The sequence below is a fragment of the Hippopotamus amphibius genome, chromosome 12 (genome assembly GCF_030028045.1).
Source record: "Hippopotamus amphibius kiboko isolate mHipAmp2 chromosome 12, mHipAmp2.hap2, whole genome shotgun sequence".
Lineage (NCBI taxonomy): Eukaryota > Metazoa > Chordata > Mammalia > Artiodactyla > Hippopotamidae > Hippopotamus > Hippopotamus amphibius.
Window position 1 is genome coordinate 44,224,442 of NC_080197.1, and position 144,179 is coordinate 44,368,620.

The 144,179-nt window shown below is 45.7% G+C and overlaps 2 protein-coding genes and 1 non-coding gene across 7 annotated transcripts; 2 read left to right on the plus strand and 1 right to left on the minus strand.

Annotated features, from left to right (window-relative positions):
* Positions 1–2,035: 2,035 nt before the first annotated feature.
* Positions 2,036–2,108, plus strand: TRNAV-CAC (transfer RNA valine (anticodon CAC)). The gene has a single exon. It is a non-coding gene; the product is annotated as a tRNA-Val (tRNA).
* A 48,789-nt stretch (positions 2,109–50,897) lies between these two features.
* JAG1 (jagged canonical Notch ligand 1) lies at positions 50,898–86,634 on the plus strand. Of its 5 annotated transcripts, XM_057700806.1 has the most exons (26): positions 50,899–51,470; positions 51,903–52,208; positions 60,792–60,843; positions 65,984–66,238; positions 67,921–67,981; positions 71,838–71,968; positions 72,207–72,326; positions 72,745–72,858; positions 74,251–74,364; positions 74,981–75,094; positions 75,500–75,546; positions 75,863–76,036; positions 76,441–76,591; positions 77,731–77,895; positions 78,369–78,482; positions 78,990–79,103; positions 79,187–79,300; positions 79,457–79,573; positions 80,059–80,086; positions 80,558–80,643; positions 81,813–81,926; positions 82,565–82,674; positions 82,759–82,992; positions 83,194–83,325; positions 83,508–83,658; positions 84,418–86,634. In XM_057700806.1, the coding sequence occupies exons 1-26, from the start codon at positions 51,390–51,392 to the stop codon at positions 84,873–84,875; spliced, it is 3,657 nt and encodes a 1,218-aa protein (XP_057556789.1). In that variant the 5' UTR covers positions 50,899–51,389; the 3' UTR covers positions 84,876–86,634. The 5 variants fall into 5 exon arrangements, with proteins under 5 accessions (XP_057556792.1, XP_057556789.1, XP_057556790.1 ...); XM_057700809.1 differs by lacking the exon at positions 83,194–83,325 and having other exon boundaries at positions 50,898–51,470; XM_057700807.1 differs by lacking the exon at positions 74,251–74,364.
* Positions 86,635–97,006: 10,372 nt separating this feature from the next.
* SLX4IP (SLX4 interacting protein) lies at positions 97,007–119,682 on the minus strand. Its single transcript, XM_057702697.1, is given in 6 exon segments — positions 97,007–101,304; positions 101,306–101,554; positions 101,556–101,666; positions 101,669–101,777; positions 119,134–119,226; positions 119,364–119,682. Coding segments are annotated over 6 exon segments (870 nt in total). The 5' UTR covers positions 119,426–119,682; the 3' UTR covers positions 97,007–101,058.
* Between the last annotated feature and the right edge of the window lie 24,497 nt (positions 119,683–144,179).

Sequence of the window (144,179 nt, forward strand, 5' to 3'; positions counted from 1 at the left end):
TGGCACGCAGTAGACACCCAACAAATACTTGAGTAATTAAAATCTTTCCTCTTAACCCTTCCCCACTAAGGCACTCAGACTGTCTAGCACGGTACTCTAAAAAATCATCAATCCATCTAAGTCTGTTTTCTAAAAGGGTGAAGGAGGTGGAGAGGAAGAAAGAGAAGACTAGGGTGTGGATGTTTTGCAATGAAAAACCAGGGATTCTTATATCTGTTGGAAGAGAAGACATGAGTATAAAGTGATGGACATTTAAATAGAATTCCGTCTGTTCTACGCCCAGGTTCAAGTCTTTATCTGACGTAGATGAGAAAGCATAGAACCTTAAGTTATTTCCAGGAAAATGACAGGGGAAGAAATACCCAGGATGCCAGATGACTTACTCAACAAGGGAGATCAATAAGTCAAATGGTCACGCACATGTAAATAGGCCAGGGTTCCCCGCACCAGACAGGCTTGAAGAACATCAGCTCCTTGGCCGCTGGCCCTCACGTGGCTCATTTCGTGCTGAGGAAGATGTGCTGCAAGCAGCAAGGCGACGCAAGACCAAATCACGCAGAAAGTCAGCTCGCTGGCAAAGCTTCCAGAAGGGAAGTCAGTTATCAGTAAGGTGACAAAACCTAAAATTTCGTTGACTTAAAATTGGGGGTGTTGAGAGTAGCACGGTTTTTGCTAAAACATGATTTGGAAGAATGATCTTGATTTGCTTCAGAGCCATGCATAAGTAAGCTAAGATTGTGAGTTACTTTTCCTCAAGCATTGAAAAATAGAAAAACACTCTAAGTAAAACAGAATGTTCAAAGTATGCGGCAAAGAGTTCGCTCTTTATAAAAGTTGTATGACCTGTTTATTGGGACATTGAAAACCCATCCTGTTCCCAAACGTAACATCAGGGTCAGAACTCTGATATTCAGAAGAAACGTAATGAACCTTCAATATTTAGTGTATATCTAGGGGACAGGGAGAATGAACAGTTCTATGCAGGAAAAATAATATGAATTATTCAGAAGAAAATTCTCCATAATAGCTTCATCTTCTCTGTTTCCACATATTTGTAACTGATATAGCCTCAGAAAGTAAAGAAGTTACACCCATCCTAGTTGTAACTGAAAAGGCCCACGGCATTCTGGGAGTAGTCTCTTCTTATCAGTGCTGCTCTGGGGAACACAATAGCTTCTGGGTAATACCAGTCATTGGGAGATCGACCAAATTGCTAATTCTCTACCCCAAGAAAGTGGTTTCATTAATATTGAAATCTCCAATATAACACATCCCACTATCCTAAGGATATAAAAAAAGGGATAGTTTTTAAATTTCAAAGTATCTTAATAAGAAAGATTTTTAATTAATAATAAAGGTGGTAAAGGCAGCAAGGAAAATAACATAGGAATTAAATTTTTTATCAGATTTATTTATTTATTTTATTTATTTATCTATTTATTTTTGGCTGCATAGGGTCTTCATCGCTGTATGTGGGCTTTCTCTAGGTGCGAGGAATGGGAGATACTCTTCATTGTGGTGCGCGGGCTTCTCATTGTGGTGGCTTCTCTTGTTGCAGAGCACGGGCTCTAGGCCCACAGGCTTCAGTAGTTGTGGTGTGCAGGCTCAGTAGTCGTGGCTCGCGGGCTCTAGAGCACAGTCTCAGTAGTTGCTCCACGGCATGTGGGATCTTCTCGGACCAGGGCTCGAACCCGTGTCCCCTGCATTGGCAGGTGGATTCTTAACCACTGAGCCACCAGGCAAGTTCCAGAATGAAATTTTATTTATGCAGAATTCATTTATTAAATACATATTTACTCTATAGTCTGTGTTCTAGACAGAAACACAGGTTAATACGCCAAATCCTTTTTTCTGTTCTCTTTGCATGTATTTTTGCAGCCATCTCTGTCACCAGGGCTATGCCACCCCAGGACAATGTGCATGTTCTTGGCCTGACTAAATGAGGCACAGGTGGCATGTAGGTTAAGAAGGACACAGTGGAAACATGGGCAGAAGCAGCACAAAGTTTTTTCATGTTAAAAAAAAACTTGGGGCTTCCCTGGTGGCCCAGTGGTTAAGACTCTGCACTCACAATACAGGGGGCCCAGGTTCAATCCCTGGTTAGGGAACTAGATCCCACATGCATGCCACAACTAAGAGTTCGCATGCCACAACTAAAGAGCCTGCCTGCTGCAACTAAGACTGGGAACAATGAAATAAATAAATAAATAATTTTAAAAAATAAAAATAAAATAATTTTTTAAAAAGTTGTAATAACCTATAATGGAAAAGAATCTGAAAAAGAATATATATATATGTATAACTGAATCACTTTGCTATACACTTGAACCTAACATAACATTGTAAATTAACTATACTTCGGTTTCAAAAGAAAACCTTGAAACAAAACAAATGAGTCACGGACATCTAAAGAATATATTACTTAAATTTGAAGACGAAAACTAAACTGGTTATAGATTTAAAAAAGAGCAGAGGAGAGAAATGGTTAAAGGAACTTAGATTGGCCCCTCAGTGTGGCTGAGTAATATATGGGGTGTTATTAGATCAAAGTTCTCTATCTCCGAGGAGAAAACAACCAAAAATTGGCTTTAAGTCAGTCCAGAAAGATGTCAGCTTAGTTTTTAGGATGAATTCTTGGTGCGTAAGTTGATAGATATCATATTAGGTTACAAAGGGAAGTCTTATAATCTCACTCCCAGGAGATGTGCGGATGTGAGACAGGAAAGCCCCAGTAACACTCACGACTATTTCGAGTGGCTGATTCACCCAGAGCCAGAGGAACGCACCAGAAGACTTCCCAGGGTTCTTACAGGCTCAGGAGTTTCTAATAATTCAACAAACATGAGGCTGTTGAAGTGACTGCTCTGAACCATGTTCAGCAAGTCTGGCAAATTCCAAATACTTTTTCTTCATACAAATGAGGGTAACAGTAAGAACAGATTTTAAAAGGACATTTTACGACCAATCGGCACTTCACCAAATGGAATAAATACCTGCTTCTTTCTTAATGTAGTGAATGGCTGGACATAGTTTACAATACAGCCAGAGCTCAGTGTCATTAAAAGAACTGGAAAAAAAAAAAGTACCATGTGAGGAGCAACCATTTTGAAAAGAGAGTTACTGGCCCTGGTGTTCCCAGGGGAGTTTCACTGGCTCCTTTAACCAAAGTCAATCTGCCACATTGAAGAAATGCAGGGTCAGCCTTAATGCTTTTGGTCTCAAGGGAAAGTTGTCCAGTTGCCAGAAACATGAATGAGAAAGAGAAGGAAAATTATCTCCTTTTCTGTCACTGCTATGAACAGTGAGGAGAAGAAATGGATTCCATGGGAAGGTCTGCAAAGAGAAAGCCTTCTGCTTATTCTTCACTCTCTCGGTTGAGACTTGCTCCTGCCACATGAGAGAGGCACTCATGGTATCACAGCCTGATGAGAATAAAAGAAATTTGGATATTACCCAACTTACAAAAATATGTATATGTATATACATATATATGTGTATATATATGTACACACACACATCTCAAAACACCCTACCAGCCAAAGAAGACCCATAGTCCAAGAAATCATTCTTTCTTACAAGAAAGTCACAATCCAGACAAGAGAACCTGTTGGAAGGCAGCACCATCTCAAGAACTGCAGATAGTTGCCCCAGTTTACCTGGCATTGAAATGAAATCTCCTGCTTCCTCTCTAGGCCAGCATTTCTCAAAGAGACACCAGCATCTCTCTGTTCAGAAAGAGATCTCATTCATCTGCCTTAATTGCTGGCCTTCCAAACAGCTTTGACTCCACTGCAATTATGCCTTAAAAATCCCATGCCCATTTTGTATTCTAAGCCATGGAATTTTTTAAGACAGTTAAGTCAGAAACCTTGGGACTATATTCCTCTGTCAAATAAGTCATATACATGAAAGATGAACACACTCAAAATCTTCACATTGTTCCTGTGTGTCACTAGTCTAGTCTTTGTTGAAAAAACAAAATAAAATCCCTCTCTTGGGCTTCCCTGGTGGCACAGTGGTTAAGAATCCATCTGCCAATGCAGGGGACATGGGTTGGATCCCCCGTCGGGGAAGATCCCACATTCCGTGGAGCAACTAAGCCCCTGTGCCAACTACTGAGCCTGTGCGCTTAGAGCCTGCACTCTGCAACAAGAGAAGCCACCACAATGAGAAGCTAGCGCACTGCAATAAAGAGTAGCTCCTGCTCACCGCAACTAGAAAAAGCCCGTGTGCTGCAGCAAAGACCCAACACACCCAATAAATTAATTAATTAATTTTTAAAAATGGACTTTAAAAAAAAATCCTTTTCTTTTATTCTTTGACTCCTTTTCTAGGTACTAAGTGAAAAAAGTAGAGTTTTGCAGTCCCCAACCTGAATGGAGATCCCTCTGTAAAACAATTTAAACCATGTGAAAAAAACAATCACGACGTTATCCATGGAAATGAAAATGGAAACTTTTAAAACTGTTACTAAGCAAAGACAACAACCGTGTCTCCCTTCAGAGTTGATAAGAGATCATGAGGTTGAAATTCTGCATAGCACTTTGAAAGCTGAAAGTCTTAGTCTGAGGACTTCATTTTTCTTTTAAAGCAAATACCTTTGAAAGCTTGTCGGATCCACACTGACTCCATCCTCTGCTGTGTTCTTGATCTATGACACTCAAAAACAATTACTGTCATAGTCAAATACACGTGGATGGTTTGTAGCTCTCTATGCCACTTAGATTTAAGAAAAATAGTTCTCAAAGCATACTGATATTAGGACAAAACAAAATGGTCTTGAAAATGAACCAATCCTGCACAAAAGTCATATTTTTTAAAATCAACTAACAAAAAGAGGACACAAGTATTTCTGTTTGAAAGCTCATGAAATTGGAAACAAGGCAAGTCAATAAACTTTCTTCCAAACCCCTGTTTCCTACCCCTGGAAAGCATTTTATGAGATAATGAAAACCTCTAACACTGAGTGATGTGATTAAGTAATAAAAGGTTGAATTTTTCTTCCTCTGTAACCCCTGCAGGATGCTTCCAAGAGCACGACAAAGGTCTATGTCAAGAGTTCACTGTGTGTTGGTGTAACTTCAGATTACAGGTGTTTGTTAAGGGAGATCCCCCTGAGATTGTTCTCCGGACTGGTTGAACAACAGCTTTACTCTCTCGCACTCTAATGGGCTGGTTAGCAAGTGCCTCCTCTTCCTAGAAGGCTCTGTTAACAGTGCACATGGGTGCATTGCCTCAGCCTTAAGTCTACTAGAAAAGCAAGCCTGCACACTTAAAATCTCCTGAATCATGGATGAGAGCTATCCAGATGCAAGAGCTTGCATAAAGAATCAACTTTCCCTCCACGAGCTTCACAAGAGACTGCGGAGCCACTGTGGACTTGCCCACGCACTAAGAGAAAGTGGTTGATTCACCTCCGCCCCCGGGAATGCAACCCTTAGAGGACAGCGCCTGTGCTCCTTCCCTCTGGAGGGACAGTGCAGGGCACACAGCCTTGACCCAGACCACTGCTCTTCAGGTTCCCGGTAACAAGCAGGTTAAGCCAGCCAATAAATCACCCCTCCAACCAGGGCTTCATCACCCTACACCCTGGACTCTCAGGGCTTTGCAGCCATCTGAAATTTCTTTAGCGGGATTACCCTGATGGCCACAGAATTCCTGGAGTTTGTCATTGTAAAAAGACCGCTTCCAACAATATTTATGCGAAGGTGCTTCCGCGGCTCATCCTCATATTTTTCTCCTAATATTCAAACTGTCTGTATTCTAAATATTCTCCCAGAAAACCTTTACACCAATAGATACATGTCTATGTGTATGTGGTGGGGAAGTTGACTCTATTTTTTTTAATTTTGAAATGATTTCAAATTTAAAGTTGCAAATCTAAACCTTCCTTTCCATCAATTTAACAAATTTTAATAGTTTGTCATGTTTGCTTAATGGAGCCCTGCTTTCTTTCTGTGTGTGTGTGTATCCACACACACACAAATATAGATATAATTAGTTCTGAACCATGTGATTTTAGGCTGCATGTTTGATACCTTATTCTGTAATACATCAATATGTATTTCCTAAAAACAGTCTCTTACATAATCACAGCACAGGGATCAAATTCAAGAAATTTAACATTAACATAATACTTTTTCATCTAATCTACAGTCCATATACACATTTCATCATGTGTCCCCAGCAATGACCATCATGGGGGGGTGAAGGATCCAGCTTGAGACTACACGTTGCATTCAGTTGTCATGACTCTACAATCTCCTTGAACCTGGGAGCCATCACTCAGCCTTTCAGTTACTTTACAGAACGTCCCTCAATTTGGGTTTCTTTGATATTTCCTTGTGATTAGGCTCATGGATCACCTTTGGGGCTGGAATACCATCTCGGGACCCATAACACCATTTGCCCCTTTGTGGTAATGTTAATTTCTATCATTTGGTGAAAATGCTGTTCCATGTCTTTACTGCATAGCTGACTTTTTCCTTCTGTACCTTTAGATCCCTTGAGATTATGTAAGTATTCTGTGCTACATCAAACCTCCACCTCTAGATCTAATATCCATTGATGATTTCTGCCTGAATCCATTTTTATTCTAATACTCATGTGTTTTCTTTTTTATTTAAGTAACATTGTAGAAACTTAATTCACTGAACACCATCACAGGGTAGGAAAAAACCCTTAGACTGTATTAGCACACAACTCATCAGGTTTCTTCATTCACAGGGTGACAATAAAAAGGAGGAAAGAGGGAAATACATGCACTACAAATGAGCCAGGTTTGCCCCAACATGCTTTCCGTTTATCCTAATTCCTCCAAAAGAGTCCCATCCCCAGAGATGGGAGTGCAAGTCTGGAATCAGGACACCATCTTCCACTCCTTTGATTCAATATCAAGCATTTTTCATGATGATTATACACAGTCACCAGTCCAGGGCATTTCCTCCCTTTTGTTTAAATTGCTTCTAGAATAAACATCTCAAAACTTAGGATGGCGGCCAACGGAAGATAATCTCTCAGGGGAAAACACTGGAATCCTCACAACTTCCATTGGTAAGAAGCAGAGGAAAATGCCAAGTTGCCATTCATTTCCAAAGAAATTACACAATACACTGAAGCTTCTCACCTTTAATTCCACAGAATGAAAGTTAGCCTTTCAAAATGTTAAATTTCATCTATGGTAAATAAATCATTCTGTAACATTTCCCATGGAAACAGAAACATATGTACATATATTATATACAGAATTTACAACTATATACACTTTTCCTTGCAAGAGGAGCTCCAGGGATCTCAGAAACCTGATATATTAATTATCAAGAGAATCCTATACTCCTTCGTACGAAATGAAAGAAAGTGGGAGAGTCTACCGCCTACTCCTCTAGGTTTATCTTGCTCACTAAAAATAAACATATTTCCTCGAGGACAGATGGAAAATGTGAGGTGACAATTCATTCTCCCAGAAAGCATGTGACTTTCCAAGAGCAAATTCTCACTTCAAGGTGTAGAATATTCAGAAGCACAAAATACTCTTCGATCTGTAGGCAAGAAAGCCTACGAAAGCGACGATTATTCTATTAAACCGTAGTTTGACTGAAAATCAAAACTAACAAAGACAAAGTGCCCAGGTCCAAACTACAGATGCCAATTTGGCCAGTCTTGCTTCCCTCATTCCTAACCAGAATCTGGCAACATGAGTTACTTCTTGTTATCTAACGGAGATTTGCTTGTCTTTCTTGCATTGGCATGTATTGTATTTAAAGACGCTATATCAAAATCCCAGCAGGGCAGCCAAGCGAAAAAGACTACATGTCTACACATAGCATGAAAGCACACTGTACCATATTGTATGGTATCTACCTTGTCGGTTCATACTGTCTTTTAGAGCTGGAAGCAACTTCGAATTCATTTTACAGCCACTTTATTTTATAGGCGATGCAACACAGATGTGTTTGAATACATGTTCATTTCATAAATATTTAACCTTATTTAAATATGTATTTGTTCAAAGAATCTTTATCACTTCTGCTTTGTGCCAGGAACAAAAGCTGGCCCTAGTTATACGGTGGGGAGCAAGACATTTGCTACTCTTACAAATATTGTGCCCTACTTGTGCAGTATTTACTGCTGATTTTTATCATAGTTTATTAAAGGCGTTCATGCAGATCAGCAGTGCTCAATAGAACTACAATGTGAGCCATATATGACATTTAAAAATATCCAATAGCCACATTTTTTTAAATGTGGAGAAATGAAATTAATTTAACAATGTACTTAATTTAACCCAATATGTCCAAAATACTATCATTTAACACATATTTAACATCAAAAGTTATTAATGAGCTGTTTTACATTTTTTTCATCCTAAATCTTCAAAATTCAGTGCGTACTTTACATTCAGACCTCTCCATTCAGATGCTGAATTTTCATCAGAAATATTTGATTTGCATTTAGATTTCATAAAAGTTTACAGCTAAAAAAAGTAGATTGACAAATTTAAGTTACTCCAACTATTCTTAAAATTTTCTGAGAACTAAATCAAGCAGACTTTAAATTTAAATTTAGACGAGTTAAAATTGAATACAACTAAAAAATCCAGTTCCCCTGTTGCACTAGCGCTATGCCAAGGACTCAGTAGCCCCATGTGGCCAGTGGCTGCCATACTGGTGGTACAGCTCTGAATGATGTCATTTTATTTTCTAGGAAATAAATGAGCTTGGTAGGGCAGGCATTGCTACCCACATTGCATGTATGAAAAAACAAACACGGCTTAGAGATGACAAAATGACTCATCTGAGGCTATAGGGACCAATGAGTGATGGAATCAGAGTTCAATTCCAAGACTTTCAAAGTCCAGTGATCTTTCCCTACATCTTGCTGCTTTAACAATGAGCGTGAGAAGTCTCTGTTCACAGCACTGGGTTAGGCCATAGAGAATCTTAAATGCCAGATTATGATATTTGGACTTGAGCCAGCCCAGAGGTAGCTCATGGGTGGTTTAAGGCATGAGTTGAGCCACAAGTGTGTTCTATTGGTCAGGTCCAATTTTTCTTTTAAAAATCTGAATTGGAGTACTTCTCAATGAGACATCCATTTTCCAGTTCCCACAGACCCCACCACCCTCTGTTACTTATAACCATCCAGCCTCAGTCACTTACTGTTCCTTTCCCTGCCCCTGATGCATTTGAATTTGACAACCCGGGGAGGCACTGGGTGCCGTGAAGGGTTTCCAAAAACAGGAGAGTGAGTGAGAGGTCCAAGGCTGCTTCCAGGTGACTAATCTTAGTCCTCTGCACAGGCTAAATTAGTTCCAGTAAAGACTGGAACCAAGGAAACCAATTTAGCTTGAGTACTAGTCTTTTTTAAAGCTTGTTTTGCTTCTTTCAGGTTTATTTTCTCTGAGTGTTCATAAAAATGTATTTTTGATCCCAAAAGATTCTTCCAGAATGTCTTAAATTTTCAGTTAGTGGCTCAAAGACAACTTCCAGGGAAATGAGAGAACTACTCTCACACACACACAAACACACACACACACACACACACACAGTCGGTCTCTAACTGAAGGGCCCCTGAATGATTCCCATTGAAGGCTTCTGGGTGGAAGAGACAGAAACAGACCTTAAACATGTAAAGATATATCTCCTTCCCTACTTGCATACTGAGAGGCACTGGACAAACCTAAAAATCCCATATACCTGTGTTTTTTTCCTCTGAAGTATAAATTTGTGATTTTTTTCATCTTTGTTATACCACAGGCTCCTAGAGGGGATGACATCATGGTAGGTTTCTGAGCCTTTCTATGAAAGAAACCAAAGGAATGTTGACTTGGATGATATTGGTGAGGAAGGGAAAATGGCCCAGTTTTAAGATGCATCAGTTTTTAGGGACCCCCTTGCAGGGACAAAATCAAAAGAGCAAAAGCAATGACTGTGTTACCAGTATGAGTTTCTTGATTAGTCTAATGTAATTATGACATTATATTTATCATAAACTGGGAAAAGGTAAGAATTTGTGTCTGGTAATTCACTGGAAAAGTCCAACTATATTTTCTGTAATTCATTTCAAAGTAAATTTTCTGTATCTGAAAAACCATTCTTTTACTTAAGTCTACATGTTTCATTGTGTGGTGTAGGGGAATCTAAAGCAGAGATTCTGAAACCCCAATGTAAGTGTGAGGCAGGGGTGGAGATACTGATTTACGTGCAGATCTGTGGGACTCAGCCCCCAAAATGTAATTCCGTAGCTATGGGGCACCTCAAGTCCCACAATGACTCTGATGTAGGAGGTACCTATAGACACACTTTGAGAAATATGGCTATAGCAATTGGCTATATGTCATGGACCTTTCACCGGGGGCAGAGATCACTAGCCTTGCTGAAGATTACTTCCCATTAAGATGTAGTTCATTGGTCACACAGATGGTTCCAAGTAATGGCTTCTCTGTATCCACACTCTCTCTAGTGTGACTCTGCAGCTCCTCTCATTAAGAGGAAATCTATTACCCTACCTTCTGAGTCTAGGCTTGCCTTGTGACTTGGTGGTCAATTTGCAGTGGAAATGTCAGTGCGCCAGCTCCCAGTCTGGGCCTAGAGAAACTTGCATGCTTCTCTCTCTCAGATGCTTGTCACCACACGTGAACAAGGCCAGGCATGCCTGCTTGGCAATGAAAGACCACATGGAGGAGATCCCACCTGTCACATTCAAGGGGACCTTGGATCAGCCTGTAGTCAGCCTAGAAATGCAGAGCTCCCTACCTGGCCCACCGCTGGCCAGAGATGCTTGCAGAGCTTTGCCAAAAGCAGACGAGCTGTCCAGAGGACCCAAGAGCAATAAATCTTACTTTTCAAGGCCAGAGTTTGGAGTAGCTTGTTAGGCAGCAATAGCTAACTGATGCACAAGGCAAAGTCACCATCTGTCCTCTATTCAGGACAGTCTGAAGGAGACAATAATTCCTGCACAGGAGGGAAACATCTGTTATTTTGGCCAAAGTAAATAAATAATAAATCTATGGCCAAACTTTACTGGTGGACCAAGTGAAGGCCCAGGATATAGTACAAGTTGAGAAGTGAAACCAGGCCCCCAAAAATGTAACGTTAACAATAAAAATCTAGGATCAAGGAAGGGAGGGAATATGGGGATATGTGTATAAAAACAGATGATTGAACCTGGTGTACCCTCCCAAAAAAAAAAAAAAAAAACAATAAAAATCTAGTCACATTATTTAAAAGCATTACAAGATTAAAGTTCCAAGCCATGAGAAAAGACTTTTTTTAGTGTTCCATCAGGATCTTGCTGTCCATTCACCCTAAAACAACATAAAAGATATAGAATTTGTCCTTTTGAATGAGACACATGTAACCTAGTAATTTTTTAAATAAATTTATTTATTTATTTTATTTATTTATTTATTGGCTGTATTGGGTCTTTGTTGCTATGTGCAGGCTTTCCCTACTCTGTGGCGAGCAGGGACTACACTTCATTGCGGTGTGCTGGCTTCTCATTGCAGTGGCTTCTGCTGTTGGGAGCACAGGCTCTAGGTGCACAGGCTTCAGAAGTTGTGGCACGCAGGCTCAATAGTTGTGGCTTACAGGCTCTAGAGCACAGGCTCAGTAGCTGTGGTACACGGGCTTAGTTGCTCCATAGCATGTCAGAACTCCACAGACCAGGGCTCGAACCCATGTCCCCTTCATTGACAGGAGGATTCTTGACCACTGTGCCACCAGGGAAGTCTGTAACCTAGTAGTTTTTATATTTCCTGTAAAATCCATCTTATCTATGTGAATTCCTCAAAAGCATTCAAAATCAGATTGTTTAAAGTTCCCCAAAGGCAACACCAAAATTAAGACATCCCTAATAATTCAAACACAACTTTGCTGAATTTCCCTGCTATTAAATTATTACATGCTGTTTCACGTACCTAGAATCAGAATGCTTAAAAGAACAGATCTCATAAGAGAAATACATCTTTGTGCTCTTTAGAGTATTGATTGTTTTGGCGCTGGTTACATTACTCTCTGCTTGTAAAGCAATATCTGTGGTGTAGGAAACTCTCTAGAGTGATGGGTCGCAGAAGAGCACACCATATGCTCGGCGGTTTATGAACACAATGGCCTTAAGTCAACGGGGACACTTGGATTAAGAATCTCTTTACAGGGACCTCCTGGTGGCGCAGCAGTGAAGAATCTGCCTGTCAATGCCGGGGACATGGGTTCGAGCCCTGGTCCAGGAAGATCCCACATGCCGCAGAGCAACTAAGCCTGTGAGCCACAACTACTGAGCCCATGTGCCACAACCACTAAGTCTGCATGCCTAGAGCCCGTGCTCCGCGTCAAGAGAAGCCACCGCACAGAGAAGCCCGTGCACCACAATGAAGAGTAGCCCATGCTCGCCACAATTGCCTGTGCACAGCAACAAAGACCCAACACAGCCAAAATAAATAAATAAATATTTTAAAATAATTTTTTTTTAAATCTCTTTACAAACTGGGCTTTACATGAATGTAATTAGTACATTACATCCAAAGGCCAAATGAGTTACTTCTTTTGTTTGACAGATAATTTCAGCTCCTACAGAAGAGAGTGAACAAAGCCTGTCAAAATCATGGAATTTCCTCATCACTGACTGTCTGCAAACACGTTAAAATGGAGAAAAGACTTAACAGCCTATTTCTTATTAGACCAAATATTAGCCCCATTGACCCCATAAAGTTTCCATAATTTTCTTAAAGATTGGCTTCCTTTGTTAACACGACCAAAAAAGTCATCAAAGCAGCCCTAAACTAAGAAACCGTATTATGTAGTATTCTGTAAAATTATGTACACCAGCAGTGAAAACAGGAAAAGAAAGCCATAACACAGATTCCAAGATGATTTCCCACACCTTGCAACAAACTTCCTACCAGGTGTAAGTCCCAGGTTTTAAATGATAATCCCCAAACAAGGAAAATCCCGTGATTTCATAACCTCAGACTCGGAAGCGAAAGTCTACAAGTCAAACTACCTCTAGATAAATATTTGCTGAAGATTTCCACCCCATTCTAGGTTCAGCGTACAGTAGATCAGCTTTTCTGATTGTATAGATCCTGGTGTTTGGCTGTTTTACTAGCAGCTTGGTGGCTTGCAGCTCACATGTGCCAACACTCGGGAGTGCCCTCATAGTGTGAGCGGTCAGAGATGATTAACCAAAAAATATTTCTAAGTTAAACATTGATTCGCCTCTGCCTCTATTTATTCCTATCTTGGATGACCTTTCCAACTCTTTTTTTTTTTAAACCAAAGAAAGCAGGAACCAGCAGCTTCGCATGTCTCAGTAAAAAGCAGAAGCAGAACTCTGCATTTGTTGGTTCTTGTGGTTTTATCTTATAAAGAAATGAGCTGGGCATTTAGGCAATCAAAGGAAGTCTATTTGTTTTTCTTTGTACACACACACAGACAGACACACAGGCAGAGAGACACACACACACCACACACACACACCATACTTGTGACTTGAATGAGATCCTTTCTGTTTTGTTTCATTTCAGTCACCATCTTATTTAGTTCACACAGAGGCAGAAGGTCTGAAACTAGCTTAGTTTATGAGTTAGCTTGAACCTCATCTTCCTGCTCATTCTCTTCCTACCTTTTAGGAAAAGGGCTGCATATGTATAAGACATCTATCCTCCAGATCTCAATCTACCACTTCAATCCATCACCAAATCCTGCGGTATCTTGCTTTGAAGTGTGTCGTGTCTCTCTCTCTCCCTCTCTCTCTCTCTCTCACACACACACACACACACACATCTCCCTTAACCCACTCCCCACCATTGCTCAGCACTCCAAGCCTTAAAATTTCTAGAACAGCCTCCTATCAGTCTCTCCTTTCCATCCTGTTTGCAAGATGAAGGTGAGTCTTACTAGAATACGGCTGACATCACGCCCTTTCCCTGTTCAAAAACCTGCAATGGCTTCCTACTGCCTAACATCAAGGTCAATTCCTCTTCCTAGGTCAAAAACCTTTCCATAATTTTGTCCCATTTTATCTACCCCATTTAATTTCTTACCTTTTCTTCACTGAATAACCTTTATCTTATTAGGCTGGTTTCTCCCAGGCCACTCCTCCACCCAGCAGTATTACAACTATTTACTAATATCTTTTAAACCTCTCCAGCCAGGCACTCATGAATTTAGTTGTGGCCATGTGACCTACTCTAACCGATGAATTCTAAGCAAACAGAAGTGATGTGTACCACCTCTGGGTGGAAATATTAAGAGACAAGGCATTTTTCTCATCTCCTCTCCTCTTTGTCACAAAACCAATAATCTTCCAAATGGTAGCAACTCCATTGCCCTGGATCTCTAAGTGAGGATGAGTTTCAACAGATTCCTCCTATTGATGTGTGATGAACATTAGCATGAATGGAATATATATACTCCAATGCTCATGTCACTGAGATTTGGGGGTGGGTTGTTACTGTATCATAACCTAGCCCATCCTAGCTAGTACACTCACTGCTGTGCTGGTTCCTGCCTCCAAGTGTTTTTATATAAACATGCCCTCTCTCTACTTCCTCCTACTTTTTGAAGTTCTGCTCTGGCTTCTGGACCCAGCACAAGTTCTCTTTCTCCAAGAGGCCTTCCCCATTTATCCCATACCACAATGATCTCCCCTTTGTCTGTATGGATACATACCTTCATACACTTTAACCTTTGACTCAGCAGTGACCAGATACTTATTGAACTTGTGTTGACAACTGCCTTAGATACAAAAGCAGATGAGACATGATTCTTGTTACCAGGAAGGTAGGTATATCCACAAGATGGATACAATTAGACAATCATATAGTGATAGAAGACAAGACAAAAATTGTCAGAATGCAAAAATGGCTCATTGCTAAGCCAGTGGCATAATGATGGAGTGCCAATGAAGGCATCCGGGAAAGCTTTTGGGAAATTAAAAGCTCCCTTGAGTAGAATGTGGCCAGAAGGAAGAACATTTTAGGTAGGGACTTAGAGTCAGAGCAAAAGCATGGAAAAGAAACACTTAAATTTGGATCTTTATTAGAAAAAAAATTAGCATAAGGAAAGTACTGGAAGAAAATACCAGAAAGGCAGCTGGAGTCAGATTTTTCTAAGTCATATGCTGAAGTGTTTGAGCTTCTTCCTACAGGAATGAAGAGCTGCAAAGTTGTCCATAGCAGAAACTAACATGCAAAAAGCACTTTATTCAAGTGATCTGACATTTACAAAACAGATGGATTGAATGAAGGTAAGAGAATGGAAGCAATATCTAATATATAATTCCCCTCGAATTTAATAAATGTTAATGTTGTCTCTCCAATTACTTTGTATCAGTTAACTATTGCTATATAACAAATTTAGCTGCTTAAAACAATAAGCCTGTATTACCATTCACAAGTGTCTGGGTCTGCTGAATTTTCTTACGGCCTTGGCAGAACTCACAGATGCACGTAGTCAGCTGCAGGTTGGGTAGATAGGCAACTCTGTTGATGTTAGCTAAGCTTTCCCACGTGTTTTGAAGGTGACTGACTACAGACTGATGTAGGATGGTCTCCACCCAGACAACGGGGCTCTCCAGGTGATTTCTGCCCCCCAGCAGGCTAGCTGAGGCTTGTTGTATGGTAATGGCATGCATCCAAGAGAACAGGCGGAAGCACATAAGGCCTTTCCAGGCCGACCTAGGAAACGGCACAACAGTACTTCCATTTCATTCTATCTGCCAAAGCAAGTCACAAGTGCAGCTCAGATTCAAGATGTGAGGAAGTAGATACAAAGTCACACTGTAAAAGGTGGGGCCGCAGCCAGGCCATTAGCCGACAAGGAAAGATATAAGAAACTAGGCATCTTCTCCCACCCTTTATTCACCCTCACTTTATTCTGCTATAAGCCAAGGAGTTACATTATTACACTCACCATGTTACAGATGAGGAAACTGGGCTTCCACATGGTTAATAATTCACCTAAGATCATATGTAATTGAGCAGTGTAATCAGTACCTGAAATTCAGTCTAAGCCCAAGCTCATGGAATTTTGCTTTTTGATAGAGATTACTATATTGAGAAAGAATGAAAATCAACGGTAAAGGAGAAAGAACATTTTGCTAAGGTCAAAAGAGTTAAGTTCAAGTACCAGCTATGTTTATTTCTTTACCTCTAATATATCCACCTGTCTTACAGAGGCTAACATAAAAACAAAAACATCTACACACATAAAAGTATTTTGAAAACTACAAAATTCCATACAAATAGAATTTATCCTTATTCCTAATTTTGAACATCTTTGTAGAATTTGAAATAAGTCTGTATAGAAGGAGATGAGTAATAAACTCCTGGTAAAAAGAGACATTTATTATCTAAAATTATCTAAAATATGCCATGCCAAAAAATACCTCCAAAAATAGGCCAATTATCTTTTTATCTTCTGTTTATGAGAAATTTAATTAAGTGAAAAATCATGGCTATTAAGTAATTATTGTTAATATTTTTAATTCATGATAACTCTGTTGAAGTTGATGCTTTGCTGAAGAGTTCTTTTATTTTATTTTATTTTATTTATTTAGGCCACACCATGCGACTTGTGGGATCTCAGTTCCCTGACCAGGAATTGAACCCACACCCTCGGCAGTGAAAGCGCAGCATCCCAACCACTGGACCATCCGGGAATTCCTGAGTTCTTATTTCTTAGAGTGTAGTGGTGATGGGTGAAATTATATAAAGTCAGAGATTTTTCCAGGAAGTTTAGAAGGTATGAGTGAAAGATTAGCTATGATTAATTATTAAAGCTGAGTAATGGGTACTTTTATGTCTGTTTGAAATAATAAAATATTTGTATGAAAAGAAAAAGTTTTTCTATTTACTTAACATCTTCCCAATAGGAGTAGCTGTCGTTCCTTTAAAATAAAAGCTCTTTGCATCTGATATTTCAGAAATATTCCCAGAGCAATAGACCTGACCTATAGAGTCTGGATATTGTTTCTTTCAACATGAAAACCAATTGCCAGAAAAACCAAGAAAATAAAACCAAACCCCAATTACCATCTTCTCTTCATGGCCATCGCGAGAGTTTCCTAAGCTGTTACTCAAACTTAATTCCTAACTCTCATTTTAACATCAGGTTTCAACCTTACACATTAACCACTGCAATCTTACTCCACCGCTGCTATCTTTTCTTAGCAATTGTCCGTTCACCCTCGTCTGAGCCACCCTCTCACAATCTGTTTTTCTGGGTAGCAGAATATGGAGCGAGGCTTGTGTTGATTTTGTGCAGCCCACATTCCTGGAATGTTAGCGCTGAGCTCAGAATTTGACCTGCAACAGTGAGGAAAGAGTTCAAATGCAAACTCCAAAGATATCCATCCCACAGAATAAATGCCAATAAGCAATTTCCTTTTCCCAGCCTACCAGAGATTTTTAGCAGATAGCCCATAACAGACAGAACCCATGCCAATATTTTATAACCCATAAAATTTCTTCAAGCAGTTGTACAGATTTTCAGCCATCCTTTGATCAGTCTTTGTAACAGTGACTCCGGGCTTTTGCCTAAAAATGATTCCTAGATCTCGATATATGCACAATGGAAAAGATCTGCCTTCAGAAAGTCTCTCATTAAAGCGCTAATCTGTTCCACCACATTCTTCCGAGACACAGCGATTGGCATCCGAGCCGGCCTCCATGGCCAGCCCTAATAAGACTGATAGAAACAGCTTAAGTAATTGGATTGCTATATGGGATTGAATGTCTGACAACAAAAGATAGCCATCTCTATTCGACCACCCTATCTTTGTTCCCGCAATGAATTCATTGAGCAGTGCACTTAGAGGCTCCCAGGCCTGGGGAGAAATGACAGACTAGGGACACAAAGGCTGGGTCAGCTGATGAGCCCAGAGACAGAGACTGTGCAATTCCAAAAAGTGAATTACGGGGAACACAGGCAGCACACAAAGAGTTGTCGAATCATTAACATAATTACATTACTGCACTGGTCCCCAGCTCCCGGCTGAGGGTGGTGTAGGCTACTTCTCATTCTGACCGCGGACGTCATACCCGTTCGCCACCTGCAACCTACTCTACATGACTTCCTGGCTGATACACTCTGAAGCTCAGCTTGTTCCTGTGTCCCACACAGTTTTTTTAAACTTTAATATTTTTTGTACCCAAAGAGACTGACGATGTCAAAGTGTTTAAGTAGTCAGGGTAGAAGATGTTAGTGCTAAAATGATCTCATGTTTGTCTCCAAGTTTGTGACTTGGGAAAGTGCTATCACCTATTACAATATAATTGCAGCGTCAAAATCGTATTTCGACGTATAACTTCAGACAGGTCTAAACTGGGTTAATACAAACCAAAATGTTGATTTGTAGGTCAAAAGGAGGTTTAGATAGGTCAAAAGGAGGCTACTATAAATCAGAATATTGAGAGCTAAAGCTGGTCCTGCAGCGAAAGGCAGCAAGTGGTATCCACACTCAGTGAGTCTGAAGCAACATTCCCAGTTCATATTTTCCTAGAAGCTTTGACATATTTATTTCTGGACCACTGGGTATTTCATTTCCTCAGCAGTGTGACATAAATTATTTTCACTTTTAACTTCTCTGGGACAGTTTGGGGCTGTCTGGAAAGAATACCGGTCGTCATCTCATTTTATAATAAACAGAGACACTGATACAATAACCATGACCAAAAATGCAATAACACAGCAGCAATAATAATAGTAGAAATGGCATTATTAAACAATAATTACTCTAGACACGCCAACTCAGAGAGAGGATTCTAAATATTTCTAAATGAAGTTCTGATTTAGCCGTACAACATTCTGTAAGAGGGCTCGGGGATCATTCCTGCTACATTAAAATGGAAAGAAACAGCAAAGCCAGGATGCCTTTGTTTTTTCAAACAGTGGCACCAAAGAAGCCCAAATACAAATGTCTTGACATCTAGTCCAATACTCCAGGTCTTTAAAAAGCATCTTTCAGCCAAGATTCCTTGCCCAACTTGGCAAAGGGATAGAACTGGCCTCACAGTCCAAATTGTGACTTTGGATCATAACTGAAAATACACAATCACGTGTTGTCCAAAGTTGGCGTGATTTTCTCCTTCCACACTTATCATACTGCCAAATGGAGGACATAGTCTCAAGTGCTATAACCATGAAAAAGATTGAAATACTTCTAATCGTGGGTAAAGAACATATTTTTCATTTTGACATAAGTAATGAGCAGAACCATAGAAGGATTTTTATTCAAACCTTCTAAACAGAGGCTTCTGGGAGCTTTGCTGATTTTTTGGCGGAGAATTTTTCAGAGGAAAGGGCATTTCTAAGTTTCCATTCTGGGAGGTCACTCCTTCGGTGGGAAGCCACAGTTTCTTCGTCAACGCAGCCTACAACCACATACCATACCTGTGACCATCACGTCTAGCAAAACTGAAGACTGTGAAAAAAGAAGCCTCAAATTCAACAAAACATCCCAAATGCCGGCTTAAAATGCCTTTATTGGAACTTCCCTGGTGGTCCATTGGTTAAAATCTGCCTTCCAATGCAGGGAACGTGGGTATGATCCCTGGTCGGGGAACTAACATCACACATGCCATAGGAACTAAGATCTCACGAGCCCTTGTGCCGCAACTACTGAGCACACGAGCCACAGCTTGAGAGCCTGCATGCCACAACAAAGAGCCCACAATGCCATAACAAAGATCCTGCATGCCACAACTAAGACCTGATGCAGCCAAGAAAAGAAAAAAAAAGCCTTTATTTCTTTTTACTTTCTAAAAGGGACTGAAGTCACAATCAACCTGCATATATGAAAATCAAGAGCAATAATATTTGCCGTATCTTTATGCACAACTGCTGTGTAGGACAGGGCAGTGGGTCCTATCCCTTACACCATGCCAGTCCACCCCCCCCCCCCACCCCCATCTATGCCTCAGGCTCCTCCATTTCCACCATTCATTTCTCACTTACCATGCCCTTCCTGTGTTGAACACTGTTTTGCTTTTTTCAACGGCATGTATTTCTTCCCTCTTTCCCTGGATCATAAAACCCTCAAGCAGATGGAGTGGTGTAAAATCAACCCATTTCTTTCAGTTCCCACCACAGAATGGCATTCCCAAGCATGTCACTGACCCATTAGGATGGAGGTTAAAACATCAGACAGACAGAATTTGCCACACTGATATACAATGTAAATATGCATTCATGGCTTACCTTTGAGGTCATCACCAATTTACCAAGAACATAAGAAAACAATAGGCTTTTAGTTCTAGTGTTTGCAGTCTTTCTAAATCACCAAAGGTATGACTAGGACACAGCCATAGCTTTGTATAAACCCCAACCCTGACAGCTACTCATAGGGTTATAGGAAATGTGTGTCTACGCAGATGGGGCCTCTGTCTCGGACTAGTAAATACCCACTGCCTCTGTGACTAACAGTAAAATCACCCCTTTCCTGAGACCACGCCCGGGCTCCTCTCCTATATTCTCTGGGTGACACATGCAGGCAGGACATGGTTGAAGACAGGTAGATGTATGTCTCTCTGCCCCCAGTCTTTTTACCTTTCCCTTCTTTCTTAGCTATCATCCTCAGCTTTGCCACCAGCCCCTGCTTATTTTTTTTTCCTATGTAAACTATTATTTATTTTCAATTTAGAAAAAATATAAGAATTCGTCCTCAGGGTCATGCATAGAAGCTTTAGCTACAAGTTGAAAGGCTGTTGGACAGCTTGGAAAGCTAAGTTTGTGATCCTAACAATGAGTGTATGAGCAGCTCATGTCACTCAGTGGTCTCTGCAACGTAGCATCCTTTGAGCAGTTCTGGGGGCTGGAAAGACAAAGACCGAGGTGATGGCCAGTTTGGTTCCTGGTGAGAGCTCTCTTCCTGGCTTGCTGCCGTCTTGCCACATCCTGCATGGCAATGGAAGACAAGACCATTTCTTCTTTGAAAGGGGTCTGGAAATCTCTGATCAAAGAGCCTTCCCCCGCCCACTCCCCGGTAGAAATTCCTAGGCCCTGGGATGAAGGCCTAACAAGATCCCAGGCTGATTTCTCCCCTTTACCGTTTTGCTTAGGGCATTTCCAGGCCTAGTTGTCACCTGGAGGTTATCTGCCTCCCAGGCTCTTATCTGATTTTCTAGGCCTTTTCCGCCTAGCACAACATAGATACTATATATTGGCAGCCTGAAATATGCAAGAGACATTGGGCCTGCAAACGAATTTTCTTTACACTCTACACTTTTGTTGTTGTTTTATAAATTCATCACCAACATTTTAAAATCAAGAGATTTTATATATCAATTGAGAAGTCTCACTGCTCCTTAGAAATTGGATGGTTTGACCGCCCCTGGTCTGCATTCCCACCTGGCACCATTTAGACATGGAAGCAACATTCCCCTTTGCCACTCCCCATCACCCCTCACTTTTGTGCATCCAGGGCTTGTATCCAAGTACACACCTGCCATGGCAGAAACTAGATGGCAGTTCACAAAACACAATTCCTCCTCTTTCTGAACACACAACTATCTCCCATTCCCCCTTGCATGGTCATGTGACTGTATTCTGGTCAATGGAATGTAAGGGGTCACCTTACGGCCAGTGCCAAAAACTCTCTCACGCGTGATCATCCCTTCTCTTTTCTCCTCCACTGGATGCAGTAAGCCACGAGTTGAAAACGGAAAGATGTTGGGTTCATTTCACCTGCAAGAAATGAAACTGCTTTTTTCATATTTGAGTGATTATGCATTTTGAGTCTTTTTGTTACAGCAGCTAACATGACCTCAACACACCTGCCTTTGAACTTCACAGGAAGTCTGTAACATGACTTAATGCCTCACCTTACATTGACCCAGCCATGACTAATCTCTCTGAAATGCAGTTTCTTCTAGAAATCTACCCACCATGAACTTCAAAAGACATCCTTCCTTCCTGCACCTCCTTCGTAATTAGCCTTTTCTAACAACACCAATTTGTGTAGCTATGATTGCATCTGAATGTGCCTGGCCCTTACGTTAAATCTTCATCTTATACCCTGGGAAGTTCTGGCTCTGATCTCCATGACTTTCTTTTTGGAAAAGTAATGGACATTTATGAACAAAAGAATTAAAATAAATATAATCACAGTCCTTGGAATCTGAAGAAATCCACTGAGGTAGTCTGGTCCATGAGTGAATATTTTTTTTCCCAAGGTAACCATGGTCTAGAAAACAAAAAAGATTTGCCTAAAATTACAGAGCCAGAAGAAAGAGAGAAGAATCAAACTCTCCTTTTTTCTTCCTAATGCGGTGTACTTAACTACATTATCCTTCATCTCTGATTGCAACCCCCAGAGTTATTTTGCCTTTCTCCACCCAAACACATCTCTAGCAATTTATGGAATGTTTATTATGTGCCAAGTACTATCCAAGTCTTTTACATGCATTTTTAAACTTTAATTTCAGAATAAATAATGAGGTTGTATCATTACTTCTATTTTTCAGATGTGAAAAGCAAGAGGTTAGTGCAATTTTTCAAGATCACACAGCTAGGAAATGGAAGGTAGGGTCTAGGTCAAAAACCCATGTTCCTAAAAGCCACGTTATATGTGCCCATTGCAATCTTATCCTTCTCCCTAGAAGAGCATTTCCGTGTCAATTAGCTTTTCCTGGGAAACAAAGCACACAAAACATGGTGGCTTAAAACAACCATCCCTTCTTTAGCCCATGATACTGTGCGATGGCAAATTTGGGCTGGGCTCAGCAGCACAGTTCTTCTGCTGGTCTTGGCTGGGCTCACCCGTATGTGTGAGGTCAGCTAGCCAGTTAGCTGGTGGCAAGACAAGTTAGATGGCTTCACACTTGTATCTGGGGCCTTAACTGGGAGAGCCAGGATGACTGACATGGCAGAGCCTCTCTCCACATGGTCTCTCATCCTCTAGCAGGCCAGCCAAGGCTTGTTCCCATGGTGATGGTTGCAGTTCCTAACAGTCTGAGAGTACCAAGAAAGGCAAGGACCAAAGCGCAGGTATTTTTCAATTCTCTGCTTCTGTCATATTTGCTACGATTCTACTGGCCAAAGCAAGTCACAAGGTAACCCCAGGTGCATACCCCAGGTGCAAATGATGAGCAGATCTTCAAAATTATACTGCAAGGGGCACACAGGGATGGAAAGACCTGATGGACATTTTTAATATTTCAAGTAATTGAATAGTCCTCTTCCAGCAGTTCCCTCCATATTTCTAAATCATACATGTATTTGGCTACCTCTTAAGTAATCAATTTCAAATATGATCCTCTGGTTTATTATGATAGCAATTAAGAATTTAGCTTTTTTATCCCTTTCCTTACCACAAAAAGTTTGTATACCTTTCACTCAAATTCCCTAAATGTTAACAGTTAACATAACTGACATATAAACATATACATATATATGTATATACATGTATGTACATATATATGCTTGTATACATACATACACATATATTTACATATATACATATATATATACTTGACCCTTGAACAACATGGGGTTGAACTGCGTGGGTCCACTTATATGCAGAAGGTTTTAATAGTAAATACCACAGGACTGCATGAAGCACCGTGGTTGAATCCACAGATTTGGAACAATGGATACAGAGGAACCAAAGATACAAAGGACTGGCTATCAATTTCATGTGGATTTTTGACTGTGCCAAGGGTGGGTACCCCTAACCCCCACATTGTATTGTTCAAGGGTCATGATATATGTGTATATACATGGCATGCTTTTACTTCTACCATAGAGAATATGATAGGAATATATATCTGTATTATATATCTATGAAACACTGTGATAGTATGTATTTCCTCTAAATTATTTGAGAATAAGTTATAACAGACATAATGCTTCTTTACCCTTAAATATTTTGGTGTGTATTTCCAAAATCAAGCTTACACAACCAACCATATGGTTATCAAAAATCAGGAAATTAACTTTACAATACTATTATCTAGTCTATCTCGAGTACATAGTCCAACACAGCAGCCATTAGCCACATGTAACTATTTATATTTAAATTTAAACTAATTAAAATGAAGCATTCAGTTCTTTGGTCACACTAGCCACATTTAAAGTGCTCAATAGCCATGTATGCCTAGAGACTATTGTACTGGGGATCATGCAGAGAATATTTCCATCATCACAGAAAGGCCCATTGGACAGTGCTGGTCTATATCATTCGAGCCCTGTTAGGATATCATTACAGAGTTACAGACATGAAAACTGTAGGTATTACAAGCATGTGGTCATAAGGTAGTAATCATTACCTCCAATTTTTAGGTAGGGAGACAAAATTAGAAAAGCAAACCAGATCCATGGCTATATGTTAAGTCAATTCTATAAGCAAGGATTAGATTCCAAATTCAATCATCTGAAAGACTTTTCCCTCACCATGATATCACAGTCCATTCCGAAGAATGTCCATGTCTTAGGCTGGGTTCTCCAGAAGCAGAGCTTGAGACAAGGACTCATGTATCCAAGTTGATTAAGCTCTCCCTTTATTCAGGAAGAATTCCTGGAGAAATAGTAAAGGGATGGGGGAACTAGAACAGGGGAAAGGAGCCATGGGAGGTGGCAATTTCAGACAAAGTGCCAGCCTCAGTCTGATTCTGCAGGCCACTCTGTAGCATAAATGCTAGCATAGGTTTTGTCCCACCTGCAGGCGAGGGAGCAAGGCATACCCACACCGTCAGTCATCGACTCCAGGCTGCACCAGCAGACGTAAACCTCCAGGTATCTGGATGCCTGCTTGTGGTAAGGGCAGAGCAGTGACAGTAGCCGCTGAAGAAGGCCAGTAGTCCCCACTGCTGGCATCAGAGCACACAGAGGCGGAGGCATGCACACCCCCCAGGAGAAGGGGCCCAAGGACACCAGGAGCAGCCCCGACAGAAACCATGACAGAGGGTTCTACTTGACTCTTTGTGAAATATGTCCATTAAACATCTCCCCAGGTGGCCTTTTATATAATTAAAAGTTGAAAGTCTAGCTGGTTCTGAAATAAATGCTCACCTACTTACCCTGGCCTATTTCCATGAGATGTTTTCTCGAGCCTACAATATCAGTGGAGGAATTATGGGCGTGGTGGATGGGGCCACCCTTGATAAGGAGCGTAAAATCAAAGGGCAGGAATCATGGAAAGCAGATCCAGGGACATCCGAGTGCCAACCGGTCGGTTTGGTAGAGAGGAATCCCTCTGCTGGAGATCTTTCCTCCCCTTCCACCCAGGCTACAGAAACCCACACAAACTAGTGTAAGTAAAGAGGGCATTGTTTTTATGACACAAGAGTGCCTCAGATTACTCAAGATAACAAAATTCGGTGGGGCATTTTGAAGAAGCTGGAGAACGATCGGGAACAGACTCCATCTCTTCTTTCCCCTTTTCCTCCTTTCCTGCCCCAGCTCCCAAGTCCACAAGCCACGCTGGCTCTGGAAGTAGATCCAGAAATACAAACGTCTCATTCTCCGAGTTACTTGAATTCTCAGCCAGGACAGAATCCGATTGGCCCCACTCCTGTGTCACGTGTCTCTGTCTGGTCCAATCCCCGGAGACCATGGAGAGTGGACCTGTCTGTGCAAAGATGGCCAGGGCTGCAGATTAAAATAAGTGGGATAGCAGACTGTTTTTTCCAAAAATGGCCTCAGCGGTATTTCCGGTCCCTTATATTCTTCAGAACCTTGACACTCCTCCATTTGAGAAGCGGAGCCTAGTTCCCTTGTCTTGACTCAACGGCCTGAGCTTTCGACGTCTCTGACCAACCAGTAGCCTCCGGCAGCAATGCTGCGATGAAAGGTCCGAGGCTGCCAGGACGATAAAAGGGTACAGTTTCTGCTTGACACTCACTTCTCTCTGTTCCTCTCTCCCTATTCACGCTTGGGAACCAGCCACCAGACTGTGAGAAAACCCAGGCCCCATGGAAAGGTCAGGTGTTGATGTTCCCTCCGACAGTCCCACCGAAGGCCCGCAACCAGCGTCCACCACGGGGCACCTGCTGAGGATTTCCAGCCCAGCCTTCAAGCTGCTCCATAGGACCCTGAATCGAGCAGAGGTGAGCTGTTCCCACCAAATCCTGCCCAAATCACAGGTTCGGAAGCAAAGTAAACATTGTTACGAATGAATGAATGAATGACTATGGTTGCTGTTGCTGGTTTTAGCCGTTTGTTTGTGAGGAATTTGTTACGTAGCCATAGTAACTGGTTTCCATAAGCTTCGGCATTCCCATCTTGTCTTTCTTGGATCCATGACCTCTTTTATTTATTTGTTTATTTATTTTTAAATTTTTGGCTGCATTGTGTCTTCGTTGCTGTGCGCAGGCTTTCTCTAGTTGTGGCGAGTGGGAGCTACTTGGTGCTGCAGTGCGCAGCCTTCTCATCGCAGTGGCTTCTCTTGTTGCGGAGCCCGGGCTCTAGGCACGCGGGCTTCAGTAGTTGACCCATCCAGAACTACTGCATCGGAAACTTTAGGGATGGTCGCAGAAGTTCGTGTGTTCATAAGCCCTCAAGGTGATTCTGATGCACGTTAGAATTTGAGAACCACGGGTCTAATCAGGTTTGGTCAGAAATCACACCAGACTGAAGAGAGAATTTAGTAAAAAGAATTGTTAACCTGGCAAAAAAGTTCTAACTAGTAACTGAAGAAGCAGAAAGGGAAGGCCAAGGCCTCAAGGAAACAGCAACTGGAGGAAGCAGCCTGTCCTCCCAGGGCTTGGGGAATAAAGGCAAGAGATCAGAATTATTATTATTATTATTATTATTATTATTATTTATAAAGCTCTTTATTGGAATATAATTGCTTTATACTCTTGTACCACTTTTTGAGGTACACCAAAGTCAATCAGCTGTATTTATACACATATCCCCTTATCCCCTCCCTTCCGCCACTCCCTCCCACCCTCCCTGTCCTGGTCCTCTAAAGCATCACCCATCATCGAGTTCATCTCCCTTTATTATACAGTAACTTCCCACTAGCTCTCTATTTTACAATTGTTAGTATATATATGTCAATGCTACTCTCTCACTTCGTCCCAGCTTCCCCTTTGCCCCCCGCCCCCCCCAACCCCGTGTCCTCCAGTTCATTCTCTGCATCTGCATCCTTATTCTTGTCCTGTCACTGGGTTCATCAGTACCATTTTTTCTTTTTTTTTTAGATTCCGTATATTTGAGTTAGCATACAATATTTGTTTTTCTCTTTCTGGCTTACTTCACTCTGTATGACAGACTCTAGGTCTATCATTACATATAAGAGACCAGAATTATTAAAACCTAGATGGAGGAGAGGAGGGTTCCTGCGGAACTGAGAAGGGGCCACTAAGAAGGATTAGGACTTAGCCACTCCAGTGGGCGAGACCGAGGCTTCTGAGAAGGGGCCCTGGGTGCTGGAGCTGAGTGTCTGAGAGGGGGAGATGAAGCTGGTTCTGTGAGTGGGGAATAAACCACAGACTGCAATTAACTCCTGCTGCCACAGAGAACAAAGGATGTGCAGGGGATGCCCACCAAACCAGGAAGCCCCTTCTCCTCCTCCAGCCTTGCAGTCTCCACCTACACCCCCTATTAGCAGCAGCTGGCAAAGTGTAACCAGGATTAACAAGGTCTGAGCCCCAGCATCACAGAGTATGTCAGGAGAGCTTAGAGCTGAGAGACAATAGCCAAATAACTGTCAAGGTTATTTGGAGCTATTGTTTCCAAGGAGTCTTATGTGGTCTCAGGAAAAGTTCTCACTTGGGACAGGCTGCCCCTTGCCTAGAAATCTGACACCCACTGTACATTGAGCAGTTGGTGGTGACTCACTGACATGTGTGTTGGGGGCGGTGTGGGCCCTTTTGATAACAGGGTGCATATTTGTTGGTCTCTCATGGCAAAAATGGCCAGGGATGCTTTTCCCCCTGCAGAGGATGAAGGCTAGAGAAGGAAGAATGAAAGGGTACAGCTGAACCAGCAGGGATGCTGGGTGAGGGGAAGGAACTGAAGGATCCTGGGGACTCAGAGCCTTCTGGTGCCTTCGAGAGTGAAAAAGTGATGCAGGTTTGTCTGCTACTATCTTCCTGGAATGTCAACATTCCCAAGAAGTGATAACTCCTTGGATTTCCATGGAGCCGGGACGGACCTGGCAAGCATGCTTCGTGGCTATTTCAGAGAGCTGTCTCCTGAGCTTGAAAAGGAGAAGATGGCCCATCCTGAGGCCTCCTCTGACAGCTGGCAGCCGCACCTCCAGCCCCTACTGCTCAGGCCCTATCAGCTCCCCCATCACTGTCAAGGCAGCACCGCCACGGGGGCTGAGATATGTCTCTCTTTCTCCCACGCTCTGGTTCTTTGAGGAAACAGAAGGCATGATGCTTAGTGGAGAAAGATGCATAACTTTCAATGAAATTGGAAGGAAATTTTGAGGGAGAAGAACATAAATCTCTTCTCAGGCAGTAGATAGCAATGTGAACTTCCTCGTGAGGGTCACGGGTCCCTGGAATTGCCTTCATATTTCTCAGTCAGCTCTAGCTCTGCTTCTACCCTGGCTCAGGAAACCCCAAGAAGATATCTTGGGAAATCCTAAAAATAAGACACTTTTTACAGAGAGAAAATGAAGGTAAAAAGAAGATACATGTATATTGGATCTCGGGCCCCACTTCCTTGACAGTTCTTAGAACTGCAGGTTTTCTTAATGTTTGAGATTAATGCCAACTCTAAAACTTGTCTATAAAGCATTTGGTTACGTGTAGAACAACTGCTTTGTCTCAGGTCACAGCCAGCTGTGAATCAAAATGAATTTAACAGGTTTATCACAAGGAAAGCCTACTTCTCCTAGCTCTTTGTGGAACAGGAATAATCAGACTATTACGGTCTGACATATCATCCAGTTTTGGAAGGCTCCCTATGGAGAAGAAGATGAAGTTCAAACTTTACCCTGGCATTCAAGGCCATCCAGAGTCTGGCCACAATCTTCTCTCTCACTATCCCCAAACTTCTGTCACCCAAACATGTGTTTATGTTCATAGGCTTAAGTTTATGTTCATAGACTTTCTTCCAATTGAGATAATTTCCCTCTTTATCAAAATGCTAACTCAACCTTCCAGCCCCACCTCTTTTATGAGACCTTCCCCAACTAAACACTCCACCTATGGCCTCTTCCTTCTTCTGTACTACTCAGCATTGACTAGCTCTGATGATGATTGGCACTTCATCTGTCTTGGCTCCTCAGTGACAATGTGAGATAAAAAGGCAAGAACCGTGTTTTATACAGCCCTCTGAGCACCTAAGACATTTTCAACTGGGAGCATAAATGTGAATGCACATGTCAGAGTTCTTAGTGGCAAACAACAGAAACTGACAGCAATGAAAATATAAGGTGCCTAAGCATCTAACAAAAGATATGCAAGTATTTTATAGACAAATTCATTATTGAAGGGCATTAATAAATAACTTTAATAGACAAAATAATATACCATGTTCATGGATGGAAAGACAAAATCATAAAAATGTTAATAAGCAAATTAAAATACAATTTTAATGTAATTCCCATAAAAATGACTATATCGTTTTTCACGAACTTTGCTATTCAGGTTATAAAATCTACATAGAAGAGCTAAGGCCCCAGCACAGCCAAGGCAGTCTTTAAAGAGAAGAATGAGGGGCTTCCCTGGTGGTGCAGTGGTTAAGAATCTGCCTGCCAATGCAGGGGGTACGGGTTTGAGCCCTGGTCCGGGAAGATCCCACATGCCGCAGAGCAACTAAGCCCATGTGCCACAACTACTGAGCCTGTACTCTAGAGTCCGTGAGCCACAACTGTTGAGCCCATGCAACTGTAGCCTATGCACCTAGAGCCCATGCTCCGCAACAAGAGAAGCCACTGCAATGAGAAGCCTACGCACCACAATGAAGAGTAGCCCCCGCTCTCTACAATTAGAGAAAGCTCACGTGCAGCAACAAAGACCCAATACAGCCAATAAATAAAAATAAATTATTTTTTTTAAAAAAAAAGAAGAATGAGGATGAATGGAGAAACTCATTTTCCCAAATCTCTAACATTTGTATGATAGTGATGGTGATGACTGGTGTAGTATTGCATAAGGATAAGCAAAGCCCAATAGAGTAGAGACTCTTGAAACAGTCCCATTCATACATGAAAATGGGACACATAACAGATGCACTATAGATTACTGAGGAAACAATGGGTTATGTATTTATGTTGCGGCTGGGACAGCTCATTGCACACATTACTGTACACCTGAAGTCTATCTGTTTCAGGTGGTCTAAAGGCCTAATATTGACAATATGGAGGAATCTATTTATGCTTTGAGAGTAAGGTTTTCCTAACAACATACCAACCCCCCCCCACAAATCACAAAAATGGAAATTAATAAATTCAACTACATTAAAAGTTAACATTTCTGTGTATTAAAAGATACCATTTAAAATTTAAAAGTCAAGCCACAGATTAGAAGAGGATATTTGCAATGCTTGTCATGGTAAAGAATTACTATCCGGAATAGATAATTAACTTCTACAAACGTGCAAGAGAAAGACAAACAACTCATAAGGGGCGAAAAATGGGCAAAAGATGCGATTTACTGAAGAGGAAGTTCAAATGTCCAATATCATCTAGAAAGGTAACCAGTTTCACAAGTAGTCAGGAAAGTGCACATTGAAACAAAGTACCATTTCCCAGCCATCAAAATGCAGTTAAAAAAAAAAAGAAAATTAAGTATGATACTGGGAAGACTATGAAACAATGGGACACACACATTATGACACAGTGGCAGGAGTGACAACTGATGCAACCAATCTGGAGAGCAACTTGGCACTGGCCAATATTTGAAGATAAATATGCAGGGACCTGAAATTCCGCTGAGGAACAGAGCCCAGGTGATGCTCCCGGGGGAGCCTAATGCTGCCAAAGCGGCAAATTACCAAGTCACAGTCTTCGTGGTCTTGTCTTAACTTTTGTGTTGGCCTAACTGAAACACGCCAATATGTGTTTTCAAGAATTTTCATTTAAGTGAGTATTGCATGAAAGTTTACAAAATGAAGGAAGTTCATCTACACTTGAATCTGTAAGCAAGATAACACGCAAGTGGTACCCAATGATGAACTTTGTTGTTCTGTACATTTGTATGAATTTGAAGTATCTGTTGCCCATTACTCTACATGTGCAAATACATGTGGCTTAGACTTGTGAAAAAAATTTAAAAAATTAAAAAAAAAAAGCCACAGTCAACTCCCCTTTCCAAGCAGAGGTAGTCAATGAGCCACAACCTCAGCTAAATGTGCACTTAACACCCCGAGGTCTTTAGAGAGGACTCCAACACCACCAAGCATTCATTCCAATGGTTCTCAAAAAGCAGAAGACACTTAACACTGACAGCGACTTTGAGTTTTAAATAGTGAGTAATAGCAACCAACAGCAGTCTGCGTCTTCGGTAGCCACTCAGCACCTCACTATCAGAACACAGATGGGATTTTAAATGAGCTTAATTCCCAAAGATAAAATGTCCTCAGACTGGTTTTGCACCTTGCTAACGATGATTCAACTGAGACTTTGACCCAAATAAACTTTAACACCAGGGAAAAGAGCAGCCTCTGAATGAAGATTTCGTCAGGTCAACGATTTTAAATCTGCACCTCACCTGGGAACACTTTTAAATAGAAGCAGCCTTGCCAGAGTGAAAAGGCCCAGCTTTTGACATGGAATGCTCGCAGACCACTGTGATTCAGCTTCCACCTTTACAGCCAGAAGGGATTCATTATTCTGTCCACTTTACACCACGAAAGAGAGAGGCCAAGGCGATCGCAAAAAGTAGGCTAGGCAAGGTTTCCAACAAGGGGCCTATCTTTTGTCCGTTGCTTTTAGTGGCTTCCAATCTGACCTATTAAAGGTATACCCTCGGCTCCAAAAAAGGGAAAGAAACTATAGCTTTGTATTCCCAACTTGTGTATCTTTGCTTGCAATCTTGCATTCAATTTCAGTGTAATATGAAGAGGCCTATTCTTTTACAAAAAGTTCCCTCTTCCCACCAGGCTTGTTTGTTATTTTATGTGTTTCTGCATCATTTGTAGATGCTGCTTTGATCTGCATTCCTCCTGGATGTGGGGTTTCCTTTTCAGCTACCCAAAGGAAAGCTGGTTTGTTTGAAAATCTGTTTATTTGGATTTTTGTTTTTTGGTTTTTTTTTTTTGCTAGCCTAAAGCCCCTATCTTTATCAGGATGCGCAGAGCTCCGTGTCTGCCCGGCTCGAACATCACTCGTTTTCCCTAAGGAAAAGGCAACTTGGAAATCATACAGCTTGCCTGGTTGTCTTTGGAATATTCTGGGAAAGAATATTCCGGGTTTAGAGGTTTCAGTTTAAAGCTTAACAGAGGTGATTCTTTACCAGACACATTTAATCAGCAGTGGATCTTTCAGGTTTAGACTCGGGGGGAAAAAAGTTTCCTCTCATTATTTCTCAACTAGGAATTTTCTCAGCAAGCACTGGTAAGAACCTGCAACCTCCACAAAGCAAGGAAATCTAGGACAGCGTGGCATTGCTCTCCCTGTCTAGGCCAGCATGGTCGTGTGGACCTAGGGAAAAAGAAAGTCAAAGTTACGAGAGTGACAATATCACTATGTCACTGTCTCCAGAATGTTTTCCTTTCGAAAGAAAAGTCAGCACCCGACTCAAGGATGGGCTACTAGGTTGTAGCTAACACCCAGGCTCTGATTAATGAACACTGGCTACATGAAGAATGTTGGGCACCTTAGTTCCCCTTGGTAAAAAGGAGCCATGATCACATGATTAGGGATGTCTTCCACAGCATGGAAGGATGTGGCACACATAGGGCATCTTCAGCGAATGCATCTAAAGATACAAGGTGAGTATCAGATAATTGTCTTTGGTGTATATGTCTGGGGGATGTTGGAGGGGGATTACTTGCTGAGGGCAAGGCGTGGGTTCCTTCAACCAATCGCATAGTTTACTCCTTATGACCTATGAATGATATTGGCTCTCAACCAACATTTCTTCCTAGGGACTTCCAACATTTCTTTGGAAAACTGAAGCAGCCTATAGACAAAACACAGGGAGGAAATAAAAGCTGTCTGAACAGGGAATGCAGGAGACATTCTCCCACATCCTCCAAATGCCTCTTTGATGGGGAAACAGGATGTGTTCCCCAAGGAGCTTATGAGAGAGTCACCTCACGGGATGGCAGTGGCCGGGACCCTCTCTTTGGAGGGTGAGCCAGCAGGATTCAATCTGGGAATCCAAACAAACTTAGGAAAACAATAGGCAGGACCAGGAAGGAATGGGAATTATTTGTCTGTTTTTAATAGAATCCTGCCTTCAAATTGCAGCTTTGCTTTAGGAAAAAAAAAAAAAAAAAAATCACAGTTTTCTTTAAAGTTACACATGAACAATTTCTGGCTTCAAAAGATAGAGATCAAAATAAACTCCAGTTGTTGCCTAAGAACCACCTCTTTTAGCGGGGACACTGGGCCTCACTCCATTTAGGCCACCTTGGGACAGGTGGTGAGTCTACAAAATAAGACTGGTTAAGTAAAATGACTCCACACAGATTTCTCAGCTATTCAAGCAGTGACAAACCCCAAATAGGAATTAAGATGGACTTGTTTACACCAAACTCTGGGCTGTTCTGATTTCTCAGTTTGGCCATCTGTAGGGGAACTTTGAATCTCTGAGAAGCAACAGAAACTTACACCCCCCTTTGGTTACCAGACCTCAGAAGTGCACATATTTGAAGAAACCAGGACTATTTGTTAACCCAGAGGGCTTTTTTTTTTTTAACAGAACATTGAGATTCGACTTTGCTCCTTTAAAAAGACAGAAAAGAATCTATTCACATTATAAGTGTTGTTTGTGAGGTCAAGAGAGAGAGTAGGGTGGGGTAAACTGCATTGAAGAGTTCATCCTGGCAGCTCCAGGAGAAACAAAAGGATCCCCTGTGGAAAGTTTTGGTTTTGAGACTCAAACTACAGAGGAAGCTCAGCAGAGTGGACAAGATGGTCAAAAAGTCTATCAAGAGGAGAAGGCTGTCTTCCTCTCAACAATCCCCTAGATGCAAAAAATATATGTCATTGGCATACAGACTCTAAATTTACAAAATTTTATAACACTTCTCATCTTGATCTTACACCTTCATATCTCACGTACTAAGATGGGATCCAATAAGAAGTGGTGGCTCTCCTTGGGAAGGACCTTGACATCACACACTCTGGTTTCCACCAAGTCTCCTCCAGAAGGACCAACATTTGACTCCTATTAATAAGCTTCCACTGAGAAGCCCTATGTGAAGGCTGAATCCCAGCCCACAGCCCCTAGAGAATTTACTACAGTTTAGTCCCTCCCCTTGGAGGTAAGCAAAGTCACACACTCAAAACTCCTGCGAGGGGCTGGGGCGGGCTGTGCCGAGTGTGGACTGCAGACCGGCAGCAGCAACAGCACCTGAACACTTCTTAAAAAGCAGATTCTCAGGCCCCACCCCAGCCCTGCTGAATTCGCATTGCGGTGGGAGAGGGGAACGAATGTGTTTAACGGTTTTTCAACGCAATGCCTGTGTACCTTTAACTGTGAGAAGCACGCCGCTTGGGAGATCTTAAGGAGCATTTTGGCTGCTGTCAGACAGGTCAGCCCTGCAGGACTTTATAAATGCAGCCAGAGCGTGGCAGGGGGGCAGGGAGAAGAGAGTGGGTGCCCAGGCCCCCTTCAGAATTGCCACAGTTCCTTAGGATGAGGCCATCCATCCAACAAGGATGCATTAACTTTGATCTTTAGTGAAACACTGGACCCTTCCTGCCAGCCTTCTCATTTTCCGGTGGCAATGCACAGGAAGTGCAGGTTTAAGGCCAGAAACCTAAACAAAGCCTCTCACGTGAGAGTGGGTTCTTCACTGGCCTCAACTTAAGCCTATCTTGACCACACACACACACACACACACACACACGGTCAGCTCGCTCCCCTTCCCCAGGTGCGTCCCCTCAAGCCCAGATCTCGTCCATGGTCACTGACCTTGACCGAGCCCCCCACCCACTCTGGTGTGTCTCAGGTAGAGTCAAGCTCCATCCAAAGGTCGGTGTTACTGCTACTCCAGACGCTTCAGTTTCAACTCAAACCAACCCAACAGGTTCTTCTTGGAGCAATTTTTATATCACCTCCTGCCTCACACCCTGGTTACATTCTACGTCTCTTCCTCTGAAAGTGCCAAACAGACTACCTCAGAGAGAAAAAGCTTTTGGAACTCCAACATACCCATTGTGATGTCTTTCCTGAAGAGATCCATAAGCCTTTGTTTGTGGAATTTTTAATATTTTGTAGTTCCTACTCTGCTCAGTCAGGAAAACTTCACTATTTCTCATTCCCATCTACTCCTTGATTGACATTGACCTTTGGTTCTCACTCCACACCCCGAGCATGATCATTGTAATTGCCTCTAAAACACATGGGGAGCTTACCATGTGCCAAGCATCGAGCTAAGCATTTTACATACATTATTTCATTTTCCCCAACCACCCAGTGAAGAAGGTACTATTATTATTTCCATTCTACAGATGGGAAAACTGAGGCTTCACTTGTCCAAGATGACAGAGCTAATCAATAGCAGAGCTGGGATTCTAACCCAAGTCTATCTTTTATTCTTTATGCTTTCTTGCTTCTAGAGGCATAAGAGAAAATACACGTGAAAGTCATTTGAACTTGCAAAGCACAATCCACAAGAAACACATTTTTCTAAGGGCTCTCCCACGCTTTCCGAGTCCTTTGATATTCAGTCCCATTTCCCATTTGACAAGTGTCAACGTGGCATCTTCTCAGTTTCTCTCTCACCGCCACAGCAGATCCCAGTTGTTATGTGTCCTAAAGCTTTCTCTCACCTAACTCTCACAGCCCATCGCACCGTGAGACACACATCTGATGGGCCCTCCGTGGTAGAGAAGGCTCTGGTTATGTTATTCATTCATATTCATTCACTGCTTAGTACATAGTTTGTTCAGAACCACGTTTCAAACTTGGCTACACATTGGAAGATTTAAACAGTCTCAGTGCCCAGGCTGCAACCTACACCAATTAAACCAGTGTCTCTGGGGATGGGACCCAGGCATTGATACTTTTCAAAATTCCCCAGCTGGTTCTAATGTGTAACAAAGATCAGGAACACTGACTACAGGCTTCATCTTCCTGCTACTGTCCTAATAGTTTCTTCAGGTACCTTATGATGACAAAACTCTCCCGGATGGCTCTTACACCTGTATTTCTCCAGTGTGCCTACATACAGTGGAAGCTTAATAAATGTCACCTGCCAGGGGACTGAGATTTTTCATGGGAGTCATAGTAATTTTCCTCATAGGGAAGTCACCCTAAATTAGCCTCCTGGGATCACTTATTCTCCACATCCTACTTGGGTCCCAAAACAAACCAGAAGGAATTTATTCTTTGAAGTATGAATACAATTTCCTATGTTCTTTTGCTTTCTCTGTAACTGTATGAACTGTGGAACTCATAAGGAATCTCCTCCCAGCCTGGAAAGACCAGAGAAGGGCTGGGAGTCTGTTACTACTAAGTATCAATGCATTCTAGAACAAAAAGAGTAGGTTTGATGATCATTCTGGATATATCAGTATCTTAGGACCAAATTTCTTAAAAGTAAAGAACTTGACTCTAAGATCTCACACTCCTTGGTGGCAGGAGAGAGACCCAAGATACATGGCTGTGATTGGTAATAGGGTAAAATGGTCTTAAGAGTTTTCTTTCACCATATTTAGGATAAAGTATAAAAAAATTGGTAGATCCTTAGTGTGAAGGAGCCATAGGTGAAAGTCTACTCAAATCCCCTCACACCACCTCTATTTTGCCTCTGCAATTTTGCTCTTTTCTGAAGTGAATGCACAGTAAAAGGTCTTTCCTTGAAGACATTTTAACTGCTCTCAAACAGGGGTTATGGCTGCAGGCTTCTAAATTAGGGAAGAGTCAGCCTCCTGGATAGGACGGCAACTCACGTGACACCTTTCATCTCCCTTCCAACATATGAATTAAGCCCAGGTTTACCTCGGCCGACCGCACCTCAGTGAAAGAGTGAAGAGGATTTTCAAGGGGATTAAATGATATGAATAGCTTGCAGGTTTCCACGGGGGCCGGAGCTACGGGGCGGGGGTGCTGCGGCAGCTGCTCCAAGGGGAGAATAAAGGATTTGCTGGAGCTTTGTGACTCCGTGTATCTGCTGAGGATTGATCTCAGAGCCTTTCTTAGCCTCCTTTTGGGGGGAGGAGAAGGACTTCTTTTCAAAGTCACATTATCTGGTAACAAAGCCTGACCCAGGAGGATGGTGTTTGAGGGGCTACACGCTTGCTGGGGAGAGAGGTGAGCTCAAAGCCTCCCTCAAAGAGAAGCCACAGAGCTTCAGCAGACGGGTCTAGAAGCTGGGAGGGGTGGGGGAGGTAAGCCCAGCCTCCCTGACTTTCCCAGAGCCTCTGACCTCATCCTTCTCCCGGGTGGCTCGTGCCCCTGGCAGCTCCCTCCCTGAGATCCCGACATGAAGGCTGTCTATACTGTGTGCCAGGGACTTGGGGGCAGTGCCTGGCATGCAGCTCAGAAAGATCGCTCAGCTGTTGCTGGGGGCAGTGCAGAAACGGTGCCGCCACTATGGACAACAGTTTGGCCGTTTCTTACACACATACACTTACCGTGGAACCCAACAATCCCACCCTTAGGTATTTACCTAAAAGTTAGGTGCACACAAAAACTTGCACTCAAATATTTCTAGCAGCTCTATTCATAATCTCCAGGAAGTAAAACAACTCAAAGATCTCTCAGCAGGGGATGGATAAACACATTGCAGTGCATCCCTGCAACGGAATATCACTCAGCAATAAAAAAGGATCGAACTGTTGACACACGGATTAACATGGATGAATCTCAAATGCATTATGTTAAGTGAAAGAAGCCAAACTCAAAAGGCTACATGCTGCGTGACTTCATCTATGTAACATTCTAGAAAAGGCAAAACTATAGGGCTTGGGGGAGAGGGTTGAATACAAAGGGGCAGTAAGAGGGGATGTGGGGGGGGAGGGAATATCAGTACGTTGATTGTAATGGTGATTACACGACTGTGTGCAGGAGAGTGAACTTTACTATAGGAAAGCAAAGAAAATCAATCAGTAACAGTTCCATCATGAAAGGTGAGAAGAGAGGTTTTAAAACTCTCAGCTGGAGACTTCCCTGGTGGCTCAGTGGTTAAGAATCTGCCTGCCAATGCAGGGGACACGGGTTCAATTTCTGATCCAGGAAGATCCCACATATTGAGGAGCAACTAAGCCTGTGTACCACAACTACTGAGCCTGCGCTCTAGAGCCCGAGAGCCACAACTATTGAGCCCACGTGCTGAAACTACTGGAGCCCATGCTCCACAAGAGAAGCCACTGCACTGAGAAGCCCACGCACCACAACAGAGTAGCCCCCGCTCACCACAATTAGAGAAAGCCTGAGCGCAGCAACAAAGACCCAATGCAGCCAATAAGTAAACAAATTTATAAAACATAAAATAAAATAAAACTCTCAGCCCTTGTTCCTGCAGTTGGTGACTAGGTAACCATATCCCTGGTTGCTTCCCAGAGGTGATCGCGTTAACACGCAAGCAGTGGATTTTCTGACTCTAATGGTCCCAATCCCTTCTGCTCAGCTCTCCCTTCTTTCTCTCATGAAGAACATGTAGCCCCGGCATCCCTCTTTGGACTCATTCTTTCAATGCAGCTTCCCCTTTTGTTCCCTCTTCGAATTCTTCATTGACAAAATGAAAGGCAAATTGTATTGTATGGATGACATGATTAAAGGGACATTCAGGACCTCTGCTTCCTGCCAAGGGACATCCCAGGCTCTGAACCGATGCCAATGGCATTGAGAGCATCACTCCTCCAAGTGCGTTCTGGGACCAGCAGCATCAGTATTACCGGGGCGCTCATGAGAAATGCAGACTCTCAGGCCTGCCCCAGACCGATGAATAAGGATCTGCCTTTTAACAAGATGCTCAAGGATTCCCACTCCCTTTAAAGTTGTCTTGCTCATGTTCACTCACCAAGAATTTATTTTTAGCTACTCACATGTGTTCTCATCAAGCTATATTCAATTTAGTTTGCATAGAAGCAACATCTTTCTTCCAGTATTCATATTTCATCAGTTTATGTAATAGTGAATTAAATGATGTAATTACAACAACAAGTACAACTGGCATATACAGTTTTGGGAACTCATCCAAACTGACTATTGGAAAATATAACATCCTACCCTTCTTTGGAACAGAACTTAGTCTATTAGCTGCCAGAATTCTCCACGCTGTGGATTACAGTCAGTACTTATTAAAGAAGGGATGAAGGACATAGGTCAATTTGATGACTAGGTTAAGCAAAGGATGGTTACAAGAGTTCCTATCATGACCTTTTTAGGGAAGCCTGCAAATAACTTATTTTTTAAGATAACTTGAGCAGACTCAAGGTTATTTGTGTAATAACGCCACTTGAGCTCACATTTCAGCTTGCTTTCTGAAGTGGAGGCTGCTGAGTTAAGGTTGGTTACCCCAGGCTATGCTTAGCTTACAGAAGTTTACTAGTGGCAATTACCACCCATTGCATGCTTGCAAGCAATTTCTATGGTTCTGTTTTCTTTAAAATTTCACCCATGGCAACAAAAGCAAAAATAAACAAGTGGGACTACATCAAACTAAAAAGCTTCTGCACAGCAAAGGACACCATCAACAAAATGAAAGGGCAACCTACTGAATGGGAGAAAATAATTGCAAATCATATATTTGATAAGGAGCTAATATCCAAAAGAACTCAGACAACTCAATTGCAAAAAACAACAACAAAAAAAATCAATTAAAAAATGATCTGAAGCTCTGAATAGACATTTTTCCAAAGAAGACATACAGATGGCCAACAGGTACATGAAAAGGTGCTCAGCATCATTAATCATCAGGGAGATGCAAATCAAAACCACAATGAGATCTTACCTCACACCTGTTAGAGTAGCTGTGAATCAAAGAGACATCAAAAAGAAATGCATCAGCAAGGATGTGGAGAAAAGGGAACACTTGTGCGCTGTTGATGAGAATGCAAACTGGTGCAGCCACTGTGAGAAAGAGTACGGAGGTTCCTCAGAAATCTAAAAAAAGAGCTACCATGTGATCCAGCAATTCCATTTCTGGGTATTTTCCAAAGAAAACAAAAACACTAATTGAAAAAGGTATTTGCACCCCCCCCCCCCCAGGATCATTGCAGCATTATTTACAACAGCTAAGATATGAAAACCCAAGTGTCCATGGATGGATGAATGGCTAAAGAAATTGTGATATATATATATGAATATTATTCAGCCATAAAAAAGAATAAAATCTTGCCATTTGTGGCAACGTGGATGGACATCAAGGGTATTATGCTGAGTGAAATAAGTCAGACAAAGACAAATACCATATCATCGCTCTTATACGTGGAATCTTAAAAAAAAAAGCTCTTAGGTACAGAGAGCAGACTGGCAGTTGCAAGAGGAGGGGTGTGATAGATGTAAGAAATGGGTGAACTGTTTGGTGGAGGGGTTAGTTTCAAAAATATCACCTATGGAGGCCAGATTGTTATCTACTGCCACAATAGTGCTGTGTAACAAACCAGCTACAAACCTATTGCCTTCGAGGAAGCAGTTGTTACTTCTCACAAGTCTGAGTCATCTGGGAGGTTTTGCTGATCTGAGCCAATTAGGCTGATGTCTGTTGGGCTTCCTGGTGTGTCTGCAGTCAACTGGCGTGTCCAATGAGTCTAGTCAAGGAAGATCTCGGCTGGGACCACTCAGTTCTCCAGCACGTAACCTCTCACCCTCCTGCCAGTTAGCCCAGCTCGTCCCATGACCATGGCAGAGTCTTGAAGCAAAAGGGAAGCACGTGCTCTGGGCCTGGGCTCTGAGCGGGCGCACCATCACTTCTGCATTGACTGGTGGCCACAGCAAGTCCTGAGGCCAACACAGATCCACAAGGTGGGGAAATGGAAGGGCTGCAAACTCACATCCCAAAGGGGTAGAGATATGGGGCTGGGGCAGGGGGTGGTGGAAAAGAGTTGGGTTGATTTTTGCAATTCACCAGTCATAGATGAGTTTGTAATTTTAAACAAATTTATCTTAGAGCTACTTAATTTTCTAATTGCCACACCTTTGCTAAACAGGTCTACATGAGTCTATTGTAATGAATATATCAAATGTTTGCATAAGAATACACTATTGTTTGTATGACCCACTTGACTCTAGGTGTTATTCATGTGATTTTGATGTCCAGTTTATTCTCATGTTGCTACCTAAGAGCACTGCTTTAATTGTGGGCTAATATGAAGAGAACTAAAAAACGAAAAACGGAACTGGACATAACAGATAATGTCGGATTTGTGCCAGGTGAAGTATAACTGCAATTCTGGGAGCAGGAAAGGCTAGGTGATGAAAGCTTGAGAAGTGAATTTTTTTTCTTTTTATTGAGGTATACTCGCTTTACAATGTTGTGTTAGTTTCTGCTGTACAACGAAGTGAATCAGCTATACATATACATATATCCCCTCCCTCTAGGACCTCCTTCCTACTCCACCCCATCCCACCCACCTAGGTCACCACAGAGCATAGGTCACCACAGAGCATGGAGCTGAGCTCCCTGTGCTACACAGCAGGTTCCCACTAGCTATCTGTTTTACACATGGTGGTGTATATACGTCAATCCCAATCTCCCAATTCATCCCACTCCCACCCACCCCCCGTGTCCACTTCTGTTCTCTACGTCCGCGTCTCTATTCCCGCCCTGCAAATAGGGTTCGTCTGTTCCATTTTTCTAGATTCCACATATATGAATTAGAGTAGTAAATTTAAACTCCCTGGGTCTAAGCTTATAACCTTATTACTATTATCTGTGGAGTGGAGGGAGAGTAGGAAATCAAGATATTTAATAAATGTGAAGTCTAGTATCTTGAAAGATGATTAGTCATATTATTTCTTCTCATAAAACTTACATTTTTGAGAAAGCTAAATGGCTTATTTCACTACTTATATTTTTTTAAAAGCCTTTTTATAAGTAGCCTCCCTCATGAAAAAGGTGCTTGTATCCCATTAGTTTTACTTACCAGAAAAAGTTTACTGAGTTCATCAAAATCAGCACATTTCCGTGAGAGAACTCATTTGAAGAAAAAAAAAAAAATGAAATCCACTGTGCTACTGACCTGGGTAATTACAACCACATAAACTGGAAGATCAGAGATCTCAGCAAGCTGCGTTCTTAGAGCGTTATGTTGGGTCAGTCTTTGGGCAGGGCGATTTGTGAACATTTTCTGAACAAGAACAATTCAATTGCTAGGAATTTAATCTGTAATCATTTTCCACACATGAGAGTTTATTCAGTGATTCAATAATAGTTGCTGAGCAGCTATTAAAAACCAAAAACAAACCAAAAAGCCGTTGCACTAGATAGTTGGCAATCATCTTTGGATTAAGCAAAACTCTCAGAAAGACGTACACTTGGGACCATCTTATCTTCCTCCCCTGCCCCACCCCCACGCTGCTTTCTTTGGTGTCAGGCCCTCAATTTTCAGGTGCTTTATTCTGAGAAACAGTTGAATTTTTCATAGTTCCATAAATGCAAGACCCAAGCCCCTCTAGATATTCATAATCATACACTTCCACATATGTGGTTATCTTTCACCACAAAATGCCAGGAAAAGCTTTGCTCCATCTGAGGGACCAGCTTGTTGGTGCTCCAAGGATAAAGTTAATCTTGTAGCTGACTATGTTTTCTTGATCACTTTGGCTGTTGGCAAGCTCATCATCCAAATCTCAGCTGAGGTAGTTGTGCTTGACCTGCCTGTCTTTTTTTTTTTTTAATGAAGGGATTTTATTTTATTTTATTTTATTTTTATTTTTGGCTGCTTTGGGTCTGTTGCTGCGCTCAGGCTTTCTCTAGTTGTGGTGAGCGGGGGCTAGTCCTTGTTATGGTGCGTGGGCTTCTCATTGTGGTAGCTTCTCTTGTGGAGCAGGGGCTCTGGGCACGCAGGCTTTAGTAGTTGCAGCATGTGGGCTCAATAGTTGTGGCTTGCAGGCTCTAGAGCACAGGCTCAGTAGTTGTGGTGCACGGGCTTAGTTGCTCCTTGGCATGTGGGATTTTCCCGTACCAGGGACTGAACCTGTGTTCCCTGCATTGGCAGGCGATTCTTAACCACTGCACCACCAGGGAAGTCCAACCTGCCTGTCTTCATTTATTACTTTTCCTTCCTGATCTTGGTCTCCTGGTCCTGATATTTATTACTTATATATTTTACCTGAAAGTCACCTGAAATCTTTTTTTAAGGTGTATAAGTATATACTTGGATAAAGAAGTGCGAGAAATTTCCATTATGACTCTGAGCTTGTGTTAGGACCACCAAAATGTAGATTTGACTAACCAACACTTCTACCCAATGACACAGTATTGCTACCATTCAGTGGAAAGAACATCTGGTAACTTCTGCTTAACTAATGTGTAGACTGTTTCTGTTTTGGTGTGGGTTAGACCTTAATCCCTAAAAATCACCTAGGGATCTTGTGAAATTGCAGATGCTGATTCAGAAGGTCTGGGGCAGGGGCCTGAGAGTTCGCCTTTCTCTCAAGCTCCCAGGTGAAGCCAATGCTGCCAGCCTCAGATGGCGTTCAGAATAGTAAGGGAGAGAGTACAGTAACGGGCCAGGGCTAAGATGACCAACTCTGCGACACTTATAGTTAACTTATTTGCTGCAGCCATTAGGTAAACGTGGGTGTGACTGAGTCTCAAAAAGTCAGTTCAGGAAAGCAGGTGGGTCTACACTGTCCTCACCCTTGCAGACCAGGCTCTGCTGATCCTCAGTCAGTGGTATCAACATCATATTTCTCTAAAACTGGCTCCTAGAGTCTCTTTGTGGGTAGAGACCTGAATTCCCACCCTACCTGTTTATTTTGCTATTGCCTCCTAGAGACGAGGTTCCCAGGAAACCACCGAGTTCAGCGTCCCATCCAGCATGGGGAATCTCCCTCTCTCCTGCTGACAAGTGTTCCCAGCAGCCTCTGTTTAATTACTGTCAATAGCAGGCACTTACTACCTCCAAGGCAGCCTGTTACATTGAGGAACAGCTTTTATGGAAACAAAGTCTGTCACAGCTTCCTTGTGACCTGCACCCATGAGTCTGCCATTTGCGGCATCGCGGGCCGCTCCCCCCGACTCAGGTCAGCCTTTCCAGTATTGCAGACAGCTGCTGTGCCTCCTATTCCCTCTTCTCCAACTAGGCCCTCCCAAGTCCTTCAATTGCTCTGCTTAAAGAGCTGCATGCTTTAGGTCTTTCACCACCTTTTGGGGATGACCCAGGTGGTCAATATACCTCTTAAAATGGTGCTCAGCATATGCCCAACGGAACCGAAAGCAGGGTCTTGAAGAGATATTTGTAAACCCACGTTCATGGCAGCATCATTCACAACAGCCAGAATGATCCAAGTTACCATCAGCAGATGAATGGATAAACAAAACGTAGCCTACATGGGCAGTGGGCCATTATTCAGCCTTACAAAGAGGGAAATTCTGACACATGCTACAGCATGAATGAACCTTGAGATCAGTATGGTAAATGAAATAAGACAGCCACAAAAAGACAAATGCTGTATGATTCCACTTCTGTGAGGTACCTAGAGTAGTCAAATTTGTGGATCGAACGTAATGGTGGTGGCCAGGGGTTGGGGGAGGGGAGAAGTGGGGAATTGTTTAATGGGTACAGAGTTTCAGCTTGAGAAGTTGAAAACGTTCTGAAGATTGGTTTCACAACAGTGTGAAGGTAATTAACATGTCTGAACTGTACACTTAAAAATGGTTAAGGTGGCAAATTTTATGTTATGTGTATTTTACCACAATTTTTAAAAAATGGTGCCGAGAGCTGGTCAGAACCCTTCAGTCATGTTAAGGCTAGTGCAGAATATGCTGGGGCTATGATTTTTCCATGACTGCTAAGCCCCTGCATTTCTACTAATTCAGCCTCATACTGTGGCCCTACCCTTCCTAGTAGCCTAATTATACAATTAGGCGTATTACAGGTGTGGTCTATTCAAGCCCCCACCTCCTCTTCACATGAATTACTGCCAAACTATCCCAAAATAATGTAATTGGCTTCTCTAGTTTCAACCTGCCTTTGAAAAAAACTACCACTTCACTGAATGCATCTTTTGGAAATTAATCATTTCATAGGGCTATAAAACTATGCCCTCATTTTATTTCCAAAAGAAAAAAGAATCTTTGATATGTTCTGAAATAGTTTCTGAATGATGCTTATGAAAATCTGTGTATGAGAACCTATGTTATAACCAGTATCTAAGGATCTAGAAATTTATAGGTAGTCTTTGTGCCAATATTTCTGTGCTCAAGCTATTGTTTCCTTAGCCATCCTTGAGTGCTCTTGGCATAAAAACAATAATAAAACAACTATTTATCTTCCAAATGAAAAAATAAGCTTAAACATTGCAATCATCCTCATTTTATGTCCTTAATAACTTCTAATTTTGAGACTTCATCGGTAAAGAAAGCACTGGCTTGAGAACAAAAATGTCAAACACAGACAGAATCTTGTAATTTATTGAGAACCATTAACCCAAACATGAAATACTAGGATTCAAAGCCCTGTGGCCTTCATACCGTTGGCGGGTGTAATCAACTTTCTTTGACTCTCACATTTATGTATGTTTTGAAATTTTCTCAGATAACTGGATATATTTAGCTCTCCTTTTCTTGAGTTCCAACAACTACCGTGCCCCCTTTTTTTTTTTTTTTTTTTTTTTTTGTAAGATCTGGAGGCAGATTTGGGTTTGCACAGGTTTGGAAAGCCGAGTGCAAACAAGAAGAAAAGTCGCTCAAGAGTGAGTTGTATTGTGGTACTTTCCAAATGCTACCTGCTTCTGGAAGTGTAATTTCCAGAGCCTTTTAGGAGATGAAAAGGTTTGTAAGAGTTCAGTCACACTTTCAAATTATAGAAAATTGTTAGTTTCATTTAGATCAGTCAACTGTACAAATGGACCAATTTGCTTTCAAAAACATTCTCCCAGAATATCTGTGGGTCAAGTCATTCAGGTGTCATTCGCAGAACAGAAAACTCACGACATCATCACCACGAAAAGGAAGCTGGATGAATCATTTACAGTTGTTTTGAGAATGCCAATTTGACAGCAATTTTCACCCAACATTTTAATTTCAAAGAAAACTCTCCACAGTAAGAAAAGAAGACATTTTATACATACTCCCCCCTCTCCCCAGTAAATGATGCAACTATAAATCTATGTAAAACTATGAAATGTCATTTAAAAAATCTTTGGTTTTAATTCAAGGAGTGAAATGAGGAAATTAGTCCTATGGTTCCTGAATTTTGCATCTTGGGTTTTTTGTGGCTTTCTGTGATTGGCTTGTTGAGGGAACATGGACACATTGCTATTTGTCCTGATCGATTTCCAGATAATGACTGTGAAACAGGGTTGGGGCAAGACAGGCAAAATTCTAAATACCTGAGCTCAAGGCAAAACCAACACAATGTTTAAAATGAAGCTCATACAAAATTACTGTTGAAGATGCAAGAAATTCATAGTTCTAGTTTCCAAAGAAAATTAATTCAGATCTCTTGTGTGTGTAAAACGACGCTTTGAAAAAAAAAATGGTTGGATCTACTCAATTCATGCTTGGATGTACAAACTTGGGGCCTGGTGATAGTGGCTGTGGGAGCTATAACTTTATCCTAATTTTTTGATGTCCAATTTGTTGCCCAAAGGTGGTTCTTTTTTTTCTTTTTCATGACTTCTTGTGATGTGGAAAAATAAGAATAGTCCACGGAGGTGCCTGTATATTCAGATGCTACACTTCTCTGGGCAGCTGGCTAGACAGAGTTTACAGAGGCTTACATTTCCTGAGACAGTAATATGGCAGAGAGCTTGTAGGACACAGACGTGTCCTTTGGTCCTGCTGGAAAGGGACAGAAAGATATCACATCTGCTTTTCTGTGGAAAAGGGCTTGTAAACTTGCACTAACTTCACCTTCAAAGAAAAAGGAAGATATTGAAGGATATTTTACATGTCCCTTCTCTGTGTTTGGACCTTTCTCTCTTACTTATTGGAAAGAAGAAAGGAATTAGGGAGAAGAGGTGTGGGGGAATGGACCTACCTTCCTTGTGTTCACTACTACAATCTAAACCATCATCTTCCCTTACAAGCATGCCCTCTATCAGGCCCATTATTTTGTGTTATCCACTATATTATTGGCACCAAACACAATACCTGGCACATCAATAACTATTTTCCTCAACATTTTGTAGTGAAAAATTTTAAACATAGAGAAGTTTGAAAGAATTTTACAGGAACACCAGTACACCCATCACCTAGATCCCATCACTAACACTTTAGTATTTTGCTTCTGCATATACCTGTCAATCCAGCCATCCTTTATCCATCCATCAGTCCCTCTAACTTTGTATGCATTTGCAAGTTGCAAATATCATTTCTCTTCCCTCTGAACACTTCAGCACTCGTGTAACTACCAACTCGAGTATTACATTTTTTTCTCTTTTGAACATGTAGTGAAATGTGCCAATCTTAAGTGTACTATTTAATGAATTCTGACAAGTGCATACACCTGTGTAACCCAAAGCCTTATCAAGAGAGAACCTTATTCCTCCCCCAGAAGAGGCCTCAAGCCCATCCCAGCTCTTCTCCACCCTCTCATCTCCCCCAAGCAATCTCTCTTTCGATATTTTTCTTGACCATAGCTTAGTTTTGCCTGTTGTAGAACTTCACAGAAATGGATTTAGACAGGATGTAATCTTCTGTGTCTGGCTTCTTTCACTCAGCATGATATTTTTGAGATCGTTCATGTTGTTGCATGTCACAAGGTTCTCAATAAATATTGATTTGCTGATTTTTATCAGTGTTGATTAACCAGGGATTTAACTAAATGTATTTAAATACAGTTATTATAGTTGAATGTGTTTTATTATGCCTTGGTGAGGGGTGGTTCAGTACCTGTCTGTTGATGATTCAGCAAAGGTAGGGCAAGTTTTGTAGAAAAAGAAAAATGAAGCATCATCTTTTTAAAATTAAAGAAGAAAGATACCCAAAGAACACTTATGATTCAAACACATAAGACAGGATAGACAGGTGCTGGTCACCAGCCTCTCCTCTCCTTGCAGGTGTAGGTGTGATGGCTAAACATAACCGTTTTCACGGGAACATTTTTCTGGAATGGTCACCTACTATAGGCTACACCCAAAAGCAGGATGCAAGGGGGAGTCTTCAAATTTGAGTTCTTTCTGCTGTAGTTCCCCATTCTCCAGGGAGGGAGGCTGAGAACGGGCTGGGAGGAAGTAGAGGGCAAAGCGTCCACTTGATGTCTATTGTGGGAAACGTGACTGGCTTTTTGGGGGAGTACCAACTCGTTGCAAGAGTCGCAACTGAAAATTTTCCAAAGAATCCCCTCTAGCCCACAACTGTCTTCTCTAAAAGCAGGTTCCCAAGCTCAGGAAGGGTGAGGGGCACCATGCTCTTTGGCATGAGAATTTCGTGTTTATTAGTGATTTGACATTTTGGTTAGGGTTAATCAGATAGTTTCCATCCCTCAGAGATCTACGTTCTCTAATTATTCAAGGGGGCTAAACTCACCTGTGGCCTGGAGCTGACCTCGGCTTACATGCACACTGGATCCCTACTGGAGGCACCTGCCATCTCAGCTAGCCCCCTCGAGTTAAGTCAGGTGGCTGGATCTAAACTCTTTAGCTAACAGCCTGGCTCCTTCCTGAGGGAGCACGTGGGGAACAGGCCACAGGGGCACAGAATCAAAACAGGTTCAGACGTGGGGAACTCCAAGGAGTGCACATTTTAAGATCTTGCCAGTCCTTTGTGAATTTTTTTTTCCAGTACCAGCATTTTGTTTTTAAACCATTACTTAGTACCCCAATTAGGGAAAATGTGGGGGTAGAGGTGACAGGGGGCAGACAGGAGGTGGGGGAGATTGGTTTGTATGGAAACGTTGGTGAGAAAAGTCTACATGGGATTACATATGACAGCTGGATGTCTTGCATTTAGTCTAATTGGGAAAAGTGGGGACTGGGGTACATTAAGACAAAACACCCAGGTTGCTACTACTTATGGTTCTGCTCTTGGATGTCCTCCCCAAAATATGAACTAATTCTCTCATCAATGACCATCAAGATGGGTCGCATCACCATTAAGAAGGTGCCTTTCTGGAAATTCCCTGGCAGCTCGGTGGTTAGGACTCTGTGCTTTCACTGCATTGGCCAGGATTCAATCCCTGGTCGGGGAACTAAGGTCCCCAAAAGCCACGTGGTGAGGGAAATAAATAACAAAAAAGGAGAGAAGGTGCCTTTCTTAGACTGTTAAAATGCCAAGATTCCTAAACCATCCTTGGTGACTCTGAACCAATGTAAAGAGGTCAGTTAGCTGCCTTCTTTCATTCCCTAGCGTGATGAGATCTAGTACTGAAAATACTGTCCATATTTCTCCACCCATTAAATGCAGTAAATAACCGCAAATTAGCCAATCTTTTCTTTTCTCATAACTCAGCATGTTGGAAAATATTTTCCCTTGACCCTTGTAGCCCATCATGCCCCACAACTTCGGAGGGTTTTAGCCACAACCGGGCCCCTCAATAGTCACGTTTTTCCTCACGACATACCCAATACAGGGGCCAAAATTTTGTCCACCTTTCAGTGGAAATCAATCTTTTCCCTAAAGAGATCCCCTCCAACACTGCAGCAGGTCCGCCCGGAGAGGGGCTGGCAGAGGCGTCGGCCACTCCGCAGGTTTCCTTTGACCTTGGTTGTGACCGAGAGTGTAGCTGTTCATTGCGAGGCTCGCCTCAAGGAAGAAAATAGCATCGGTTTCCACTGCTACCCCAGAGAAGCCAAGTTCTGCTGCCGGGCGACGGCGGTGAGATAGTCCCTTCTAGGCTGGTCCCCGGCCACCCAGAGCTGCTCGGAGGCCGCCTACAGGTGCAATCTCGGCACTGCGGCCCGGGCGACGGGACGGGGAGGGAGCGAGTCCCAGCCCCTCGGCATCTCCGCCTGCCCCTCGCAAAGCCTGCGCAGGACCCCGCGCGCCCGCCGCCCGCCGCCCGCCGCTTCCCCTCCCCTGCCCCGGCGCGGTTTGGAAAGGAAGCTGGGAGCCCTTCGAGGCTCCGCGGACTCGGGTTTGGGAGGGGGTGGGGCGCGGCCGAGGCTTCCCCTCGAATCTGCGGCCAGCCTGGCTCCAAGAAAGTTTTTCAAAGTTCCCAGCAGCGCCTGCCCAGGTCGCCTCCGCGGGCGAGCAGACGGCGGCCAGCGCGCCAGCCTCGCCGCCGCCGCTCCCGCCGCCAGCCGCGCGCTCTGGGCGGCTCGCTCGCTCGCTCGCTCGCGGGAAGCGGGCCCGGCTCCCGGCGGGCAGGCCCTCCTCCCGGGGTGAAAGCCGCAGCTGACGCAGGCGGCTCGGAAGGCGGAAGCTGCCCCGCTCCGACCGCTCCGGCAGCGCCGCGGCGCCTACACCTGGGGCCCCGACAGGCGGCCAGAGGCGCCGGGCCCGAGGTGCCCGAGGGGGCGATCCGCGCGGGGAGCCCCGGGCGTCTAACTCGCTCTGCGCGTCCCCGAGCAACGGAGCCTTCCCGTCCCTCCCTGCGCCCTGCTCCCTTCCCGCCTGGCCCAAAGCGCCCAAGGGCGGGGGTCAGCGCTGGGCCCCCAGACGTCTGCGCGGCCCCGAACCCCCCAAGCCCTTCTAAATTCCTCCTTGCACTACCCCTCCCCATCCAACGGGAGGGAAGGGGGCGTGTCGGCGCTGGGCACGCCCCTCATGAATATTAATAAGCGCGCATGCGCCTGCCCCGCGCGCTGGGTAGAGGTGGCCAGCCCGGGCCGCGGCTCCCAGACGGGCTCTCTGAGTCCTTCTCCGAGAGCCGGGCGGGCACGCGTCATTGTGTTACCTGCGGCCGGCCCGCGAGCTGGGCTCGGGCTTTTTTTTTTTTTTCTTCCCTCCCTCCCTTCTCTCTAAGCAGCTGATCTGAAAGGGAATAAAAGGCTGCGCATAATCATAATAATAAAAGAAGGGGAGCTCGAGAGAAGGAAAGAAAGCAGGGAGGTGGAAGAGGAGGGGGAGCGCCTCAAAGAAGCGATCAGAATAATAAAAGGAGGCCGGGCTCTTTGCCTTCTGGAACGGGCCGCTCTTGAAAGGGCTTTTGAAAAGTGGTGTTGTTTTCCAGTCGTGCATGCTCCAATCGGCGGAGTATATTAGAGCCGGGACGCGGCGGCCGCAGGGGCAGCGGCGACGGCAGCACCGGCGGCGGCACCAGCGCGAGCAGCAGCGGCGGCGGCGGCGTCCCGAGTGCCCGCGGCGCGCGGTGCAGCGATGCGGTCCCCACGGACGCGCGGCCGGCCCGGGCGCCCCCTGAGCCTCCTGCTCGCCCTGCTCTGCGCCCTGCGAGCCAAGGTAGGAGCCCTCCGGGCCTCCCTCCCGGCCCGCCCTCTCCTTTCCCTGGCGGCGCCCTGGACGCCTGCGGTGGACCGTCTGCAGCGGGCTCGGGAACCCTGGAGCGCCGGCTCCCTCCCGGGGCCCCTGCGCCCGAGAGGCTGCCCCTGGGCTGGGGGAGCCCCCGGGCTCCTAAATGTACCCTCCAGGCTGGGCAGGGCGCGCGTTCGCCCCGCTCTTGCTCCCGGGGGGGCAGTCGTGTCGGGTTGCTCCCACAGTCGAGCCTCTCAAGACCGGGAATCACGCTGAGTCCTTGCACCCAGTTTTGCAAAATTGTTTTCACTTGGCGCCAAGGGCTCGTCGGGGCGGGCGGGCGGGGAGGGAGTCGCCGCTTCCACCCTCGAAGAAAACAACTTTCCCCTGCGCTGACCTCCCTCCCTCCCTCGCTGGCAGGTGTGCGGGGCCTCCGGCCAGTTCGAGTTGGAGATCCTGTCCATGCAGAACGTGAACGGGGAGCTGCAGAACGGGAACTGCTGCGGCGGCGTCCGGAACTCGGGGGACCGCAAGTGCTCCCGCGACGAGTGTGACACGTACTTCAAAGTGTGCCTCAAGGAGTACCAGTCGCGCGTCACGGCCGGGGGACCCTGCAGCTTCGGCTCGGGGTCCACGCCTGTCATCGGGGGCAACACCTTCAACCTCAAGGCCAGTCGCGGCAACGAACGCAACCGCATCGTGCTGCCTTTCAGTTTCGCCTGGCCGGTGAGTGACGGCCGGGGGGCGGCCAGGCCGGGGGTCGCACCGGCGGGCCGAGCTCTGCTTTCTCTTGCGAGAGGAGAGGGATTGAAAGGGCCTTGGCTGGAAACCAAGTGCCAACCCGGGACCGTCTGTGGGGTGGGGGGTTAGGGAGCCGAGGCTCCGTAGCGAGATCTCGGCAGGCCCCAGCCCCAGTCCCAGTCCCAGTGCTTTTTGCTAAGCGCTGGAAGGTGGGACCCCAGAGGGGATTGCGGGGCAAGGCTCCCAGGAAGGCCGGTTGAAACTTGCAACTGGAAGGCCCCAGAGTAACCGCCCGAGCCGGGAGGTCATTATAGATGATCTTTGCTCAACCAATTAAACCTGATGCGCCGTGTAGGGCGGCTCGGCACAGCTCTGGCCTCCGAACGCCGTCCAAATTGGCACCCTCCCGTTTCCCGTGAGCGGCCGGGAGGGCGGGTGTGTCCTTCCTGGAGGGTGTGGGGAGCCCGCGGCTGCCCCGGAGAGTTCGGTGCGTGCGGGGGCGCGCTGCGGGCTGGGTGTCTGACCCGGGGGCGGCCGCTGCCGGGGGGTGTCCGGGCTTTCGCCCCGGCCGTGGGCGCTGGAGCCGCCGCCCCCTGCCGGCCCCTTCCTGCCCTCGCCCCCGCGCGGCGTAGCCCTTGTGGCCTTGCTTCCAGCGGTTCCCGGGCTCTGGAACAGCTGTGTCTGCAAACTTCCCCGGGAAGGGCGGGGGTGCGCCCGCGTCCGGCGGCCCCCGCGAGCGTTGGGGGGCGTGCCGAGGCCTGGAAGGGGCGGCCTGCGCGAGGCAGCCCTGGCGGGTGCAAGGGCAGGGACCCCCGACGCCGGAGCCGCTCGAGGCCGGGGCCCCGCTGGCCGACCCTGCAGCGAGGCCTCGGCAGCGTCTCGAAATGGGTTGGAAGGAAGACGAGCAAGATTGCAGAAGGGGAGGAAAGGGGAAAATGTTGGTGCCCTCTGTCCCGCTCCTGCCGTCCAGGAGGCGTGGCTCAGTGCCAGGACTGGGGCTTGGCCCGGCCTGTGCTGTGCCGGGCGGGTGGGTGGTGAGAGGGGGAGCTCGGTGCCGCGGGGAATACTCTCCGCCACGTGCTCCGATGGGGCGCACTCTGCTGCCTCCTATCCGTGGGCTGGGGCTGGGATCGCAACTCCGGGAAGGGAGGGGGAGGCTGGCCTTGGAGTGTGTGTGAGAAGCTCGAGGGGGCTCTCAAGGCCCGCGCGTTGACTGGGGCTGGCCTTATAAAGTGCCCTCTGCCTGCGTGAGATAAGACAGTTATCAGAAACATGCCATTAAAAGGGGCGTATAAAAACCTGTGGTTTGTGGAATTCTCTGGGAATGGAGGACTGAGTCTGTGGTAGGGTTTCATTTTTACAAAGAGTGTTTATCTCGTTTGTTAATCCCCTTTAGGGAGAAGTTTAAGCTAAAGAGGTTGGCCACTTTTTTTAATCTGGCTGGGCCCAAGTTGACTGTGAGGACTGACTGCCCTTGACCGTGTGTTTGCAGTTAAGGGGGAAGGGGCCTGCAGGTGGTTCCAACCCCCCCCTCACCCCGAGGATCAGTCCTCCGGAGCCCCTCGCTTTTCACAAGACCATAAAAGGAATCTTATTAGTGATGTGGAAAAGCTGCAGGGCTGGCTGAGGTTCCTCTTGGAGACGAGGGTCTGAGAAATGGCTGGGGTGAACACAGAGAGCCTTGCTCCCCCCGGCTGGCTGGGGAAAGTGACCCAGAAGGTGTGTCTGTCTCCTTTTGACACTTGGCAGAGAGCCCTAGACCCGGAGAGCGGACGTGGTGTGTGAGGGCAGGGAGACGATTGATGTGCTGGTGCTCTTCTGTGGTTTCAGGCCCCACGGGTCACCAACCGTGAAACAGACTCTCGACTTTTCTAGAATGGGGGAGATGTCTGGGGCTCACCCTGAGAGTGTGGTTCTTTTGAAGCTGCGCCAAGTGCCTGTGTCTCTCACAAACAAATCCCCACCCCACCGCCCCAAAAAGGCCTGCTGCGCAACGTAAGCTTGACTTCCCAAGAGAGAGTGACGTGTGGGTGTGCCGTGCTGTTTTCCCCAGCGCGGCTGGAGAAACACCACCGTCTGTGACTTTCAAGACGGGTATCAGCGTGAGTGTTAACTGAAGTGAAAGCACTTAGGTAGCTGAAAAAGTATTGGAGTAGATTGCACAGCTTCATTCAGTTTGGCAATTAAATATTAATAAGCGTGTCTATGTAGAGCTGATATCTCAAATAGGTAATAGGTGAACTTGGTACAGAATTCAAGATGGAACAAAGAAGATACAGGGTTGGGGAAAAAAAAAAAAAAATCAAACCACCCTGGACTTCCAGGCCCCTAAGCGTCTAACCCTTAGGCGGCCACAGTTGGCATCAGCGTGGGTCCTCCCAAGTTTGCTGACAGTGGCAGAGAGGTGGTTCAGGGTGCACAGAAAAAGGTCACTTTAGAAGGTGGTGTAATTATGTCTTTTGTTTGGAATTATGACCCCAATCAAGCAACTGCTCCTGTTGCGGAGAGGAAGAGGAGGAAGTGATTTGGTCAGATATGAAGGGTAATCCACAGGCCAGTGTCCTTGTGAAAAGCTCTGTGGTGTGGGGCTGTCCTCCAGGCAGTATCTGATGATGTCCCACTTGGGGTCCGCTGCCCCAGCCCCGGCTTGGTGATGGTTTTCTTTCGTGGCTTCCAATCACCATAGCAGTGCTGCTGGGAGGGGCTGGACTTGAAGCAACTAGCCTGATTTATGCTCCTCCAATTAGGGGAGCTGGTGATAAGACCATACATTATCAGAGGTAATTGGGCTCAACGGGAAATGATTGGGGAATACACATTTGGAAATCACTGAAATGGTTAAGTTGCACTTCCCAAAATTAGTACTAAATCCCAGGAGTGCCTGCTTATTAAAAATACATTAGTGTAATTACCACTACCCAGCCGAAAAGCTTTTTAGGAACTCCAAAACTGAGTTAGCTCTACTGACGCTTTGCTGGCCCTGGGGTGAAGTGAACCTGGAGAAATCTCGAGGGGAAGCAGTTCAGGTACCTGGTCTCTCGGCCACTTATTTAAATGCCATCGACATTGATAAAAGGCTTGCTGAGATCAACTTCATCTTTTAGGAGAACCCAATGAAGTGTGATTCTTGCATACCAGAGGGATGCCAGCTTTGGCCCCCTTCACACTTGAGGCCTGAGTGACCAAGTGCCAGGGATTTGGGTAAATCAGATGCTACGAGGTTAGTCACAGACTGTAACTGACACACCCTTGCCTTTACGCCTTCCTCTGTGCTTCCAGGTCCCTAGGCCTCTACAGATGGGTGGCCACGTGGAGGGATGGGGTTTCTCATTTGAACTGGCTCTTTTCTACAGTCAGGATGTGCCCACCCACGTGGTCAGCATGCGTGTAAACAGCACACGTGTATACATGCTCAGAGCAAGGGACTTTCTGTATGTGCGTAAAACACCCTTTGCCCTGGGACACCTACCTCAGGCTAAAGCGATGAAATGATGTGTCTGCGTTGTAGAACCAGGCTGGGGAGAAAGGCGGGCTGTGCTCACTTTGTACTAAGTGTCTGTAGAATGGCTGCTTCCCGCGTGGAATCCCTATTCAAGGTTCTTGGTTTCTAACAGTTTTTTCCTCTTCCAGGTGTAACCTCTGTGTGTTCTTCCTCCTTGTTGTCTTGTTTCTTAGCAACGTATTCAAACCTCCAGTACTTACAGGAGTTTGCAACCCACCAACTCCACACCCATAATTCTACAGGGACTTCAAACATTTTTCAAGAATGGTGAAGCTTTTGGCATGGAGGCTGTTTGGGGGAGTTGGAGGGTAAGAGGAGAGGCAGCAGCCATTTACAAAGCATTAGCCTCCCAGAAAGCCAGCCATCTGAACGCTGCCTAAAATCTCTACAGTGAATAGCTGTAAGGGACCTTTTGGATGGAAGGCATGTGGGAAGTTTAGCATGGAGGAAAAATGTTATTCAAGAAAAAAACGAAGCCAAGGCAGCACGGAGTCTTCACGTCCTGATCTGAAAACAGGAATGCAAACAGAGGCCTTGGCTGGATTCAGAGAAGCCACTGGCCTATGTAGGAGGGCCAGAACCTGGTTCCAATGCCAGCCTTTCAAGAGTAGTTACGGGTAAGAATGCACAATCTTGGGATGTGCATACAATTAGCATAGTAATCCCTAAAGGCAGATATTCCTGAGAACCCCTCCTTGGTAAAGGTCTAGAGGCCTGTTCCTACCCTCTGCCCCATCAACCCCCAGGGTGAGGTTCCAAGCTGCTCCAGCTTTTAAATACATTAAAAAAAAATTAGACCCAAACCTAACCTAGTTTTCAACATTAGGAAGATGTCTGTATTAATATGCATGGCAAGTGATGATTCTTGTGTTTTCTAGAATGGTAGAGGAAGAGGGGTAAGATTCTGGGTTCAGAAATGTCCTGCCTCTGTCTTGGCTTAGGGTGGGGGTTGGGGGGGGGTGGGGGTGGGGTTGAGTGGCTGTGTTGTGACTTCCTTGCTGGTTTCTGACTGCTGAGTCGACCGCCCTGCCCTGTGGCCCTTGTTTTTATGGTACCAGTGACATTTGTCTCTGGTGCAGTGCGTGTGCAGGGAAGAAATTCCACAGCGTGGCTCTCAGTGGTTAAAAGTGGTACATAAATAGTCAAACATTCAGGGCCCTCTACCAGCTCAGCCCAGTTTTTATGCGCTTTTGGTAAATGAGTAGAAAGGCATCTTGTTCAGGCTTGCTCTGTGTGAACCGGACGGTTGTGCTTGGCTGGCTTCTCGGTATTCTATCTATTAACCTCGCCACCCTTTTGTAACTGGTGCATTTAATTATCAGTGGGATGCTTTTCAAACAGGTAGGGGTAATGATGGGAAAGGGGGTGGGGGCATCTCATTGAGAGTCTCAAATCTGGATATGAGCTTTGGGGCCCCGCGTGGTGAGTCTTTGAGGTGGGCTTTCATGAGAAAATCACCCTTTGTAACCAGATCAGACTCTATTGAAATGTCAAGCCCTGCAGACTAAATTGCTTTCTACGACTGCGGTCTCAGCTGGGATGCCGTGGGGTGGTTGCCCTCCCTCCGCTCCTCACCTTGCCCAAACCCTGCCACATGTGCATCGTCGGGGTGCACGTGCGTGTGCCCACACATGACATCCCTGGAGCCTTTATTTAATGCGTTTGTGCCTGGAATATTGTATACTCCGGCCACCCAGACGCAGGCAGGACAATAGTGTGGCCGAATTGACTGAAATGAGGATTACAGGGAATAATGCAGCCGATCCGCAAATAATGCAGATACAGGGCCAGCCCCAGGAAGCGACAGTTGAGTCAGCAGAGCGAGGGGCCGACGACTCCGTACAATGGCCCCGTGGGCGCATCGGCGCTGCTAGGGCGCACGCCCCGCCGCCTGCTGCGCCGCCCGGGCTCTGGGATGCCACTCGCGTGCCGTTTGCATGGCGCGCTGTTTGTGTCCATCAGCTTGGCAGGAGGGGAAGCAGCCACTTCTCAGGGTTTGGCTTGGCTACCACTGTTGCCAGGAAAAGGAAGCTCCCAGCTGCCAGCACAATTACCTTTGTTTCTCACATCCCCCTTCTTAATGTGGCAATTAAGTGCTTACCACTCTGCCCGGTGCCAAGGTAACCATGGTGGGGCGGGTTGGGTGCAGAACACAGGCCTCCCGCAGCCCAAGTGCCAAGGGTGGGAGGAGGCGCCGGGGGCCCTTTGATGCCAGGACCCTCCTCGAGGTAGAATTCCACGGGCGTCCTCCCCGAAGGTCCTTCTGAAGGCTGACCATTGCTCCTCCCTGCTGCGGGAGAGCGAGAACCATCTGCGGCGTTGCCAGGTTTCCCTGGAGCTGGGAAGGGGCAGAAGTGATTCGCACTGCGAACCCAGCAAGCAGACTGAAGACCTGCTTGCTGCCCATGCCTCCTGATTTGCCCCCAGGCCATTTTTCTGGGAAAACTTAAGGAAAAATAGATGAATGTCAAGTAGCTTTTAATAAGAATCCTATTCTCATAGTTTGAAACCAAGAAAAATCCAGGTGTTTGCTGTTTCTTTTTGATATTTTGCAGGTAGGTTTTGTTTTTTTTTTTTTTGGGTATAAACTTAATAAGTTGGAATACCTGCCCGTCATCTCGCCTGTACCCCTTCCCAAGCCATGAGGAGGGCTCTGGGACTTGGCCTCTCTGGGGTTAGGTTTGCAGTGGCCACTTGGGTGTGATGTGATGGTAGCGGAATGCCAGTTTGGGGCCTGGTACCCAGCCTTGATGGCATAAGGTGCATGGGGTCTGGATGTACATTCTGGGATGTACAGAGGTCAAGTGTGGGCCTGGGAGAAATTAAAGTTCCCTAGCAACTCATAATCATTGCCAAATTATCTCGATTGTTGATCTATAGTGTGGGGATGGAGTGGGAGGTAAGAGTGCCTCCTAATAGGAGCCTTGGAGAAAAACTTTTTCTCTGAAGTCTGGGTGGGAGGAGTCCTCCTGCCCCAGGAGGTGACTCCCTAGAACCACAGTCCCTTCTGTGAAACAAGGAAGAGAGACGGTCCGGGGCTGCTACTTTATTTTTCTACCAAGGCCTCATTGCCAATGCCACAGTCTCCAGCCCTCACCCCACTTCTACCTCCTAGAAGCATATTCGTGGGAAAATCATGAGAGCTCTGTGCTCCTCTTTCCCCTCAAGGCGGGGCATGTTGGTCAGCAACTTCTGAGGTCTCCCAGTTCTGGGAGGATGAGTCTGGTAGACAGCCTGGCCTTCCAGGATCTTGTGCAAGAACCAAGGATACCCCCTCCCTTGAGCGTTAAGCAGAGTTACTGCTGTCACGCCAGCTTGGTCCCGGGATGCCTTCCCTTTCCGTGGGCTTTGTGGGCATCATGTGTTCAGTGCTTGTGCAAGTCTGTCAAAACTCCGGGTATCAGTGCATTTAATCAGAGGATTAATGACAACAATATGTGGAAGTGGAGAACGTGGGTCTCGACGTGACCAGCAAATGGAGGGCTTCATTATCCAGAATCAGCCCCGCATCTGGCTTCACCTGGACTTGGCTCTCATCTCAAATCAGTAGAGAAACCTAACTTCTTGCTGCTCTCAGGGAAGAGTCCTGTAATTTGTAGGAAGTCCTAGGAAACACAGAGGCAGTAAATAAGGTGTAACTTTCACTAATAAAACACCAGCGGCAACAGCAATGAATTTGGACCTCTGGCCACTCGCAGGAGCGGGCTGGGTATGTGCCCCGGCTTGCCTGGTTTTGCTTGCTTTTCTGAGCATTTTCCCACAGTTATCAGTGAACAAAATGGAATCCTACTCTGCTTTGAGTATGAAACATATTTCGGCAGAATTCCAAGGCGGGGTCTATCACAAGATATTTTTATATTCAGAGACCTGCTGGGTCGCTGCTGAGCAGTAAGCTTGCCTTGAGTTATGAATGAAGCTCCTTTTTTTTTTTCCCCTCCCCGCTCTGTTTTTGCCTTCACTTTGTTGGTGCCTTCTGGTGACACGGTATTATTTGATCAATATACGCTACTGTTTCTGACGTACTGGTACCTGACGGTGACAGGATACATAAAAGGGTCCATGAGCCTTTCCTCCATACCCCCCACCCTTTGGATATGTTTCCCCAGCACCAAGATAGCAGAAGGTTTCTCGAAACCCTGGTATTCTGTGAGACTGACCTCATTCTAAATTACAAATGAAGATTTGAGTAAAAGCGGGAATTTGCTAATGGCTTGGATTTGGGGGGGAGGTGGAATTCTGAGATAAGCCTGGAAGATAAAAGGTACCTTCAGTAGAATGGCTGGCATCCCGCCAGTGTCCAGGGAATTTGTTTAGTTAGTGGACTCTGATTATTCCTGGAATGTTAGATCTTATTGACAGATAAGTTTATCAATAAATATAACCCATGGGGTGCAGCTCTTTCTTCCTTTTATACTTTGGTTCCTAGAGGCTGTGCCCCCCCTGTGCCCCCAAGTAAGGTTACCGCCTTTGTCTTCAGAGTTTCTTTGCACCTCCCCACCCCTCCTGCTTCCTAGAGTCACCTGATACTTGTGGGAGCCGAGATGGGCTCACACAGACAGGGCTTTCAAAGGGGTTCTGCAAAGGAAAAGGGGCCTCCCCAGGGACCTCCCCACCAGGGCCCAGAGTGTAACAGCATCCCCAGTCCTCCTCACTGGGTGAGCGCCCCCACTCCCCGGTACACATACCTGGTTAGGTTAGCTTAGCATCAATTCTTTCTGTGGTTTTCTCACGCACCAGAGTTAGAGTCCAGAAAGTTTGGGAAAACTATATGCAAAGTGTGCATAAGTAGGGAGGTGGCATTTTCCTGGTCGGGATGTAGGGCTGCCCGCATGGACTACAGCACGCCCAGTGTCTTTGGCCAACCTGGGATGGGTACTGGGGTTGGGGGCCGGGGGTGACGTTGGTCTGGATCTAAACACACAGGACCTCGGTTTGACAGCAAATACAGTTTGCGTTTTGGCTGCATGGTTTTGTTTGGCAGGCCGTGCAGGGAGGCCGAGAAGGCCTGACCTTTGTGAGCTGACCCCCGTTTCTGGATACTGAGCTGTTGTTTATCTCTGTTACAGAGGTCCTACACTTTGCTTGTGGAGGCCTGGGATTCCAGCAATGACACTGTCCGTAAGTATCCCAGCCACCGGCTGAGCGTGTGAGTCTGGAAGTGCAGAGCTTGGCACCCGGTCCCTGTCAGAGCTGGACAGAGCTGTCGCCGGGCTGCTTCTGAGCTCTTCTGCCACCCACTTCCCCTGCCTGACACCCCCACCCCGCCCCAGACCTCTCCGTGGAGTCTTCTTCCATCACTTCCCCTAGAATTTTGGCTTGGAGTATTAAGTGGCCAGGACAGATTGCCAGTTAACTCAGTCCCTGAATACAGGCCCTAGATTATCTTCGGGATAGAGATCTTAATGCTTTTACAACCTTAAAACCTTGTAGACTGCAAAAGGATCAAAGTAGTGACTTTTTAAAAGTCCATTTAAACTTTAAGTGAGCGTTTAATCTCTCATCAGAAAGATAAAGCCTGCAGAGGCGGCCCTGGGCTCTAAAGATCGACCTTGAATTTCACTTGGTGGGCAGGTGAGCCCCCGGCCGGCCAGGGTTTCCCACACTGTGCACGACAGGCCTTTCATTGAAGCCTCGTTCCAGTGCCTCACAGCCATCACATTGGCCTTGTCCCCTTCTGAAAGGTGACTCTGTTCTCAGCGCAGGCTGCGCTTCAGGGCTGCTGGGGCTGGGTGGGTGCTGGAGTGGGGGTGAAGCCCTAGAGGATGCGGGTGGAAACGTGGTAGTCTGGCTTAGAATGGAGTCTTTGCTCTTGGATTGTAACTTCAAAATATGTTTCCCCTCCCTCGCTGAGACTGCCAGCCAGTTCCCTTTCTGCCAGCAGGACCTGGGTGGTTGTCATGGGAAAAATTGATTCACGCTGAAATCTGAGTCTGCACAGGAGGAGGGGTTGATCGGCCTGGCGTCTCTGCCCGCATCCCTCTGCCTGTCTCATCCTCTCTGACCCTTGGTGTGTTTGCTGCTAATAACATTTCCCCCTCTTCTCACCTTGCTTTTTTCTTCCCGACTCTGGGACTGGTGAATACCCAGAGAGGACACAGTGAGTGCCTGGAATCCGCGAGGAGGCCGCGGCCCGGCTGCCTCGCTGGGCCGCGCATGGCCACACGGTCGCTGCTGAGCCCCGTTTGCCGGAAGCGCCAGGCCGTTTGGGTCACTCCTCTTGCTTTGGCACCTGAAGTCCAGACCTGTGGACTTCCTCCCCGAGTGACGCCCCCATCCCGCTGTGGGGGGGGGGGGGGGCAGTGACCTGCCTGCGCTGGGGCTGATGCCAGTCAGGGTCACAGGCACCTGTTCTCTGTTCCCGCCTCTGCCACACGGTTGGGGGCTGGGTAGGCATTATGTCACTGTGACCTGCTTACAGTGGTAACTAAGTGTTGGGGAGGTGGGGGTGCGGAGCAGGAAACAGCCTCTTCAGACATTCCGGTGCAGATGGCGTGAGTCTGGCTGGCAGCGTGAGCATCCCTGGGGTGGACCCTGGCTCCTGGTAAGGGCTGGGTCAGGACCCCCATCTGGGTGTGCGAGGGGCCCCTAGCATCTGCAGGGCCCTTCCTGGGCCTTCTATCAGCCCACGGGTCAGGTGGCTGTTCCCCTGGAAGCCGGTGCCCATCCAGAGCTGCTCACAGCTGTCTGCCCCGTTCTGGGATTCTGGAGTCTCTCATCTCTTGCTGGGAGGAAAAGTCACTGGAAGGGCACAGGAAGACTTGGGGTAGAGAGAAAGGGATTTCAGACCCTACTCTTGAAGAGAGGGGTTGCCTCAGAGTCACAGAATGCCCACTGCAGGGCACTGAGTTCACGTGTGTGAACCCTGGGGAGGAGGGATAGGGGTTTGCTGAGAGTGGCTTATCACTAGCTTGTCCAGCCTCCCTTTTGCAAAGCTTCCAAGGTATCGTGGATTCTAGCATATTCAGAACCAAATGTGTCATCTTCTCTCCCCAAGAGCAGAGCCTGCCTAGGGCCCTTTATTGATGACTAGAACCAGCATTTGAACGCCCATTACCATAGGCCAGAAATCTGGACGGCACCCACTGTGTACCACGTTCTCTCTCAGCATCTGTATCTAATCCACCTCCAAGTTCTGAAAATCTTATGTCCAGTGCTCCACATCCAATCCTGATGTCTCCCTCCACCTCCCCTGCTGCTACCCTGCTCCAAGTCACCTTTTGCTCATGCCTGATTCTTTCAGTGGCAGCTGAATTAATGCACCCCTGTCTACTCTGGTCCACCTCCAGTGCTTTCTCCATTCTCCTGCCATTTTGATCTTTTCAGAGCATGCCGTTTGAGTGTCACCTTTACTAAGACCCACTTGGTAACTTCCGTTGCTCTTGGGACAAATTTTTATGTGACCCCAAAGCCCCTTTCACAGCCCAGTCTTGTCTCCCTGCCAGCTCCATCTCATGTGTCACGTTGTCATCTGTCATATCTGTATTTTGTCCTACCCCACCAGTCACCTTTCTGTCCTCAAATGCCTCAGTTGTCTCTTGCTTCAGGGCCTTTGCACACACTGCTCACTCTGCTTGGAATGTTTTGCTCTGTATGCCCTTCACCCTCTGTCCCTCCCAAGGGACTGTCCTCCATGAGGGCAGAAGCTGAGGATGTGTAGCAACCCAGGTGGAGTTGGCTGCTCTCTGGGGACCAAACAAGGCTTCAAATTAGAGGCAGAGCCCTGAGCTTTGGAGCAGAGAATTCCTTCTCACGTCAGCTCTGCAGTGAACCCTTGGGAGCAGAGCCTGGCCCAAGTGAAGCCCAGGTGATGTACATGTGTTAGAAAGTATTGTCTAAGGCCGGCCCTCCTGTCATCGGCCCTCCGAGGTCACTGCTGTTGCATTTCAGGACTGCACTATAGAAAGGTGCAGATTTTACTCTCTCCCCCAGAGCAAATGATTTCAGTGTATCGTTCTGATCAATAGATATGTAAACACAAGTCGGCATACTTAGGACCAAGTTTTCCTTATACCTTAGCCTTCTTGGCTGAGGCCCCCATCTAGGTTTGTGGTGGGCGTGGTTCCGGGGTTCCACTCAGACTCGCCTCTCATTCCCTCCTCCTTGGCCTGCAAGGCTGTCGTGGGCGCTTTGTGCCCCGTCTTCATGCAGTTCAAGATCGCAGGAAGGCCTGGTACCATCCCCTTCCAGTCTTAAAGCTGGACTGCCCACTGAACTACCGCAGAAACACTGGTAATGCCCTGAGCTGACGGGAAGTGTGATTCAGGCGACAGCAGCTTGGAAGAAGCTTAGAAGAAGCATCTCTGTAACCCAGATGCCGGAAAGTGTGTCACAGACACACTCAGCTCCCTCTCAGCCCTTAGGAAAAACCTGTCATGCAGGTGGGAAGTTACTTATACAGACCTGTTAACCCCATTGAGGATTCTGAAATGATGTCTTCACAACATTTCCCGGAAATAGAAAGCATACCAGACTACTGAGTGACATGTCGGCCTGTGCCTTTAGGATTTCCCCGACTCTTGTCTGAATTGTTTGTTGTTGCTGCCTGCCTGAGAGGAGCTGAGGCCTTGGAGCCATGGCTGGTGTGTTTAAGTAATTCTTTTATTAAGACCTCATCATCACATGGTAATAGCTCACTACACTTTTTAATTGGGCCAGCAGAGCAAACACACAGTTAATGGAAGGACATTTTTGTCATTCTTTGGCCTGTGTTTATTTGCAAAACTCAGGTTAGGAAAGCATTCTTCTCTGCAAGTGCTTCGTGCCTGCCTGGGTGTAGGTCTGCAGGTATGCGGGCTTGTTCAAGGCTTGTCTTGCCCACAAGTGAAGAGCCCAGAGGGTGAAGGCTGGGGCGCTGTTGGAAGTGGAGTGTGGCTGAAGCCGCCCAGGAGTGCCTGTCTCCTGGTCACCGGTGGGGTTTGCCTAGCCTGGCAAATGAGCACATGCCCTGGGCCTAGAAAAACAGGGGTGTGGGTGGATAAAAATCACAAAGACACTGCAAGCAGGTCCTAACGGTCTCTCCAAGGTGGGCTTGTTGGACTTGACAAGGCGTCAAGGGTTGGTGCTGGCAGGTTTAAGAAAACAAACATAGGACCAAGCTGGGTGCTGACTCGGGGGCCTTGTTTCCTTTTCACATCCCTCCCCTGAACTCCTGGCACCTGGTGTTTGGAGCTATTTTTGTACCTGTCTCTTCTCAGACTAGATGGTAAGTGACCCCAGGGCAGGAACCACTTCTTCCTTCTGGAGCTGCTTGGGCCCCGGGCATGTCTATTTTCCTCAGTAGGCACTCTTTAAGGAGCCTGACTTGGCTCCAAAAACCCTCAGTCTACCTGTCTGTAAACTGGGGAGAGTGATTTTCCCAGCTGCCTTCTGGGCAAAGGTGAAAGGTGAAGTGCATCAAGTTCCTGGTGTTGCTATTTCAATGCCAGCTTAAGAGGTGGCAAAGTTTGCAACTAAAAAAAAATTACTCTTTGGCTCCCAGTGAAGAGTTTGGAAGTAGACACAGCTTTTCTAAAGCAAGACACGAAACTGTGAAACCAGAAAAGAAAGATTGCTAACTTTTACCCGGAGTAATGAAATTTGAGAGTGCTCTTCCATAAGGGGCCACTTTTCTATCCCACATAAAGAGCTGTGACCAACAGCGCAGTAGAAAACTCGGCCAAAAGGAGAGACAGGTTGTAGTCCAGAAGAACAGATACACGTGGTTTTGTCCAAAGGGTGCTCACCATCACTTCATCAAACACTCATTAAATCAGAAAGTCTGGTAACATGCAGTGTTGGCACTGCTGTTGGGAAAGTTTCCTGTGCTGGTAGGAGGGCAGATGGATGGGGCTTCGTTCCTGGTGCTTGGGGTTTTCTGGGAGGAAGTGGGCTGGTCATGTGTGTCCTCTTCGATCCAGCACTTCCATTTCTGGGATATTCCTTTCTTCTAGAACCACATACAGGCAAATATGTTCAAGCATATTCCTTGCAGCTTTGCTTAATAGCCAAAGGCTAAAACAATCTCAGTGCACATGGCGGGAACTAGATAAATGATTTCACTTTACTTCCAGACAATGAAATGCTACATGCCCAGTAAAAAGGGTCGATGTATGATGGTTGCTTCTGGGGAGGGAGATGAATGGCTTATTTTCTGCCCTTTTGTGCAGTTTGAATTTTGTACCATGTGCATTTGTTATTAAAAATCAAAATGGTCGGGGGGGAGAAAGCTCTGATGATTAGGTGATTAATCCCTTTTTATTTTTTATTTTTTGGCCTCTAGAACCCGACAGCATTATTGAAAAGGCTTCTCACTCGGGCATGATCAACCCTAGCCGCCAGTGGCAGACGCTGAAGCAGAACACAGGGGTCGCCCACTTTGAGTATCAGATCCGTGTGACCTGCGATGACTATTACTATGGCTTTGGCTGTAATAAATTCTGCCGACCCAGAGACGACTTCTTTGGCCATTATGCCTGCGATCAGAATGGCAACAAAACTTGCATGGAAGGCTGGATGGGCCCCGAATGTAACAAAGGTGTGTGGGTGTGTGCCCCATGGGTTAACCAGCTCCCGGGACTGTCACTTTGGGTGTCATGTTCTCACCCATCTGCCGTCAGGTGGCTGTCGCGGGTATGGTGAGATTTGGGCTGTTTCCTAGGCCTGAAGCAGAAAGATGCCGTTGGTACCCCATCCCCCAGGTGCTCTGAGTGTTGGCTGCCAACATCTCACAGCAGCTCCTTCTCTGGAGCCTGTCCTTGGCCAGACAGGCGCCATTCCATGCCCCGTCTCTCCAGCTCACAGTCTGTGAATGGCTGACATGGGGGTATGATGGCCAAGCCCCCTTTGCCTTAACTCTGGGCTACAGTCCACACTCCAGAGCTTCCCCCGGGATCAGGCTGAGGCCAGGCTCCAGCTGAGACCGTGTTCTTGCTCAACTTCTTCAACTCCTTTCTCTGGAGCCGAACCCCCTTCTCAGGCTCTGCTTTTTCAGGCACCTGACCTAAAGCAGATGCCAAGTGGGACTAGGTTAGCCCAGCCAGTGTCTGAACAGCCTGTGAAAAATGACAGCCCCTGGGCTCTGGGTGGCCTCACAGCAGCTTCACTGGGCATCTCTGGGGCCATGGCATTGAGGGAGGGGGCACGTGGTGAATTGAACACATCTGTGGTGGGATAAACTTCCAGACGGTCCTGTCTACTGTCCCAGCCCCATCTATTAGAATTCAGGGAGTTGTCACATATTCACAGATGTTCACAGAATTATCTGTGATCTTCACCTTTACAAAGCTTCTGATTCATGGCAAATTGGTGCATAATTCTAGTTTACCATGTAATAGGCCCTCATGAATATTAATGTACTCTGCTTAGTTCACATAATTTGGTAAATTCCTTTAAGATAAACTCAGGCTGAAAGACGAATTTTTGAATTGTGACTGAAGAGTAGGGCAAAGAGAGGAATTTGCAGGTCTCCTGGGCAGGACTGTTTTTTTAAAATCATTAGAGACAAGAGTTTGAAAAGGATGGCCTTTCTGGGATCCAAACGCAAGGACTGATAAACATATTTTACATTGTTGGTGTCCTAAAAATCAGTAACAATTACTCAAAAACTATCTGCCTAGTATTTTTTAATATCTGTTCAAAAACTTTTTTTCAGTAAAGGAAGCAGAATTGCTTTGTGCAGATGGATACTTTGCCAGAAAAAAAAAAAAAGTACCACCAGATCCGGTCTGTGGCTTCGCCTGCCAAGCGAAGCCGGCCTGGTTGGCTTTGTGAGTCCCATGGGCGTTTTGAGACAGGAGGCGTTTGATTGGAGGGTTCTAAGGAGGCCGGAGTGCAGAGTGGAGAAGACGACAGAGATGAGGAAGGATTAGACGCCCCTTTCGCTGTTGGCGAGGGTGGGAATTGACGGGGGGAGCAACGCAGCTCTCATTCAGGGACCCCGGAAAGCCCCCCTCCCCCCACCTACTTGCCTGCATTGTGTCCGCAAATGCTGTCATGTTTGAGGGTCTGCTAGCATGGCCCTGAAGTTTAAAGCTGGAGTTGTTCTTGGGGCACCTCCCATCTTCCTCTCCTTATCATGGGCTTGACGTGAGATCTCTTAAAATCGTGGATTTTGTTGGCTTAATGGATGAGGCCGTGCTCAGGATGGTGGCGGTGGGAGAAACTGGCAGCACACTGACATGTCCTTCTGTGTTTTTCTTTTCTTTCTTTTTTTTACAGCTATTTGCCGACAGGGCTGTAGCCCCAAGCATGGGTCTTGCAAACTCCCAGGTGACTGCAGGTAAACAACTAAACTGTTTTTTGTTTTTTTTTCTAATGATTATCCCTTTAATACAAGAGGAGGACTGACTTTATTATGAATACGCCTCTTTTCCTTGGAGGACAAGAAAGCTTTACCAAAAAAAAAAAAATTTTCAAATAGGCACATCCGAAGCTTATTAAATTATACCAGCTGTCCAGTGGAATGCACACGCTTCTCTCTTGGGGAAAAAAAAAAAAAAGCCTCTTCTGGGCATAGTCAGTGACTTCATGTATTAACGGTTCTGTAAATTGATAACACGTTTTTATAATCTTCCCCTTAAAGTGCTAATGGACTAGATGGAGGGCTGTGGGTTTGGTTTTTGCGTCTGTCTTTCCTCCCCCACCCCCGCCTGGTTTTCTGTCTCCCAGCCCTCCCCCACTTTTCCCATCAATAGGGGAAAGTGGAGCATTCTTTAGAATGGGATTAGGACAATCTCCTGGCCCCTTTGCAGGCGGGAGCCGCCGGTGCTGAGAGGTTAATGGCTGCACTGGAATCTTGTCAGTGGAGCCTGATGAATGTAGACTTTTGCTGCCGGCCTTTGAAGTCTGTTCTTTTATGGCCCGGACAATGCAGGAAGCCAAACGGAGACCTCCCCCACCGGCTTCCCCATTGCAGTTTTGGGAACTTCTTGAAATGTACATCATGCCAATCTGGGAAAGTCTTGTTTCAGGAAATACTGATGGTGTCTGTGGCATTTTGACGTGATCGCCCACGTTGCTGTCCTCCTAAATCTGAAGGATTAGCAGATTTAATGTGACACTCAATGGGTCCTTTGGGCCTGTCATTTTTTCCCCCCAAAGCTACCCCAGTTTGAGCCAAGGGAAGTTTAGGAATCCTTCGTCTAAAGCAGTGCATCGCAAACTGAGGTCACCTGCGGCTCCTGTGGCAGCGCCGACCCTGATTCCTTAGGTGGGGTGGGCCTGCGTCTCTCCCTTTCTAGCAGCCCCCAGCGGGGCTCCTCCTGCTGCTGGGACGTTACTTTGGGATTCGCTGCCCCCAAACCTCAGGACTCAAAGTGTCATTCCCCGAGTTAACCTGGGACGTGTGGAAATGCAGGTTCCTGGGTGCCCCCCCACACCCCCGGAACCCCAGTCCCTCAGTTTGGCCCAGAAATCTGCCTTTTGACAGGCCCACCACGGCCAGGTGACTTTGCTGCTCAGAAAATCTCGGTCCTCTTTACCTCCGTGCCCCTCCCGGCGCCTCTGCCCCCCCCCCCCCCCCCCCCCCCCGCAGCCGGGAGCTCCAGCTCTGGGGCTTGGAGCTGAGGTGGGAAGCAGGGCAGCTGGAAGTCAAACACCACCAGGCTGGCCTGAAATGGCCTCTTCCTACACTGCAGAAAGAGAAGTTTATTTTCTGGAAGGCTGTGGGGGTTCGCCTGCGCACCCCCGTCGGGGGTGGCGGCCGACTGCCGTGTTGAACAGCGTGGCCGTCGAGCGTGGGGCAGCCCCTTCCTCGTGAAGGGTGTTCTGGGGGGTCTGGTCAGCCGTGTCCTCAGGGACGCGGCCTGCTCCGCGCTCCCCGCTCCGCTCAGATGAGTGTCAGCCGAGGCCCGACCGCGATTTCTGCTCCTGTCATCAGAATAAACACAGGGCTGCCCGGGGAGGGCCCTCCGGGAGGGCCCTCCCAGCCAGAACAACAGGCTTTGTTTCCAGAATTTAGCCCTTTCTCTTTGGAAGTCTCCCTCCCACTCCTTGCCCGGACACGCAGGCCCCTGTTTACTTAAGGTGTGACTTTCCCACACATCATTTGCATAGTCTGCCAGCCCATCTCCTCCTCCTTCCCTTGAAAGAAAAATCAAAACAGAACCTTCTCGCTGAGGGAAGTTCTGGTTGTGTCCTGCTCCAGACATAGCCGATGGCTAGTTCCCTGTAAGTTGTCCTTTGGATCGTGTATTACAGAGGTGTGTTGTGTTGTGTTTTTCTCCCCACACGAGAAAACTTCACTGCTTCTCTTGCTCCCAAGTCAACGTGGAGTCCCTTTTCCTGGGTGCACGGTCTTGCTTTACTGTGAGCCTGCCAGTAATATCAAACTTCATTATGAATCATCCTGTGAGGAAAGGCGCTTCAATTTCTCATGAGAACCTTAATCATATATTATTAAACTGGGATAACTTTGTGGATGCCTGTTTTAGGGTCAGTATTTTTATTTGTTTTCTTTTGAAGTCATCCATGGCCTCTTGTGGTTCCTTTTTTTATGCTCGGGGAGCCAGCTCTCATTAATTAAGAGCTGAGGGCGGGTCCTCAGCTGCCTCTTCTTGCTTTTATTAAGCAAATTGAAGAGGTGTAGCCATCCTTCATTTGGAAGGGAAGAAGGGAAAAACAGTCAGAATTTCCAAATCGGTTCCCTCTTAATATCTACCTTTCAAGCTCAGAATATCAATCTCTTACCAAAGGGATCCCCCTGACCTCCCACTAACTTGAGTGATCACTTTTTTAAAAATGTCTATCAGAGGATTTACATTGTTCTTATTCTACTCCTTTAAATAGTCACTCGTCATTTAGACCGAAGTTTCGTCTTAGATGAACCAGAATCCTCTGTCTGATTTTCAAACCACACATCCTGGTGGTTCTTTGTATTGGGGCGTGGAAGTTAGGAAGTGGTTAGTCAGAATTCTCAGGGGCTAAGTTGACTCTTGGCCATGGGTGATGAGCTATTAGCTAGATCCCTATAATTTTCCCATGACAAGGATTTTTAGCCCGCCTCCAGCTCTTTGGAAACTGAAAGCCTTTCCTTCTTGGGGTGCTTGTGTTCCCCAGTTCCAGTGGAGCAGCTGGAGGGGAGGTGGTTCTGACCCTGGGTTTTGCGGGTCTGATCATGGAAATACTTACTGGTCACTGTTCGGGCTCACCTCACCTTCCTTCCACTGTGGGACCTCCCCACGCTCCCCGCACCCCCCCGCCATATCCACACCCAGCCCGCTCCTGTTGGCTAAAGCTTGATTTCTGAGAAGGCAGTGAGAGTTTCAGAGGGCTTGAAACTTGAGGGGAGAGTAGCTGAGCCCCTGCCCCAGGTAAAAGTGTATGTTTGTGTTTTTGTTTGGGCATCAAAGGCACTATTTGGCCTCCAAAGAGTCTGATGAATGAGGCGCTGATAAAGGGAACTTGACTCCCTTCCCAATACTGGATAAACCGAGTGGACTGTGTGTGTGTCTGTGTGCAAAGTGAGACATAACTATAAAATAAATTAGCCTAAGTAGCCGCAATAGCGGGGGGTGGGGAGGGGTTGCCATAGATCATCTGTGGAACCGGCTCCCAGGGCTGTTGCTTTCTTGTCCTCCCTGCAGAAATGGGTCCAGAGATCCGACCCCAATTCTCCAAGGAAGGGTGCCCCTCTCCCTCCTTGTCTGATTTCAGGAAGCTTGCTTCGGAGGCAGTTTCCTGCTGCACTTGGTGTCTGTGTGCTGGGATCATGACTTGCTGTTGCGATGGAGCCCAGCCGAGCTGCTGTGTGAAACTTGCCCAAAGGGCCGCGTGTGCAGGGGCTTTCGCGTGGCTACTGTTGTCAGCGCAGGGAGAGCCCTTTCCTTCCCCCACAGGGGTTGATTTATTCCACCCCACCCTGGGCTCATCCCTGGGAGCCTGAGAAGAGAGAGGGGCTTTGTGAAGGGCAGCCCTGTGCTGGCCTCTCCCCAAACAGCCCTCCTTTTGTTGGGAGTTGCCTGGGAGGGGACCTCAGTCCAACTGTGAAAATGTTTATTTAGAGGGAACCCCTGGACAGACCTTGACAGTCTACCATCCAGAAACAGCAAGCCTGGGCTTTGCATCCCTGTGTTTTCCTAGCTCAAGTCTCCCCGCACGTTCTAAAGGGTAAAGCAGGGTGTGCTGTGTGTCCCCAGGTGCCAGTATGGCTGGCAGGGCCTGTACTGCGACAAGTGCATCCCACACCCAGGGTGCGTCCACGGCACGTGTAACGAGCCCTGGCAGTGCCTCTGTGAGACCAACTGGGGCGGCCAGCTCTGCGATAAAGGTACGTCCGGGGGCCGTGTGGGAGGTCGGGGGCGGGGTGGCGGGGATTTGGTTTTTACTTTCATTTATTTTTTGTTTGCAGGGGCTTTTATTCTAAATCTGTATGAATCTGCCTTTAATGCTGTGAATTTGGGTCTATTTCCCCTCAGTTTTAGTTTTTAAAGAGGAATGGGTCTAGGAGCTCAGCGGATCGGCAGTCTCTCTGGTCCTTGAGTGATTCTTTGGGGTCTTTTGGGCAGATCTCAACTACTGCGGGACCCGCCAGCCGTGTCTCAATGGGGGGACCTGTAGCAACACGGGGCCTGACAAATACCAGTGTTCCTGCCCCGAGGGGTACTCAGGGCCCAACTGTGAAATTGGTAAGTGGTCCAGGCGCGATGAGACCCCCTTGGCTAATTTGCCTGTACACTCAGCGTAAATAGACTTAGGGACTTGTAAAAAGATGAAAATATCCTCCAGTGTTAAGACCTGTCCTCCCAGCAGTTCTGCAGGTCTTTGAAACCTTCAAGTTGCTCAGGTGTTTGGGGTGCTGCTAATGGCATTGGGGGCGGCGTGTGCAGGGCAGGGACCCAGCTCCCAGGTCAGGAGCTTGGAGAAATGTGGCCAGAGAGCTTAGCAAGACCTCCCCGGACACAGCGGGGTTACATCCCACACTTGCTTTTATTTCTTGAACTGAGCTCGAGCTGGCGGCCCGGGTGTGGCATTTGGTTGGGAGGCAAACGTTAGATGGCCTCATGGCAGATGTCACGTTACTGACTGCTGTGCTGGTGTCCACAGCGGAGCACGCCTGCCTCTCTGATCCCTGCCACAACAGAGGCAGCTGCAAGGAGACCTCCACGGGGTTTGAGTGTGAGTGTTCTCCGGGCTGGACTGGCCCCACCTGCTCCACAAGTAAGTCTGAGTTTTGGCCTGTGTTCCTTCGGTGGGTTGGGGGGGAGGGGACAGTTATTGTGTCAAGATACAGGGCTGCGGGTCCCATGTCAGGCTCAGTGATGGGTCTGTCTCAGTGGGAGGGGGCAGATGTGGTCAGAGGTCTGGTGGGGAGTCTGGCCTGAACTTCTGGCCTCTGCCCTTGGAAGGCTCCCGGCACCCCCATCCTAAGGTGCCTCACTAAGTTAGCACGTGCACCTCCGACGGGAAGAAGCTTCCTCGCAGGGTAGCTGCTTCCTTTGCATGTGCTTCCTGGAGCTCTGCCTCCTCTGAGCTGAACTGTGATTATTCTCGTCGAAGCCATGCAGAGGATGCCTGGGGGGAAGGTTGTCACTGCTGCATTTCATCATGGGGACAACATTTTGAAAGAGAGACCAGGGTTACAGAGTTACAGTTGCTGCAGGACTTGGCCGCACACCACGACCACCCCAGTGCTTCACAGTACATATCTCTTGGTCCTACAGTTTCCCTTTGGGAGTGGGGAGTCCGTACTCTTTAACAAGCTCCTGGGGACTTCCCTGGTTGTCCAGCGGTTAGAACTCCGAGCTGCCAGTGCAGGGGACGCAGGTTCCAACCCTGGTCGGGGAAGTAAGATCCCACATGCCATGTGGTGTAACAAAAACAAAAACACACAAGCGCCTGGATTTCGGAAGTGCAGCCAGGCCTGAGGTCTGCTGTCACCAGCACCCCGAGAAGAGCACGTGACATGGTTAAAGCTCTGGGTTCTGGGGTTGGATCACCTGGGCTGGCACCGTGGCCCCCCACCCACCACTTGTGGGACTCTCGTCACTGCTGGCCTGTGCCCTGTTTACGTGGGAGAGGAGCAGCCCCTACGTCCTAGGGATGTGAGGGCTCGGTGAGCCTGGCACCTCGGAGGCTGAGTGGCAGGAGATGAATTGCTAAGAGGCCTCTGGAGTCCAGCGCAGGAGTGGGAGGTTAGGCACGCCAGGCGTGTTATTTTGGGAAAACTCTGTGAGCACATAGGGAGAGGATGATTTTTTTCACCAGTGAGGAAGTTATTTTTCCTTACCTCTCCTTAGTTACTTCCGTGAGCCTTGATGAAACTTTTCTTTAAAAATAAAGGGTAGGCAGAGGTATCTGTCCCAAGTTACCGAGGGCGGGTGCACCAGGGATCCAGCTGGCTCTCCCGCCCGCTGAGGTTGCGGATTAAATGAACTGGGCCAGTGGGGGATTTAAAGCTAAAATCGGGCCTTATCGTCATCGTAGCAGTCACTCGTAGCAGGTGTCTGGCTCTTAAGCGAAGGCCCCTTATGTGAGGGGTGGTGTGACATTGTCTCATTGTCAAATGGACTGAGGTGAAATCGCCAACCCTCTCCTCTTTTTGTCGAACAGACATTGATGACTGTTCTCCAAATAACTGTTCCCACGGGGGCACCTGCCAGGACTTGGTTAATGGATTTAAGTGTGTGTGCCCGCCCCAGTGGACTGGCAAAACGTGCCAGCTAGGTAAGAGGCTGCCTGCACCAGGGTGGGCTTGGATCATCCGAGCGGTTCGGGAAGATGCACGTGTGGCCAGCGGTGTGCATTCTCACGCCGTCGTATGGAGAAGTCATTTATTACCAAGAGTCCACCCAACGGGCCTGGGAGAAGTAACTCGCATGCAGATGGCCTGGCTCCTTGAGGCCCTGTGGGAAAGTCGTGGGATTCCTTGAACCGTGTTGCTCGTCTGTCCGAGGAGTGTTTAGTTGGGTTCCAAACGGGGATGATCTCATGAGGAATGAGCTGTCTGCATTCTTTCTGCCACTTTTAAATCCCAGCAACTAGGCTGTGCTGGGTTTTGCACAGAAATGCCTGGTGGCTTTCTGGTGCCCTGTTGGGGCTAGTTGCAAGCAGCAGCTGGAAAGTTTTCAATTAGCATTCCTTATTGGATCTCCGCTAGGATGGGAGAGGCTTCAGGTGTTCCAAGTAGAGGGCACCTAGTATCTCTTATTTAGCTAGCTCATTCAAATGTCTCGTTTCAGACAAACGATCGGTATGGTATTTTTTTGCGGGGGGGGGGGGGCGAGAAGGGAGGGTGGGCATAGAACCCCATTTCTCACTGTTCATCCTCTCTGTCTTTCAGATGCAAATGAATGCGAGGCCAAACCTTGTGTAAATGCCAAATCCTGTAAGAATCTGATAGCCAGCTACTACTGCGACTGCCTCCCAGGCTGGATGGGTCAAAATTGTGACATAAGTGAGTGAGACTGTTTTGATTTTGATTTTCATGAAACTGGGGTGTTGAAGGTGTTTGCCAGCCATACTCAGGCTCCAGGTCTAAGACTTAAGTAGCAGAAGGAAAACCTTATAGAGGGAATATTTTTGGAGAGGGAGTGATCTGTGCAGAAATGAAAACATACATGTTATCAGGCTCATTAGCTGGTAAAACTGATATGGTGGCTAAAACAATGATGTGAAGTTTCAGGAGCTCAGTCTGGAAGAATCAGGGAGTGTTCCCACCCACTAATAACCTTATCTCACGGGAAGTACGCAGGAAATCTGATTGGAGGTTTTTATCTGTCCTGAGCGGAGAAAGCTTTTCAATTAAGCCCAATTTCAATGTAGATTGCCCCTCTCATACGATGACTTGTTTATTTTTTAGATATTAATGACTGCCTCGGCCAGTGTCAGAATGACGCCTCTTGTCGGGTATGTAAATCTCTGCTTAAATCAAAACCTTTAGTGACTGACAACAAGCCTTAAGATTTATGTGACCCTGGGAAAGCTCTGTCCCTGGGAGATTTAAAAATGCAGGTGAAAAGTGAGTCTCTGGAAGTTTCACTCGGGCTCATGTTACCCCAGCCTCCCGGGAGTCCTCCTGAAGGCACGCACATAGAAATTCCTCTCTCACGTTTGGAGAGGCTTGGCATCTCTTTCAGTGAATCAGCTGAACCGCAGAAGCCCTGTGTTTGTGGAGCACCTAGAAAAAAAGCATGTGTTTCTCCCCCTCCTTCTCCTCCTCCAGGATTTGGTTAATGGTTATCGCTGTATCTGTCCACCTGGCTATGCAGGCGATCACTGTGAGACAGACATCGATGAGTGCGCCAGCAACCCCTGTCTCAACGGGGGGCACTGTCAGAACGAAATCAACAGATTCCAGTGTCTGTGTCCCACTGGTTTCTCTGGAAACCTCTGTCAGGTGAGCCGGGCTAGAGCCTCCAACGGCCAAGTTTTCACAGGCAGCCTCCTCCTCTTCCTCCGCCTCCCTTCCCATCCCCGGACACTGTCTGGAGCCTCCTGTTGCCTGGGGACCTCTGCTAGACACACACCGTGGAAGGAGAGTGATGGGTGATCTTCTTCCCGGTGTTCGGAGCCCATCAATTTCTCTTTGTCCGTTTCATCCCAGACCCAGCGCTCTCCCACTCTGCCCTGTTGTCTCAAATGCGTACCTGGACAGTTGCTAGGACACAGCTGAAAATCGTGCTGGGTGTCCTCCTAACAGAAGCAGACGGAAGGGCAGCCGTGGCTGCTGCCGCAGAGAAGAAGTCATAATCACGCCTTTGTTTTACTTTTTCCCCCCTCCCCTGTCCCTGCTCCTCGCAGCTGGACATCGATTATTGTGAGCCCAATCCCTGCCAGAACGGTGCCCAGTGCTACAACCGTGCCAGTGACTATTTCTGCAAGTGTCCTGAGGACTATGAAGGCAAGAACTGCTCCCACCTTAAAGACCACTGCCGCACCACCCCCTGTGAAGGTACCTTCCTCCCTGCGGGGGTCCTGGCTTGTCTGCAAGGCTGCTGCTCTCTGCCTGTTTGTCACCGCCCCGTGGCGCTTGGAGGGAAGCCAGAACACGTGGAAACAAATCTATTCAGGCCCACCAGTCAGGGGACCATGCCTGCAAGTAGCCCAGGGCAGAGGAGGAAGTTCATTTAGCGTTCCCGTTCTGGGGTGGGCTGATTTGCAAGCCTGAGATGGATTCCTCAGGGCACCCCCTGTCAGTAAGGCTTCCTGCCACAGTGGTATCTGCACTGGCAGGTACAGTAGCCTTGGGCCACGTGTGGCCACCGAGCATTTAGAGTGTGACCAGGGCAACTAGAAACCCTGACTTAATTTTGATGCATTTAAATTGATTTTTTAAAAAGATTTATTTTATTATTTATTTATTTTTGGCTGTGTTGGGTCTTTGTTTCTGCACGCAGGCTTTCTCTAGTTGTGGCGAGCAGGGGTTACTCTTTGTTGTGGTGCTTGGGCTTCTCATTGTGGTGGCTTCTCTTGTGGAGCATGGGCTCTAGGCGTGCGGGCTTCAGCAGTTGCAGCACGTGGGCTCAGTAGTTGTGGCGCACAGGCTTAGTTGCTCTGTGGCATGTGGGATCTTCCTGGACCAGGGATCAAACCTGTGTCCCCTGCATTGGCAGGCAGATTCTTAACCACTGCGCCACCAGGGAAGCCCAATGCACTTAAATTTAAATAGCTGCCTGTGGCTACTGTGTGAGGCGGCTTAGCCTTCCAGGTTCTGTAAGTTTGTCCTGCAGCCATGAGTGCCATCGAGTGGAGGGGGAGCTGTCCCTCCCTCCTTGTTAGTCAGGTTCCTGCGGATTGGATAGGTGTAGAAGGGAAGATGAGCAGAGCCCGCAGACACATGGGCTCCTTGGCTCCATAGAGAGAAAACGCCCCCCCCCCACCCCGAAGAAAACCAAATACCTCCTCTCCACCTGGAGTGTCGGCTGTGCCTGTCACAGCGCGACACAGCACACTGCCAGTCTTGGCCCCTGAGGTGCTGGCTTCTTAGCCGGCAGGTGTCTGGCTCCAGGAGAGCAGTGGTGTGGGTCCTGGGCTCAGGAACGCAGGGTCTTCGGGTCCCTGGCAGGGATCTGACCCGAGTCTGTCTCGCAGTGATTGACAGCTGCACGGTGGCCATGGCCTCCAATGATACGCCTGAAGGGGTGCGCTATATTTCCTCCAACGTCTGCGGTCCCCATGGGAAGTGCAAGAGTCAGTCGGGAGGCAAATTCACCTGTGACTGTAACAAAGGCTTCACCGGAACCTACTGCCATGAAAGTAAGACCCTGAGTCATGGGGGAACAGGGCATGGTCCCCCTCCCCTGCCCCGGCCCAGCTGGGGGGCATCTGGAATCATTTCAGGTGAGACTGGTCCAGGTTTACTATCCATCTAGGATCTGAGACTGAGGTCATGTTTAACTTAGGAGGTCACTGACGCCTCTGAGTCTGCAGCACGTTTATTTTAGAATGTTCTGGAACCTAACTAGATTGGGTGGTCCTCTTTCCCTAAGAGTTTCCTCCCCAGTCTTGCAAGTAGCTTAGCGTGAGGACCTTAAATAAAATGGACAGGGTGTTCTCTGGAGGCCCCTGCTTGATAAACTGCCCGCCCGATTCAAAAACAGTCCTGATGGAGTTAAATGTTGAGGTGCTGGTGTGTTTTCTCAGGAGGGGCCGGGGAACCCATAGAACAGTGCTTGGTGGTGGCGTTGCTTGTCCTTTGTTTACCTGTGTTTTTGTTTTTCCTTTTACAGATATTAACGACTGCGAGAGCAACCCCTGTAAAAACGGGGGCACTTGCATCGATGGTGTCAACTCCTACAAGTGTATCTGCAGTGGCGGCTGGGAGGGTGCCTACTGCGAGACTAGTGAGTCAGGGGTCCTTTGGGGACAGACAGCTCTGGCGGTGTGGGTGGGGTAGGATCAACAGGGGAAGCTTTTTCATGGAAATGTCTGCGAGTGAGACCCCGAGAATTCCTGCCCTGGGACTGCATGGCCTGTGTCCTGTTTACATTTGTTGATGCTGACCTCAGCCAGGGGGAAGGAACTTCTGCAGAGGAGCTTCTACAATTAGACCCTGTAATTAGGAGGCTGGGTATCCCCGACTGCAGGAGAAGTGATGGTCTTTGTGTTGGGATTGTCACTTCTGCCCACCTTGACTTTACCTCCCGTGGTCTGCCACCCGTCTTCCTAACTTGTCGGGGGCTCCTTTCATCCTGGGAAAGGGTAACCGCGTTTAAGTCCCGGGGTGGCTCTGCTGGTGTTTGAACCGGCTGTGGAAAGCAGGGGTGGAGGTGGAGAGCTCAGCGCGTACGTGTCGTGGGGCGTGGACGGGCGTGGGAGTGCCTGCAGCTGGGCGTCCCTTCCGATTGCAGACATCAACGACTGCAGCCAGAACCCCTGCCACAACGGGGGCTCGTGTCGTGACCTGGTCAACGACTTCTACTGTGACTGTAAAAATGGTTGGAAAGGCAAGACCTGCCACTCACGTAAGTGGTGGCCGGCCGGGATCCCATCCTGTCTTCTGCGAGCAGGGCTGGCCAGGGGCTCATGCCGGGATCTTCTCCTGCAGGTGACAGCCAGTGTGACGAGGCCACGTGCAACAATGGTGGCACCTGCTATGACGAGGGGGATGCTTTCAAGTGCATGTGTCCCGGAGGCTGGGAAGGAACGACTTGTAACATAGGTATCTTTCTGCGTCCCATCCCCCACCCCCCTCCGTGGGCATCACAGGGGCTGTGGACACGCACGCCTGTGGCTGTTTTCCAGGGCCTGGTTTTTGCCCCTCCAGACTGTCTCTGGATCCTCAGGGAGGGTGGTCTTGTCTGCTCTTGTCTCGTAGCCCGAAACAGCAGCTGCCTGCCCAGTCCCTGCCACAACGGGGGCACCTGTGTGGTCAACGGCGAGTCCTTCACGTGTGTCTGCAAAGAAGGCTGGGAGGGGCCCATCTGTACGCAGAGTGAGTGCCCCCCCCCCGAACCCTTGCCACTTTGAACTCCCTGAGGGCTGCAGGAGCCCATCCTGACACCCCTGGGGACTGGCAATGGAAACCAGAAGCCGAGCCGTTTGATGTCTGCTTCTGCATCACCTGGGTCTGTTCTAATGACTTGATGGGATGCAGCCCTGACCTGGGCATGAGAAAGTCACGGAGGAGATAAGTGGAGACAGATGGCGTCTTAGTTCCCAGCTCTGGCCTGACCAGCAGCCTGTCTCCATCCATTCCCACACCCCTGCCCACCCCGCCCAGGGTGTCTTCCTGTGTACACGTGTCCCACGGTGAATGGAACAAAGTGTGGTGTGGGCCTGGTTCCCACTGAGCAGAGGTCTTAAGCTCATTCTGCCGGTGTTAAAGACAGCTTTATCATTTGGGTATCGTGGAAATCACTGGTGTCTCTACTTAGGGCTAAGATGGCCTCGCTGTTAAATTGTCTTTTTACTTTGCAGACACCAATGACTGCAGTCCTCATCCCTGGTAAGCATGGCCACCTTTTAAGCTGGCACTTGTCGGCTGTGATGTGTGCGGGCATCTCCTGGGGATCTTGTTCAAAATGCAGGTTCTGATTCAGGAGGTCTGGGGGCTGCTGCACATTCCTCCTTTCTGATAAGCTCCCGGGCAGTGCTGGTCCGTGGACCACAGTTTCATTAGTCAGGTTGTGTCTTCATTTAGAGCAGTGATTCGCAACCTTGGCTGTGCTCGAGAATCACCCGGGGAGCGTCTATAAGTTCCAGTGCCTGGGTTGCAACCCAGACCTGTGAAATTCGACTCTCTAGGGGTGGGACCCAGGGATCAGTGTTTTTAAAGCTCCAGGCAGTAGCGAGCGTGGGCAGGGGTGAGAGCCGTGATCGACTGATCGATCGGATGGAAACTGGCGTGGCTACCTTGGAACTGGCAGGGGGAGTGGTGGACTGGGAGGTGGTAACCGAGGGGTCTTTGCTTTCGTAGTTACAACAGTGGCACATGCGTGGATGGAGAGAATTGGTACCGCTGTGAATGCGCCCCCGGCTTCGCTGGGCCCGACTGCAGGATAAGTAAGGACCACCTCCGACTGGTTCTCCCTACCCCACCCCTCAGTCTGAGAGTTTTCATCTTTAAAACAATTATGGCCATGGTTCTCAGTAGCCTTGAAAAGTAATCTCCTGCCTCCAGCTGGGATCGGAGGCCCCTGGCTGGGCTCTTCCTCTCAGGCACCTGCCAGCCCTTCCCTGGGGGGCACAGCCCTTTTTGTTCTAGGGGAGTGAGCATTAGCTACAGAGTTTGGTGATGAATCTGTTCTGAGGCCCTAAGGAAAGAGTGTACTTCTCCCCGTGGCTAACATGAAATTAGGGGCAAGCAGACATGGCCACAGCCACGCTAGTGGAGGGGGGGGGGGTCAGAGCTAAGGCCTCAGAAGGGACTGGGTCTGTGGTTTCCAGGGCTTGATCAGGCCCCGGTGAAATGATGAAAACAAAATGGGGGCAGGCATTGCAGTTTTTCAGGGTGTTTACAGTTTATTCTTTATTTTGAGCCTTTTTCCTACTTTTTTACATGCCTTTTCTTTTGCCAAAAAAGATGATAGATAGTTGTACTTCTTTGTGTGTGTTCTTTATCCTAAAGTATTTAAAGTTTTATTGGTCCTTGAGGTCCCCAAGTCTGGGACTTCAAGAACTACTAGATGGGGGAACTTTGTATCTGCTTTATGTTTTTGAATAGGGGGTTGGCAAATTCTGGCCTGGGGGCCAAATCTGGCCCACTGCCTGTTTTTGTAAATAAAGTTTTATTGGCACACAGCCACGCTCTTGTTTATGTCCTGTCTAGGGCTTCTTTCATGCTACAACAGAGTTGAACAGTCGTGACAGAGACACGTGGCCTGCAGAGCCTGACATACTTGCTAGCTGACCCTTTTCAAGACCTTTGCTGGGCCTGGTTCTAAGTTATACTGTCAGAGAAAAAGGAACTTTACTAAAAAATTGCTGCTTCCCAAAATGATCCTTAGCTGTTAGAAATCAGGCTAGTGGTGATCCTTGCAGGGCAGTGACTGGAGACTTTGGGAGTACGAATGGTCTGTTTCTTCATTTGGGTGCTGGTCATGAGATGAAAATGTGTTACACTTATACTTAGAAAGGTATACAAATCCTATCTGTATGTTTTGTCAGTAAAAACTTAGACATTGCTGCCTCCCATTGGGGCCTAAATTTGAACTCCACTATTTTTTTCCTAGACATCAACGAATGCCAGTCTTCACCTTGTGCCTTCGGGGCAACCTGTGTGGATGAGATCAATGGGTACCGGTGTGTCTGCCCCCCAGGGCACAGTGGTGCCAAATGCCAGGAAGGTACGTGGGCCAGGCCCAGCTGCCCATGTGTGCTGTGGGCCGAGTGGGCACTGCAGTCACTGTTTTGACTGTGAGTGGACACTGTGCTCAGGGAGAGAACACGGAGGGGACATCCACTGGGGACCATGGGAAAGGGGAAACTCGAGGGCTCTCATGGAAACAGGCTAGTTGTTGGTTTTCGCCAGCTGTTGCCACAGCCATGCTGTGTAACAACCATCCCCAGTCTAAGTGTGTACAAGTATTGTTGTTGCTTGTGGGCACACAGGGTGAGCAGAGTGATGGGTGCTCTGGGTGGGTGCCCGGGTCTGTTCTGTGTGCTGCCCCGTCCTCCTGGGACCAGCTCTGTGTCCATGTTCTTTTCCTGGCAAACAGCAGGCTCTCAAGGGGCCAAGCTCACCCGGGAGAGACTCAGCTCACATCCCATCCCCACACACGGTACTGGCCAAAGCTGGTCACGTGGCCTGGCGCAAAGGCCACCAGGGAGGGAGGGACACACGCTTGCCCATCGTGGGAGCAACTCTGTTGTCAGTGGGCAGAGGGCAGTGGGTGTTGTCACTTCCCGAAGGGCAGGGAGCAGAGGATCAGGAGAAGCGTCTCCAGAAAAGGCAGCTCCTTCCACTCACGTGTCTCCACCTCAGTTTCAGGGAGATCTTGCATCACCGTGGGGAGCGTGATACCTGATGGGGCCAAGTGGGACGATGACTGCAACGCCTGCCAGTGCCTGGATGGGAGGATTGCCTGCTCCAAGGTAGGCGTGGCCCTGGCTGCCTGCCTTCTGGTTCTGGAACCGCTGACGGGTGTCTCCTGAGTGCCACTCCATCTGTCTCTGCAGGTGTGGTGTGGCCCCCGCCCTTGCTCGCTGCACAAAGGGCACAGCGAGTGCCCCAGCGGGCAGAGCTGCATCCCCATCCTGGACGCCCAGTGCTTCGTGCGCCCCTGCACTGGTGTGGGCGAGTGCCGGTCCTCTAGCCTCCAGCCCGTGAAGACCAAGTGTTCGTCCGACCCCTACTACCAGGACAACTGTGCCAACATCACGTTCACCTTCAACAAGGAGATGATGTCGCCGGTACGGAACACGTTCTTGCTGGCTCTGCAGAGGTGGGGCGTCTGCTTGCCCTAATGCAGGGGTGTCATGAGCTCGGATCTCCTCCTTAGCCTAGGTTCCTGTCTTACACCAGAGCTTGACTATAGCTCCACTTTCAAGCAAAGGGCAGGCTTTTTTCCTCTGTTGTCTTACACGTGTGTGGATTTAAAAATATCGTTCTAGGGTCTCACCACTGAGCATATTTGCAGCGAGTTGCGGAATCTGAACATTCTGAAAAATGTTTCTGCCGAATATTCAATCTACATAGCTTGCGAGCCCTCCCCATCTGCGAATAATGAAATACACGTGGCCATTGTGAGTATGAGACCCGCTCAGTCTTGGTTGTTTGACTGAAGAGTAGCTCACAAACGGCATCTGCTCCAGAAGAGCAGAGACACTGAAGGAGAGCCGGCATTCACGTGTGGTCAAATAATTTTGAATAAAGGTGACTGTAGAGTGTCCCTGACCCTCTAGTCTGATGAGTCTTCCTTTTCCAGTCTGCTGAAGATATCCGGGATGATGGAAACCCTATCAAGGAGATCACCGACAAGATTATCGATCTTGTTAGTAAGCGTGATGGGAACAGCTCGCTGATCGCCGCTGTTGCAGAAGTGAGAGTTCAGAGGCGTCCTCTGAAGAACAGAACAGGTAGGCGGCGGGCACAGTGGTCTCTCTCTGTAAGGACTGTCATGTCCATCTCATCAATAAAACCAGTACAACCAGTGTCCAGTAAAACCACCAGGTGGGGAGTTACTTAACGGTTCCCTACTCAGGGACCTCCCGCTTTTAACTGAGAAAACAGAGGCTGGCTGACATGACCAAGGTCACGTGGCAACGGGCAGAGGGGGCCCTGACCTGTGCCCTGGCAGGTGGGTGCCCTCCCAGGCACACATTGCCTCTGGGTCCCGGGTAGAGCATGGCTGTGCCTTGAGCGTGTGTCTGTGTGGAGCCTGCCTTGTGCTCTGGTGTCGGGACAGCCTTTCCTAAGCGCTGAGAAACAGGTTTGATAGACAGCTCGGTGGCCCTGCGGGATGCCCAGAGTTCCCTGTGGACGCCCTGAGCATCACTGTTCTAGTGAAGCGACTTGCTGGGTGCAGGACCACTGGGGGCATTTGAGCCGTCCATGCCAGGACCCTCTTTATGAGGAGTCTGAAAACCAGCTCATCTAATGAGCTGCCTGAGTAGCCAGACTCCCTATGACCGGCCTGGACACTGCTCTCCCCGCACAGAGGTGGGAGCCTGCACAGGCTGCTGCTCGGCCTGGTCCCTCCAGGGATGCTGGTTCTCTCAGGACGCTGGGAAGTGATGATGTGCGGTTGGGAAAGGGACTTGTCCCCACGACAGGGGAGCTGCCGTTGGCCCCTGAGCCGCGGGCGCAAGGCTCACGGGGGTGCCCCTGCCTTGCAGATTTCCTGGTGCCCCTGCTGAGCTCGGTCCTGACCGTGGCCTGGGTCTGCTGCCTGGTGACCGCCTTCTACTGGTGCGTGCGCAAGCGGCGGAAGCCCGGCAGCCACGCACGCTCGGCCTCCGAGGACACCACCACCAACAATGTGCGCGAGCAGCTGAACCAGATCAAGAACCCCATCGAGAAGCACGGGGCCAACGCGGTCCCCATCAGGGACTACGAGAACAAGAACTCCAAAATGTCCAAAATAAGGACACACAACTCGGAGGTGGAAGAGGACGACATGGACAAGCACCAGCAGAAGGCCCGCCTCGCCAAGCAGGCCACGTACACGCTGGTCGACAGAGAGGAGAAGCCCCCCCACGGCACACCGGCCAAACACCCAAACTGGACAAACAAACAGGACAACAGAGACCTGGAGAGCGCGCAGAGCCTGAACCGCATGGAGTACATCGTATAGCAGGCGGCGGGCGGAGTCTGAGGGCGCCCGGGGCTCCTGCTTCTCCTGCTGTCCTGTCGTGTTCCGGTCCCAGGCTGTCCTTGACGTAGAACCCCTGTGTTAATTTAAGTTCTGACAAGCTGGCTTACACTGGCAATGGTAGTTTCTGTGGTTGGCTGGGCAGTGCTGCATGGCACAGCTATGCAGACACCAGTGCCTGGGGCCGCGGGGCCCGCACCTCTCGGATCAGGCTCCCAGGAGGACGCCCGGCCCCCTCCCCCGCCGAGGCCTCCAGCTTCCACTTCTGCCAGATGTCCCGATGGTGATGCAGTCTTAGGATCATAGTTTTTATTTATATTTATTGAAACTCTTGAGTTGTTTTTGTATATTGGTTTTATGATGACGTCCAAGTAGTTCTGTATTTGAAAAGTGCCTTTGCAGCTCAGAACCACAGCAACTATCACAAATGAGTTTATTATTTATTTTTTTTATTGTATTTTGTTGTTATTGGGGGCGGGGGGACTTTGATGTCAGCAGTTGCTGGTAAAATGAAGAATTTAAAGAGGAAAAATGTGTCAAAAGTAGAATTTTGTATAGTTATGTAAATAATTCTTTTTTTTATTAATCACTGTGTATATTTGATTTATTAACTTAATAATCAAGAGCCTTAAGACATCATTCCTTTTTATTTATATGTATGTGTTTAGAATTGAAGGTTTTTGATAGCGTTGTAAGCATATGGCTTTATTTTTTTGAACTTATTTTCTTATTACGTGTTGCCTATAAGCCAAAATAGTTTAAGACAATAGGATGGCCTTCCGTGCCTGGAATACTGGTGGAACTTTTTTTTTTTTTCGTACGACGTCAGATGTTTAAAACCCCGACTGAGGCAGTTTGAGAGTTAGTCTAGAACAGGTTCCTTTTTTTTTTTTTTTTTTTTTTGCTTTAGACTTGAAGAGACAGGCAGGTGATCTGCTGCCGAGCAGTTTAAGGGAACAAGCTGAGCTATGACTAAACGTAGCCAAAACGTGAGTGGTTGAAGATCATTAAAAATATCAGATTAATTGTGTGAAGCTGGAAGCACACCGATCTTATTTTGTAAATTCTGATTTCTTTTCACCATTCGTAACGTAAGACTGAACCACTTGTAGATTTGACTTTTTCGTTGTTATCTACTGCATTTAGGGAGTATTCTAATAAGCTAGTTGAATACTTGAACCAGAAAATGTCCAGTAAGATCACTGTTTAGATTTGCCAGAGCCCCACTGCCTGCCTTAAGTGAGGAAATCAAAATGCTACGATAAAGTTTAAGATCAAAAAGGCTTATCAAAAACAGATTTCATTGGTTCACTGTTGAGAACGTGAAGATTCTTTGTATGGTCCTCTTAGTGTTATACGAACGTAAACATGCATCTTTGATGTGTTGTTCCTGGCAATGCATTTTGAAAAGTCATATTTATTAAATTTTTTGTACGAAAACACGGACCCGTGTGGCCTCTCCTGAGCTTCTGTAGTTCTGCCCGGCTCGGTGTCGTGCCTTTGCCGCCGCCCTGGGCCTGTCCTGGTGACCGGGGCGTGAGAAGCAGGCTGTGCTTGACGGGGGCCTGGCTCAAGAACGGAGAGCCTTTCCAGCCATCACATTCATCGTGCATTCTCGAAACCCCGAGGGGCTGCCACGAAGCTGGAGCTGTGAGAGCCCCGTCTTGGGGGGGCCTTGACGCCCTTGTTATTCCACAGCAAGTGTGAATACTGCTTGAATAAACAGCACTGGATTAACGGCCTGCAGTGTGGACGTGAATTGTTTTGAGCACTTGCGGGGAATGCCCACCACCCTAAAAGGGTTTAAATTGCTTGGAATTGGTGCTGGGGGATTAGGAGGGGGACTGGATGCTTCCTCTCTTTTTTTTTTCTCCCCCCTGCTCCTTGGATGAACATGGATGTCCTGCCATCCTTGCAGACCACACCCTCAAGACTTCACACATGCTTAGGCCTCCTCCCAGCTGGTCTCAGCAGGAGGTGGTGGTTACAAGCTTCTGCGGTGAGGACCCATCTACTCCTCACCACCTTTGCTCCCAGGGAGTGAGCGAGTGGCTGGCCTCCTGTGCGGCCTTGGGGTGCCGGAGCCGGGCTTCTCCTACCTGTAAAGGTCAGGAGAGCTGTGGTTGTCACTTGCGGCTGCTGGGGCCAGAGGCCAACAAGCCTGCCCCACGTGGCGGGGTGGGGTGGGTGGGGGAAGCTTTGCCTCTGGCATCTCTGCACTGAGGGATGAGCTTCTGGTGACAGGCACGTGGACAGTTTCCAGCAGCTTCGAGGAGTTGCCAGGAGTTCCCTCCTCTGGTTAGGAAGCCACAGCTTACCCTCCTTGGAGCTGGGACACCCAGGCTGTCCACCCTTCTCCAGTCTTCATAGTATAACTCCAGCTGGATCGACAAACCCAGCACAGGAAAAGCTACGGGGATGTTTATCTTTCCTCATTCTTGGGAGACTTCTCTTTCTACCAGGCTAGGGGTTGTGCCCCAATGGGCATCTTGATTAAGTGGATGGCGGGTTGAAGTGTCCCTGGTCTCTTGTGCACGAGGGAGGCCATCAGGGAATCGGTCCAGCACAGAGTTTTGGCTTGTGGGGAGGCAACGTGAAGGACTTGGACTGTGATGGGTCTGGTTTTCCATGATGTCTCTTTGTCCTGGTGCCGCCTCCTGCCTGCGGGGTGCGTTAGAGGGAGGAAGCAGCGCTCACCCAGTACAGACCGACAGTCTGACCTTGAATTCAGATCTGGTACAGTCTGAATTCAAATGCTACCTTGCTCTGCTGGTTTGTAAACTTGGATTCTACAGGACCCCAGAATTCCCTGTGTAGCTGCCAAATGTTTGTGTGCCAAGAAAAAAGTTTAATGAGCCTCCACAATTCTCGATTCCAGGAGGCAAGTGATCTTGAGATTGTTATTTTAAGGAGCCTTCTGTGCATGACACGCTGGGTAGTGGAAAGGATGAGGTGGTCTCATCTCAACACGGCTCAAAGCCGGGACCTTGGTCATGAAGGGCGGTTGTCCCCTTTCTTTAAGCCCTGGTTATCGTGGGGACAGGAAAAGCAGGGACTCAGAACCTTCTCCGTCCCCTGGGAATGTTCTGTGCCCTCTGCAAGCAGGCCCTGGGAGGAGGAAGAATTTTCTGTGCTAACTAGAACTCTAGCATTAGGACATATATACCATGAAACCCCAGGAAAAGCATCAGCTCAAAGTTGGTTGCTTTAGGATGGGAAACTGTCTCGGGCTTCCAGAGTTACCTAATATAGAGTCAGAACAGAAAAGGGGGGGGGGGTATATCTTGACTAAAAGCCCAGGGAGACTGGTTGATGAAGCAGAACTTGTAAGTGGGGGTTTCTCTTAAATGCAGAGTCCCAGGCCTGGCCCATGATTCACAAGTGGGGCCTGGGAACCTGCATTTTCAGCAAGCTGTCTCCTCCTTCCCCCATCCTCCCTGGCTTGGGTACAGCAAACTTTGAGAATGGCTTCTCTAAAGTACTGAAGTACAAGCTCTTCCGTTAATTACAAGGTTTTTCCTCCTTGTTAAACTGAATTAAGTAGTCTGGAAGCCAGTTTGTTGCTCAATTGCCACCTGACATCATTTTTAAGTAAATTAATTACACCGCCCCTTGAGCAAGTTGTGGTGTAAGCACTTCATTTATTGGCTGATCTGAGGGGCTCAGTGAGTCAAAGTTAACTTATTTGGTTATATTTCTTAGGTAGCAAATGACCCAGGGAACCAGATGGTGGGTTTCCCACATTTCTGAACGGCATACACCTGTCGGACCCCAAAGTGATCAAGTGTGTGGCTAAAAATCAGTTGACTTTAAAGAAAAAAAAAAAAAAAATCCCACCAGCCTGCGGAGGTTTGCAACTTGGGCTGAACAAAGTTCCAGCATTTCCGCTTCAACGGCAGCTTTCTTGCCTCTACTGGGAACGAGAAGCAGGAGTTCAGAGGTTCCCGGGCTGGGAAGACACACAAGTACCGGGTTATGGGAAGCCTCCTCCTGCTAATGTGTATTTATACTTGGTAAGCTCTGATTCATCTGAGCATTGGAACAGAAATCTGCTTCCTGAGGTTCTGTTTTTAAATAGATAGTTTGCAAAAACAACAATTATTTTTCTTAACATTTTTTTTCCATCCCACAAGCAGCTAAACATCCCAGCTCGGGCTATGTCAGGCTCCAACTATGCCAACAGACAGCCTGGTTACCAGAGGCAGAAGGGTGCCCCGAGGCAGTTCTGTGGGGTTCTGGCCCCAGAAGTCTTAAAAACAAAGTTTAGAAACCATTAGGGCAATCGTGTTGCGTCACTTGAAGTCCATGAGATATTCCTGGGTCTGTTAAGAATGACCCATTTCCCTCTGTGAACAGCTGCCTTCCGATGGTGGTGAAAAGTAAAGGCGAGTGGGGGTGACGCTTGCAGGGCTGTGGGTACCGCTGCCTGGCACGGAGGGGCCTGCACACCTGCACGGCGCCCTCTGGGATCGTGTCACGAGGGCGCAGCTCCCTGGCTTTGGACATAAATCTACCTGTGCTACTTGCTCTTACACGCCAGGCACAGCCTCCTGGCTTAGAGTGTGTTGCTTTCAAGTCACAGGCAGCTTGTACAAGTCTTCAATTATGTAGCATTACGCAGGGGCACAGCATTAACCTGTGATGTGAAAGTTGGGGAAATTAACCTGGAGAGTAGAGGCTCTTAAACCCAAGAAAAACCTTGAATGGAGGCCTGCCCCCTGCCCCACCCCTCCCCCTGCAACTATCCGCATCAGGGCACCCAAGGGTTGAATTACCCAGAGAGCAAAGGCAGATGCCAGTGACATGAAAGTAACAGCTTTGTTTTAAAGAGAAGCTCTCCTGGCAGGGCAGCGGGGATCCTCCACGATCCCCAGGGGACCACACGTTGGCAGCTGGCTTTCTAATGACTACTCAGCACCCACACGGGTTGGCCCCCTCTCTGTTTTGCACCTGAAGAGTGAAAAGCTGCTTTACTTCATCCTTTCTGAGAAATGTGCAGCTGAAAAGCCTTCCTCAGAGACTCACCAGGTATGAATGCAACCAGAGACCTTACCAATAGAAGGATTCACCCTCCTTGCTTTCTCGGGGTGGAGGGAGGCCTGGAGAGGAGCAGGGACCTGCCCCAGATCACGTAGAGTTAGCAACAGCCAGGACTAGAACCTGGGGCTCCTGTTAGCTGGGCTGCTGCGTTTTCTGCGTCTTCTGGGGATTTGCCAGGTTTATGTCCAGATCCTGCCCTTGATGTGATTTTCAAAGGTGAAGAATTGGGAGATTAGCAATTAACAAAGAGGCTGCAGGAAGCTGCTGCAAAGACAGTGGCGCCCATCTGAGCTGTGCCTCCTCCGGGCTTTGCCTAGAAAGTGACATCTTTACAAATCTGTGAGCGACAGATATTTCCCAAACCAAAGGCAGCTTAAGCTCCATCCCTTCAGAGGTGATTTCCCTGTGAAGCAGCTTCACATTTCCTTTTCAGTTTCTGCTTCAGAGAATTAGAAAATGAAGCTCAGGAAAAGAGGCTCAGAGAGGAAAGCAAGTGACAGGCCCCTACATCCTCCTCCTCTGTGTGTTGCACACACATGCGCTCACTTCACAGGGGTTTTCAGGGTGATCAGGATGCTCGCCACGTCGGAGGCCGTTGGGAGGGCGCTGGCCAGTGTCAGGTGATTTGCAATTACCACTGGCCTCCTCTCACAACCCCTAACCACGCGTGCCTCCCGGGCAGGCTACTTCCAGGTTATGGGGCAAAAAGCATCTGAGCAGCTAAAAAGACTAAAATCCAAGGTGGTTGAACGTGATGCCACGCCAGACCGGGTGCAGCGGGGCCAGCACAGACACATCTGGGAGTTCCTGGAACCGCCCGTGGGCCGCTCTGCTTCCTCCACCAGCACCTGTGCTCTCCCCGCCCACCGAGGAGGGGCTGGGAGAGGATGCCACATCTTTAACCTGTTTGTCACGCTGGGGAGGGCAGAATTAGGCGTATTATGCTAAAGTGTCCTATGCGCTGAGGCACCCATGCTGACCGGTTTGGAAAAACTCCATCCTGGAGACAGAAATGTAACCCCTCCAAGTTCAGGACACTGACCATCAGCTACCTTCAGGAGGCTCTCTGGCTTGGCAGGGATGGTTTTTGAAAGTGTTTTGGAAAGAATCCAAGGCACAAAGCAGAAAGGAAGAGCACAAATGTGAAACAGCTACAGTTTTGCACAAAACTAAGGACAAAGTGGCCAAGAGGTAAAGGAAAGGGAGTGGGAGGGGCGAGTCAGGCCTCCGCACCCCCTCTGCTCTCCCGGCACCCAAGGCCGCTATCTCTGCGTTTGCTTCCTGTGAGATCTTGGTCCAACACTCAGCAAAAGAGGCCTGAACAGAACGTAAATTGATGCAGCCGCTATGGAAAACAGTCTGGCGTTTCCTTAAAAAACTAAAAATAGAGCTAACCATATGATCTAGCAATCTCACTCCTGGGCATACATCTGGAAAAGGTGACAACTCTAATTCGAAAAGATACATGCACCCCTATGTTTATAGCAGCACTATTCACAATAGCCAAGACATGGAAACAACCTAAATGTCCACTGACAGATGAATGGATGAAGAAGATGTGGTACATATATACAATGGAATACTACTCAACCATTAAAAAGAATGAAATAATGCCATTTACAGCAACATGGACGGACCTAGAGATTATCATACTGAGTGAAATAAGTCAGACAAAGACAAACATCATATGATATCACGTATACGTGAAATCTAAAAAAATAATACGTCAACGTATTTGCAGAACAGAAACAGACTCAGACATAGAAAAGAAACTTATGGTTACCAAAGGCAAAAGGGAAGAGGGAGGGATAACAGGAGTACGGGATTAAAAGTTACATACCACTATATACAAAATAAACAAGGATTCACTGTATTGCACAGGGAACTATATTCAATACCTGGTAATAACCTATAATGAAGCTGCACACCTGAAACACAATATTGTAAGTTAACTACAGTTATATTTAAATAAAAAGAAAGGCCCGAACATCTCCTCCTGGGCGCTCTGCCTCCACCTGGGCCTGACCGGTCGCCTGTCACTTTCGCCTTCTCAGGCGCAGGGCCAGGCTGAGCACTGAGCCGGCAGGGGCTTGCGCTGGGGGACCACACTTCCCTGATTCCCCTGCAGCGCCTCCATCCTGACTCCTGGCGTTGGTATTTTCTGCCTGGGCGGCGTTAGGGTCACACAAGACCCTAACAGCACAACAGCAGTTTCTGGGCTTTGGGTTTAGACAGACCTCGATTCTAGGATCTGCCACTTACCAGCTTAGGAAAGTTTCCAAAATTCTCTGTGCCTCAGCTTCCCTATCTGTGAAGTGGTGATAAGGAATGTGTACTATTGTTAGTATTCATGAAAAAGGCTGCAGGAAGAAGGAACACTGCTCTCAGTATTTCTCTAAGCATCCTGTGAGACCAGAGTCCATTAAAAGGTGAAGGAATCCAGCTAGATTTCAGTGACAGCCTCCGCTCTCACCATTGAACTGGGCCCCAGTCAGAGAAGAGCCAAGGGCTGTTGGATCTGGGGGTAGATGGCTCCCAAAGACTCCTGGCCCCTGGTTATTTGACCAAACACTAATCCAGATCCTCCTGTGAAGGGATTTTTCAGACCTAATTAAAGTCCCAAATTCAGTTCGCCTTAAAGTATGCAGATTATCCAAGTGGGGCTGACCTAATCACAGGAGCTTTAAAAGCAGGGAGTTTTCTCTGGCTGGTCACAGAAGGAGAAGTTGGAGAGATTCAAAATATGAAAGAGATTCAACACAAAGGGTTTCTCCATCACTGAGATGGAGGGGGTGTGTGTGGCAAGGTCCTGGGAATGGACAGGAGATGCTGATCGAAATCCACTCCCCTCCCCCCCGCCTCGGCCAACCACCATCAGGACCCCAGGGGCCTTAGTCTCAGAACTGCTAACAACCCAAGGGAGCCTGGAAGTGGATCTTTCACTAGTTGAGCCTCCCGATGAGGACACAGCCCGGCTGACACTTGATTCCTGCCTTCTGAGACCCAAAGCAGAAGACAGCTAAAAGGTGTCAGAAACTGAGATAATAACTGTGTGTTGTTTGAAGCTGCTCAGTTTGTGGTAATTTGTTACACAGCAATAGCAAATCAACGCAGACGTCTTGTGAAGGGGGTGGCACCGAGCTGTGTCTGGTATGGGTGCTATATTTGGTTCTGACTATACAAACGTGGACTTTTACCCAGATCAACTCAGTACCTGCTACCCATGTTGCAGAAAGAAAAGCTCATTCAAGACAAGAATGAACTACAGGATCACAAATACTCTTGGTGCCCAATTAAATTCTACAGCAGTGTGTGGTCTGAGAGTGTAGCTGGCTCTTTACAGCCTCTAGAAAATACAATAGAACATAGTTCGTCCACAACCATCCTCCCACTGTTTTATAAAATTAAGGCCAAACAAGGTAAGCTCAGGTGCCTGGCCTTGGAGGACTCCAGGACACACAGTCTTGGGACAGTTTTCTCTCCTTAGGAAACGTGATAATGTTCGACTCCTGTTTTCTAGCTGAGGCTTTCAGTGGACTGGACATCTCAGAAACACTTCGTAACGCACCCTATCTCCCAGCCTTTCTCTATAGGGATGTTCCCTCCCTGGCTGTCCTCACTGCACAGTGACTACCTCCTCCGCACTGAAAGGGGCTAACTGTCGAGCCCAACTTTCTCTCCTACCATCTCCTCTCCCTAAGTTTGTGCTTTTATGGTGGGCACTGGCCTGGGTGGGCATGCAAAGCCAGTGGCAGAAAGGTAAGTTTCTCTCAAGCACGGTGAGCTTTTCTAAAATAGTACTAGGACCTGGAATTAGACCTTACAAACATGAGGAGCAACAGCCAACGTTGTTTCTACAACCAGGACCCAGAACATGTGATTTGATAAACTGGTACCGAGAAATACTGTCTTCAAGGGAGAGCAAGGCCAATTTGATGTAGAAAATTCACAGATGGACTGACAGTTGCTTGTCTTTGAGCCTGTGTGGAGATTTCAGGTGAGATCCAGAAGGTTACTCCAGCTCGAGAGTCTTATTAGCATCAAAACAAGAACCCCAACAGCAGATCCCTGCATCTCGGACACGGACAGCACTTCCTCCCACTGGAGAGCCACCTGAGGACCAGGACAGCTCCACCCTGCTCTACAGGTCACTGAGCCGAGCAGAAGGCGCTGAGAAAGGCTCACAGGCAGGTATTTGAAGGAGAATATATTATACGAAGCAAAGCAGGGCTGCTGTTTCACAAGCCCCCACTCACTCCGGCAACATTTGGGGAAGGTCTTCCAGGCCCCTCCCGCACGGACATGTCCGAACGCCCAGCCTGTGTGTCACGGCAGGGCTGGAGGTCGCCCTAATGTACCATTCCCCCTCCTCTCACTGACAACAGAATGGATGGGCTGGTCTTAGTCCTCCCAGGTACCCACAGTGGGTTTGGGAAAGAGCCCTCCGCATTCTTCTCACCAGCTGAGCATGTGAAGGAGGAACTGAAAAGGCCTTAGGAGCTCCTGGGTCTAGAAAAATCCCTGCCAATCCATCACCTGCCTCCTCTGGAAAAGGGGCTGCCACAGATGCAGGGGCAGGTGGAGAGAGGGATGTGAGGCAGTGGGGGGGCGTGAGAGCTGGGGCTGTGTCCATCTGTGTGTGTGCCCACCAGTGTGCATGTCCGTGTGTGTGTGTCCACGAGCGTGTCTGTGTGTAGATCTATGAGTATGTGTGTCCACCAGTGTGTATATCCATGTGTGTGTCCATGAGTGTATCTGTGTGTATGTGTGTGTGTGTCCATGTTTGTGTGTGTCCACAAGTGTGTGTCTGTGTGTCCATGAGTGTGTGTCTGTGTATGTCGATGCGTGTGTGTGTGTGTGTGTCTCTCTCTCTAAGCGCAGAGACAGGACTGGTAACAGAAGACCGGGCGAGAGGGCGTGGGAGACTGGGGCCTTATTTATAAAAGCTCTTCTGCCCTGAAGCAAGAAAAACTCCCCGCTGCGGAGCTGCTTTTTCTTCCTCCCTTTGGAGTCTTGCTGCTGAACTGACCTCTCCCCTGTGGAGGTCAGCGCCCTGCTCACCCCGGGCACCTCGCCTTCTGGGGCTGGGTCGCCGTGGAAGCCTGCAGAGGAGAGAATTCTGCAGCTCTAATTTCTGAGAGAAAAGCTATAGTAAATCTTGTGAAGAAGCTGTCTTTTTTTTTTTTTTTTAAAGGAAACATATGCACGTTATGATCTTTGGGGAACTGTGGAAAAACAGAAAGCAAACATGAAAACGGTACATCACCGGAGTCCCTCCCACAGCCTGCTTCACCCCCTAAAATAAATCAGGCTGGTAATGAATGAGGTTTTAAGAAATGTAACTGAACTTAAAATACAAGGTCAGCATCTCATCCTAGGTAATCCTTTGGAAGACGAGAAATTCTCCTCATTTTCCCACAGGGTTATTTCAGATGCGCTTTCTGAGCCAAACTATTTTGAAAGCGTTCTTTCTTCCACTGTGCTGCCAAATGCGAACTTGAGATTCACATGCACTTTTAGAAAGCTTATTAACGATATTAATGATCATGGATCAAAGGCAAACCCCAGACAATTATTTAGGTGCTTTAAAACTCATCTTCGTTACAAGGGTAACAATTTCTCAGCACTGGTGCAGACGAAGCTGGGATCTGATGTGTCAGGTCTAAAGCAGCAGAATTAACGTGGGGGGGCCTTTGGGAGAAAAGAGAACGCATCTCTCTGTAGGAATAAAACTTGTCACCTAAGCCTTTCCCATTTGTTTGAAAGTGGGGCCATTTCTGATTTGCACAAAGCCCCTCTTCTAAAGGACACTCAGCTCTCTGTAGACCCTGCCTCTTTTAACATCTAGTATTTAAACACACACAAACCTTCCCCCCACCCCCCCTTTATTTTTTGGTCACACTGCACAGCTTGTGGGATCTTAGTTCCCTGGCCAGGGATCCAACCCATGCCCCTTGCAGTGGAAGCACGGAGTCTTAACCACTGGACTGCCAGGGAAGCCCCTACCCTCACTTTTAAACACCAGCTCTTAACTACGGCATCTCCTGAGAATTTGAGAAGCTTTTAAAACTGCCAGTGCCTACGCCAAATCTCAAGGATTCTGATTTACCTAGAAGCTACCTAGGTAATTCCAAGTCCAGTGTAAGAACCCATTTTTAAATGGATGGAGAAATTAGCACGCGGAGAGGTACACTTACGTCGGGACCCTATGAAGCCAAGGGTGGCGCTTACACTATCAGAGATTGACAGAAGAAGAAACTGAGGCCCTGGAGGTTAAGTGACTTGTCCCCAAATGCAGGGACCAATCGGTGGCAAAACAGCAGGGTTGTGAGCAGCACCAGGGAGGCCAGGGCAGCTTTTCTGGGCTGGCCACTCGGTACCCATGACCAAGACGCCAAGGAGAAATGGGCTTTGCTTCATCGAGTGCAGTGGTCCTCAGCATTTCATGCCTAGCTATTCAGATGCATTATTCCAACCTGATATTGAAATGCTTCTGAAAAATTATGTACAGGATCCGAGGGGAAATATATTTACAGGCAACCAGAGAGGCCTGGGATCCTGTCATAAGAGGCCGTGCAGAGAAAGTCAGCCCAGGGCTTCACTCAGTGCTGAATGAGGACTAGATCCACTTCGAAAATGGAAATGAATCCACTTGGGAAACGTCAAGATTCTCTGGAAAGGAGTCAAGGTCACATACTTTAACCCCTCACGAGAGGAGTCTATCTTAGCTCACAACTGGCAGAAGTGGGAAAAAGAGCTGCACTGCAGAGACCACCCGAAGTTGCCAATTTAATCGCAATATCCCGCACAGGGTGTTTCAGACCTAAATCTTTAGGGCCAATGGTTCAAATGAAGAGCTCCTTTGATTATTTTAACACCGTCTTCGAAACCTCAGAATTGCTTCAAGGTGGAAAAAGTCTCCAACTAACAGAACACAATTTTATAAATAGCATGTTCAGAAAAGGGCATTTTGACTGTATATTCCTTGGGGTTAATTAACTCGCTTTAAAGAAAAGTGACATACATTCATTTACTTTTTAAAAAAATTTTACTTTTTATTCATAAAACAGGTTCATTTACACTACATACTAGTTTCATCCCCTAGGCATGCACAACTATTTAAACTATTTTCGTAGTTTAAACAAAACAAATGAGAGGATAAGGCCAACGGGAGAAGAGAGCTCTCCTGGTGATGACTGCAGGGTTTGGCTTTCTGCTTTTATTGAAGAAAGTTTATTCTGGGGAATCTGTCGAACCCAATCCTTTAGTTGCCTGGTCAGGTGTTTTGGGATCGAATGTATGGTTTCGCTGATTTTTGTTTAATTAACAAGGTTTTTGATAAGTAGCTGTAACGGCAATACAACTGATGTGATTACATCCAACCCCAGTACTGAGCAGTTCTCAACAATTAAAGGCAGTAATTTCATCCACTCACGTTCCCTCTGTTACGTTACACATTGACATACATTTGTTCCTTGTCAAGTAAATACAGAAACCAAATTAGAGGGAGTTCTGCAGATTTCTGAGAATTTAATTACACCATAAATTGTATTACCCATGATATATATAGTTAGACTGAGTGATTATCTGAATTAACTTCATTTTACAATGCTTAATTTATTGTGTACCAAGGAAGACTTTAAACTATTTGACAGAAATCAGCTTAACTTTGATTTCTTACTTGTTTCAACATGTTTCAATTCATCTGTGTTTCAATAATAAGGTTTGAACTCTCTTGTCCTGACAAACCAAGCATGGAAATTCCTCACAATAGAAGAAATTAAAAGGATTTCCATATTCAAGCCATAGCACAGCACGCTGAACAGAGAGGTTCTGGTTCTTAGGAAAGCCAACGGAAGGCCATTCACCAGGGTTTTGTGGAAACACTGCCGTGGGGGCTGCCAAGAAGGGACTCAAGGAAGTGGGGAATGGCCACACCGTGATCCCAGGCCACTCTCTTGGGTACGGAGGTTTCCGTTCCTTACATGCTCCGCCTGCTCTGAGCTCTTTCTGAAATCAAAGGCCGCTGAAGTGTACAACAATTCATGCTAAAGTCCAAACATGACACCGAGAGCAAGCAAACTAACTGCGATCCCACTGCTGTCCCCACGATATATCCTGAGGTATCCTACTCAGAGAGAAGCTATGTTCTCCAAAAATCCAAATACAGAGGGTTTTCATGACTCTTGATTTTTATAAAATGAGATACATTTTCCTATTTTTTTCATTTAAAACAAGTGAACACAAAAGCAGTATTTACTCCTCTCTCCCGAAACGTTTGCTCCTTTGCATTTAACAATTTATACGCATATCTGGGTGACAGTTAATCTCCAGAGGCAAAGAAAAGAAAAATGTGTAAGACAAGTCACACTGACTGTTCTCAGACATTTATGGACATATGAAAAAAAAGAAGAAAAAAAAAAACCAACACCAATCTATTAAAAAGTCATTTGAAAGCACATGGAGGTGACTTAGAAGCCATGACACTGAGAAAGTTAGGAGTTCAAAGTTATAACATTAATCAAATTGGATCCATATTTCTTCCAAGCATCAGAGGTACAGGAACTTGAATACACATTTAATTTGGGTTATTAAGTAAGTGGCTGAAGAACTTATTCTTTTTAACTAGGAATACTGACAGGGTCTCTGATTTGCAGATGCTGAATTATTAAGATTATTAAGAATATCAAAGCACGCCCACTCGAGCAGTAGAGAACCAACTCTTCATTTCCCACCTAATAAGCAACAAAAAAACCTGGCAGCCCTTTCCCCCTCTGTACTTCCAAATATCCAAAGAATCAAACAACCACTCCAGTAATAAGAAATCCAGGGGTGTTTCAGACATGTGGAAGGAAAATGCTCAAAGGCAAAATTCCTCAAACACATGCCCTCGTGTGGAAGCGGAGAGCTGGTCCCTCTGTTAATCCTGTTAAAATCCCATGTGCCTGATGGCTGTGAGAAAGACCCTGTCAATCTACAGCCAAAGGTGCCATTTTCCCTCTAGATCACAGTCATTGTTATTTACACAAATATACCAAATTCTAAAACCAAGACTTTTCTTGAAGGACAATCATTAAATGTACAAGTATTGGCATTAACCACCAGGCCTAGGTTAACGAAGTAAAAACTAGATAAAAACTTTCTCTGGTGCCTCCAGTTCACACATCTCCTAGTTCTGGGGCAGGCAGCAGCCATTGCAATGGCTCTTTTAAATTCCAGACTCTTTCAGGGAGCTCACTGTTTCTTGGCCTATCCCTTGGGCTATTATTTGTGCCCTCTCTGTTTCAACTATCCCACTAATTGTTTCTGTTTAAGAAGATTCAATGACACACTGTGGTCCTGTCTTCAGTGAAGAGCACATCTAGCATAAGGATCACTCTAAGAGAGGGGCCCAGGATGGGCCACGTTCTACCACCTTCTCAGGAGGTTTCCACCCTGTGCAGTCTGCCCCTACTGGAGGAGCGGAATTGGCTCCACTGTGGTTGGTATTCTACTGGGCTCCCTCTTCCATAGAATCCCGTGACTGGAATCACCTGGGGCAGGAAGAAAGCTAAGAGGGAAGAGGAAGGGACATCAGTGGGCGGGGCCATGTTCCTGGTGGGGATGCTGAGGCTGGGACCATAGCAAGGAAACAGGTTTCCGGGAAGAGTCTGAAACATCAAAGGAACAGCATCACACGCACAGCCAGGCATGGCAAGACTTAGTGTCATGACCCAAAATGGTGCCGGGAAATACGGCTGCCTCTTAGTGAGCCTTGCCCTACAATCTAAGTGGGGAAAGGAGATGGGGGAAGGACAGAATGAGCTGGGAGAAACCACTAATTAATCTTAACCACGAACTTACACTGTGTCTATTTCCATACTCTTTTATTCTGTTGGGCTTTTTCTGGGTTCTTTTTTGCTAACTCCTATACTTTGGGGAATATACTTGATTTTCCTTGTTACTAGGAAGGTACTACTTCAAAGGACCACCCCACGTTGAGTAGGAAAAAAAACACATTTGATGGTGGCCTTTGAATATGATTTCTTCCTTATTTTAGAATAAAACTGGGTTAAGAATATCTACTGTAGGTGTCCATCCAAAATAAGTCATTGCTATGATTCACTTTGTGACATTTCAGCAAGCCCACTAGAGAAAACAGTGGGTGATCCTGCGAACGGAAGGCTCCTGGTTTGAAACGTAAACTGCCCGTGAAGCCGGCAAGTGGAAAACTGCAAACTCTGGCCAATGAGTTGCCCTTGGGTGCTGGTGTGTCCTGAACTTAACCAGGATCTTCGAGGTGGAGGTGGGGGCAGGGGCAGGGACATGCCTGCACTACAAGCAAGAACAAGCCTCTCCCATATCCTCCCCTTACGCTGGGCTGAATTATATGCAAATATCCTGCAACTCTTAGGGTAAAGTCACAGCTCCCTGGGCCCTGTGGCCACCGTGCTTAAGAACCTGGGAACAGAGTGACTCATACACTGAACCAGGTGCCTTACAAGTCTGAGGGAGCATGACGGGTGCAGGTCCACACGCGGCCCCGCTGAGGCGCTTGCGGGAGGCCCGGATCACCGGGCTGGAGGAAATCATCACAAGGCAGTCTCCAATCAGTCCAGTGGTTCTCCAACTTGGGCAGGTTTCAGAAGCTCCCAGGGTTTCTCGTTCCATAGGTCTGGGTGGGGCCCAGGCTCTGCATTTCTTACACACATTCAGACCACGATGCTGGAGCCACAGGCAGACGGAGTGAACCCCTAGCCTGTTCCTCCACTGCTGCCCTCCTCAGGCTGAAGGGCAGGAGAACCGCCTGGCAGCACTGTGGCCCATCATGTGGTCCGCACAGCGATGTGACAAAGGAGGGGCAAGATTGGGTTCTTCACGTGGTTCCTTCACGGACGCTGCCACGCCGACAAGTAAGTTTCTGAAGAGAGTTACAAAGTGTGAAGGAGAAAGTAGCAATGCTGTCAGAACAAGCACTAGGGCTCCCGGAGGCCACTGCTTTGAAAGCAAACCCCCACGCAGGTATATGTTTTCTATGTAAAATCATCATTCGAATTCCTTTAAAATCGTGGCATCTAGACACACGCTCATTTGTCACCGGCTTGGCCACTACATCCTCAACTACGCGTTTGCAATCTTCCATAAGTTAGTGGCCTCTTTCGTCCTTCTTTCTTTTCTTGGTTGGGCTGCCCTGAACCGTAGCTAATCTTTCAGTGCTTGTGGCTGAGCTGGTCTGCCGTGCCTGCTCTGGCTTATTTTTCATAAGATGTCTGGAGCAGAGGTTTTCCAAAACATGCAACTCTTCATTAGATGCGGTTTCTGCCAAATCTCGTTTCAGAAGTAACCCCGGATCTGACAGCTCTCAGGTTGGCAAAACCCTGACAGCTCTGCTTCTTTTCCACTATTATTTCCCTCGGGACTAATCGATCACTTCCAAGAGAAACTCTCTTGCGGTGGTCGGCGTCTTCCGCCCAGCCGCGGTTCCTGCATTTCTGCTGTGTTCTGGCCCCTCGTGGACTTTGTTTTGGACCCGGGGATGCTGACTCACAGCCACAGACAGGGCTCCCGCGTAGAAGCCCCGTCTCTAGCCGCGCCCCAGGCTGAGGTTTCTGCTGGCTGCGGGTGCCTTCTGGTGGGGGGCGGATGAACTCTGTCCAGCTCTGGAACAGGAAGCCCCCGGTGGCTCTCAGCTGTCTTTATGTAATCCTTTGCCTGTCCCGTGGATGGGGGGCTGGATGGGGCCTGGCTGTCCCCCACCTCCTCCGCGCTATCTCCGCAACCACTGAGTCACTGGATGTTCCCACACTGTCCCTGCTGCTCCGTGATTTGCTCACGACGCTGCTTTTTGTTTCAGTTCTGTTCACACTAAAGCAAAGAAAGATTTTTTTTGTTTTGTAAAGCTGTAATGGCCTGGTTTCCTCCAAATTCCCCTTGTCACACGTCTTACACTCTAGGCAGCAGGCATGTGTTACCCTCCCTTCTCCTCCCGCCTGCCCCCGCCAATCCAGGAACCTTCCCAAGTGTATGTTTACATGCAGACCGCATCAAGAGAGAGCTGTCACATTTTGCAATACCCTAGGACACCCTTTGTTTATCAATCACCGGGTTATCAAAGGACATATGATGGAGTTCATATTTTAACAAAGGCAGAGAGGCATTCCCTTCAGATGTTAAAGATCAATACTGCCTACATTCAACACACTGAGATTTTCCCCGGAGGTAAATGCTCAAACGTATCCAAAGCACAGGCTGTCTGTGTGTGCGTGTGTGCACAAGAACATGCTTGTACATACACAAACCCTTTTTCTACAACACACACACACACACAACAGACAATGCAAACTGCACTCAGTGTGCAATTCGCGTGGAGGGCAGGACAGAAGCTGCCCAGGGAGAATTCAGAGGCGGGAGACTTTGGCTCTGGGTACATTTGCAGCCTTGTGAATGGCAGGAAGTTTCGTAAACCACCAAACCCAAAACACTGGGGCTGAGATATTCCTTTAGGCTCAGCTTTAGTCTGGGAGCCAATAGGTATATTTGTGTTCTTACTGTTGCTATCAGGGGTCCAAGGATTATCACAATGACATGAGGGTCAGAACAGCCACCTTAGAAAAGGAGTGTAGTTTTTCAGATCTGTCTGGGGCTGCTCGGAAAGCTGTACGAGACACCATCAACAGTGCTTTTCATCTTTAAAGTGCCTGTCGTTAATTACTCCTTGCAACACACCTGTGAAGCAAGGCCTTGCTCCCCACCGTCCAGAAAGTGAGAGAAGAAGAGTCTGGAAGGTGGAAAAGCCAGTCTGTGACTTAGGGTAGGGTCAGTGCCAGAGGGACTTCTGTGATTAGGGTCCATGCACTGCTGCTGAATTTAGACCTCGTGCCATGTGTCTGGTGGTCCAGACAGCCCAGAGCGAGGAGAAGGAGACCCACGGGATCCACACTGCTTGCAGAGCGTTCTCCTGTGCTCTGTGCTGGGAGGAAGCAGCCTCTCCGCACACTCAGCAGGACCCTCCGACGCTCCGTGGCAAGCTCTTCCCAGCTATTCCAAAAGATAACAAAGGTTCAACCAGAAATCTATTAGCTAAACAGGAAGCAAACCGGTTCCACTCCGAATGCCCCAGCAAATAGATTTTGTTTAGTGAGGACTGGATGTAACTACGTAGTGTTAAGCTATTTTAATTTTTTTTAGTCCAGAACATTTTGATAAATTGTCAGTTCTCTTAGATTCCCAGCACACATGTCATACAAGAATGTGTGCCAGAAACAAGTGAGAAAGGACGATGGAAAGGACGCTGACTCCAAACCCTCTGGGAACTCTCGGCTGGTGTGTGGGATCCCCGTGCCCACCGTGATGACGTCCAGAGGCAGAACCCCGGCCGCCGCATGGCTGTGGGCCTCACCTTCCAGAGACACCTGGTGGCACACTGGTCTGTACCCTGATTAGCCTCAGAATTCTTACATTTTCTCTGTTTACAAAAATACAGAATACAGCCTTTGCAATACTCAAGACAGGAAGGGGCAAGAGTTAAGCCTTTCAATACTGTTACTTTGAAAACTGAAGCTTATAATTCTTGGTTACTAAAACACTGGGAGTTTTTTCCCTTAAACTGAAAGCACTATTATGGTTTTAGATAATTCTTAGGTTCCCCATCTACCTACCTATCTACCTACCTACCTACCTATCTACCTACCTACCTATCTATCTATCTATCTATCTATCTATCTATCTATCTATCTATCTATCTATCTATCTAATCTATCCATCCATCCATCCATCCATCCATCCATCCATCCATCCTTACATGTCCCCTTGGAAGCTTCATAAGGAAGTAATCATAAAATGTAAAAACCTCCCAACCGTCGCTAACATTGATCCATTTCTACTTTTGGAAAGTTGTTTCCTTTTTGTTAGCACATAGATAATTCAGGCAAGGTGTTAACTTCTTTCATTTTCTGATACATTTCTAAGAAGGCTTCTCCATCAAATTCCATCGTAAAATGCTGCTGCCACAAGGAATGGTATTGGTAAGGTACCAGCAGGTCCTTGCTTTAGACCTACACTGGAATTAAGAATGACAGCCCCAGAGAACCTGGTCAGTGGCAGCCATCACTGTGATGCCTGGGTGTCCCACAGAGCAATGCCGTGAGCTTCGTCCAATCACTGCCCTGCACCACTGAGTACCAGCCTTTGGTTCAGACCTGGACCAATGTCACTCAGAGTCAGGTCCAGTTATAACCCAAGCCAATTTTAAGAGTCAGTGAACAGAATACAATAGGTTTTATTGGATTATAATGCATTTTGATGCTTGTCCCTTTTCTTTCCCCTAAGACTTACGAGTTGACCGAAAAGAGCTGGTTTAAAAGTTACATGACAAAAAAAAAAAAAAGTTACATGACAGAGAGAGAGAGAGAGAGAGACATTGAGATTTATGTGTGAAACACTTCTAAACATGCCCTATAAGTACAGTAGATTTTCCCCTTACAACCACACCCTGTAAGTGCTGTATTTTCAGAGCTGAACAATTAACATAAGGAGCATGAGTCAGGCTTTGAAAACTCTGTGGGAACCAGAAAGCCTTTTGCTATGAGGAATGATGTAAATTCCCCAAGGCTGGAAGAAGTCGACAATGCAGGCAGACAGGGTCATAAATAACAACAATGGATACAGCACAGGCCACATAACCTATGACGCCGTGATAGCGACACGCTTTGCATCTCATATTCGATTCAACTGCTGCCTTTATTTATTTTTTAAACTTAAAGTGCACTGTGCATTTTCTATGGGAACTTCAAAAACATCTCTACAGAACAGGACAATAGACTCTCATCCCGAATTCCTCTGACAATAAACAATGGGGGAAATGTCCTTGGAAGGAAAAAAGAAAAACAAAAAACAACAACTGAAAGAGTGACAGTGACAGAAGGAAATATCCAGTTTAAAAAGTGCAAAACCTGTGACTTCCTATTTTTCAGAAAGAAAGAAAGAAAGAAAAAGAAAGAAAGAAAGAAAGAAAGAAAGAAAGAAAGAAAGAAAGAAAGAAAGAAAGAAAGAAGGAAAGAAAATAAAGAAGGAAGGAAAGAAAGGCGAGGCGGGGTCTCCAGCTTACAAATTAAAACCACATTTGGCAATTGGTTGAAGGAGGCATATTTACATTTGTATGCAGACTGGGTGGGCAGGGGAAAAAAGAGATTAGACTCCTTCAGCCCTTGAACTGTCAGGTCTCATTAGAAATCTCTCATTCTTACATTTAGGGTCAATTCACTCCCCTTTGTCACTAAATCGCAGCCTCCAGTGCCCCCCAACCAAGTATTCCAGAGGAAGCAGCTATCACCTGGGAGGAGGATTTCCCAAGGGACTTGTCCTGCTTACTAATGCCTTCTCACATCTGGCATCAAAATGCAACTGTGGCTTATCCATAAGCAAAACCCTTAAGGCTGAAAAGGCGGCGAGTGCCTCCGGGGCTTACCCGGATGACACCGCTTCTTTTCAGATTCTGTGTGACTAAGGACCCTGACATCTTCTGCGAAGAACACAGACAAACCCAACATGATCAAAAAGGCTACTGGTAGGCCATCCAAAGTCCAGGGCGAGCACCCCACGGGGACTCAGGATTTAAGACACAGGTTAACCAAGAGGATGGCTTTGGGCCATCATCAAGCATCAATGACTCTCCACAACCCAGATGCTAGCTCTGAGTCTAGCTGAGGAAGAAAATGCTACAACGATCATTCCCTAGCCCCGCCCCCCCGCCCCCATTTATTTATCTTTGGTAATACTTTGAGACTTTTAGTTTTAAAAATGTCCACCTGTAAAGGTGTGTCTGTATAACAGTTCTGGGGAGAAACCAAACAAAAGTAGGGCAAGGCTACCAGGTCCAGAAGTCTAATTAGGGAGATACTGCCCTTAGCAGCTTGAACAGCCCAGGCAGGAGCCCAGAGCAAGGGGTCAGGCCTGTCTCCATCCCTGGGGATGCTCTGGAGACCAGCAGGCACACCCGAAGTTGAGGACAGCCAAAGCCCACACTCCCAAGCACAGGTCCAGTGGTGAGTGTCTGAGTATGATGGGGGGTAGACGTTACCCCCAAGGCTGTCTGGTCTGACCTGGGAAACATATTTTAAATTCCTGGGCAGAAAGGACTACAAAGAGAGTACCCACCAGAATGAGCTGGGCTGAAATGTATTGACAGTTAGAAATACTGGGGGATGTTCAAGTTACAAAGCAAGTTGAAATTGTGGATGAATCAAGAATGTATCCACTCCACGGTGACTTACTGAGTAACGACTTAACAGAACACTGTTGGATTAATGAGGGATGGGGAGTGAAGGTGACCTAAAAAGACATTAAAAAAAAATACCTGTTCTTAAGTTTATATCCTCCTCAAGAGTCTATAAAACATAGCCAAGCCTCCCAAAGGCTAGTGGGATGGTTAGCTATTACCTGAGGCACTGAGGGCGCTTTTCAAAAACATCGATTCCCAGGACCCATCCCTGGAAGTTCTGAGTCACAGGATCTGCGGTGGGGCTAGGAGATCTATACTGAGGTTCCCAGGTGACTCAAGGACTGCTGATTCGCAGGAAACAACACTCAACAGGTACACAAATGTAAACTGTACACAGAGGCAGCGTCTGGCACAGGGTGGCCCAGGTATGCCAGGCACCAAGATCACCTGGGGAGCTTGTTCAAAAATGTCCAGGATTCTACCCGAGAATCTACTGCATTTGGGTCTTGGCGAGGTGCATTTTAGCAAGTTCCCCAGTGATTCTGACACCCAGCAGAGTTAATAAACTTCTGTCCTTAGGGGCATGGAATTGAAAACCAAGCCGTCATCCAATCAGGCACCACTGAACTCTGCACCAAGCGTTGTTTGAGGTCCTTGCAGAAAAACACGTGGACCCACAGAAAATGTTCTTCCTCTCATGGAGTCTCCATCCCAGTACGGAAGACAATAAAAAAACCACACAATGTCAGGTGGTGATGATGTGATGAGGAGAAATCAACCTCTAAAGGGTCACCGGGATGCAGTTTTAGATATGGTGGTCAAGGAAGGCTGTGGTAGGTAACAAGGTATGCTTCACCCAGAGACCTGAGTGGAGAGTAAGCCTCTATGGTAAACAGTACTTCAAACCAGGGGGAGGGGTCAGGGAGCAGGAAAGAGGGGGTGTGTGTGTGTGTGTGTGTGTGTGTGTGTGTGTGTGTGTGTGTGTGTGTGTGTGTGTGTGTGTGTGTGAATGTGTGATGGTAAGGCCATTGGAAGGTTCCAAGAAGAAAAGTGACTTAGTATTTTAAAAGGATCACCTTGGATATAACAGAAGGACAAGGGTGGAAGCAGGGAGACCAGTTGTGAAGCTACTGCAGTGGCCCATTCAAGGATGATAGGTCTTGGGGAAGGCAGGTGCTGGTGAGAAGTACTTTGACTGGAAATATAAGTCGAAAGGAGACCCAACAGAATGGGCTGATGGACTGGAGTGAGAGGAAGAAAAAAGTCGAGAATAACTCTGTGATCTGTGGTTTAAACAACTGGATGAAGGAAGTTACCCTTTATCAATACTGGAAGTACTGGGGAGAGGCAGGCTTGGGGAAGTGAAACCGAGAAATCCGTTTTAGGCATATAAGCTTTGAGAGCTGTCCTGGATGAAAAATGGAGACGCTGAGCAGGCGGTCAAGCTACAGCTTTCAGGAGGGGAGTTCTCTCTGCAGACACAAGGCTGGCAAGTCCGCAGAGAAGGTATTTAACAGCACCTGTCTGGATGAGCTTCGGGGGGAGTGAGTGTGGATGAGCAAAAAGAAGCTGAGAAGACGAGGAGGATTCAGGAAGGAAGACTGAGAAGGAATCGTTCGTGAAGAAAGAGAAGAGTCAACATAACATGGTGGCCCTGGAGGCAAGAGAAGAAAGGGCTTCACTGAAAGTGAAAACCATGTGAAACGCTGAGCTTATTAGGAGTGAAAACTGACCAACAGAAGGTGACCCGACAGAAGCTATTTTTGGTGAAGCACTGAGACCCAAGTATACCTGGAATGGGTTCAAGGGTGAAGTGGAGGCAGAGTGGAGACCAGGACTCTCCAGTAGAAATATAACCTGAGCTGCACAGGTAACCTTAAATCTTCCAGACCCACGGAAAAGTAATAGGAAACTGGTGACGTTAGATTCCAATAATACATTATTTAACTCCAAATGTTATCTTTACAACATGGGATCAATATATAATTATTGAGAGAGTTTATATTTTTGTCCTGCCTTTGAAACCTGGGGTGGATTCTACACCCACCACCCTTCAAATGCTTAATGGCCAGATGTGGCCAGTGGCCACGGTACTGGTCAGCACAGATGCGGACAACACTTCTGAAGTGTGCTGCAGTAAAGCAGGAGCAGAGAAACGGGGTGGTAGCTGGACTGGGGAGGTGGGTAGTGGAGGGTGAGTCAGGGATGACTCTGGGACAGGTATACCTGGCGGGATGTGGTCAGCTACCACGTGCCACCCTGCAACTGAGTGCCAGGCACTGTTTCAGAAGCTTTATGCGTATTCACCAGTGTTACCCTCACAACAGACTGGGGAGGCCAGGAGTTTTTGGATCAACACACTCCACTCATGGACAAGGGGCACGAAGGCAATCCCACCGCTCACCTGACAGCATGGCTTCTGACGGGAACCTCGTGCTCCCAGGCCCCCAGGATATCAGTGTCAGTCTAGGGGGGTAAATCCTGGGGGCCACGAGATCCGGCTGACCCTGCATGGGCACCAGCGTCACAGCTCACGCCAGCCGCACTGCCGGCCCGCAGCCCGGTGCCCTGGCCCCCCTCACAGCCCCGGCTGGAAAGTATGGCAGAAGTTATCCTGCCAAACTCGTTTCCAGGATTGTAGAACATCCTGCCAGATATGAAGGCAATAAAGGGAGGAGGGGAAAAAAAGATCCTCAGTGCTGTCAAGGTTCTTCTCACAGAAACACTTACCATAGTTATATGGTACTCTCAGTCTTCATCTTTTGAGAGCTGGATCTACTTTCTCATGTATATACACGAGTTTCTTCTGATTCTGTTTTACTTTCTTCAAATGAAAACAGCTAACAATCCAACCAGGATATTTTAAAAGTGGGCAATTCACGGACTATTAGAATAGAGAGCCTTAAGTTCCTTCACAATGTGACTGTATCTGAGCTCCTCGCAATCACATCTGCTGAGACCCACATGCCTAGAACTGATCAGACTGGGTTACCCCTCCTGGGATGTGAGTGGAGCACGGAGGGGAGAGGGACGGAGGCCAAGGAACGGCACCCCTTTGGTGGCTTGTCCCAGGCCCAGTTCCTGAAGCCTCTCATAGTTGGTTCATGATTGTTTAGGGAATTTAAATGCAGCAAGAGGTATGAAACACACTTTGGAAACTGGAAAGCACTGAACACGTTTTCTCGACATTGTTGTGAAAGTAAATCTGACACCTGTGCAGACCACGTGGGTTTGCAAGAAGGCGAAGGATGCTTTTCGTGTAAGCAAACTTACATGATTAAAGTCTTTCCCTACATCGCACCGGGGCCTCACTGAGTATTTGGCAGACAGGCAGTGTCCCTATTTGATAGGAGACCCGGGATACTAAGGGTCTAAGGCCACACATTTAGCTGGGGGCGAGACTGAGTTGAGAAGGCCTGGCCCCTGTGCAGCACTCCCTGCACTGTGCCTTGGGGGTCATCTGCCATCCTGGTCAGACATGGGGACGGAGGAAGGGTGCAGGACACTGAGCCAGAAATCCAAGGGTCCAGCTTCCCTAGGTCATTATCTCACTGTGGCATCTGGACAAGCCCCTTATCTTCTCTGAACATCAGTTTCCTCATCTATTTTTTAAAAATATTCTCTCTCTTTAATTCTGATTTTTATTTTATTTTTATTTATTTTTGGCTGCACTGGGTCTTTGCTACACATGGGCTTTCTCTAGTTGTGGTGCTTGGGCTTCTCATTGCGGTGGCTTCTCTTGTGGAGCACGGGGTCTAGGTGTATGGGCTTCAGTAGTTGTGGCTCACAGGCTCAGTAGCTATGGTGCACAGGCTTAGTTGTTCCACGGTATGTGGAATGTTCCCAGACCAGAGATCAAACCCATGTTCCCTGCATTGGCAGGCGGATTCTCAACCACTGCACCACCAGGGAAGTCCTTGCCTAGTTTTTAAAAAGAGGGGGAGATAATAGCTACATAGTGAGCACGTACCCATCTCCTGGAAACAAACTGATTTTCACTTAGGGAATCATGTCCCCACTGTCCATCCAACATCTATGCCTTTCAGGAGGCCTCATCTCCAAGCCTGACTCCAGAAGTGGGCCTGTGACCCTGGCCAGGCGAATCAGGGTCCAGAATTCACAAGCCTCATAGAGACCCATGGGCTGCAGTTGCCTGGGAAGGGGCCTCCCTCATTTCCCATGAACCTGGGGCTGCCAGGACCAACCACCACATACAGGCTGAGCATGAAGCCAAGTGGTGGAAGGCAGAGCCAACCGACAGGGAGAAACAGTCCTGATATAAATCCTTGTCCTCTGATCAACATACCTGAAGTCTGGGCTTCTGAGGCACAAGAGCCAGAAACCTCCCTTTTTTTCCCTAAGCCACTTAGAGCTGACCTTCCTCTCCCTTGAAAACTAAAAGGTTCGAGACAGATACCATCTATCCTCTGCGTGTTGCACTGAATAAGTTATTGTATGTGTCTACCCTCAGCAAACAATAAAAACCTTCTGCAAATAATAAAAGCAGAGCAAAGGTAATATATTATCAGTTTATATGGGGCAGCAAATATTAATATTAAAGTAAAAAACTGGAATTACTTCCAATTCTTCATGACTTTATAATAATAAGGCAAAAACAAAAGTTATGCTCGTACTCTAGTGTGATACCTGATGACTTCCAGGAGCATCCACATGGTGAAGTGTGACCTGACACAAAAGGAGCTACTCACAGAGAAGCAGCCCAAGCAGACCATGAAATATGACAATGGCCATAGCCTTAGATGGTGACGCAACACGGCCACGCAGAAGCCACACGTCTTAAAAAGAGGAAGAGGTCTTCTTCCCAAATTTCACTTCTAAGATTTTCTTAAATTATTCGGTATTTAATAAGGGAAGGAAGTGAAAAGGACAAAACAGATGGGACAGAGTAGTAACGAATGATTGCAAGAAAGTGCAGAAACATACATGCATGTATTGGCTCAAAGGAACCAAAGTGAAAAGAGGTAAATGAAAAGGAAAGTGGCATCTCATGAATCCCGCCGTGGCCTGAAGCCGTATTCTCTACAGGCGATAATGACGGAGGAGGTCTGTACTGATACGCTGCAAACAAAGCACTCGGTACAGGCACCAGTCTTCATGAGATGCCCACCAGGCAGGCATGACCTCCCCCATCTCAGAGATGAGGAAACTGACACCAAGAGGTCATGTCATCTGCCCAATTCTCACAGTGAGGGGCAAGCCTTTCCGCTTCACTAGGGTTCTCCGACCCCCCGTCCCTCCATCTCTCTGCCCTCCCACGAAAGGACAAGTCTGCAAGAGGAAGGGCAGCACAGCCTTGTGGATGATGCTGCCACTTGGGTTAGTAGCAGATACCCTAGTGTTTGTTTTTTTTTTAATAATTTTTAAAGTTTTCATTTCTTCTGGATTGATGATTATGAAACTATCTTGTGCAGATCTAGGGAAGTACCAACAAAATAGTTGCAAAGAATGTTAACCTGAAAATGAAATCAATGGAAAAAAAAATCAAGGAAGTGATTTTGCAGGAAGTACACATTTCACAGGGATTTTCCAGTTTACACTTACCTAACCCTAAAAATAAATCCTAAGCAATCCTGGGCCCCACAGTTGAGTCTCTGGTGCCACACAAGTGTGAGAAAACTTGGATGCTGAAAAGAATTTGTAAGTTTGGGACCAGTGCTTCTTAAGAAGGGAGAGTACTCATAGACCACTTTAAGAATTGAGTGAGAGCTATTGCACTTTGGCCAGAAAAGCATAAAAATACATACCACTTTAAAAAAAAACTTCAGCTAATTCATGACTCATAGGTTAAAAATGCCCAGTTTAAAAGCTGAAGGGAAATAGCTGTGAAAAATAGAGAGAAACTTAATGGCAATTACCCGAGGCAGAACTACTCTACTCTTGGAGGTCTCCTTACTCAAAAATACCTTCCCTCAGAGGCCTGTGGTTGAAAAATGCCAACACCCGCAGGAAGGTTGTCAGCCCTCTGTTTGTGGTGGTGATCTTTCCCCTGACATCTGCTGTGGCCGAGCACGTGGGTCTGGACAGGATGGGAGAGGAGGGAGGTGGGTAAATGTGAAAGGCAGCCAGGCAGGTGGCAGGACCGGCCAGGGAGGGCCTGCTGTGGCCCTGATCACGGTGGGAAAGAGGCGTGAAAGCCAGAGGGAAGGCATCGCAGATGACTGTCTTATTTCACAATTCTGCTCAGAGCTGGCCCTCTGCCCAGGGATGCAGAAGGAACAGCTCTTCCCATCTCCCTTGAACACAGACAGCGCGACCCCCTTTCCAAGTCTCCAATCTCATGATAGTAACAGACTTCTGCGGACTCGTCTGGGAACCTCACCCCGTGTACGGCACTGCTTCCTTGGGAAAATGAGCACTGAATTCTAAATCATCTGTTTACTGGTGAACTTTCCCAACATAATCCCCTCGCACACTGACTCCGTCTGTGCTGTCGCCGTGGGTGTTCTGATGGCCATGTGTGCTTTTAGGAACTCGGCCTGAGAAATCTGCCGTTTCCCAACTCCTCTGTACCTTAGAGCTGTGACTAGGTCCTTCCTCCAAGGCAAGGACTCATTGGGCGTCTACTGGCAGCTGCTGGAAATGAAAGGGGTTTTAACTGGGTGGTCTCTACTCTTCCTCCTCCTTCTCAGACGGTGGTTAACGGAGCTGCCCCGGGAGGTCAGGAGCTTATGCTCTTGTTGTATCCCTTTGTCCATCACTGACTTGCTGGTTAAATGGAGGTTTGTCACTTAACTCTTTGGTACTTCAGTTTTTATAGTTGCAAAATGAAGCTGGGTTGGCAAATGGAGATGAAAAATGACAGTGCTGAGCGTCTCGAAAAAATCACACGGGCAGGTATTTTCCTCATTTCCAGCACAGAGGGTGAGGTGTTCCGCTATCTGCTCACGTGGTGTTAACGGCATTTAAATGAACCCTTCTTGGGGAAGAAAGGGAATGATGATGGTTAGCACCGCATCGGTGCGTCAGAACTTCCAAGACATTTTTATATCCATCATCGCACTTGATCCTTGGGAAGGCTCGCACAACAGCCTCCACTTTTACTTCTGCTTAGCAAGTGTGGGGACAGATGTTCCAAGGAGCCTGATGATTTGTCCAAGGCCATCAAGTGAGTGAGGGGAGAGGCAGTGGTCAGAGTCAGGTCTTATAATTTCATGTTTGATTTCTTTTTCGCTTGTTCTACTCCCTGCCATATATTTTAAAATTCAGTCAATCATCTAAGTGTCATCAAAGGGAGATTATAAGTCTCTCACAGGAAAGGGACATTATGGGGTAAAGGCACAAAGGATTAGAGGGCCCAAGTATATCCTATTCCAACTTCCCTATCTAACTATTCTTACCAAGATATGTCCTATCCTAACTTGTCTATTATACCTGTTCTAACCCAGCAAAGGGCAGGTTCCTTTGGAGGGCTGGGGATGGGATGGGGGAGGGGTGGGGGTGGCGGGGGAGGGGTGGGGGTGGCGGGGGAGGGGGCAGGAGACATCTCATTCACAAATACTGCAGGCTAATCACTTGGGAGAATTTATTATTAGGAAAGGAAAATAAAGCTTTAGGTTACTGTAACATACAAGCAAAGGATAGTTGATCTTAAAGAAAATGACTGTCCCTGAAAAAAAATTTTCTTATGGTCTCTGTCACTGTGTAGAAAAAGCATTCTAGACATACCAGACCAGCCAAGAGCACCTTCATCCCCCCCCCCCCCCCCACCCCCAGCATCTTCTTTAGGGTCAGCCACCTGCCAGTCCACACAGGGAAGGACAGACGGGTGATGGATGCTACTATAGTTCCCACCCTTACCCAGCCCACCCACAGGCCCTCCTGAGGACACAGACACCTACCACACAGCAAAAACGTCATGTAATTGAAAAGTAAATGATAAACTCACTGAAAGTTATTTTCCTTACTATGTAAGAAAGTTTTTATATACTAAGGCGTTTGTGAAATACAAAAATACCAATAGAAAAATGGACATAAACACACAATTCACAAATGAATGGGTCCTAGTTAAAATAAATACAGACCGACCTCAGTCATCAAGTATGAAGTACAGAGGAGTACAGACTAGATCATTAACAGAGGCTATCTTTGGGTTGGGAGTTGGGGGTAATTTTTACTTCCTTGGTATATATTTCGATTCTAAAGTTTTTTGTACAATGAACACGTACAATTTTGGTAAGCAGTTATTAAGTAAAAAACTAAGTTCAGAACACTGTGGGAAATGTGAAATATGGAGATGACCTCTTCCCACTCAAGGAAATTTTCCTAGTGCTACAGGAATCTCTTGTTAATGGCTTCCATGAAATTTACCACTAGCATTGTTTAGGAAATACAATAAGATAAGAAGAATGGGTTCTTAAAGTCTAAGATACAGTAGGAGAAACCTAGAAAAATCCTCAGCTACTTATTTCTTTGGTACAAAAAGAAGTTCCTTTCTTGAATGATCTGTTTTAAACTTATGCAGAAGTTTCCTCATGAAAGCTAAATAATTCTGTTGTCAAGGTATAGAAGTTAGTGCATAAACTGTTGTTTATTTCTTCTTGTCTAAAAACTTCAGGCCTGAAATGTTTCCTTATAATTTCTACTTATCTTTCTTAAGATTAAAATATAACTCTCCCCTGAATTTTTTTTCAATCACAATTTTTAAAGCTACAAGTAATGTGCTCTTTTTGTGCTAAATTATTTTGTGGTTTTTATTTACCTACATTTTCATCTGCTTTCTCTGATAGAAATTCAGTGTGAGAAAGGATTTCTGAGATAATCTGATACCCTCCCCCTTGACTGAGAAGGAGGTCTAAGGCCCACAGAGGTTCAGTTACGCACAGCTGAGAAATATGACAGCCAAGCTAAAAATAACCCAGGCAAGGGCAGTTTACTGCTTCTTTAGACTCACTTGCATTTCAAGTTTATACTCATAAACTAGAAAGAGGATTCCTGAACATCAAACAGTAGTTTGACTTAGGAGAAATGTTCACTTCAGTGTGTAGATATTGTCTCTTGTCGGGCGTGTGGCCATCCTTCCACCGAGAGCACGCTCCGGCGACGACCTAGCATTTTCGGAAGAATCTTGACAGCTGTTCTCACAGCTTGGCCACAGCTCAAATGAAGGTGAGGCAGAGAGTCCAATTATCTGAACGTACACATCCACTTTTCTGCAGCACTAGTAATGAATGCCATTTTTTCATTTCCCAGCAAATCACAGACCTTTACAGCTTAGGTTTAAAAGAAAGTAACTTAGAATTTTGGACTTTCCTCCCGAATTGCAGAGAGGAGCCGAACCAACCATTAAAGTACAGAACGGATACGTCTTTAAGAAAAAAGGAGGCTCTATTTGAATTACAACTCTTGGGTCACCAGGGTCACCTTCAGTACCCTTGATCTGCCAGACTGGAAGCTCCTTGAGGACAAGAACACTTTGTTTCCTTGTTTCCCCAGTGCCTGCCAGAGCTAGCACTCAGCAAATTATGTGAAAATGTGATGGGAAGAACAGATGGGAAGGGTCTCCGGAGACTAGGAGTGGCTGCGACCAATGCTGTATGACACAGCAGCTCTGTGCTGACTCTAAAACGTCCCAGATACACACAGAGTTCTGTGATTATTTACACAATAAAGTTACTACTTTGGAAAGTAAAGTTATGGCTTTGGTTATTATTGGTTATTTCCTTTAATAAAAGAATAATAAAATGATAAACAATTTTAACTTTCCCAAAGTCCCCCAGGCTTTACAACCGAGGAAGAGAGCAGTCTTTACATAGGGACTTGGGTTTGTACACATGAAAGAAAATATGGCTGGAGTGGGTGTACTGACTGTGATACAAATTTACTTTCTGCTCTTAGTATTTCTAAGGAAAAGAAGGTGAGGGGAAGACAAAACTAGGAAACTTGCAAAAAAGGTAAAAACTTGCAAAAAGGCTTCCCAACTCCATTTCTAGCAATAGGTCCCAAACTGAGGCTATGAGGGTTTCAAGATTTCTTATGAGAAACTGTAGTAAGGAAAATACAATGACTCATCTTGTAATAATGCCCTTTCTTCCCAAAGTACACATCATGAGTCCCACATCCCTGGCGCGTGGGCACTCAGGGCAGAGCTATTGCAACACAGAGCACCTCCCTGCATGGAGTCCCTCGTGGATGGGGGGTGACAGACCTCCCTGGTGCTGGGGGGTGGGGGTTAGCATTGGCTGCACTCCTTCTGTCCCCAAAGGTGGGGGATCACTCCCTCTGTGCCACTCAATGTGGAACAGTGGTTCTTTCATGCAGCCACCTTTAAGAATCTGGGAGCTGAGTGCAGCTGGCTTCCCTGTGTCCAGGCAGAGCACCTCTGAATAGGCACTGTGAGATTTCCTAGCCAACTGTCATTTAGACACCGAAGATCCAGGAAAGAAAAGAAAAGAAAAAGGAAAGGAAAGGAAAGGAACGGAATGGAACGGAACGGAAAGGAAAGGAAAGGGGGGCAAGAGAAAGGCCATCTCTACTCAAGGAGACAGCACAAGTAAGGCGCCCCAGATGCTGCCCAGGTACCGACTCACCCCTATCACTTCTGTGGCTGGGGAAGAGGGAGTTCAGTAAACAGTTACAGAAAAAATAATTGACATTTATACCAAAGAAGCACCTCCAATACAGATGCTCAGGAACCCATTCCCCAGGCCTCGACCAGTCAGACGTTGCTGGAGACAAGGAGATGGACCTGGCCCTTAGGCGAGTATCAGTGTGAACTGGTGGAAAAATTCCTTTAAGGAATATAAGCATGATCAAAGGATACAAAGAGGAGAACCAGAGCTCACTGGCTTTGGGCATTTGAAGTGTATAACGGGAGTTGAGAATGCCCTTTCTTGGGCAGAAGGTGATTCTGGGAGGGAAGCACTGTTTACTGATCCTTAAGTTGCTGAGACTGGAGGGCTCTACAGACGTCAAATATCAATGAGGACAGAGTCCAAGGTGCTTGTGATGGAAGGACCACGGCCTTGATGAGATGGGCCATTTGTGGGAGAGCGGGCCCTCTGCGTGACCTGGGTATGTTACCGCTTCTGGGAGAAGGAGCTTGAGGAAGGAGCTTGAGGAAGCAGCCAGGCCTATGGGGGGCGGGGGGGCGCCGCACAGGCAGGCTGGCCATGCAGAGGGGTGCACGGAGCCTGCGCCGGGGAGGAAGGCGTCCAAAGGTGCGGGCCATCTGCTGACTTGTGTACATGTGGCTGGGAAAGCGTGTATGGGAAGGATGGTCAGAGGTGGGGAAAAGGACAGCTCAAGACTAACCACATCTAAAGAGAAGCGCTCAAAACGGTGAAAGATCCTCACGATCATGGTAAACGGCACTTTTCTCATACGCTAACTTGGGTAATTCCGACAGTTATCCCTGGGTACCAGAACATTCTGAAGATAAGAAAATGGAACTGGCTCACACAAAAGGCTCAGACCAGTCAACTTTTCAGAATGAAAATTCTTAACATTTAGGACGTCCTCCAGATTATAAGATTTATGTGACGGCAGTGATAGGAAACTTACGTCTGTGTAAATACCAGTGCCCCTAAGGAGGATAATATTTCATTTGTATGGAGATGTTTTAACTCACCCTTAATAATTTAAAATATTAAGTATTAATATTACATGCCATACGAGATCTCATTTCTTCTGTATTCCATCTGAAAACAGTAATACTGTGTGGTGTCATTAATTGTTGTTTTCTCAAACCACAAATCAGTTTCTTCATTGGTCTGAGAATCAGTTAGGCTACATTACCTTACAGCTGTTTGTCATCCGCATAACTACTTTAGTATTTGTTAATTTACTAAGATAACATCCTAGAAATACTTCAAAAATGAACTTTTAATACTTTTCACCAGATTTGCTTCATTTATTTCACTTAATATTAAATATTTATTTCACTTAGGGTTTAATTAATAGATGCAATAAGTGTCTCACTGGCTTTTCTGAAGGGCTCATCTGCTCCAGATGAAGGTATCTAAATTTAAATCTGAGTTCTCTGCTCTTTACTTTTCCTGGGTCTCTGTTCACCCTTCTAGTCTCTAAAACACTTTTCCTATGTATTTATTTAAGATGAGATAAGAAGCTGGGTTTAGACCACGTGGGCCAAATTTCAAATTTCAAATGGATTAAAAAATAATAAACATGGGGATAATCTAATATCCCCATAAATTATTTTAGAAGCATAATAATCGTATCATACTTCATGTCCAGGTTTAACGTCTGTGAGATTTTTTTCCTCTTTGTTAAAGTTTCAAGTCACAAGTCCAAGTCCAAAAATATGGAAAAAAAAAAAAATTGGTACAGAGGTAAGTTCAGATAGATTGGGCTGTTTGACTGCTGCAAGATACACACACACTCAAACACACACCAAGGAGACTCTTAAATGTATGTGCTAAGCTTAAAAGACAAAGCTGTAAGCTATAACATTAGGAGTGAGTTTTCAGTATCCATTTGTCTGCACAGAGAACCCCACTGAAACAGAAACAGGGACTGATGGAGCTCAAACCTTAGCATGAGAAAAGAGAGAGAAAACAAGGCCTATCAACTGAGAAATAACACACTGGGGAAAAGTACTGGTTCTCATGAAAATGTCAGTGATTCACTGACATTTAAAATTCAAAAGCCACTGACCCCAACGAAAGCTTCCAGTGGAAACATGCGGATTTTGCTTCATTTCATTTAAAGAATGCTTTATATTTCATTTAAATACTATCATAAGCATTTTCACAGTTTTTGTGATATGTGTTTTCTCATTTTATATTACTATGGAAGAGATACTACTGATCACACTAAATTTTCAAGGGGTCTTCAGGAAAAAGAAGAAGCCCATCCATTAATCAATATTATCAGGCAAAATAGGGAGGACATCTTCGGTCCCTTAAAACATGCACTGAAGGCTCAACGGCTGAATGAGAACAGATGACAATTCTCTTTTCTACTTTTTACAGTAACTCATCATTTAAGCAGGTTTATTTGCTTATAGAATTTTTTCATACATACCAACTCTTCACTCTGACTTGCCAAAAGATCATGACTGAATGCAAGCAAGCTGACTTGCGCAGACCACAAATCTGTCGGGAAACACCCGGAGTCCTGTGCAACATGAAGCAAATCACGTCGTTACTAAAGGTATCGAAAGACTACGAACACAGAAGGGCTTGGCCCCAGACTGCTGAGGTCAAGCGACAAGCACGTATGTCTCAGACTCATGCCTCCCCCTCTCTCCTCACCTCCTCCCCGTGTTTACCATCAACGGCACCGGACAAGCGCAGCGGGCTGCAAACTGGTCCATCCGAGCCCCTGGACCATCGCAGCTCTCTCGTGAAACCCCCAGGCAGGGCTTGCGGAGGAGGCTGCAAACTGGTCCATCCGAGCCCCTGGACCATTGTAGCTCTCTCACGAAACCCCCAGGCAGGGCTTTTAAAGCTTTCCCTCTCTGTCAGTGTGCTGTTCTCTGTTCAAAACTCACATTTGAGAAACAGCATCAACATCTACGAAATGAGTGTTCAGACCTACACAGGAAGAGGAAGGAAATCTGAAAAGATGACTTGTCAATGTTCTCACCTCAGTCACCTGGTCTTGGAGAGGTTCCCCTACACTGGAGGGCAACTCCTGATCCGAACCAGGCTACGAGAACAGCTGTGCCACGATTAGCAATTAATGATCAAACCTAAGGAAATGGTTAAATGTGCAACAGTGAAGCTGATATGACTATACCACAGTCATGGTGATCTATTATTACAGCTTCTTAAAGCAAAACCGCTGACGTCTGGGTGGGGAAGGCTGAATGAATCACAGAAGCAGACATCTCAACACTTGATGAAAGGACTATACAGTGGTAAGTGTGACCTGCGTGCCCCTTTCTCCCAACTGTCTATCCATCTCTCCATTCATCCACGCTGCCTCTACCTGTCCTTGGAGTGATGCTTAGCTGACGTTAACAGTGTACATTCTGGGGGGCGGGGGTGGGAGGGTCTTCTCTCCCCTTCTTTTACTTGGTTGTATTGTCTGAATATTTTTATAATACACACATATCATATTTGTAACAGAAAGAAAGCCATTTTCCTTCTAAGAGAGAAAACCTTCCTCTTAGATATGACCGATATTTATTATTATGAGTCATGAAAGAGAAGCCTTTTACACACATTGCACATTTCCAACAACTAATGATGACGGGAGGGCGCTGAGGCAGTGACAGAAGCCGAGCGTGAAGGTGTCGGTCACGCAGACACACATGTGCATGGTTAACGCCTCACACGACTCTGGGAGGTGCAATGATACCCAAAGGCCTAGAGAGCTGGTATTCCGGGATCTGCTCTCTCCTCACCGGGACCACGGCTGTCTCCCTGGGTGTCACCCCTCTCTATTCCAACTCATTCTACTCAGGAAAGCGGGGTGGCCGTTCCAACAACAGCTCTGCTTACCCGGCCCAAAACCCCGCGCTGGCTCCTCTTTGCTCCCCACGTGATATGCGAACACGGCCTCCATGACTGGGGCCTAACCTGCTGCTCTGATCTTACCCCCATAGTCCTTCTCATGCTAAAACCCCCATTCCAGGGAGTCTGGGTGTGTTTAAACTTTGACCCAACACAGATGCTGTATATGGCTAGGTGACCGGGGGTGGACATTGAAAAGGCAGAAAAACAAAGTTAGCAAAGCAGTTAATACTTATTCACTAATTCTTAACATGTTTTATGGAGCTAAGTGAAAAACGGCCTGCCTCCCACTTTATGGAAGGGGAAACTGAGCCACAGATTCATTATTTGCACCCCTGCTCCCAATATCACAATCTTGAAAATACAACAGTTCAGTAGTGGATCAGAACTCGAATTCAAAATGATCAGTTCTATCAAATGATTCCTCTCAAAAATAAGAATACTAGAATGGCAGATTTTAAACAATTTGGTGCCAGGTAGTAAATAAACAGAAAGTCACTTATGTACCCTTTCACTCTGCTTAGGTTGTAACTGAGATTTGTATCATTTCAATAATTAAATAAAGTAAAAATTTAGGCAATGGCAGGCCCTACCATGAACAGTGGCTAGGCTGTATTTTAACAGAGTTAACTGGTTTATTTTACTTTATTTCTATAAATTTATCTATCTATCTATTTATCTGTTTATTTAAAAAGGCTCTAGGCACATGGGCTTCAGTAGTTGTGGCACATGAGCTCAATAGTTATGGCTCGCAGGCTCAGCAGTTGTGGCACACGGGCTTAGTTGCTCTGTGGCACATGGGATCTTTCTGGACCAGGGCTCAAACCCACGTCCACTGCATTGGCAGGTGGATTCTTAACCGCTGTGCCACCAGGGAAGTCCCCATAACTGGTTTATTTTACTAAGAGAACTGAACAGAGTGGAAGGCCCCACAGAGAGAGTAATATAGTTGAGTGACACTTAAAGTTAAAAAGTGCAGATAATTGTGAAGGTTCCAAGAGCAAACCTCCACACAGTTCATTTTTAAAGTCCCTGTTTCACGTCTTATATACTAATATCACCCAAGGAAGCTGGGCGAGATTTTCTTTCCAATGCTCAGATGGACCTGGAGAAAGGTCATTAGCACCTGATTCTGTTGCTGTTGGCTGCACATGTCTGACGTCATTTCCTCAGTGGACGTCTTGACTCGGGGAGGTGAGGGGGAAGCAGACCCCATCTCACACCTAGCAAGGAACTTTCTCGTGCACGCGCTTGCTCTGTACTCCCGGGCCTTGATGTGCAGACAATGGTGAAGTGAGTCATAGTTTAACTGCCTGTCCAGTCACTCTGCAAGCTCAAGGAAAGTGCTGAGATTCAGCAGGAAAGGAAAGTGGAGCATGGCCCAGCTCACGGCGCTCAGGCGGGCGGTAAACAGTGCAAGATGAAACACAGTCACGAATGCTTGACAGTACTCTTAATTAGTACTGCAGCCTCATGAAGACTACTAGGCAACTAGGAATCTTCATTCCACAGTTCTTAGTGCTTCTCTACGGACATGCTAATTGTGCAGAATGTCTGATGACCCCAAAATTGGCTTCTCACCTGCACTCTGTGAGCCCCCAAGGCAGTGGAGACGTATCCCTCTCTTGAGGAAATAGGCTGTGATCTGAAAGCCATAACCTGCAAAGCAAACATCATATCACTGTTACGTGGAATCTAATTTAAAACATGGTACAAATGAAGTTATTTACAAAACAGAAATAGACTCACAAATTTCGAAAACAAACCTATGATGAACAAAGGGGAAACATGGGTAGGCAGAGGGATAAATTAGGAGCTTTTGATTAACATACACAACTATACGTAAGAGAGAGAAGCAACAAGGACCTGCTGTGTAGCACAGGCAATTCTACTGAATACTCTGTAATAACCTATGTGGGAAAAGAATCTGAAGAAGAATGGATATATGTGTATGTATAACTGAATCACTTTTCTGTACACTGGAAACTAACTCAACATTGTAAATCAAGTATACCCTGATAAAATTAAAAAAAAAAAAACAAAACCAAAAACCTGTGAAGTGAAAGAAGACAGCATTGGATTATAAGCTTGTTTGCAAATGAGTCCCAGGGCCCTGGCCCAGCGCCCGCCATCCAGTGAGCATTCAATGATTATCTAGTGAATGAAAGAGTAGGAGAATCCGTCCAGGGCCCCGCTTAGAGGAAGGAGTGAACAGTGCATGCCTAGCTCTTCCAGGAGGCCTGGCCATAGCACCTGCGGTGGCCTCTAGTTCCTGAAGTGGCTCAGTTACCTTATCTGTAAAATGGAATAAATGAGGAGGTCTGACTACAGGTCATGTGATTAATTCAGGCTGAGCTGGTGCACCCATCTCGGCCACCTTCTGATACTCATCACTTAGCTCACAGAAAGAAGAGTTTAGGGCAGTCCAGTGGTTAGGACTCCGTGCTTCCACTGCAGGGGGCATGAGTTCGATCTCTGGACAGGGAACTAAGATCCCACAAGCTGCACGGTATGGCCAAAAAAAAAAAAAAAAGAGTTTAATACAGTACCTATTTGAAGGTGGGTTTATTTCTCCTCCTGTAAAAAAGTTATTCTAATTCAAGTACACTAAAGCCTTTATACAAGATGAGATGAAAAGAAACATGAGCCTCCCCCCACCCCCACAAAAAAGAGGCAGAAAGAAAACTCTCTGAGCCACCAGAATGGCCACACTGAAAAAGGTCAAGAGCACCAAGTGCTGGCAAGAATGTGGGCGAAAGGGAATTCTCATGCACTGCTGGTGGAAGTATGAAACAGTGCAGCTTCTTTCAGCATCTAAAGCTGAACTTAAACATAAACACACGGTGAGTTAATAGCACTTCTCACAATTGTCCCAAACTGGAGCCAATGCAAATATCCATCAGAAGTAGAATTTTTTTACTGAAAAAAAGCGGGGAGCTAATAGTCACACAGTGCAAACCTTCTCTGACCCTAAAAGTGAATGAGCTACAACCAGAGGCCATATCAGAACTAAATCTCACAAATATAATGTTAAGTGAAAGAAGCCTGGTCCAAAAGAGTGCATTCCATTTCCAAAGGAGTGACAATGGAGACATTATCATTCTCCCTACAGGGCGGCAATGGAATTTCAGGTGGCTCACAGGAAGTACCAGTGTAGTCCTTTCCTCCCTCTGTCCCTCCCTCCCTTCCTTCCATTCCACCTACCCGCCCCCCACCCCCAGGTATAAACTATTCTGTTAATGACTCTCCTGAAATAATCAAGTAAAAACGTCCAGTTAACACAGTCCAGTACTTGATGGAAGAATCAGAAGTGAAAGCCCCACCAAAGATGGGTGAGGGTTCCCAGGTTCTAAAACAACCTCAGAAAATTGCTAACTCTTAAAGGCAGTATTTTATTCACGAAATTGGAAGGTCCAGGAGTTAAAAGAAGTGGGAGTCTCCAAAGACCATGATTATGATTGTTTTGAAATGACTTGTACATAAAGAATACAATTAAAGTTTCCAGTTTTACATTCAAGTATCCTTCTGTCACCCTCATAGAAAGATCCAGAACACCAGTGACCACAGATTTGATGTTCTGTCTACACAAGCTACGGCTCTGACAGCATAATTGTTTTAGTCACAGGGATTTTGAAACAACAGTGACATCTATGATGGGATAATCTCCAGATTTACTAAGATGAAATATATTTTTTCCTAACACACTTGGAGTGGATTGCACTTTGGTCATGTGGCTTTCTTCTGCTTAAAGTGTCAAACAAAATATGCACACCACTGGCATTATTGTGAGTGCTTTAAAACAAATACTTCAGCCCTTAGGTCACCAAGAGAGTGGAAGTGACATCCACATCTGTTTATTTGTCCTACTGCTGGGGAGGGGGATGGTAAGAGAGGAGTCCTTAACAGTTTAGGACTTACAAACACACAAAGAAAAGTGATTTTCAAAGCAGTGATTTGTCATGGGCGTCTCCCACAGGACTGAACAACAACAACAAAAGTGCAGTATCGAAGTCATTCTGCCTTTGCTGGTGTACCACACTTCACGCTTATCATTCCCAGTGATCGAGAGTCAGATGGCATGCTCCAAGTTTCAAAATCCTTTTCCCTGTACAAAATATCCAGCAATAAATTGTTATTAGTAGGAAGAGGCTAAATCTGAAGTTGACTAGGAAAGCTCAAGCTCGAGCTCAGGAAGCCTGGTATCTGGAGATACCACTTGAGTGATAACTAAATCCCGCTTGGTCAGCTGTCTCTGTATGATACCTTCCCCTACAGCAAAATAAAGCCGAACAAGTCAAATTCTGACCATTTTACTACTGAGGTTACTAGCAGAACTGAGTTTACTGAAATCTTTCCTCCTCTGTCCCGCCCCGCCCCTCCCCCCCGCCCCGCCAGATTATGGTAAAGGGAATCATTCCTCAGCTGGTGTTACGGTTTCAGGGGAAAACCCTGCCTAATGGAACCTATAAGAGAACTGGTGAGTTTACCATGTAAAAGAGATTTGCACCTGCTTAGTCCAAATTCTACTGGCTGTAGGAAACCTTATTGTTTAAGGAGAAACTTGAAGAGAGAGAAAATGCAAGAAGTATTTGTGTCGGTTCTTACAGCAAACTAATTTTCATATGTAAGTAAAGAAACTCACTGCTTTTGGAAAATACTGAACTGAAATGCTTAGGGAGCTGTATTTCATATATCCATAGGTAACAGGTGGAGATAAAGACTACATTATCTTTGGGCTTTAAAGAAATTGCCTTCACAGAGTTGAGCAGGCCACTGAGATTTTGTACTTATCCAGGGCTAAAGCAAAGCTCCACTACTCTCGAAAGCTAAACAGCAGCTTGGCAAAGAACCCAGGAGGCCCTCTGCTTCCCTTTCTCGGGCACTAGCTCCGGGCTTGCAACACTGATGTTCTAAATGCTGGAACCAGGGTCAGGGCCAGGGTAAGAAGCAAAATGAAAATCATAAGCTTATAATCTTTTCATCTGAAAACTACATGGCAATGGTATTCCAAGATCCAGAGGCACTTGTAAGTCACACGTAAGGATACCGGCTTTCTTGTGAGCTACGGTGGTCCTCTTTAATCTGAAAAAAAAACTGTCTTTAGCCACAGAAAGAGACTGGGGTTAGAGAGATGACTGCTTTGTAGTGGAAGCATCTTTCCACCAGAAGTCTTCAGGTATGTCTACCTCTAGAAATAACTTCTATTTCTGCATTGCTTAATGTATGAGACGTCCAGTTCCAGCAAGAGGCCACTGTCCCTCCAAGCAGCCCCAAAAGTCTCCCATCCCTGTGCCTCCCAAGTTCCATACTCTATAAAGAGCTGCTGCACTTGCCAATACCTTTCTACAGACAACCTCCCGACCCCCAGTGATGCCCCAGATGATGACTTGTTACCACATTCACTTCCTTCTCTTCTTCACCAAAGAACGTTAGGTATCCAAGAAAGAAAGGAGGCAGGGGTCAGTAATATTTGTGAGAGAGAGAAAGGGTGGTCCATGTTTGAAGGACAGAGCTCTGCTACTATTTCATTTCACATTCTGTCTAAAATAAACTGTTCCAAATGGCTTTATTAGAAATTCAGAGATTTCATGAACAGAAAGGGAAAAACAAACAAACAAACAAAAATCAAATATGAGTTGAACAAATAAAGACCCTGGCTTAGCAAGGCAGTAGGTTAGTTTTAAGTAGTACCGTTCTCCGATGAGTAATACTTTGAAAGGGAGTGGTCGTTTATTTGGGTTGTTCTATTTCATAGTCCCAAGACTCTAAGAGCAAATATCCAACATGGAGTTTTTACTGTAAAACTATCCAGCTTCACTTGTTTTCCAGGGGATTCCTGGCCAGCGTAACTGGAGCTTCCCCGAGACAGCCAAGGGGAAGCTTTGGTCGCATCATGGCGGGAAGCCTTCTCCCACAGTGATTAGGAGACCAATTCATGGGGAGCCTGGGAAACTGCCTCAGGTCAGCCCTCTGAGCCCCTGGACGGCGGGCAGGTAGGGCTCTGCCCACCACGGCATGGCTTTCCTCCAGCAAAGCCTTCTCCCAAACCGCAGGGCAGCCTCAGCAACACCCACTGGGTCCTACTACCCTCCAGGAGATGACTGCTTCCTTAGCATCATCACGCACAAGCAGGAAAAATGTCAAACACCCGGAAGAGTGGAAAAACAGTGCCATGAACAGCCAAAAGCCTACCAGCCAGACTCAATAGTGGTTAATATTGTACTGTATTTCATATACACATTTGCTATACCATTTCAGAACAGACAACATGAAGCTTTACTCCTAAACATGCAAGCACAGACTCCCAGATGACATTCTGCTACATCACACAATACTGTGATCACAACTGACATGACACTATTGCTCAAATAGCCAGTCCGTATTTAAATCCTCAATCTGCCCCCAAAATGTATACCACTGATTTTCTTCCTGAACTAGAATCCAACCAAATGCCATGCAATGCATCTGGTTATGTCTCTTATACCTAGAATAACCTCTTTCTTTTTTCCATAACTCTGACCTTTTAAAGAGATCAGGCTAGTTTTTCTGCAGAATGACCCCCATTCAGGATTTGAACTTTAAATAAAAAAATCTCAGTTGCCTAAACACAAATTTTCAACCTGCATGCTATTTTAGAATGCCAGTCGTTTATTAATTCTGATGGCTTCTTTAGCTGCTGCAGGAAATTGCAGGTTCAGACTAAAGCTATAATTACAATTCGAAGTCTAGAACACAGATGACTTGAAGATTTCTAAAGCTGATTTTAAAGAAATCAAACTTTACATTTATACATACTTCAATTTTCAGCAAAGGTAAGTTTACCTAAGCAGGTGGGACAGCAGTCTCATATTGGTCCATATTTGTTTTAAGAAAGTGCACTTGGTGGCAATCAGGTGACTCTGGGCTGAACTGGAAGCAGCTCCATACTGTGCGCTAGTTCAGACTTGTGACTGTTTCCGGTCTGAGGTCATGAGTCAGTGCTCATTCACCAGCTGAAGACTTGGGTGAGATTTAATAAGACAGTAGGAAGGAAGGGGCTGATACCTACCAAATATTGACAATGACTAGGCCAGGAACACATAACAGATTTAAAAGATGGAGCGCATGTGTGTCTTAAAGCTATCTTGTTCAGGAGAAATGAAGTTATAACTCATGACTTCGGAAACTGTGCCTAGTTGGAAAGTTATACCTGTCTTTGCCATCTCTTAGAACATAAAGGAAAAACTAAGTATGAGACAGAGCCTTTGAAAAAGCCTTTATGGAGCCCTTTGCAACATTTTGTAGGCCTAAGTGTGACCTTCACTGTTGCTGATGTGGGTGGGGTTGTAGAAAGAAATTGTTCTGTGGGAACCAAAAAACAAGAGTCCTGTCATAAGTTTAAGAACACACACACAGGATCCTACTCTGAGACCACAACTGGGAAACAATTTGGGTGGGTAAGTGGAATATTTGGTCCTGGGCTAAAAATTTCACTTATTACCCAAGACATTTAGAGACTCCAAAAAAGTTCCCTTGAGATAACATTTCATGTCTTTAAATAAGGACAGTACTGGACTCTGAGTCACAATAAAGTTATGTCTATTTGATGCCAAAACAAATGGGCAAACTGGTTAGTTCCATTAAAACAAAACAACCCAAAAAACAAAAAACCTGTAACAAAATAATTACTTGAGACCAAATTTACTTAGAAAAAAACAAACTTTTTACCTGTAACCTCACTGACTTTGTATGGAATACCACTGGCTGCCTGTGCTACTAATTTTATTATCTACAGGAACCATCAGAGACTGTTCACACTGAATGAGAGCTTCTCGAGGCAGACAAAAATTAGAATCAAACAAACTGAGAAATTATCACGTCAGATTTCTTTCCCATATGGCTTTCCCACTTTTTTGCTTACAAAAATATGCCCTTAATATTAAATATGAAAACTGTGTTTAGACAACATTCAAGCACAGATGAAATGACATTCATAACAATGGTCCCCGCAGTGATGTTGGGAATGATGTGATACTGGGGACTTATAAAACTCAAAGTTACTTACAAAATCCTTCACTCACATTTATGCATAAAAGAAACAGACTTTTAACAAATCTTCTAAATGAAGCAGCTAGTTGTTTGAACTGTTGGCTATTGAAGCAAGTCCCTCTGCAAGAGCTGTCAAACTTCCTGTGCCCAGGATGAGGGACGCCAGATGAAGCATGACCTCTGTGGCCTCCCTGTCTTGCACGGGGCCCACTGCAGCTTTGATGACCACGTGCATTGAGAAAAACACTTCTTGAACCACGGGACTATGCCAACAGGATCACAGACTCACAGGACAAGAAAGATCTTTGAGAAGTCACCTAGTCCACTTCCCGCTTATTAATCAGGACCATATTTAAACCATATTCTAAAAACAATATTGGGAGGCCGAATGACAAATGCCACACCTAGGTGTGTGCAACTCAGTTCTCCCTTTACCGTCTGAACTGAGGTTGCAGACTTAACTGCTGAAGGGGCAAGACAGGTAACAGGAAAGGGCTGGGTTCTGAAAGTGGAGAACTAGAGAAAAGCACACACCTGGTTTAAAGGGGGCAGCCGCTACTGAACTCCAACTGTCAGCTGCCACTGGAAACTCGGGCACAGGGTACCAGATTATAAGCCTTGCCAGAAAAGCTGAAAACCTAAATTTTTATGTGATATTTCCCAAATTTTAAATTAGCAATGAATTCAAATTTTTAAAGTACACCGTGCAGGCCAAAGAAAATGTTTCTGAGGGCTGCTTTGGCTTCGCACTGCCAGCTTGCAATCTCTAATCTGAATCACTCACACTTTAGTTGAAGTTCATTTTCTTGTGTCCTGTCTTCGGCAGAGCTGAAGGAAAGCTGGCCACTACTACATGCTTGGAGATACATATTCAGTTTCAATGTAGTCATTTATTCTAAGCTAAATAAACCCAGGTCCTTAACCGCACTACACAGGACGTGTTTATCTACGCTGAAATCATCTTTCTGGCACTTCTAAATCCTGATGTTAAAGATATACAGTTAAGGGTTTGACTCAAGGTGGGGGAAAAAATGGAAAAAGATTACATGCTATTTTAGAAAATGATAATTGTATGAATGCGTGAGATCTGTATTTTAAAAAAATGTAAAGCTTACATTAATTAAAAAAAAAAAAAAGGACTCGAAAAGATCTGAGTTACATACCATGTTCTTGGTTGGAAGGGCTAACCAGTATAAAGATGTGAATTTTTCCCATATTTATTTATTTAACAAACACGTACTGAGTACCTATTATGCAACAGACAACTGCAATCAAAATCACAATGAAAATGTTATTTTTGTGTGTGGAGGGAGGAGGCAGTTTGGAAGTTGCTGAAAAGAATCCTGAAAAATAATCTAAAAGAAGATGAAACCAGTAAAAATAATTAGGGGAAAAAATTCAAAATGAAAAACAAAATTTTCAAATTAAAAGCAATGTATATTTAATGTATTAAAAGAAAACAAAAACTAAACAAAATAAAAAAGGAGGCATAAAGAGGTTAAATCATCAACAATTCAACCACCCAGAGACAGTTACTTTGTCACCTTGACTTTGATACCCTCCAGATCTTTTCTCAGGATACATAATCACAAATGCATTCTCTCTTTTTTACAAAAATGGAGACATGCTTTTTTTATTGCTGCTTTAAAATCTGATTTTTAAAAAAATCTCTATGTATGTACATTGCCTTTGTGTATGGTATCTGTTAGGAATCCACTTTTATTCTTACCCCAATGAATAACCAATTAAATAGTCAACAGATGGTCCCCACTGATGTGAAGTGCCAGCTTTGTCATATATAGACCTGTCTTTCCATTCTATTCCACCGACTTATCAGTCAACGCACACTGTGTTGTTACCTGAGCTTTATTTATAGTAAATCTTAGTATGCAGTAGTGCAAGTTCCTCTTCTGATCCCCAATACTGTTTCTAGTCTTCAACAGGATTACTTGGAGTTATACTCGGCTCTTCCTGCTGTCATAGAACTTTTAGTATTAGCTTGTCAAGTTCATGAAAAAAAAGCCCTGTTGGGGTATAGAAAACTCAAGGTATTTTGGGAACCTTGATAGGGAGGAATTCACCTACATCTGTTAGGCAAAAAATCTGCGATAAGCCCAAGCCCTTGGCGTGGTTTTCCTAGCCTTGAGAGGTCTTTAAAAAGTCCAGTCTTAGACTCTAAAAGTTTCAACAAAGCAAAAAGGCCTATATGATCAATTATAGTTACATAAATTATCAGGCCAAGTTTCTTCTGAGACTGGACTTATTTTGCAAACAAATTAGTCTTAATTTGGTTATATTTGGTAAAAATGAGGGTAATTTTAGAGACAAAAAGATTATGGTTCAATGAATATTAAGTGCCAGTTTTGCTGATAGAGGTCTGTATTTACTAAGATTCACTCCTTGGATAGTTCCTTGCTGTTGTGCTATATTAATGTAAAGTCTAACTGAATTTTTAAAAGGACACTCTAAGTTTGTTTCTGAAGCTTACCTCAGGAATCTATCTTTGCATGAAAATCAGACGCCCCACAACCTGCAACCAGGGGATTGTGCATACTAGAAGGGACGTAGTTTAAAGGACAATCTCCAACCTAGACAGAATGACACTTATCAGAGGAAAAACTAATTTATTCTAGAAAAAAAAAAATTGTAGTCCTAGAAAAAAAAAATTTGTAATCCTCTCACCTGGCCAATTAATAATACCTGCTCTGACCCTGGTTGTACATTCAAATTTTCTTTTAAGGTCACTCAAGCTCAATCAGAATTACGAGCTAAGCCTCAAACAGAAACTGTTACCTCCTCTATGGTGAGAACAATTAAATCACACTAAGGATAACCAACCTAGCAACATGAGGATATTAAGCTGGGTGCCTTATGGACAATGTCCATATATAGTTTCCCTCAAAGATAAGGACTGGTACAGACCAGACTACTCCAGACAACCTGGGAATATACTGGGCTGCACCTCATTAAAATTCTTAAATTCTTACCTATGTCCTTACTAATACTGCTAGCTATATTATTTCTTTCTTTGCCTGTTTTACAAAATTGTTACTTCTTACATTACCAGAAGTGTTTCTGAGCCTCTGATCAAGTGATGGTAAATAGTCCCATGTTAGGTCAATGATCATACGGTGTAACTCTAGATACGGGAGGAAGCAACAAGAGGGACTATTTTCCTGGACCTTAACAGACTAGACAGGTGGTCCAGAGGCTTTGATTACTCACAGGCCTAGACCAGCAACAGCACACTGAGTAACCTATCAGTGGAATCTTCACCAGACCTGGGAATGAGCATTCCTAGCACTGTGGGACAAAATGGTCATAAAATGCCCCCCAAACCATGGTCAAATTTATGGTCGTGAAGGGGTCCTGCCGACTGGAAACTGGCACTTACTGTCTGCCTCAGCAAAAACTTAAATCAAGAGCTGCTACAACTGCTGACCTTCAACACCCCATGAAAGGAGTTCAGGGTGGAAATCAGAAGTAAGGCACACTATGCTCTGGGAAAAACTGGCACAACAGGCCTTCAGATAGATATTTTCAGGTAAGGATTTTTATGAGCCCTAATTCTTGCCTCTTCTCATACCTAAAGAAACACTAAAATCATTAACAATGACAACTGCTTTGGTTTATGTGTTAATACCACATCAAAAGTTAAAACCTACTTGGACAAAACTAGACAACTGGCTATCCGGCTACAGGTCTCCTCAAAGTGCCATGTCTAGACTGGGATTCAGGCCTACTGCCTTGAGAAAACAAAAAAAATTTTTGAGGTATATTTTGTGCATTAAAGTTCAGGTTGTTATTCCTCCAATCACTTCTAACTGGGTCTGTCACACTAACATCAATCACACTAGGCTAATAAAAAGGACGTCAAAAATATATATGACCATGCCAAATGTCTGCACTCCTTTGGACAGGATAACCCAAGTGCTGACTCTATACAGACCAAGATCAAAATTGTTACCAAATGTAACTTGGTTCTTACTCCTGCTTTGGCCCCTGATTCCTTAGTTTTGTTGTTTGGCCCCTACATTATTAACACAATATCTAAGTTCATCTTCCGACGGATTCAAGAGATTCAATATCAGATGATGATACAAGGATACCAGCCGGCTGGCATACAGACTACGTTGGAATGAGCTGCCTTATCATTCTGTAGGCTCTCATCTCCCTCCATAAGTACACCCTGACAAAGGGCGGGTACTGGGACGCAGGACCCCACGACGCCCCTGTCCAGCAGGAAGAAGCTAAGAGCAGTCATCACCCCTTTCCCCCATGACCTGAGTCCCTATGGCCCAAGACAGGGATAGGCAGCTAGTTAGTCATGAACAGGGTGTAAAGGGACCAAAGATTTGGCCCACAAATAAAAAGAGGGGGGAATGTGGAGCCCTACACCAAGGTCACAGGACAAGAGTCCAGAGTTAACCCAAACCTCATAGCAACAAAATTCTGGAGTTATCTCCACCCCCATAGCAATCTTTGACTCATGACTTGGGCCAGCCGACCCCATATTAGGGAAGGTATTCACCATATAGGAACCTAGCCTATCACCTAACAATACCTGTCACCTTTGGTGCACTGACCAATCAATTAGCGCCATTTTCTTAGCAGGAATTTTCCTTGTCTTGGGGTTATAAAAGTTGGCTTGTGAGCCCACCAGAGCGACGGCTCTCCCTGGTCTGCCAGGAAGTCGTCGCACTGTCTTTACAGCATCCCTTCTCTCTAATAAACTCTATCTTCCTTTAAAAAAAAAAAAAAAAAAAAACTAACATCTTTATGATAATGAGACTACGTATTTAATATGGTAAATCCCCCAATTATTGTTAGACTTTAAAATGTCTTTCAATAAAGTTTAAAATTTCTCTACGTAAATTTATTGAATACTTTACTAAGTTTATTATGAGGTACTTCCTATTTTTTTTATTGTTGTCATTGTACATGTTAGCTCCTAAAAATTACATTTTCCACTGTCTGCTACTGTAACTGATTTCTGTGTGTTGACCTGCAGCTGAAAAGTCTATTAAATCCGCTGATTAATTCTAAGTCTGGATATTTCCTTTAGACTTTTCTACATATTCATTTACCCCCCAAAATGATCCTTTTGTTCTTTATTTCTAATATTTCACCTGTATTATTTTTCCTGTCTTATTGTTTGGGCTGGAACCTCCAGTAATTATTGAATATATACTAGTTATTGAATACTGTAGTAGTTTTTGAATATTGTAGTAGTTACTGAATATTGTAGTAGTTACTGACTATTGTGGTAGTTACTGACAATTGTAGTTATTGAATACTGTGGTAGCTACTGGATACTGTGGTAGCTATGGAATATTGCAGTAGTTATTGAATATCATCATAATTATGGAATATTCTGGTAGTTTATGAATACTGTAGTAGTTATTGAATATTGCAGTAGTTATGGAATACTGTAGTAGTTACAGCATACTGCAGTAGTTACAGAATTTTGTAGTAGTTATATAATATTGTAGTAAGCATCTTTGTGGTGTTCTCAGTTACAAGGAACACTTTTAATGTTTCACCACTGAGAACAATATTTGCTGTAGACTTTTTACAGACACAATCCTAATCTTTCCAGGAGTTTTTATTATGAATGGCTGCTGCTTTTTCTGCATCTAGTTATCATACACATGGTTCTCCTCCAATGTGTTAATGTTATAAACACTTCTAATAGGCTTTCTAATGATGAACCAACTTTGCATGACATCATGATTTTTTTTCTGCATTGCCAAATTTGGTTTGCTGACATCCAGTTTAGGATTTCTGTTTTTATGTTTGAATGAGATTGACTTGTAATTTTCCTCTCTTTTATTGTCTTAATCTGGTTTTCGTGTCAAATTATACTAACCTCATAAAATGAGTTGGAAATGTTAACTCATTCGATTATGTAAAACTAGAATTACCTATTTCTTTTTTTTTTAAGAACTTTTATTGAAATACAGTTAACAGACAATAAGCAGCATATATTTAGAGTGTACAATTTGGTATCCCAATCTCCCAATTCATTCCCCCCGAATCCTCCCCGCTTTCCCCACTTGGTGTCCATACGTTTGTTCTCTACATCTGTGTCTCTATTTCTGCCTTGCAAATGGGTTGATTTGTAGCATTTGTATATAGTCCACATATATGTGTTAATATATGATATTTGTTTTTCTCTTTCTGACTCACTTCACTCTGTATGACAGTCTCTAGGTCCCTCCATGTCTCTACTAGAATTACCTGTTTCTTAACTCTTGAGGGAATTCTCTGGTAAAATATCCAGAACTGGTACTTTCTGAAGTAGTGGTCTAAATTCTTTAATTGAGTCTATTCTGGTTTTCTATTTATTCTTTTTTTCTTAATTTTATTTTTTATTTTTTTTATTTTTGGGGGGGGTACACCAAGTTCAATCATCTGTTTTTATACACATATCCCCATATTCCCTCCCTTCCTTGACTTCCCCCCACCTCGAGTCCCCCCCACCCTTCCTGCCCCAGTCCTCTAAGGCATCTTCCATCCTCGAGTTGGACTCCCTTTGTTATACAACAACTTCCCACTGGCTATTTTACAGTTGGTAGTATATATATGTCTGTGCTACTCTCTCGCTTCGTCTCAGATTCCCCTTCACCCCCCTCCCCCTCCCAAACCTCGAGTTCTCCAGTCCATTCTCTGTATCTGCGTCCTTGTTCTTGTCACTGAGTTCATCAGTACCATTTTTAGATTCCGTATATGTGAGTTAGCATACAATATTTGTCTTTCTCTCTCTGACTTACTTCACTCTGTATGACAGACTCTAGGTCTATCCACCTCATTACATATAGCTCCATCTCATCCCTTTTTATAGCTGAGTAATATTCCATTGTATATATATGCCACATATTCTTTATCCATTCATTTGTTGATGGGCATTTAGGTTGCTTCCATGTCCTGGCTATTGTAAATAGTGCTGCAATAAACATGATGGTACAAGTTTCTTTTGGGATTATGGTTTTCTTTGGGTATATGCCCAGGAGTGGGATTACTGGATCATATGGTAGTTCCATTTGTAGTTTTTTAAGGAACCTCCAAACTGTTTTCCATAGTGGCTGTACCAACTTACATTCCCACCAACAGTGCAGGAGAGCTCCCTTTTCTCCACACCCTCTCCAACATTTGTTGTTTCCAGATTTTGTGATGATGGCCATTCTGATCGGTGTGAGGTGATACCTCATTGTGGCTTTGATTTGCATTTCTCTGATGATTAGTGATGTTGAGCATCTTTTCATGTGTTTGTTGGCCATCTGCTTGTCTTCTTTGGAGAAATGTCTATTTAGGTCTTCTGCCCATTTGTGGATTGGGTTATTTGATTTTTTGGTATTAAGCTGCATGAGCTGCTTGTCTATTTTGGAGGTTAATCCTTTGTCCGTTGTTTCATAGGCAATTATTTTCTCCCATTCTGAGGGCTGCCTTCTTGTCTTGTTTATGGTTTCTTTTGCTGTGCAAAAGCTTTTAAGTTTCATGAGGTCCCATTTGTTTCTTCTTGATTTTATTTCCATGATTCTAGGAGGTGGGTCAAAAAGGATGTTGCTTTGATGGATGTCATAGAGTGTTCTGCCTAGGTTTTCCTCTAGGAGTTTTATAGTGTCTGGCCTTACATGGAGGTCTTTAATCCATTTGGAGTTTATTTTTGTGTATGGTGTTAGGAAGTGTTCTAATTTCATTCTTCTACATGTTGCTGTCCAATTTTCCCAGCACCACTTATTGAAGAGGCTGTCTTTTTTCCATTGTATATTCGTGCCTCCTTTGTCAAAGATAAGGTGCCCATATGTGTTTGGGCTTACTTCTGAGTTCTCTATTCTATTCTTTTTTGATCGTCCTTTCTATTTTTGTGCCAGTACCATACTGTCTTGATCACTATGGCCTTGTAGTATAGTCTGAAGTCAGGAAGCCTGATTCCACCAACGCCATGTTTCCTTCTTAAGATTGCTTTGGCTATTCGGGGTCTTTTGCGTTTCCATACAAATCATAAGATTTCTTGCTCTAGTTCTGTGAAAAATGCCATTGGTAATTTGATCGGGATTGCATTGAATCTGTAAATTGCTTTGGGTAGTACAGACATTTTCACGATGTTGATTCTTCCAATCCAGGAACATGGTATGTCCCTCCATCTGTTTGTGTCGTCTTTGATTTCTTTCATCAATGTCTTAAAGTTTTCTGCATACAGATCTTTTGCCTCCTTAGTCAGGTTTATTCCTAGGTATTTTATTCTTTTTGTTGCAATGGTGAATGGGAGAGTTTCCTTAATTTCTCTTTCTGCTCTTCCGTTGTTAGTGTATAGGAATTCAAGAGATTTCTGTGGGCTTCCTAGGTGGCGTAGTGGTTAAGAATCCGCCTGCCCATGTAGGGGACACAGGTTCGATCCCTGCTCCAGGAAGATCCCAGTTAATAAGAAAAAAGAAAAAAAAAAAAGACAAGAGATTTCTGTGCATTAATTTTGTATCTTGCTACTTTACTAAATTCATCAATTAGTGCTAGCAGTTTTCTGGTAGAGTCTTTAGGGTTTTCTATATATAATATCATGTCATCTGCAAAGAGTGACAATTTTACTTCTTCTTTTCCAATTTGGATTCCTTTTATTTCTTTTTCTTCTCTGATTGCTGTGGCTAACACTTCCAAAACTATGTTGAATAATAATGGTTAGAGTGGACACCCTTGTCTTGTTCCTGTTCTTAGAGGGAATTCTTCCAGTTTTTCCCCATTGAGAATGATGTTGGCTTTTGGTTTTTCATATATGGCTTTTATTATGTTGAGGTAATTTCCTTCTATGCCCATTTTCTGGAGAGCTTTTATCATAAATGGATGTTAAACTTTGTCAAAAGCTTTTTCTGCATCTATTGAGATGATCATATGGTTTTTATCCTTCAATTTGTTGATATGATGTATCACGTTGATTGATTTGCGTATATTGAAGAATCCTTGCATCCCAGGGATAAACCCCACTTGACCATGGTGTATGACTTTTTTAATGTGCTGTTGAAATCTGTTAGCTAGTATTTTGTTGAGGATTTTTGCATCTATATTCATCAGTGATATTGGTCTGTAATTTTCTTTTTTTGTGACATCTTTGCCTGGTTTTGGTATCAGGGTGATGGTAGCCTCGTAGAATGAGTTCTGGAGTGTTCCGCCTTCTGCAATATTTTGGAAGAGTTTGAGAAGGATAGGTGTTAGCTCTTTCTATTTATTCTTAACTCAACTTTGCAATTTATCTTTTTCTATGTTTTTTTTTTCCTTTCACCTGTTTTCAACTTTATTAGTATGAAGTTGTTTTAATAGTCTTTTATTAAGTCTTTTAATTTCCACTGACATCTAATTATATCTTCTTTTTCACTACCAGTATTTCTACTTCTAGTAGTTCTCGTCACCTTTTTTTGCCCTTGATTTTGACCACTTTTATTCTTGAAAATTTATTTCAAGAAACTTAATCTGAGCTATTTAAAAAGTCCTTTCTACTATACATTTCTGTATAATTTCTCTATATTCTTTAATTTCTCTCCTTTATTTTCTTTGAGTTTATTACTTTTTTCTTTTTTTAAATATAAATTTATTTATTTATTGGCTGTGTTGGGTCTCTGTTGCAGTGCATGGGCTTTCTCTAGTTGCAGCGAGTGGGGGTTACTCTTTATTGTGGTGCATGGGCTTCTCATTGTGGTGGCTTCTCTTGTTGTGGAGCACATGCTCTAGGTGTGCGGGCTTCAGTAGCTGCAGCACTCAGGCTCAGTAGTTGTGGCTGGTGGGCTCTAGAGCTCGGGCTCAGTAGTTGTGGCACCTGGGCTAATGTAGGATCTTCCCAGACCAGGGCTCAAACCCGTGTCCCCTGAATTGGCAGGTGGATTCTTAACCACTGTGCCACCAGGGGAGTCCCTATTACTTTGTTCTTTATCTAACTTCTTAAGCTAGATGCTTAACTTACTCATTTTCAGCCTTTCTCTTTTTCTAATATAAGCTATAAATTGCTCTATGTAGGTACGCCCTACAACTTCTGGGAAGTAGTCTTTTTATTACCATTTGCTTTAAATAGTTCTGATTTCAATTCAGATTTCCTTTCTGTCCCACATATTATATGCAACTATGCTTTTTAACTTGCAAAAGTATCTCTTTGTTGTAATTTATCTTGTATGATCATATTCTGTGAAATTTTTTGAGGCTTGCTTAACAGTCTAATGTGATCTAGTTTCATAAATGTTCCCTGTATGTTTGAGAAGTATGTACATTTTCTGGCTACAAAATATGTCCATTGGTTCAAACTTGTTATTTGTTTTGGTCAAAGCTTCCATACCCTTTTACCTTTTCATCCTTTTGATAAATTAATTAATGAGAATGGTGGGTTAAGATCTCCCTTCATGGTGGTGGATTTACCAATTTATTTTCAGTTCTGTCAATTTTGCATGATATTTTTAGGAACTGTATTATGTACGTATAGGTTTAGAATTTTTATATGTTCAACTTAAATTGAATCTTTACTCAATAGTCAGTGGTCTTCTTTAACCTTAGGAATGTGCTCTGCCTTAAATATTTTTGATTTGATACTAAGATACCTGGCTCCAGCTTGCTTTTCAGTGGTATTTGTCTATTATACATACCCTTTTCCTTCTTTTACTTTTGGCTTTTCTGCAGTCTTCTGTTTTAGGAATATCTCTTATAAAGAGTATAATGAATAAAATCTTTAACAATCTAGTCTTAAAAATATTTGACCACAATTATCAATAAATATGGGTTAATAGCTATTACTTATTTTGTTTGTTTCACTTTTTCTGTGTTTGCTTTTCAAAGCTCTTTTATTGCAATCTTGGGTTGATTTATTGTTTTTTCTCCCTTCTTTCCATTTTCCTTCTCTTACTCTGAAATTTGTATCATCTCTTTCTGTTCTTGCAAGTGCTCACACTATAATTTTTCAAAGAAATATTTAACTTAACAAGTCTAAAGCTAGTCTACCTTTCTACCCTCTTCCAAAAAAGTCAAGACCTAAGAATACTTTAATCACCCATGCCCCTCTTCCACTACATATCTGTCAATGCTTTCCAGGATTTTAGCTTTATCTTGATTTTTATTAATTCTATAAATTATTCACTTCTGTTGCTTAGCTATACACACATAGCTACCATTTTCTTCGTTCATACCTGAGTGTTTCTCAGGCCTCTTTCCTGGGATCATGCTTTGCTTCCTAAAGAAGGGCCTTCGGAAGTCCTTTACTGATGTTTTGTGAGTAGCAAACTTTTTCAGTTGTCTCCATGTTTGAAATGCCTTTATTGCATCTTCAATCTTGAAAAACAACTTCACAGAATACAGAATCTTAGGTTGACAATTATTTTTTTTCTCAGAACTCTGAAAAAAGTCATTCCAGTATTTTGAATTCTATTTTTGCTGCTAATTAATTGATTGATTTCTTTAAAAAGATGATTTGTCTTTTCCTTTTGGCAGCTTTTAAGATCTCTTTTAAGTCTTTGGCATTTTGAAATTTACTACAATATATCTAGGATCTTTTGAAAAATTTATGCTGCTTGGATCTGCTGAGATTTCTTAAATCAGAGAATATATCCTTCATTGATTTTATAAAGTTGTCAGTCTTTTTCACCTTAATTCCTGCCTCCAATGCCTTTTTCACTGTTCTCCTGCAACTTTGATTTTTCTTATGATGAATTTGTCTTCTCTTTTCCTAATTTGCCAGGATCCTGCTAAAACTCTGACTGATGTAATATTGCCACATTCCATTCGAGAAAAAAAAATTCTAATTCACACTTGCACCAAGAGTATAACATTGTATGTCTATTTTCCCGTATTCACACCAACATTGAGCAATATCAGCCTTTACCTACCTAACAGGTTAATAATGCTCACTGCTCATGCTTTTTTTCTTTTTTCCACATGATTTTCTAAATTTCTCACAGCTTTTTAATTTCCATTTCTTTAACTGCAAGTAAGGACAAACTTTATTTAAGATACATTTGCATTTCTACATGTCCTTTGTTCATTTCTATGAGGGTGCAGAGCTTTTTTAGTTTATTTTTTTTCACTGATTTGTAAGTGTAATTTTATAATAAATACATTAACCTTTTATCTGAAAATGTTTTACTCCCATATTATCATTTATATTTTAATTTTGTTTATAGTATTTTTTATTTTGCCAAAGTATTTATTTATTTGAACATATATATTGTTTTGAAATTCTGACATAAAGCTTTTGCCATGCCAAAAGACCACTAAATCATGTACGTTATTATTTTCTTATAATATTTTTATCTTATGTTTAAATAAAAAATCACAAACTAGTGGCCTACAAAGGTGTACATGGTGTTATAAATTTTTTTTTATTAGTTACAAACACTTTAAGGATTGGGAAAGTTTACATGAAAATATGGATTTTCAGCTTTACTTGGAAAATCAGAATATGCAGCACATGGGCCTGCATTTCCACAATGGTAGAGTGGCTAAAATTAGTAGAAGTTACTGCAAGCCAAGTGGGGGTAGATGAGGATCACTGGTCATCAGAGGACTAATGAGAAAGGGATACTTCAGAGACAGAAGTAGACATGGGTTTGGTGGTCAACAACTAACATGGGCAGACAAGGTGAATTCCAGCGATGGTGTTTCCAGCTTTGCTGACTAGCTGAATGAGGGCTTGCTAAGGAACAGGGAAGGTGGAGAGAATTGGTAAGACAATGAACCAAGCTTTAGATAGAAGGACCTATGAGGTATTTGGGAGCAGCTGTCTGGGAAGCAAATGGAAATAAGGTACGGACTTCAGAGGAGAAATGATGTCTGGAGATATACATGGGAGCAACTCTGGCCAAAGGGCAAAGAGGTCCACAGTGGAGCACGTCAAGTGAAAAATGAAGATGATGAGGGTGAGCAGAGAAAGAGGCACCCACAGGAGTGGTCAGACGGAAATAGGGATGACCAGGGGAGTGAGGTCTTGGAAGTTAAGGGAAAAGCGAGTTTCAAGGTCAAAGGTACTAGTAAAGGTGATAAAAAGAAAATACTAGGAGTTGACAATTAAGAGGTGGTGGAGGTTGGACCTTGAAAAAGATGGCAGAGGATTAGGACGTGGAGATCACCTTCCTCCCCACAAATATATAAAAAACACATCTACTTGGAGAGTGGCTCCTGGAGAACACCTCCCAAATGCTGGCAGGAGACCTCAGACCACCAAAAAGGCAAGAGAATTTCCATGTAATTGAGTAGCGCAAAGGAAAGAAGGGAAAAAGAGAGACAAAGAATCCTGAGGAGATCGGCCTCCCCCGGGAGGGAGCTGTAAGTAGGGGAAGGCTCTCACACACTGGGGAGCCCCCTCACTGGCAGAGAAGGACAGGGGGGCCTTGGAGCCCCAAGAAGAGAGAGCAGTGGCAGGTGTACTGAGGGCAGAGTGGAGAGACCCTCGCACAGAGCAGTCACGCAGCACTCCCCAGCCAGAGAAACTAAGCTGCTCACCCGTGGTGGTGCTGGGGGCCGGGCACCGAGGCTTGGGCTTCAGAGAACAGACACCATGGAGAGAGCTGGGGCTGGCTGCGAGAGAACAGCCTGAGGGGCAGGTGTGCCAGCAAGCTAGGAGGGAGTTTGGGGGAAATCCTGGGCCAAACAGAGAGGCAGGGGACTTTTGTTTCCGAGTGCTTGGGAGGGACTTCCCTCTCCATGAACACTCAGACTGCGAAGCTGTGCAACCCGCAGCTGCTGGATCAAAAAGCCCGCCTACCAGGCCCTGTGCCCCTGCCCTGCTGTGCACCACCGGGCCCCGCCTATGGCCCACCCACCTGCTCGCTGCTCCACTCCCCTCCCCCGCCTCTGGGCACTGCTGCTTGCCTACCTGCTGCCACCAAGGGTCCTGTGTGTAAGGCAAGGACCACACTCTCCCAGCAGCAGGTGAAGCCCACCAACACCAAGGGTCCTACGACCAGGACCAAATTCCCTGGGAGAACGCACAGCACACCTAAGGCTCACAGTGAGCTCTGCGGCTACAAGCACTCCGCAGATTTCAGTTAGACCTGCCATATCCCTTCCTACCCCCGATCCGAAGTTGCAAGTGAGCATCAATCACCCTCTTTCACCCTCTACTTGCCTGGGTGGGGAATTGACTCCTGAGAGCAACCCACATGCAAAGTAGGGACCAAAACCAAAACTGATCCCCAAGGACTGGAGGACCAAAGAAGAGAAAGGGAAACAGCCACAGGAGGAGCAGATTTAGTGCCCATAATAGGCTTGATAGACCCTGCATCTGTGGATCACCTGAATAGGCGAGTGTTTCTACAATGGAGACTGTAGACATAGGAGGCAACTGGGGACTGTGGGGACAAATACACACAGGACTAATACCAGATCGCAGTCTGAGCTCTCCACAGTCCTCTCCACAGCAGGTGCTACCTAGAAGTACTGGAAAACTTCTTGGTATGTTTGTCTTGTTTCTGGTTTTAGGTATTTGTTAGTTAAATCTTTACTGTATATATTTATACGTGGATTTGATTGTAATTGGTATCAGTACTCTCGTCTTTCCTTTCTTTGCTCTCTCTTTTTCTCTTCTCTTTGGTTTCTTTTCCTCTTCTCTTTTTGCAAGTGCAAGTGAGCATATCTCTGTGTGATTCTGACTGATTAGAGTTGCTTTTACCACCAGTCTTGGGGATTTGTCTGTCCTTTCCCCTTCTTCCCTTTTTCTTCCTTCTTTTCTTTGCTCTCCTTCTACCTCCTTTTTCTCTCTGCCGTGAAGCTTCCAGAGTCTTGGTGCCCCAGTTGGGGGTCAAACCTGGACCTCTGAGAAAGCAAAGCAGAGTCCAGGAAATGAGACCACCAGAGAACTCCTGACCCCATGGAATATTAATCAGCAAGTGCTCCCCTAGAGTTCTCATTCTCAACATCAAGCTCCAAATCCAACGAAAGTCCAGCAAGTTCCAGTGCTTGACACCTCAAGCCAAACAGAACAGAGATACGAGGAATTACTACTAGGCAGCATAGGGAAAGGAGAGAGCAAATACTATAAATTAGACAAAATAAGAAAACAAAGAAACATCTTGCAGGCAAAGGAGCAAGATAAAAACCCACAAGACCAAATAAATGAAGAAGAAATTGGCAATTGCCTGAAAAAGAATTCATAGTAATGATAGTAAAGATGACCCCAAAATCTCAAAAACAAATTAGAGAAAATACAAGAAACATTTAATAAGGATCTAGAAGAACTAAAGAGCAAACAAACAGTAATGAACACCACAATAACTGAAATTAAAAATACTCTAGATGGTATAAACAGCACAATAACTGAGGCAGAAGAACAAGTGAGTTGGAAGAAAGAATGGTGGAAATAACTGCCACAGTGCAGGAAAAAGAAAAAAGAATAAAAAGAATGGAAGACAGTCTCAGAGACCTCTGGGATAACATTAAGTGTACCAACATCCAGATTACAGGCATCCCAGAAGAAGAAGAAAAAAAGAAAGGGTCTGAGAAAATATTTGGGGAGATTATGGTGGAAAACTTCCCCCACATGGGAAAGGAAATAGTAAACCAAGTCCAAGAAGTGCAGAGAGCCCCATACAGAATAAACCCAAGGAGGAACACACCGAGGCA

What these genes read in the sequence shown, in the direction of transcription:
- JAG1 (XM_057700806.1), top strand. Translation starts at nt 51,390, where the DNA reads ATGCGGTCCCCACGGACGCGCGGCCGGCCCGGGCGCCCCCTGAGCCTC. An exon ending in TCTGCGCCCTGCGAGCCAAG is followed by an intron (nt 51,471 to 51,902) that starts GTAGGAGCCCTC and finishes CCTCGCTGGCAG; the next exon opens with GTGTGCGGGGCCTCCGGCCA. An exon ending in TGGCCCCACCTGCTCCACAA is followed by an intron (nt 72,859 to 74,250) that starts GTAAGTCTGAGT and finishes TTTGTCGAACAG; the next exon opens with ACATTGATGACTGTTCTCCA.